We start from the raw sequence: 122,859 nt of genomic DNA on the forward strand, positions 1-122,859 counted from the left end.
CGTAAACACCACTTACTCAGATGCTAGAAAACCCTGTCACTCTGTCACCTTTGCTCTCTCCTTTTTAGGGAAACTGGCCTTCCCGTAAGTGCATTTTCACTGATCTTTCTCAGAAGGAGATCCTGTGGGCTTCCGGTGGGGCTAGAAAAAGGAAAGTTTAAGGCAAAGGCCCCAGCGTTGACCGGAATCAGTCATGTGTCAGGCACTGTTGTAGGCACTGGGGCACAGTAGTGGACAGAACAAAGACCTGCTTCTCGTGGAGCTCACGTTCTGGAGGAGGGAGACAGACAACCACAACGCGTAGTATTTATTTATTCTTATATATTTTTATTGATTTCAGAGAGGAAGGGAGACGGGGAGAGAGATAGAAACATCAATGATGAGACAGAATCATTGATCGGCTGCCTCCAGCACACCTTCACACTGGGGATCGAGCCTGCAACCCAGTCATATGTCCTGATTGGGAATCCAACCATGACCTCCTGGTTCATAAGTTGACGCTTAACCACTGAACCACGCAGGCCGGGCACAACGCATAGTATTTACATAGTGATGTGCTCTATGGAGAAATATGAAGCAGGGGAGGGAAATAGGGAATAGTGAGGGATGATCAAGCCAGGTTTCCTGAAGGAGGCAAAGAGGGAGTCCTGAGAATATCTGGGAGGAGTGGTCCAGGATGCAAAACAGTAAACACAAGACCCCCTTGGGAGCGTGCCTGGCCACTCCAGAAAGCGTAGGAGGCTGGAGTGGAGTGAGGAAGGGCTGGATACCAAGAGGTGATGTCAGGAAGGCAAAGAGCCAGGTCATGCAGGACCATTGGGACTGTTGACTTTTACTCCAAGTGACATTGGAAAACATTGCAGGCTTTTAAGCAGAAGTGTGACATGATCTGACTTAAGTGTTTATGGGATCACTTTGGGCCCTGTGTTAAGAATAGAAAAGGGCAACGCTGAGAGCCCTGGAAGCTGGGTCAGATTTTCCAGGAAGTCAATGAGCAAAAGCTTTAAGGCCCCTCACGTATAGCCCCCTAGCAATGCGGTCACATCATGAAAGACTAGAATAAAATTTGCAAAAATGGGATATTTTAACCACAAATGGTTAAGACCACGGTCTCTTTTTATCCCAACTTCCCTTTAGTCCCTTCATGTCTGATAGTGCTGAAGTAGCTATGGGCATTTGAGGGACCTTGGGAAGGAAGATTAATCAGAGATATCTATAATAATAAAAGTGTAATATGCTAATTAGACCGACATCCATAGCAATCATTATGCCCTTATATGTCTGTACTTGTCTGGTTGTGGCCTTAGGTTTAATTCCTAGTAGTGGAATTGCTATTCAAAAGGAATATACATATTTTCAAGGTATTTGACACATATTGAAAAATGGCCTTTCAATGAATAGTCCTGCTAGCAGAGTATGGAAATCCTACTAGCTAATTAGGGAACACAATTAGGATTACAATTTTAGGACTACAATTCGGGGTCAGAAGGATTGAACTTGTTTCTTGGGTCATTTGTTGGAATCCTGATAAAGATGGGGGAAGGGGAGCAAGAAAAGAGGAACAGATAAATATAAGATGAGGACCTGCCTAAAACAACATGTCAAGGGTTGTTTTGAGCAACTTCCCTTCTAGAAACATCTACTCCCTTAAGCTGTCTCCCTGGTGCCCAGGATTCCCCAAGGAATGGGCAACCCAAGAGCTCTGGGCGGCTCTGCAGCTACTTCAAAACATATCACATTCCTCCATCCAAACTTGCCACTCGTCAGCCTTTCTCTCCCTCGGCTCTTACAGGAAAGATAAAGATCCTGAGTTAAACTGGGTGTCCATATTACCTCTATTAAAGGTATTTGCATTTTAAAAGGAAAAAGTATTAATGATGCATTTACACAAAAGACAAATTACACAAACTTATTACAGATAAATTGAGTGATCATCACTCCCAATTCTAGTCATTAGTTTGGTGTGTGTCTGTCCAGTTCTGATCTATATTAGTGGCCTAGCCTTCATCTACACATCTGTCTCCCCCTGCTAGATTAGAAACCCCATGAGGGCAAAGTCAATGTCTTATTCATCACTTTGTCTCCATTCCCCAACCCAGTGTCTCATTGTAGGAATAACCAGCACTAGAAATGAGGGCAGTGAAGCGCGGAGCCCTTAAGGAACTTGCTCAGGTTACCCAGAAAAATGGCAGAGTTAGCATTCAAACTCAGGCAGAGCATGCACTTACTAAAGGTTTAAAAGATAAATATATAGTGAACATTCACGCTGGGACCAGTGACATTTGGATAGAAGAGTTGCACCCTAAGAAGGTCCAGTACATGCCATCAAAGCAGAAGTGAGTGCACTTCATGACTTATAGAAGAATCCAGGTAGCATACTAAACACACACACACACACAAATAGGTAATTCATTTTTATTTTTTCCCCTTCAATTTTGTTTTCTCTGGAAAGACATCTAGAACAGTAACAGTGTTTTAACTAGTTGTGCAATGCTGGTATCTAGTGCAGCTCTAAATTGTGGTATAGCATGGGAATTTTAATAGCCTAGTATCCGAAGCGATGGCTCATTATTCTCTTTAAAACAAGAAATAAGACATTTGTCATTTGTGATTCACTTTAAAAAATCATTTCACTCATTTCCTATTGGACTTACCGCCACTTACAACTCCTTTGTAATTTCCTTGGAGGATTCTCCAACTTCTTGTTGTGCCTGGCACAGGGCTGGGCTCACAACACTGGTCACACATCTGCTGAGTGAGTTAACTGCGAATGACTTACACTGGTGTGGCTATGGAGCTCCTTAGAACAGTGGTTCTCAACCTTCTGGCCCTTTAAATACAGTTCCTCATGTTGTGACCCAACCATAAAATTATTTTCGTTGCTACTTCATAGCTGTACTGTTGCTACTGTTATGAATCATAATGTAAATATCTGATAGGCAGGATGGTCTTAGGCGACCCCTGTGAAAGGGTCGTTTGACCGCCAAAGGGGTCGCGACCCACAGGTTGAGAACCGCTGCCTTAGAAGGAGCATAGCAGCTTTGGTATTCCCCCCAGGAACTCCTTTCGTATTCCTTCAAGAAATCTCTTCAACTGCCTGTGCTCTTGGCTTGTTTGGGGCAGAAAGAGTCTTAGATTTGAGTAAGAAGGTGACCTAAAATGTGCTCATCAGACCTGAGGTACACAAAATTAGATGAACCTTTATTCTCAGTTCTTTATACTCTGTCGTCATTGGTTCATAAATGGACTTCCTTTAATTATTTATTACTTATTCGCTCATTAGTAATGTAACAAACATCTCTAAACCCATCCCCTAACCCAAGAACCAGTACATGGACAAACCCTTTCATTTACTTGCATGCTCCTCCCTATTCCAGTCACCTCCTCCCCATCTTAAATGTCGTGTTTATCATTTTGTTGCCTTTTTTCCAATTTTTTTTTCAATTACAGTTGACATTCAACATTATCTTAGTTTCAGGTGTTGTTGCTTTTTTTTATTGAGCTTTTTTATTGTAGATATTTGTAGATTCACATTGCAATGAGAGCCTCTCTGCCCTTTACCCAGTTTCCCCCAGAGGTCAATATCTGGCAAAACTTATAATTCAGTATCACAACCAGATACTGACATTGATACAGTCAAAATACAGAACATTCCCATCACCACAAGGATCACTCTGTTGCCAGTACCTTTTGTAGTCACAACCATGTTCTCCTGTGCTTGGCCCGCCCACTCCTTAATCCCTGACACTACTATTCTGTTCTCCATTTCTATTCTTCTGTCATTTCAAGAATGTCATATCAATGTAGTCAGTCATGCAGTACATAATCTTCTGAGATTGACTTTTTTCTTTCAATCAGCATAATTCTCTGGAAGTTCATCCAGGTTGTTGCTGTATCGATAGCTCATTTTTGTTGTTGCTGCTCAGTAGTATTCCATGGTGTGGAGGTACCACCGTTGGTTTAACCGTTTACCCACTGAAGGGCATCCGGGTTGTTTCCAGTTCTTGGCTATTATGAATAAAACTGCTATAAACATTCGTGTGAACTCAAGTCTTCATTTCTCTGGGGAAATTCCCGAAAGTGCAGTTGCTGGGTCATATAGCAGTTAATGTTTAGTTTTTTTAAAAAAAAATTACCAAAGTGTTTTCCAGAGTGGCTGAGCCATTTTAAATTCTCAGTGTGTGAGTGATACCGTGTCGTGGCATGCTCTTCAGCATTTGGTTTTGTCCCTATATTTCATTGGAGCCATTCTGATAGGTGTGTAATGATATCTCGTTGTGGTTTTAATTTGGGTTCCCCTAATGGCTAATGATGTCGAACATCTTTTCATGTGTTTGTCACCTGCATATGCTCTTCAGTAAAATGTCTTTATGTCTTGTTGATTTTATAATTTTTTGCTATCCTGTTGCTGAGTGTTGTATAGCTACACATGCAAAAAGACTGTCAAACTACAGCGGGAAGGCCGGGGAGGGTTGGGGGAAGGGGGTGGGTAAGAGATCAACCGAAGGACTTGTATGCATGCATATAAGCATAACCAATGGTCACAAGACACTGGGGGGTAAGGGAGGCTAGAGGAAGGTCAAGGGGAGAAAAAAAAAAGGAGACATATATAATACTCTTTGTAATACTTTAAGCAATAAAACAATTTTTTAAAAAAGAAATCTTGCTGGGATTTTGACAGGCGTTGCATTAAACCTATATATGACTTTGGGGAGAACTGACATCTTTGCTAGGTTGAGTCTTCCAATCCATGAGCACAGTGTGTCTCTCCATTAGTTTAGATTTTTATTTCTCTCATGCACATTTTGTAGCTTTTAGCATACAAGTCTGTACATGTTTTGTTAGACTAACACCAATATCTCTTTTCGTTTTTAGTGATTATAAAAAGTATATTTTTATATATTTTTTTATTGTTTAAAGTCTTACATAGTCTCCTTCTCCCCCCCCCCCACAATGACCCCGCCCCGCCACTCCCACCCCAGAGGGCAAGCCAGTATCTGTGTCCATTGGTTATGCTCATATGCATGCATATAAGTCCTTTGGTTGATCTCTACCCCCGCTCCCTTCCCCTACTCCTCATCTCTGGATCTATTTTTGTTCACCAGTTTATGTTGATCATTATATCCCACATATGAGTGAGATCATGTGATATTTATCTTTCTCCAATTGGCTTATTTTGCTTAGCATAATGTCGGTGTCCATGTGTTCATTTGATTTTTGTAGGCTTATTATTTGCTGAACTCACATATTAGTTTTAGGAGTTTTTGGTAGATTCTTTGGGATTTCCTATATGGACAATCATGTCATCTGCAAATAAGAACAGTTTCATGTGGTCCTTTCTGATCTGTATAGTTTTTATTTTCTGTCACTGAAGAATTTCCAGCACTATATTGAATAAGAGCTGTGAGAACAAACCTTCTTGCCTTGTGTTTTGAGGGGAAACATTCAGTCTTTCATAATTAAATATAATGTTAGCTGTAGTGTGTGTGTGTGTGTGTGTGTGTGTGGGTGTGTGTGTGGGTGTGTGTGTGTAGATGCTTTTTATCAAATTGAGGAAGTTCCCCCTTTATTCCTATTTTTCTGGGAGTTTTTAACCATGAATCATTATTGAATTTTGTCAAATACATTTTCTACATCAATTGATATGATAGTGTGATTTTTCTTTTTTTAGTCTATTAATGTGGTGGCTTATGTTGATTGATTTTCAATTATTAAACCTATCTTTTATCCTTGGAATAAAATCTATTTGGTCATGATGTACAATTCTTTCTATATATTGTTGAGTTCTATTTGCTAATACTTTGTTAGGGTTTTTTTTCTATAAAGGATATTGCTCTGTATTTTTCTTTATTTTATACTGAATTGTCTGGTTGTGGTATCAGTGTAATACCAGCTTCATAAAATGAAATGGGAAATGTCTGCTGTTCTGTTTTCTGGAAGAGATCACATAGAACTGGAGTAATTTTGCTTTAAATATTTAGAATTATTCAGTGAAATCATCAGGATCTGGATATTTCTTTTTCGGGAATTTTGAAATTACAAAGTAAGCCCTAGCTAGTTTGGCTCAGTAAATAGAGCGTCGGCCTGTGGACTGAAGGGTCCCGGGTTCGATTCTGGTCAAGGGCACATGCCTGGGTTGTGGGCTCAGACCCCAGTAGAGGGCACGTAGGAGGCAGCTGATTGGTGATTCTCATCATTAATGTTTCAATCTCTCCCTCTCCCTTCCTCTCTGAAATCAATAAACATATTTTTTTTTTTAAGAAAAGCAACAAAAAATTATGAAGTAAATTCCTTTAACAGTTATAAGGCTATTAAAATTACCTGTTTCATATTGGATGAGTTGTGGTAGTTCATGCTTTTCAAAAAATTGGTCCACTTTGTCTAGTTGTCAGATCTGTGCTTGTACAGTTGCTCGTGGCATTCCTTTGTCATGCTTTTGATGTCTGAAGTTTCTCTAGTTATATTCCTGATGTAGGTCATCTGTGTCTTCTCTCTTTTTTTCTTGGTCAGTCTTGCTGGAAATTTGTCAATTTTGTTGATCTCAAAGACTCAGCTCTTTGTTTCAGTGGTTTTCTGTATTTTTTTTTTCATTTTATTAATATTTATTGCCCTACCTGGTTTGGCTCAGTGGATAGAGCATCAGCCTACAGACTGAAGGGTCCTGGGTTCGATTTCGGTCAAGGGCACATGCCCAGGTTATGGGCTCAATCCCCAGTAGGGAGCATGTAGGAGGCAGCCGCTCCATGATACTCTCTCATCATTGGTGTTTCTGTCTCTCTCTTCCTCTCCCTTCCTCTCTGAAATCAATAAAAATATATTTTTAAAAAATATTTATTATTCCCCTTTTCTCCTTGCTTTGGCTCTTTTCTAACTTCATGAGATCTTTTCACTTCCATTCAATTCAAGGCATTTTTTTCACCTCCCTTAAAATTTCCTATTTGACACATGAATTATTTAGAAGAATGTTTAATCCAAGTGTTTGAAGATTTTCCTATTATTGATTTCTAGTTTGATTTCAATGTTGTCAGAGAATATACTCTGCATAATTCTAATTCTTTTTAATTTGTTGAAGTTTGTTTTATGGCCCAGGATATATCTATATTGCTAAATGTTTCATGGGCACTTGAAATGAATTCGTATTCTGCTGTTGTTGGGTGGAGTGTTCTGTAAATATCTATCTGGCCATATTGGTTGATGGTGTTGTTGAGTTTTACAGCCTTGCTGATTTTTGTCTACTAGTTTCATCAACTGTTGTCAGATATCTTAATTTTTGCCTGTTGGGTAAGTGGGAATTTTACTTATTGTGGTCTTGAGTTGCATTTCCCTGAGTTCTAGTAAGATTGAGAATCAAATTAAATATTCTCCTTCCTCCTTAATTACACTTTTAAAAACATGTCATTGAGACTTTACCAATTATTCAAACCTATTGCTTTTTTCTCTTTGTTTTTTGTTTTGTTTTGTTTTGTTTTTTACATATGTAGTGACCCCTGCTGATGCATCTGAATAGAGAGGCCAAGACTATGTCTGCATAATTCTTCTTGTGCATCTCTACCTGGCACATTGCCACAGCAATTAGATACATACCTAGGTCAAAAACCTCCCACGACTCCTCGTTAATACAGTCCTAAGCCTTAGCCTGCCATTTAAAGCCCGTATGATGCACTTCTGACTTAACTAATCCAGCTATGTCATCCCCTAGCTAGTTGGTCCCTGCCTCCACACTTTTGCACATACCATTCCCTCTGTGCAGAATGTTCTTTGTCAACCAAAATTCTACTAATGCGTTAAATGTGGCTCACATGCTCCCTCTATGGAGACTTTCTTGATCATTCCAACTGGAAGTGCCTCTTTCCATTGTCCTCTAACATCTGTTATATGATCTGCATGGCTTGGGTACTTAAGACACACATCTGGGAAACTACTGGCTGGCCTGAGGTCAGTAATTCAGACCAGGACTGCTTCCTGGCTTGTAGGCAAAGTGCCTCTCCTTCACTCATAGAGTGAACATTATTACAATTCCATCTCAAATAACCAACTTCACCAAAGGTGGCATATTAGGCAAACCCCAATTTGTTGAGCAGAAATATCACCTATGCAATAAATTTAGAAGAATGAATTACTTAGAACGTTGGTAGACTCATGCTTAGAGTGACTTCTATATACATATCAACTGATTGTGGGAAATGAGCTCTTCTCTTAATAGTAAAACTACCAAAACAATGTAATTTTAAAATTTGACTTGTGTTATGGTGAGTGGAAGTGGGCAATACTCCTCTGAGTTTTGAATTTTGCTTCTTCAAGCTAGGTAATAGTTTCAATAGGCTATATAATTAAAAGGGCTTTACAAAAAACAAGTCTAGATAATGCCCTTTGTTATTTTTAAAATAAGAGATTCCAGGCAAATTTCACACAACCTATCTATATAAAAGTAGCTATGAATTTTTATGTCTCATATGAATACAATTTCATATACCAGGGAATTCTAGTCTTCATAAAAAAAAAACCAAAAAACTGAAGGGGGACCTAGCCAGTTTGGCTCAGTGGATAGAGCATCAGCCTGAGGACCAAAGGGTCCCAGGTTCAATTCCAGTCAAGGGCATATACCTTGGTTGCAGGCTCCTCCCCAGCCCGGGGGCCCTGGTCAGAGGCTCCTGCAGGAGACAAACAGTTGATGTGTTTCTCCCACATCGATGTTTCTCTCTGTCTTTCCCTCTTTCTTCCATTCTCTCTAAAAATCAATGGAAAAATATTCTCAGGTGAGGATTAACAAAAACAAACAAACAAAAAATAAATAAAGGTGATTAAATGTTTTTTTTTAAAAAACTGAAGGGGTATCAGTGATGATGGAAGGAGACTTGACTTGGGGTGGTGGACACGCAATAGAGTGTACAGATGATGTATGGTGGAATTGTGCACCTGAAACCTGTATAATTTTGTTAATCAGAGTCACCCCAATAAATTCAATAAAAAGGAAAAAATCAAACTACAGAAGACTAAAAAAAATTTAAAAAATAAAGATTCTCATCTAATTATAAAATGAAACATTTATTATAGAAAAATTCAAAATAACAATTATTGATAATTAATAATAAACTATTATATTTAATTAATAGTTACAATAAATAAATTAGTATTACCATTTTTATTTCCTCCACCCAGCAACACCTGCTGATACTATGGAAGAACCCCTGGGAGACCGTTCTAGATCTCTTTGGGTTCATGTTTAGGCAAAACTATTCGTGCTAGATTTTTTTTTTAATGCGGAGTCTGTACCACCACCCCTCCCCACCCCCCACCCCCCACCCCCGGGTGACCCGGGACTTAAAAATGCTGATGGTCAGCAGTTCTTCAGTTTATTTTCAGTTCCACATGCCTTCTTCAAACCCATTTCCCAGCAGAGGCAGAGAGGTATTGGCCCGAACACTTCCACAGAACTCCACCACTGCACCTAAAACCTGCTCTTCTCTGGTGTGAATCAACCAGGTGTTCTCTCCTTGGCATTTGAGTCTCATTTTCCAATTATTTTATCACTTGGAGGTATTCCCTGGGACCTTCTAAGAGGCTGAGAGCAAGGCATATTTTTCCGTAACAACCAGCCCACTTGATCATTTGGGATTCTCATTCCTGATAGCAGGAGGCGGGTCAGATGGCTTTGGGGGCTTCCTTCCACTTGTGACTTTATGAGCCTCTTCGTTGGGCCTGGATACAATTCTGCATAATAAGCTTTCCTGGCTGTGTGACTCAGGAGTGTGGTTCCTAACGAAAGCCACGAACGGTAAAGGGAGTTCCAGGAATTTGCTGGTTACTCATTGGTGGTGGGTCAAGCAGGGAAAATACAGGCCCCTACCCACTTCCTAGTCACCTCTCCCACGTGCATTGCAAAGGGGATGGTTACAAAGAACGGTCTGAGCAACCCCACATTGTCCCCTTATAATGTGCTCCTTGGCAGGGGAATGCTCTGGGGATTATGTTTCGGGGAGCTCTGGCTTCATAGGGGCTGCTTCCCTCAGCGAAAAATGGGGCTCTAGGTAGTTGGGGGCTTGCCCAGGTTGCCTCCTCCTGGTTTCCTTGTGTCTTTTCAAGGCAGCCACTTTTAAACGTGGTGTTGGAGCTGTGCATCGCTGCAGCCTGGTACCCGGGAACCTGAGAGATGCAGCCACGTTGGTCCTGTGCTCCCAACTGAAGTAGCTGGGAAGCAGAGTGGGTGGGAGCCTGAGCGCACTGTCACGCCACTGCTCAGGCTCCGTAAATGGCCAGCTTTGGCAGAAGCAAGCGTTCAGGCCCTGGCAAGCTTTTGCAGAAAGTGCCTGGGCTATTCTGTCAAACACCTTCCCAAATTGGCCCTCCATTCTTTGCAAACATTCACCACCCCTTTCATTCATCTTACTCTTGTGTCATGGATTTTTTTCTTTTCTTAAGGTCATATCTCTTCTCCCATCATTCAAAGGGTGCCTGAAGCCACCTCTTCCTGGAAATCTCCCCTGACTAGAACAATGAAACCCTCTGCCCTCCTTCCACACTAACCACTCTCCAAGAACTTCCCCTTTGTTTCCGCAGAATGTAAATGCTGCAATTTATTTATTGTTGAATGTGTTTTAAACAGATTCTCAGGAAGGACCTAACAATAGAAGTCCCATGGTGTCTCACGGATGTGCAAATGACCGCAACACAGAGCAGCCAACTAGTGCTGCTGCTATACATGTGGCTCTGCAGGTGGTTGCCCAGAACCTGAATTTCCACATTTCCAGTGGTGCTGCTTATATGTGCAGCATTAGCCAGATGCTTCAGTAGTAGTTAGCAACAGGTATTTACTGAGAACCTACTACAAGCTAAGCATTGTTAGATATGGGGGATGTAGTGCCCATTGAAAGTTTAAAAAAAAAAAATACATATATATATATATATATATATAATTTCAGAGAGAAAGAGATAAATACAAACATCAGTGATGAGGGAGAATCATCGATTGGCTGCCTCCTCCACGCCCCACACTGGGGATCAAGCCCATAACCTGACATGTACCCTGACTAGGAATTGAACCGTGACCTCCTGGTTCATGAGAGGTCAACCACCAAGCAACTCCAGCCAGGCCCATTGAAAGTTTTTAAGACTATTTTGGTGGCCCATCAATTTGATGGCCCTAAATCCTAAAGGAACCATGGTCTCTGTCAGCATTCACACCCTTGTATAGCCCCCAGCTCCACCATTTTTAAAATTGAATTTATTGGGGTGACATTGGTTCACAAAACCATACAGGTTTCAAGTATACAACTTAACAAAACATCACCTGCAGTGTGCCGTGATTCATAGGTCGATGCTCAACCGCTGAGCCACACTGGCCGGGCGTACCACATCTTTTTTTGTCCACTTATCTACTGTTTCACGATTGTGGCTATTATAAATAACACTGCTAACATAGGGTGCAAATATTCTTTTGAATTAGTGTTTCAGATTTTTGGGGGATACATTCCCAGAAGTGGGTTCATGCTGTCAAAAGGCATTTTTTAATTTTTTTAGTTTTCCACAGTGGCTGCACCAGTATGTATTCCCAACAGTATGTGAGGGTTCCCTTTTCTCCACAGCCTCACCTACACTTATTTGTTCATTTATTGATGGTAGTCATTCAGATAGGAGTGGGATGATATCTCCTTGTGGTTTTAATCTGCATCTCTCAGATGATTAGTGACACAGCATTTTTTTCATGTCTATTGGCCATCCATATGTCCTCTTTGGAGACGTGCCTACTAACATCCTTTGCCCAGTTTTTAATTGGGTTGTCTTCTTAGTGTTGAGTTGTATAAGTTCTTTATATATTTTGGAAATTTAACTCCTTATCAGATGTATCATTAGCAAATATGTTCTCCCATTCAGAGGGTTCCCTTTTCATTTTTTTAATGAGCTGGCCTGTGACTTGCTTTAATTAATAGAAGATAGAAGTGATGTGCTAGTTCCAAGCATAAGCCCAAAAAGATCTGCAAGTTTTCTGCTTTTGTGGTTTGGGCAGCCCTGAGCTACTATTTATGGAATGATCTGTTACACAAAAATTGATACCTAAACAAACAAACAAACAAACTATAATTCCTGAAAGCAGACGAGTATATGATCTTCCAGGGGCTTCACAATACTTTGATAAACCAAATACTTAAAAATTTAATAATCAAGCAGAGTCACGGTACCAACAGACCTTTTGAAAAACCAGTTCATACCAAGTTCTTGGTTTAAAACAATAAGCAAGTGGTTATTTGCTCACAGTTCTGTGATCTGAGCTGGGCTCAGCTGGTGGTTATTCTGCTGGTCTTGCTGCTGGTTGGCAGGAGGCTGGGTTCAGCTGGGACTTGGGATGGCTAAGCTTCTCTCTCTTCCCTGTCGTCTCAGGGCCTCTCCCTTTCGAAGTGGCCTCTCTCCGTGATTTCTCCAGGTGAGCAGCTGGACTTCTTACTTGGTAGCTGTGGTATAATGGTGAGGACATCCAGCACACACGGCAAAGGGCCTTTACTGTGTAGCACAGGGAGAAACTGGAGGCGGGGTTGGAATCACACGCCCTCACCCGATTGTGTACAGTCTGCAAATCCTTGGGAAGGTGTCCGGGTGTGTCCGCTCTTGGCATGTTCCTGGCACGTAGGAAGTACTCAACACATGGTAATTACTAGTGTTTTATTACTGGTACCTTCAGCAAATAAATTAATCAGATTGTATTCAAACATTTATAGGAAAACATTTTGTATAATTCTGGGGCTACAGTAAATTTTTTATATGCTTGTTTTAAAAAATATACTGCCTTAAACAATTCTATAATTCATACAATTAATGGTCTTTCACCCAAAGGTGCTGCAATGTTACAGTTGTTGGCTTTACTTAATCTCTTCCTTTGGGTAATCTTTTATCTTGAATAAGAGTAGAATAAACTGTGAACTAGAACAAATCTGAGATAGTGAGTTTGCATTAGATATTTTTTTCAAATCACATTTATAGGGAGATACGAAATAAAAGTTTTTTCGGGGGAGAAACACACATGGTTTCTAAGAATTCTGAGGCTCTAATGCAGCGGTTCTCAACCTGTGGTCACCAACAATGAAAATACATCCTGCATATCAGATATTTACATTACGATTCATAACAGTAGCAAAATTACAGTTATGAAAGCAACAAAAATAATTTTATGGTTGGGGGTCACCACAACATGAGGAACTGTATTAAAGGGTTGCAGCATTAGGAAGGTTGAGAACCACTGCATGTGATATCTTATCTAGTGAAGGGAACCACAGGCTTATCTGCACGTCACATATACTGTTCTCCGACCTCTCCATAGTGTAATACCTTCACAGGCAACATGGGGGTGAACTTGATCATGGTCCCTTTGTTGACACATCTCAGCTCTTCCTCCTGTTTTTTGTCTCTGACTTAGATAACAGCAGGGAGAAGGGGAGATGGGCAGAGTACCCTCAGCAAAGTAAGTCCGCTGTTTCGGGGGGGGGGGGGGAGCAAGTCTGGGAGTGCTGGGGGTTAGGGGTGGGGTCACAGAGTCCATCACCCAGGCAGACAGAGTGCAACACTTATTTATGTTTTTGAACTTTTGTCCCCTGTGAGTGTGAGACAAATGAGGATTCATTTTAGTTAGGAGTATTTCTCATCTGTCAAATCTGAAAATCTCCTTTAAAAGAAGAATTGGGTCGGGGCTTATACCAAAGAGAAAATGCAAGTAAGTATTAAGATTTGCCAGTAAATTACAGGAATTTCTTAGTGTTCCATTAGTTTCCGAAACCAGGCAAAACAATTTCTTGCAAACAGCTAATTCCACAGAAGTCTGAAAACCCGTGAGTTTCACTCTCATCTTCCCTTTGGGTGCCTGGAACCTCAGCAACAGTATGGATTCCCCCTACCCCTCCCTCTCCAGTCTTGGGCCTTTCCCTCCGCCCCCTCTCACTGTCACACACTGGATTCCCAGCTGCCACTGATGTCTCTTGTGACCAATGGCCGATGCTGGTGGGCAGGGTCTATGCTTTGGTTCAAGAATATCCATACACCTTAGCACACTATTCCGATTCATTGAGTATTTGTAGAGCCAAAGGTGTGATTATAAAAAATGATTTTAAAATATTGTTTGGAATGTGACTGGGAAGATCACAAGGCTCTGAAGCTGAGATACGTGGGACGACCTGGAGCAGAGGTGCCCTACAAGTTGGCCACATGTCATTATTCTGTCACTGCCATCCCCTAATTTCTTTTTCTCCTTTTTTTTTTCTTCAGTCATCCCCTAATTTCTACACTCCCACAGGAGCAGAGCTGGGTAGATATGGCATACATAGAGATCAGAGAAAATTCATACCTACACTTACTTGAACCTTTTTCCCTATCAAAAACAAAATTCTAATAGGGAAGGAAATAAAGCCAGATGTGTAGGTCACAGCGTCCCCTCTTACTTTCCTACTTGGTCTTCTAGTGTGATGCTCAACTGTAAAATGGCTTGAAAGAAAAGGAGCTTCGAAAGTAGAGACCAAGGCATGAGGGGGCTCTTATCTGGGAAAGAGCCACTGCACCAGCTGGTGCTCCAAAGGGCAGAGGTGGGGGGGGGGGTGCTGAGGGGCTGTTGGGGTGTCTCAGGCAGCTAGGACCCTGAAGCGGTCACCACTGGCTGCTTCGTGGAAGAACTAAACCTCAGAAGAGTTTGAAGGAACAATGAGAATGAAACGCTCAAGTCTCAGATACTAGGGACTAGTGAAGAGGGGCATGCTCCATCAAGGTGACATGAAAAATGGACAGAGAGCTCCAGTGCCATCATGGCGGAGGAAGTGGCCACAGAGCCACACACGTGGGCAGCAAGGAAGGCCCTGAAATCCACTTGAGCCCAAGGGCATGGGAGCCATTCTCTGAATGGGGCGAGCTGAGGTGATGCTAGGTGGCCTGACCCTTCACAGGCATAGACATGAGCTGCAGCAGGGGACCCCGAGGAGCCAGGTCTCCCCTGGGTCCCCCAGGCCACCCAGAAGTCAAGGGAATGCAGCCAAAGGAAGGAGGGCCAGAGGCAGATGTATCTCTAGCATCACGAAGTCACTCTGAGGGCGGTGAATGCCACCCTCTTCTCTGATCAGGCAGGGATCTGGGGACTAGGCTTCAAGCTCTAATAGCCAGAAAATGAGAATTCTAATTCAGACAGTTTTCCTAGTGATTTGCCCTCAGTCCTTTAAACCCCGCCTCCACCCCCATCCTCTACAAAAGTAAGCCCATCTTCTAAGCGGAATTAATAATGAATATAGCCCAGCCAGCGTAGCTCAGTGGTTGAGTGTCAACCTATGAACCTGGAGGGTCACAGTTCAATTCCCGGTCAGGGCACATGTCTGGTTTGCAGGCTTCGTCCCCAGTGCGAGGAGTGCAGGAGGCAGCCGATCAATGATTCTCTCTCATCATTAATGTTTCTATCTCTCTCTCCCTCCCCCTTCCTCTCTGAAATCAATAAAAATGTATTTAAAAAATGAATCATGAATATGAATGCCACAAGTCATGTATGTCTGAGATTGTGACTTGGAGGAAGTGATAAGTTAGAAATTTGCAATATAAAATCATTCATTCATTCAACTAATATTAGCAAAGGGCCAACATGGTACAAGCACCATAGAGATACAGCAATGCACACAAGAGGACTCTTCAACCCTGAAGCTTCAAATAAATAAAATATTGATTTCCCCAAGTCCTTTCATATAAAATCCCCACAAACCCTTCAGTGGTTTGCCAACCTTTCGGACCTCATGGACCACCAGTTGGCGACCGCTGCTTTAGAAATATTTTTTTTCTTCATTTTTGTACACAGAGGCTTGATCATAGAATCTATTTGCAAAACAAATAGCTGGGGGGTAGTGGGGGAGCAGGGAAAGCACTCCAAAGAACCCAAACTAAATGTCTCAGCTAAAAACAGGGACTACAAGTCTTATCTGAAATATACTGAGATAATGGAACTGATACCCTGCGGCAGCCTCTGGCATATAATTTATGTCTTAATTCTCAATGATAGTGTCAAAGACAACTTATATTCACTTGCATTTGTGTTTTAAAATCATTAAAAAATCAAATTTATTTTTATGCAAGTATTTTATGCACATAATTAAAAGAATCAAATGTACAAGGCTTATGTCAACCACAAAAAGTCAGTTCCTTTGCCTACTTCCCTTCCCTAGGTTCTTTCACAAAGTTAACTACTTTCCACTCTCTTAGCTGTTTTTCCCCTAACCAGAGTAATATCCAAAGTGTGCTATCTCTTGATTCAGCTATTTTAGAGATTAGGCACTGATGTCCCATTGTGATAAACGTTTCATTCCCAAACATTCCCATTTCATTGCTGATATTCAGGCGGTCACACATTACCAGAGCAAAATTAACTTCTGGGCTAGTCGGGGCAGAAGCTTCCTCAGTGCCCTCTCCAGGCCGACCTGCCTGCTCTAGTTCCTGTGCTGGCACACCCTGGCCTTCCCCAGGACCCAGCAGCTAAGGGGGCCTCCAGAACTCCACCACAGTGCTTGGACCACTACCTGTTCTGACTGTCCAGTGCCTGTGCTGTATTCATCAATCCCCAATCCTCTGACCTTCCCAATATGACTGTCCCAATTTCCTACTGAATTCATATTTGGGATGTTCATTATTATGTTTATACAAATATTGTTCACTGTGGAGTCAATCTGTAACTATGATTACATTTTTCTTGTACAGCTTTCTGCTTTTACTGTAATGAATAAATGCCTGATTTTTTTTTTTTTTAAATTCATTTCTTTGGACACCTGAATACAGACTGCTCTAACTATGGCGTGAAACTTTGGACTTGCTGAGGGACTTCAAGTTTCAGCTGTCAGTCTGGGGGTTTTAAAATAGAACAAACTTGCCCTCGCTGGTGTTTCTAAGTTGTTAGAGCATCAGGCTGTGCACCGAAGGTTCTCGGGTTCGATTCTCAGCCAAGAGCACACACCTGGGTTGTAGGTTTGATCTTAGCCCTCGTCAGGGCACGTGTGGGAAGTAACTAATCGATGTGTCTCTCTCACATTGATATTTCTCTTCTTTCTCTTTCTCTCTCCCTTCCCCCCCTGCTCCCTTCCACTCTCTCTAAAAAAAAAAAAAAAAAAAAAAAAAAAAAATGGAAAAAATATCTTCAGGTGAGAATTAACAAAAAAATTAAAATAAAATAGAAAATATTTTTAATTATAAAAATTTCCAGATACAAGAATATATCTATCACACAGATACAATGTTATCAAGATTTTTACCACATTTGCTTAAGCTATTCCTTTTCCTTTTGCTGACATATTTCAGAGCAAGTCCAAGACATCAAGTTCATTAAACAATATACATCTCAATATGTATCATTTTTAAAAGAGAAATTTTCTTTTATAATCATAATGCAATTATCTAATCTAGGAGAATTAATAATTCTTTTGTTTGCAGGCTTTTGGAGTAAAATAATTCATACAGAATTATATACTATAAAAAACACTGCCTTAGAATAGCAATATTCTGTAGACTCAAACAATTTAAAAATGAAATTTAGTATGTTCTGAAATGCAAGGTACTGAGCTACCATTCAACTAAAGCTGGGTTCAAAAGTGCCTAAGACAACTCTTAAAAAAAAACACATGCCCTAACTGGTTTGGCTCAGTGGATAGAGCGTAGGCCTGCGGACTGAAGGGTCCCAGGTTCGATTCCAGTCAAGGGCATATACCTTGGTTGCGGGCACATCCCCAGCAGGGGGTGTGCAGGAGGCAGCTGATCGATGTTTCTCATCGATGTTTCTAGCTCTCTGTCCCTCTCCCTTCCTCTCTGTAAAAAATCAATAAAATATATTTTTTAAAACAAACAAAAATCACAGTATAAAGATTTTAGTCATTGCACATTATTTTAATAAAAAAAAACTGCTTTATACAAATATACAGATCTCAAATTGTAACATTAAAATACAGAATACCATAAAGTGGCTATGAAAGTTTTCCTAATTGAGACAGACTTTCTGTCACATTTTGACATTTATGATTATTAACACATAATAAACACAAGAAGTAGAGATTTCCAACCTCATGATTAATAAATTCCTTTGCAAACGAATGAAGGTACAATCATCAAAAGGGGAAACAGTTGGCAAGTTAGATAGCCCTGCCTACATTGTGTTAATGTGAGTAAAAGACACAGCAGGAGCTATAAGGAACTGTAGTTAAATATTCGAAGTAGGGGCAATATAGCTTTCTCAGACTTCTACCAATGATTATATCCTTGATATATAAACATCCTTAAATATGAAATAGTTCAGATTACATCTATATTTATTCCACATGACAATTTCTTAATGTATTACTCTGATGTATATTTTTGAACTGGAGTCATATACAAAGAAATAATGAGAAATCCTTAAAAAATATTATTCACAAGTCAAATTATGCTTAAAAATTAAAAGGTCTATGAAAAACAATGTGTGGGCAAGAAATATTGGGAGAAATTCTTCCACAAATAGTAGCTGTCTTGTCTTATAACACAAAATAAAAACAAAACTTCCTACAATTAAACTCACAGACCTAAATTAGCTGAACTAGAGTGACAAAGTCAAAGCTAGTCTTTCATTTGCACATTCATTTGATAAAACAAATCACACTGAAAACAAAAAAACACCAAAAAAACAAAAACAAAAACCCTCCTGTGCAGAACTGGTGATTCCTCTCAGCACTTAAATGAAGACAACTGTTACACAGCTCTTTTTTAAAGAAAGCAGTATATCCAGGAAACAGAATGTTACTCATAAAATTCCATAAAAGCTGTAAAGCAGCCAAAAGTTGATGGCATTTAAGGACAGTAAAAGATTGTACTGTTTATACTCATTGATGGGCTTTGTGCCAACATTTAAAACTATGCTTTTCATCGACTATAGACGAAACATTGAGGAAATACAATATTACATCATACCCCAGGACAGTTATTACATCTGTATAAAGAAATCACTAAAGAGTTACTTGTTATTTTAAATGAAGTTCTGTCTAGGCATCAGACTTTAATCTAAATGCTGACAGTGCCTAATTTCAACTCCCGAGATAAACAAAAATAGCTTACGTATCAAGATAAATTCTCTTTGGCCGCAATGGATACCATTTTCTCTGGGGGCAGTCTTTAGTTTGCTTTCTTTTCAGTACCACGTTAGTGGTTTTGCTGGTAGAAGTCTCTGTTGGTGTGGTTTCTATTTGTGTTATAAAGCTCTCAGGTTTAACATCTGGCTCCCTATAACAACTGGAAAAGACTTCTTGGTGGATTCTCTGGAGTTGGATAACAGGCTGCATCTTCAAAACTTGGGAAAATCCATCTCCTTGTTCAATTAATGCAGGCAAGGACTTAAAAAAGTAAACAAACAATAATACTCAAAATTAATCTCAGGTTGAAACAGAAATACACAGCTGCTGGCCTGATTGCCCCTAACCGCCTCTACCTCGGCCGCTGCCACTTTGTGGCTTTGTCCAGAAGGATGTCCGGAAGATGTCCAGTCTAATTAGCATATTACCCTTTTATTAGTATAGAAGATTTTAAGACTCCAATTTGATATGCTATATACTATAGTGGTTAACAATATAAGCTCTGGAGACAAATAACCAGAGTTTAAATCCTGGCTGAGTTACTTATTTGGACAATCTAGTTAGCCTCTCTGTGCCTTAGTTTCTTCAGCTATAAAATAGGGAAATAGCAGTACCTATCTCATAGGGTTATTGGAAGGATAATGAGGTAATATAATATATGTAAAGCAGTTAAATGGTACCTGATCCATGCTAAATGCTCACTAAATGTTAGCTGGTATTATTATCCAAAATCATTTGTTGGACTGCTAACTCTCAGAACTCAAAAATATAACCAACCTTTAAAGAAGCCAGGTATAATACTGGCACACAGTAGGTATCTAATAAATGGTAGTTATTCTGAATGTCACTGTTGCTTAATTAAGTCATTAATGACCTATTTTAAAAACTACTAAGAATTCCTATTACAATAGACTAAAACACATATGGCTGCTAAAAGCAAATACCTAGCTACAGATTTTGTTCATTTTATAATTTTTTAGCATATAGTTTTTACCTTCATGGCTTCACTGATCTCCTTAGCTACTGTTTCTCCTCTGCATCTCAAATTTTCCACACGAGAGGCTGCAAAGAAACCGTCAAACAGTATTTTATATTTTTAAATCTAATAACATCATAAAAGACATGCAGATGCTACCTAGATAAACATCTGTCAGGGCTATTCACCTTAGTTCAAGCTTTCTTAGGATAGTTTATAATCTATTAAAACAAGTATCCTTTTAAATTTATCTAGATACATAAGACTAAAAACATAAGAACAGTAGAGTAAAAGAAAGTTATACACATATGATAGACAACAAGAGTTGTATTATGAGTAGTCTTAACACTGTGACTCCAGATGAAAGCATGTTTGTTCCTATATTATTTACCATTATGTTTAACATCTTCAAGCCCTATCATCACATTTAAAATAAACACGGGCTAATATTTGATATTTATACTATTCTGAATTTTACAAAAATAAAACATATTTGGACTTTAGAATTTGTATTCACACTGCATCAAAGATACCTAAATGGAACTTCTGGAATAGATTGCGGGTAGTATATTAATTTTTCTTTTCTTACTTCTTTGATGCTTTTCTAATTCCAAATATATTTTCTTTTCTTTTAACCTCTGTTATAAGTGTTCACGGCTACTTCATAACAGACCTGCATATTCAGGGATAAAACCTAAAACTCCAAGAGAAACCAGAAATGTGAAAAATCATTCTATTATGAAATTGTCTACAAATTAGTTTTTAGTCACTAGAAATTTCCTTTTTATTTCCAGTGTCCTGACCGGGAATCAAACCTGAGACCCTTTGGTGCACAGGAGGACACTCTAACCAACTGAGCCACATCAGCCAGGGCAGAAATTTCATAAAGTCTAGGCAAACAAGTCCATAACTATGTTAGAAGGACTATAACTTTATCAGCTTCAAGAGACTGGCAAATAAGTCAAGAAAATAATTTCTTTTATAGCTGCTATTTTCCTTTTCTGACTTTCCTTAGCTCAAAAAAGTGAGAACACTTCTAGAAAAAAAGGAAATGAATAGTAAAAGCAAATGAGAGAAAGAAGGCACTCAAAGTTGAAAGCAGGCCCCGAAAGAGCAGTCACTCAAAGGTGACATGATGGGCTCAAGAAAGGGTTCTCAACCATTTTTGTTACCAGAAATTTCTTTTGAAATCCAATGAAGCCCATAGACCCCTTCTCAGAATACGTTTTTAATGTACTGGTTTTTAAAATTGATATATAATTTACATACGGTGAAATATATATCTTAAGTTTAGCATTCAATCACCTTTCACAAATATATACCAGGATGGACATTTCCATCACTCCAGAAAATTCTTTTGTTCCCTTTCCCCAGTCAACCTTCTCTATAGGAAGCAACCATTCATGTGATTTCTATCATTATACATTAGTTTTGCTTACTCTAGAATTTCAGAATGTTTTAAAATAAAATTTAAAAATATGATTATTTAAAAGTTCTGCCCTGATCGGTTTGGCTCAGTGGATAGAGCGTCGGCCTGCGGACTCAAGGGTCCCGGGTTCAACTCAAGGGGCATGTACCTTGGTTGCGGGCGCATCCCCAGTGGAGAGTGTGCAGGAGGCAGCTGATCGGTGTTTCTCTCTCATCGATGTTTCTGACTCTCTATCCCTCTCCCTTCCTCTCTGTAAAAAAATCAATAAAATATATTTTTAAAAAAAGTTGTATATGTAACATGTGTCCCTTTACTAATGATTTAAATAACATCATCAAGTGGCAGGTCTAATAATTACTGTAATATGAAAATAATGAGTATAAACAATATTGTGAAGTATCTCCAACAACTGAAATTGAAAATATCTGTGGCTTCTAGTAGCAAAAAAAGTTACAGGTATGGCTAGTATCACCACCATTTCCTGCATTCTAAATGGAAAGGAAATGCTAAATTTCAGTTTGAGGTTAGTAAAAATAGCAATGTAATTTTTTTCCTACCCAAGCCTATAGTCCCCTATATTCTAATAATTGTATTTATTGTACACATGAAGATGCAATGGGCATATTACTTGAAAATATATCTACCACACTGTTTAAAAATAAGTTTATCCTGTTTCCCAACTATGCAGACACTCCGCATTCTTGAGCAAGGTAGTTACATGTGTTTATGTGTAGGTGTGGATATAAAGTCATCAAGCTGTGCACTGTATGTACACCCTAATACAGTATTCACACGCATATACATAATAACGAACAAAATCTTTTTAAATATTTACTCTAGAAAATTGTCCTACTTTTATGTATTGGGCAAGACAATCATATTCTTCTTCATTGTTATTGCATGGTTTACAAAAGAATCTATCATCCAAGGTATCCTTAATTTTTTAAAAACACGTGCTACTTTTTAATTGTCTATAAACCCACACTGATGGGACAACAACAACTGTTCTCCATCTGCTGCACAAGCAATGACAATGTAAAAAGTACCAAGAGTAGTTTGGGTTTGTGTGTAAAAAGGAGTCAGGCCCCAGGCTTAGATAATTATAAACATATGTTCACACATAAATGTCTGGTGGAATATTCTAAAGTTGTGCTGGACATATAAGACATTCAGTATTCTTATTTCCTGACTACAAAATGCCAGCTGTACCCCCCTATTACTGTGGTTAACCAAACACTTTCCAACCCCCACTTTTTCAAAATATATTTTGATTGATTTCAGAGAGGAAAGAGAGATAGCAACATCAATGATGAGAGAGAATCACTGATTGGCTGCCTCTTGCACGCCCCCTACTGGGGATCGAGCCCACCACCCAGGCAGGTACCCTTGACCAGAATCCAACCCGGGACCCTTCAGTCCACAGGCCCGACTCTCTGAACCCCCACTTTTCCAAAAGGACCACTAGGGGGCAGTACTGCCTCCAGTGAGAATCAAGCTGTTCATTATCTATCAGAACTTGCTTGGGAACAAGAACCTCATTTTCTCAACCTTGGACTCCCCAGTGTTGAACACAGTGCTTGGCATGTGGAGTGCTCCATACGTATGATGGACAAGGCTATGACAGAGGGTTCTGTGGAGGCACAAAGGAGGGTGAGGTCAATCCAACAGGAGAATTGAAAGGAGTAAAAGCTTTACAGGTGTTACAAAGAGAGTCACCTTAAACAGATTTGGTGCTGGAGGCTGGAGAGGAGTCGGGGTAGGAGGTAGGGTGGAAGAGGAAGTGCTATGCCAAAACAAGGGAATAAATCAAGAAAGAAGAAAACACAGGAACCAGGAAACATGATTCCAAACATTAGAGAAGGAAAGGAAATTCCCAAGGTGATGAGGAAAGGAACAGACAGGATATAAGTTTTGCACCAGGCCTAGAGAGCAACCAGTCCAGATTAGAACAGGAAGACAAAAGGCTCCCAGAGGAATACCTCAAGAAAAAGAAAAAGGTTTTAAAAATGAATTTGATGGATAACCTGAAGTGTTTACCACAGTGAGAGGAATTTTACAGTCCTATCGGAGTGTACAGGAAAGAACTGATAGACACGAAAGCAAACAAAGCAAATAGAAAACTAAAGCAATTAACATTACAAATATTAATACTGCTGTTCTTATGTTTTTGGCTTTTTACAAAGGGAGAGATTAAAAGTGAAGCTAATCAGTATAGATTATTCTTTTGAGAAATTAGGTGTCAAAAAGTAAAAGAGAGTTCAGAGAAGAGAAACACAATGGCATGAAAACTTCCCCTAACTGATCCTCTGACAGCCCATCCCTATAGTAGTATAAGCTGGCATACACTGTCAATCAATCTTATGTAATACCTTTAGCAACCCTGTGAGGCAAGCAGGTTTCATTAGCCTCCTTTTATAGATAAGGAAACAAGCTGCAAGAGCTGAAAAATGTACCCAGAATTGAATAGAAGTGGAACCATACTTCCTCGAATCCAAAACACTTGCTCTTCTATATTCTATAAATAACTTTCCAAAACATCACTTTGTCAAAAATCATACTATACTCATAAGAATAAAATCTAAAAGTGGTCAAAAATCAGCTCCAACATAATGAAATCCTCTTTTTTTTAACATATGTTTTTATTGATTTCAGAGAGGACGGGAGAGGGAGAGAGAGATAGAAACATCAATGATTAAAGAATCATTGATCTGCTGACTCCTGCACACCCCCTACGGAAATTGAGCCCGCAACCAGGAATGTGCCCTTGACCAAAATCGAACCCAGGACCCTTCAGTCTGCAAGTTGACACTCTGTCCACTGAGCCAAACCAGTTATGGCATGAAAACCTCTTGAAATAAAAACATATTATGCCTAGTAAAGAATTAAAAATAGGACAATTCTATAGTTAAATCTATTTTAACTATTAATATTACAGTATGTTTAAGTTAAGTGAATTAAATTCCTTTAATTGAAAACTAAAAAGAATCAATAATTTTAAGAATAAAACCAAATACACAATGATTAAAAATATAGTATATAAAGGGGAGAAAAACAAATACAAAAATGATCACTAAATATGTGACTATTATCTGTAAATGCATCAAAAAAACATTTTCCAACATTAATATCTGTTTCAGAAATTTCAAAATATATAAACTTTTCACTCACTCTCTCAAGATTATTTTGTAACTAGTAAGAACATATAGATACTCCTGATAGACAAACACTTAACTGAAGACTATCTCCATGCCAATAGCTGGTCACTGCCCTGAAAGAGATGGAGCCACACACATTCCCAATGGCTTTCTCTCCACAGCCTTGATGGGAATATCTTCATGGCACCACTATTTACCCTCTCATCATACAAAAGGTGTTTAGGGATCCCAAATCCTATTTAGACAACATGTAGTAGAACTAATGTGCATCTGAATTGGGAAATTCCTAATATTTTTCATCACAAATATAGTAGTTCAGCTACTTGATAGATTAAACAGGTCTTTAGAGGTTGGCCTAAAAACTTATCCATTTATAATACCACTAGAGGCCCGGTGCATGAAATCTGTGCACTGGGTTGGGGTGGGGGCCCTCAGCCTGGCCTGCACCCTCTCACAGTCTGGACAACTCAGGGGGATGTCCGCCTGCTGGCTTAGGCCCACTCCCTGTGTCCCCCTCGCAGTCCAGGTCCCCTCGCTCCTTACTGCCCACCTGCTCGCTGCTCCTTAGCACTGCTGTGGAGGCGGGAGAGGCTCCCACCACCACCGCTGCGCTCACCAGCCATAAGCCTGGTTTCTGGCTGAGCAGTGTCCCCCAGGTGGTCAGTGCACACCAGTCATTCTGGTCGTTCCGCCGTAACGGTTGCTTAGGCTTCTAGTATATGATAAATTTGTGTTTTTCAGGGGGAAATGCATTTCAAATTCCAAAGCTCAGGTTAATTATGAATTCTTGAAACATAACAATTTGTAAGTGGGTGGCTACCTGTAAAAATGCTGGCAGTGGCTTAAGCAAGCTGGCATTATTAGGAAGAAGAGGAACTGGCTCTTAAGTCCTCTGCTTATAGGGTCAGCAAAAGAACTGGAAGTATCACCAAGTCTACTGCAGAGAAACTTAAAATAGCTCCTTGTCATCACTACATGTTTAGTGAAGGACGAGGGGGAAAAGTCTCTTTAATTAACTTCAAAGAACATTTTGAAAAAGAAGACAATATGGGAGCAATTATTAGTTTTATTAGTAGGATCACAAAAGATTATGAAAACTCATCCGATTGGTAGGCAGCTAATCAGAAGATTGATGCAAGGATATTAAAAAAACAAGTTTGTTCTTTAAAATGTGGAAGTTAAGCACCCTTGAAGATAATGCCTTCCCTAGTCACTGGCTTTCTAAAACATAGGGAAATGAAAAAGTGGAAGTGAAAGATTGAGTAATCAACCTAGTTTTGCTTTCAGGTCACTGGACTGACTAAACTAGGAAACATAAAATTCCAAAAGCCTGCAAAAATTCAGAAATTCATCAAAAAAGTGTTCACTGAGTGCTTCCTTTCTATTTCCAATGTATTTTAGAGCATGAGTGAGCACGCATGTACATGAGCAGACATAACATAGAATGGCTGGCTTGTACTGGTTCTAAAGGAGTAACTAAAAACATAAGAACCATAGAGTAAAGCAGCATCCCTGGTGAAAATGAAACCAAAAATTGAGCTGTGATTTATGACTTTCTGGAAGATAACCCTACGCTACAACTTAAACAGGTCTGCAGCAGGTGTGTAATCTTCTGCATCCACTCCCACCTGCACCCCACCAGCTCCTTCAGTACAGTATCTCTCTTAAGGCACCAAAGACTTTCAAACTCCTACTTGTGTTATCTAGCCTTAGCCTTATCCTGTAATGCTCTTTCCCTCTATTCCCTCCACTACAGCCTCAGTGGTCTTTTGTTCCATAAATACTCAAGCCCATTCTTGGTGTAGAAACTTGTTCTAGCTCTTCTCTCTAACTGAAAAGCTCTTCCTCTTGTCACAAGATAAATTCCTTCTTGTTACTTCCTCAGAAAAGTGTTTCCCATACCTAAACAACCACTCTAGTGCTGATATTATTTATTTTTAGATTTGTTTATACTCTTCTGTTCCCACGAGAATGTAAGATCCATAGAGCAAGGATCTTGTCTGTGTTGGCCACCATTATATTCTCCACACTGAGAACAGTTCTGGCCTATAGCAGACACTCAATAAACATACTGACTATGTAGACGAAGAGTGGTCATTCAGTATTTATTGAGCATGGTGCCCTATGCTGGCTACATAATGCAAACTCAAGTAAGAAAGCTCATGGACCTTTCAGTTTTGTGAAAGACCATAAGCAAGGGAACACACAAATACTTGCATATTGTAACAAATGCTATTAAGGAAATAAGTGTTATGATTGAGAATTGAGGAGAGGCTATTTTAATTAGGGTGGTTAGAGCAAAAAGGTACGTGCCTGAAATGAATTTGGAGAGGTAGGTTGGGAGCCAGATTATGTAAGGGGAATGCCAAGAAGTTTGAAGTTTATTGTATATTTTAAAATTGGAAGCTTTTAGGATTTTAAGCAGAGAATGAAAGCTGATTTGTGTTTTTAAAAGTATCTTAGACTTCTAGTCAAGTTGACTTGAGGTTCACAAACTCCCCATCTTTTTCTAAAACATCATTGAATGAATACAGAAAATTTCAAAAGAATATCCCAAGTATATACACAATTAATATTTCTATGAACAACAAAAAAAAAGAAAAGTATACTAAATCAGTTAAGTCAAATATCATGCCCACAGACATGCACCCTAGGCTTAAACAATTTTGTGGATGAATCTTATCCACTCTTTGAAAAAAACAAATAACCTCTATGTTTACAAACTGTCCTATGAGAGCATGAATACGAAGGATCCACTCAGCTTGAGGATAGTGGTTACTTCTGAAGAGGGAGTGGAATGGGATGGTGGAGGCTACAAAGAAAGTTTCAGCTATATCCATACCTTTTAGTTCCTGAAAAGGTCTTAATTGGCAAAATGTGAATAGCCCTCAAGTATGAGTGGTAGGTACAAAGATGCCATTATCTTGTACTCCACATTTTCTATGTTTGATATATTTGAAATAATTTTTAAAAAATCAATTGTGCCTGATGTCTACACCTTGAAATGGAAGAGAGCAAGAGTGAAACAGGAAGCCCTTCTAGAAAGCATGTGTACAAATCCTGGCTAGAGTAATGGTGACCGAGACTCGAGGTGATAATAATGAGATGAAGTAGATTAAAGTAAGATTATATTTCCATGGAATAATTTGTGGAACTTATTGACAGACTGGATATGAGGAGCTCAGAAGAGGAAAAACTCAAGGTTAACTTATGGCTAAAGCAATGTGTACATGAAGGTGTCATTTTATCCGACGGAGAAAACTGGGAAAGGAACCAGTTAGAGGGCACGATAGAATCCTATTTTATGTTCATCTCCTATTTCTTCCACTCAGACATAAGCTCTTTATGGGGAGCATCTGTCTACTTTACCTTACCTCTGTATTCCCTAAAGTTCCTAACATAACTATGCCAAACCAATGTTATACAGTATACACTGCCTATGTTCAGTTGCTCCTCTGTATCTGGGATTCTACATCCATGGATTCAACCATGGATGAAAAAAAAGTTACATTGTTGCTGACATGTACGATGTAGTTAGGCCTGTGATAATTGTGTCTGTACTAAACATGTATGGACTTTTTTTCTCATTACTCCCTAAGCAATATAGTATAACAATTATTTACACAGCACTTACATTGTATTAGATATAAGTAATTTAGAGATAATTAAATTATACAGAAGGATGTGAGCAGATTATGTAAAGGATTTCACATCTGTGGATTTTTATATCTGCAGGGGATCCTGGAACCAATCCTCCCAGTAACCGAGGGAAGACTATATTGTTTTGAAAACCAGACAACCTCTTTAAAAAGTATCAGCTTTCAAAAACATGTGATATCACTTAATAGTCTAGTAACAAAAAGTAACTTTCAAGAAGTTCCAATACGTTTTCTCATGCAGCTTATTTAGATTTTTATGTTCCATATATATTTGTTTTCCACATTAAGCCATTTTAATTAATTTCATATGATTTTACCAGCTAGATGTATTATAAGCTATGCAATATTAAAAGGCAAACCACTGTAAATGGGATAAAATTTATAATAGGGTTATTATTACATAGCATCTCCTTATCAATTACTATTCATGTATTTTAGTTATACAGAGCCCCTTATCTCACATGATTCAAAAACAACCTCAAATAAGTAGGCAGGAACGTTTCTGTAATATTTAGAGTTGGTACTCACACCGAAAGCATTAGGTCCCTTATCATAAGGAAACTAATGCTTGAAGTGACTTGTCCAAGGGTGTACAGCAAGCTAATATAACTGCAAGCTAATTTTGCTATGCTTAAAGAGCTGATGCTATTCTAAGCTTATAAACATTATGAAAATGTATAATGACCAAATCTCCTCAAAATTTATCCAGAAGATAGACTCTAATTATTCCTTTGCTTACTTTTGAAGTCAGAATCATATGATACAGAGATTTTTCTAATACAATTATTGGAATGGTAGGAATAAAATCATGTAGACCTTCAAGGGACCATTAAAGCAAATCTGTTTTCCTTCCTAAGATAAAAAGGTCACCAAGTTTCTTTAGAGGGAATTAACTGTGTCTAAAAAGTCATAATACTTGAGAATATTATGATACCACAAGTTTCAATTCTTATTTTTATGTTGCTCAAAACCAAAACAAGTATATTTCAACCACTGCATTTGGCAACTATCCCTTTTTGGTGAACCATGACAACTAAGCATTAAGTCTAGGTCAATTTTTATTTCAAACACAGTGAATGCTGTGATTTTAAGTACTTTCAGAGTATCTTTATGCTTGTATTTCCCCTTCGTAATTTATTCCATTAACTTGGGGGTTTTGGGGAGGGCAAGGAGACCTTTCTGGTAGTTCAGAATTCAACAAAAGTAAGGTCCTCAAAGCCATACATATAACTATCCCTTACAAATTAATCAGGTCTTAACAATTTTTTTAATACCTCAGAAGCAGTACTTTTGCATGCCATAAGTAAATTCCAAAAGGTTTCTTAGGAAAATTGTTACAAATTTTTAAATGTGAGAATGGAGCCACTTAAAAATATAATGATCCCACATTTTTAGCAATGCCACTTGTTTCTGGGTTTACATAACTTTGTATCAATTTGATTTCTCTGTTTTAGAGGATGGATCTAAATGGAAACAGAATTGAGTTGAAAGGTGTAATAAGTGTGTACATCTCTTCTTAAGTTCAACATTGTATTTTTAGTGGATTTTATTTTGTAAAGAATAAAAACCAATGAAGGCGACACTGGAAAGTGACACCATGCGTACTTCAATAGTTTTACTCTGGCCATAGTGCAAAGTTAGAGATGGGAGAGTATTATAATAAAAGTAAGAGACTGGAAAGCTGTTATAATAGTCTAGGTCAGGAGAAAGCTTTATAAAGCCCAGATTTCTGGGTCCTATTCCTAGAGATTCTGAGTCAGTAGGTTTAGAGAAACTTCTCATATCCTTAGTAAAGAGCTAAACATGGCTGGCTGGTAGTGAGTTGGAGCATCAAAGGGAAGATACCCTTGATGCTGACACCTTTAAATGAGTATCAGGAACCCATAAAAGTTACAAGCTGATTCTGCATTTTTACCACAAATGAACAGACTCACCTGGATCAGGGTCATATTTTAGGTCCAATGGGCGTACAACAGGGTGGTATTCCTTCTAAACATAATATAAATTAAAACAGATTTAATTTCACCACTTAATGCCTCATATAAACATTTTCTTCAGCTAATGTAAGCAAATATACTATTAGTTGTACCATTCTTTTGCCCCCCCAAAAAACCTCCCAAAATGAAATCCTGCAATCTGTAGGAAAGGGAGAGGAAAAGAAAAGATCAATCTAAGTCTGAACTATACCTTTTATAGTATTGCCACCTACTGCATACACTAAGAAATTACACCATAAAAAATTTAAGACAAGCAATCAAGCAAATTAAAGGCACAGAGACTAAATTTTGTGTTTCAAGTACTAGGTAGTCTCCAAATTATGAGTGAACTGTTTTTCAAAAGTTCACTTTAAGACAAGGGTTTGGAACTCAGAACTCATATTCCCACAGAAACTGTTTTTAAAAGTGGCTGCCACTGCCATGTCAGCACATTAAAGCCTATATATCCTGTGATACACTAGGACTACAGTAGCAGAATTATAGGAACAGGATCTACAATTCAGGCAAAAAGAGGAAAATCTTCCTCCTTACTCTTGCCCAAAGCTAGCAAGAGCCAAGAAGGTTTTTTAAAAAGCTGTCTTGGGAGCTGGGGTCTGGGGGTGGTGGTGGAGGGATTGAGAAAGAGAGAAAAGAAGCTGACTTAGAATAGAAGTAATCCTGTTATTTGCAGATTTTTAATATTTCCTACAACTTTTGTGATATGCTATGTTAGTACAGTTTTGGTAATATTATTATATTTAAAATCTTTTTTATTGAAATATTAATGTTTATTGCATGTAACATTATTATACTTAAAATCGTTTTTCTTGAAAACAAAAAAATAATAAATAAAAAATAAATTTAAAAAAAGAAGCTGTCTTGCCCTAGCCAGTTTGGCTCGGTGGATAGAGCATCAGCCTGCGGACTGAAAGGTCCCAGGTTCAATTCCGGTCAAGGGCACATGCCAGGGTTGTGGGCTCGATCCCCAGTGGGAGCGTGCAGGAGGCAGCCGATCAATGATTCTCTCTCATCATTGATGTCTCTCTCTCTCTCTCTCTCTCTCTCTCTCTCTCTCTCTCTCTCCCTTCCTCTCTGAAATCAATAAAAATATGTTTAAGAAAAGTGGAGACTATGTCCTCTCTTTAAAAATTAAAAAATAAAAAAAGTAAAAATAAAAAAAGAAACTGTCTTTAGTATCTTCACCCCATCCGTTTTGCATCACTTTTAAACTTCCACAGCAGTACCTTGATTAGGCCTGCCAACTTTCTTTCTTTTTGCGATACTGATTACTAGGTTTTTTTCAGGGAAGAAGGGGTAGTTAATAGGAAAGGAGACATATTTTGAATGTCTTTCCTAAGAAAACTTTAAAAAGGGGGTGGGGAATGAAGTAGAGTATTTCTTTGAAGAATAAGTGCTACAGAAGAAAAAAGGAAAAATTCTGCTTATAAATATTTTTTCTCATAGAATGACTAAAATATTTTAGATAAAGTACCTGCCTTTACTGTCTAAAACAATTCCTGAAAGGAAAGTAATCAAAAGATTTTTATGTAAAGTATGCTCATTTTAAAAACTAAGGGAAAAGAGTATATCACAATGTAAAACAACATGTATTTCTAGCTGTAGAGGCCAAAGCCACTTCCCCACAAACCTACTTTTGACCCATGATGACTTTGGGAGCTAAACAAATTACACACAATTCATAAAGCAAATTTCAGTATTACGAAAAGGTACTCAGTTTTCACCATGAATTTGACTAAAGGGTCTTCCAAAATATGTACTCATCTATACTTATAATAGGGTAATATGCAAATTGGTCAGGACACTGTCACATAACGGCCAATCAGTAGGAGGGTGGGACAGCAAGCTACCTGCAGCAAAGAGCTACAGGAGGGTGGAGCAGCGAGCTACTCGAGCACAGATCTGTGTGCAGGGCCACTGGTATACAAATAATATGCTAAACACAAATGACAAATAGAAAGAAAAGCCTTAAAACATAAATTTCTCCTTTTTTTCCCTTCCTGGTATCAGAATTATAAAGTCATTGTCAATCTTCCATCTTCAAAGTCTATGTTAGTGTGTTAGAACAGGAAAAAGTCTTCAAGGGACAAAAACAGTAGCAATTGAAGGAAAAATAAAAATGTCATTTATCTCTACATGAATTCTATACTTTAATTTTTTATTGTAGTTATACAGACACAACATAAACTTTACTATATTAAAGATAAATCATCTTACCAGAATTTCTTGTTTTGCTTTTATAATTTTTATGACACATTCAAGGATCTTTCTGGGATACTGCTTACGTTTCGTGGCTAAGTCTACTATGATTTCATCAAAGTGATCTTCAAGTTCTTTGATATCAGAATCTATTTAAAGAAAAAAACATATCAAAAAAATTTCTTAAAACACTGTTTATATTCTACATAGACATGTAATGTAATTAAACTAAATTTAGAAAACAGAGAGTAATTAAGGAAAACAAATATGGCAAGTTAGTGGATGCCCTCACTTTGGTGATTGATTCATTCATATATTGAACAATTGATTAATCAGAGAAACCTATTTTTTTTTTAATACTAAATACTAACTTCTATTATAATACTCTCACAGTTATAGGGGGAAAGAGGCCCCGGCCAGTTAGCTCAGTTGGTTAGAGCATCATCCCAATATGCCAAGGTTGCAGTTCGATCTCAGGTCAAGGCACATACAAGAAGCAACCAATGGCTCTGGCAGGTTTTGCTCAGTGGATAGAGCGTCAGCCTGTGGACTGAAGGGTCCCGAGTTCAAATCCCATCAAGGGCACATGCCTGAGCTGTGGGCTCAATCCCCAGTAGGGGGCATGTAGGAGGCAAACGATCAATGATTCTCTCTCATCATTGATATTCCTCTTGCTCTTTCCCTGTCCCATCCTGTCTAAAATCGATACAAATATTTTCTTTTTTTAAAAAAGCAACCAGCAAATGCATAATACATGCAGGAAAAAAATCAATGTTTCTCTCTCCCTTCCTTTCTCTCTAAAATCAATAAATTTTTTTAAAGTTTTATTAAATACTAAAGGTCATCAGCTTAACTGGTCTTATAGCTTGTGTTCTGCTATGTCAAAGCTTCATTAGTGAGAAGAACCATACGTATTTTTTGGAACCCTTTTTAGACACTTCTGATATATATCAGCATATATTTACATATTGGGTAGATATAACTGAGGTGCAGTATGGCCTTTCATTTATGTAACAAATATTAAGTCCAACTAAATTACTTATTTTGAAGATTATTAAAAGAGATATGGTCATTTCTTACTTTGAAAAGTCATTTAAATGAGCAGCCTCCCCTAAATTTTAATTTCCATTTGAAAAGTTTAATCGCTAACCTGAAAGGAAGAATGTACTATTTCACAATCAGCTAAAAAAGAAAAAATCAAGTCTCCCAGCTAAATCTTCTATGTAGGGAAGAAAATGGTTTCATAGCGCCACCTAATGATAAAGCTATAAAAGTGAAATGTATAAACAATTTGAGCAGGGAAGAGTCATTAATTCAACAAATATTTAGTGGGTGCCTACTGTGTGTCAAGCTAAGTGTTAAAAACATAGTAATGAGAAAAAAATATAGTCCTTGCTTTCAAGGAACTTACATTTTAATTTTTAAATGTGCCTGGTCAATCGTCCTAAAATCAAGTCCACTCAGGGTAGTTAAGGGGCAGAAAAGAAGTTGCTTTCACTTATATGTATATTCCTATGTTCCCTATATTCATTCATTTGCTCATTCGTTTGTCCACTCATTTATACAATGATCTCAGGGAATAAAATAGACAAAAACCTCTGCCCTTGTGAAGCTTACTTATTGCTTCTATGTATCAAGAGCAGATACAAATCCTATTAATTCTATCTGCTGAACATCTCTTGCACCTTTTTCTCTCCTTTCCCACTGTCATAGGGCAGATCTTCAAGGTATTATGCTGTACTACTGCAATAACCTCCCTAAGGTTCGCCTGCCTTGAATTTTTCCCTTCTCCAATTCATCCGCACACAGAGCCAGCAGTTAGCTTTCGTGTTAAGTTCTACTTAAAAGCCTTCACCAGTCCTGGCCGGTTTGGCTCAGTGGATAGAGCATCGGCCTGCGGACCAAAGGGTCCCAGGTTCGATTCCAGTCAAGGGCACATGCCTGGGTTGCGGGCTCAGTCCAATGTGCAGGAGGCAGCCAATCAATGATTCCCTCTCATCATTGATGTTTCTGTCTCTCTCTTCCTCTCTGAAATCAGTAAAAATACATTAAAAAAAAAAGCCTTCACCAGTTCCCCATTATCTACAACAGTGGTTCTCAACCTGTGGGTCGCAACCCCTTTGGCAGTCAAATGACCCTTTCACAGGGGTCGCCTAAGACCATCCTGCATATCAGATATTTACATTATGATTCATAACAGTAGCAACATTACAGTTATGAAGTAGCAACAAAAATAATTTTATGGTTGGGTCACAACATGAGGAACTGTATTTAAAGGGCCCGAAGGTTGAGAACCACTGGCCTACAAGGTAAAGTACAAATTCTTCAGCACATCCTAGAGGGCTCTCTGTGATCTGGCCCCAACTTATCTTTCTGACCATATCCGCCATTAGTTTTCCTAATTCATTTCTGACATTTTCAAAACATAGCACTCCTTTGTGCCTTTGCACATGCTATTTCCTCTCCTTGAAATGTCCTTCCTACTTCCTTTCTGTCTAGCACATTCTCATTTATTACATGCATTTAACAACCTAGTGTGTTATGTCTACTCCCACTTCCCAAAGAGTATAGTGTCCTTGTCCATTTCCTTCCATTAACGATGAGTTGCTAAATGGTAAGGACCATGTCCTTGCATCTATTTCCTGGCATTTGGCATAGTGGTTGACATTTATCAAGAGCCCATGAAAAAAGCAAATTTTAACTATTTTCCCTCACAGTTATAAGGGGGGAAGGGGACAAAGATATACATACTCCACCCAGGTTACTAACCTTTCAGGAAATATATGTGTTAATCTATAAATTGATTAATCCTATTGCTAAAGGCAGTCTGTGCCAATCAATAAAGCAATTCCAAAGTGACCTTAGAGAAAAAGAGTCAGATAAAGACACAGTAAAGGCTGTATAGCTTGAACTTCTAGATCAGCCGTGGGCAAACTACGGCCCGCGGGCCGGATCCGGCCCGTTTGAAATGAATAAAACTAAAAAAAAAAAAAGACCGTACCCTTTTATGTAATGATGTTTACTTTGAATTTATATTAGTTCACACAAACACTCCATCCATGCTTTTGTTCCGGCCCTCTGGTCCAGTTTAAGAACCCATTGTGGCCCTCGAGTCAAAAAGTTTGCCCACCCCTGTTCTAGATGGTTCTGATGCACTCCCTCTTCCCTACAATTACTCTAATAATATTTGAGAAATCCAATGTTACTGTTTTTAATGTCTTAATACATAAACCAGAAAGTACAATATAGTAACTCTGAGGAAATAACTACTACATAGGGATGTGCAAAAGTAGGCTTATAGTTGTGAGTACACAAAACAGTTTATTCTTGTATTATTATTTATTAATTATTATATTATTTGTATTACAACTGTAAACCTACTTTTGCCTATCCCTGTAATAATCCCAAGTCTTCTGGGCAAAGTATTATCTCAATGTTGAAAAAAAAATTACAACCACACAGGGTTATTTGATGGGCTTGGAATCAGCTCAAGGGTATCTGAATAATCAGAACAGTTAAAAGTGGTATTAAACTATGCTGGTCAGATCTCTATAATATCACTATGGGGACAGACAAAACACGCTGGCCCACTTCTCAGGACACTGCTGAAGAATTGTGCTTCTTTCCCCACACTGATCATTATTATTTTTCTACTGATTTTTTTCTTCCTACACTGAACATTTTCTTTCTACCAAAAACTTGGGATTTCTTTAGATATGTCAATAACATTAGTTAGGGTACAATCAAGTCTGCTTTGGACCAGGAAAATGTTGTCTTTTTAAGGAGGCTCTCTAAATATTGATCTCATACTTGACATAGTATTCTTATAGTTTAACTTCACATTTCTAAGGGTACTTCACTGTCTAAGGATCACTTGTAAAAATACAACTTGATTCATAAGGTATTAATCATAGGAATTCTCTGGGCCTTTTTCTTCAACTGGGGATAGTTTCACAGTATTTTCCAAGCAACTATTGACAAGGGTACTTTTAAAGATTGATCTGATGAAAGTCTCGTTGAGATGCCAGACAGAAATATAAAGATCAAGGTACCTACTGTGTTGTTTTCCTCAGATTACAACCAACAGTCTTCTAGATTAGTTTTCTCCCCCCCGTCCCAGTAAAATACATTTTAAAGAGAACATGAAAATGAAGACTCAAAATAAAGTAGCTACAAAAATAACTCAGAAATTAGCAACCAAAGGAGAAAGTTACATCACTTACCCCTGAAACAATCATCTGAAGCTTCTTGCCATGCCTGCCCATTAATGCTGACATTCTCTTGCACAGCAGATTCAAAAGTCTGCAATACATTCACAATAGTAATGTCACTAAAAATAACTTTAAATACTGAATTTAAACATTTTGGCAAGATAATCTGTTTGTTTTTTGTTAATCCTCGCCGAGGATACTTTTTCCATTGATTGTAGAATGGAAGGGAAAGAAGGTGGGAAGAGTGAGAAACATTGATGTGAGAGACACATGGATTGGTTGCCTCCCAACATGCCCCAACCGGGGGCGGGGATCACACCTACAACCCAGGTACATGCTACCCTTGACTGGACTCAAACCCTTTGGCGTGTAGGCCAACACTCTAACCACTGAGCAATGCCTGCCAGGGCATAATTTCAGATTTGTGAAAGAGAATATTTAAAAAGTGGCAGACTAGACTATTAGTATACTATTTTCAATGAAGATTCCATTGTAATTAATTCTACCTACACTTTCACTGATAGCCATTAAGCTACCTATGAGATAATTCAATCCAAAATTTTAGAATATTCTTTCAAACAAAAATATATATACTTCTTAAATGAAATAAAAAAATAAAACCTAACAAATTTGGGCTCAGTTGAATCTCAAGAGTATAAATACTACATATACTGTGAATGAACGTCATTGTTAACAAGAAGAAAAATATATATGCTTAAAAGAAAGTGAAATTATGTCTGCTTTATAAAGGACTGTATTTTTTAGAGATGTATACTGAAATATGTAGGATGAAATGACACGACATCTCGAATTTGTGTGAAAATTAGAAGTAACAAATTTTTGATAACTGTTAAATTTGGTGATGGATATATGGGTGTTCACTGTACTAGTCTATTTTTTTGTAGGGGAAGGCAGAGAGGATTGGTGGGTGGAAGGTAATCAACCAAAGACCTTATATGCATACATGCATAACCCATGGACACAGATAATAGGGTGCTGAAGGCCTGGAGCAGGGGTGGGGGGGTGAGGGCGGGCTGGAGGGAGTCAATGGGGGGAAAAAGGGACATATATAATACTTTCAACAATGAAGAATTATTTTTTTAAATGTTAATACATTAAAAAATAAAGGACTGCCCTGGCCAGTGTTGCTCAATGGTATCAGCCTGCAAACTTAAGGGTCAGGGGTTCAATTCACTTCCCAGCCCTGTTCGGGGCATGTGCAGGAGGCAACCAATCAATGTGTTTCTCTCACATTGATGTTTCTCTTTCTCTTGCCCCCCGCCCCCCTCGACCCCCGCCTCCACTCTTTTTCAATGGTAAAAAAATCCTAGGGTGAGGATTAACAAAAAGTAAAAAGAAAATAAAAGATTAAAGGAATATGGAAGCACCACTAAAATTTTGAATGCACATACCCTATTATCTAACAACTAGAGGCCCAGTGCACAAAATTCATGCACGGGTAGAGTCCCTAGACCTGGCTGGAGATCAGGGCCGATCTGTGGGGCAATCAGCAGGGTGAACAGGGGGCTCCCACTAGCACCCACCTTGACTGGCCTTGGGGCCTGCAGGCTGGGGACAGCTCCTGTGTTGAGCGTCTGCCCCTTGGTGGTCAGTGCACATCATAGCGACTGGTCATCTCATTATATAGGATGAGAATAGTCCTTTAGGTTAGGATACATTGCTAGAAGTGAGATCCTATATAATAAAAGCCTAATATGCAAATTGACCAAATGGCTGAACGACCGGTTGCTGTGATGCACAATGACCACCAAGGGGCAGACACTCATAACAGGAGCTGCCCCCTGTGGTCAGTGTGCTCCCACAGGGGGAGCACTGCTCAGCCAGAAACCGGGGTCACGGCTGGCAAGCGTAGTGGCGGGAGACTCTCCCGCCTCCGCAGCAGCACTAAGGACCCCGTGGGGGTCCCAGACTGCGAGAGGTCACAGGCCAGGCTGAGGGTCCGCGCCGCCCCCCCCCCCCCAGTGCACAAATGTCATGCACCGGGCCTCTAGTAAGAACATAAAGAGGATACACTAGGAATGTTTAATTTAGCACTGTTTGAAATTATAAAATACTGAGGAGAAAAATCACAAAATTTAAATTCAAAATTAGAAGAATGGTTAAATATTCAATATATTCATACCATGCAATACTTGAAAGGAATGAAGTATATTTGTACATAATACTGACAGACATATTTGGTAAAAGAAAAAAAAATGGGGGAGAGCAGGTTGCTAACAATACATCAGCATGACACTTAATGTATAAAACAAAACAAAAAAACAGAAAGAGAGAGGGAAAGAGAGAAAGTGAGAGAGAGAGAGATGTAAAACCATAAAGAAGGGTGTAGAAGGATTATAACCTCTATGTACCCTCCAAAATAGTAAATTTTTTCCAGGAAAGAAGAGGGATGGGGAAGGGAAATTCGAAGACTTTGCTTTATGTTATTTTATTTTTTTTTACAATGAGGATATATTTGGTATTTTGTATAATTAAAAATAAGCGTAAATCAAATAATGCATAATTATGAAATAAAATACGTTATTTTACACTTTAAAATTTTTATAAAGTAAGATATTTACTTTATATGTGGACTTCCAAGGATTATCTGGGAATACAAATTGTCATTGTAGTACTGGCACAATTGTACCAATACTACTTTTTAAAGAAAATCTGTTACTATATTATGTGGTTTTTAGACAGAGGTACATGAACATAATTAAAGCCTCTGCCTTTTATTTGTTCTCCTATTTAAAATAAAACACAAGTCGATTCCCTTGGTCGTTTACCTTCGCAGTTCCTAGAAAGGGGCAAACTCTAAGATCGTTACACAATAAAACAGTCTCCTTCCCAAAAAACCACTGAGAGCGTCTTTGGTTACAGGAGGGAATAAGCGCCACTGTTTACACAAAACGGGAATACAGCACAACTCGGGGAGTATTTCTTCATTCGCCTTCCACTTCACCTTTATTTTTATTGTTTGCATTATGATCATTCACGCTCACCGGTGTGCTGCATTTAAAATTTTTAAGCTTTTTTTCCTACATATAAAATGTGTGCTTTGTTATGACAGCCACCAATCCCTCCATTTGTTGTACCTTTCCCCCTAAAAAAAAAAAAAAAAAAAACTATCTTCAAAGGCTTTATTTACAAAATATTTGAGAAAGGAACGGGAAATGTGCTCTAAGGGCCAGTTATGATCTTAGGAGAAGTTTATAATCAAGACAGCTTCCTTATCTGGTTTAGACTTATAGGGGAGATGTTTTCACTCTCTTCACAAGATATTCTTAAAACACAGGCAAACGGAAAGGCCAAAAGCTAGCCTGGTGCCCGACTGACTTCCAGGATTCCCGTTCCCGGAGAAATCCTCCCGGGTCTGCGTGCACGCGAACCGGGCGCTGCCAGGCCTTGAAAGGCGGCTCATCCCAAAGAAGATGAGCTGTACGTTTCGGACACCAAACGGGAAAAGCCGGGCACTAACAAAAGCACGAAAAATATCTCCGTCGGGTTTTTAAAAGTGTTATTATTAAGTTAAAACGCTATCTTGGTCATAGTGGGTTAAGTAAAACATGTTACTGCAGTGAATTTCACCTGTCTTTTCTAACTTTTAATAAGTTACCTACATAGCTCGCCTCGTTCTTTTCTATTGGGCAGCGTGGGTCTCTCTCTAGGTAATTAATGCCCGGCGGCCACTAGATCTATTTCGTCCCCTCGCGCTCCTCGGGCTGCTCTTCCTGAGCCTGGGCACCGCTAACTCTGCCCGCGCAGCCTCTCGAGCCCCAAGACCGGGGAAGAGGGTGAAACGACAAGTGCCGGCTACTGGGCCCGTACCCACTGCGCGTCTCGCAGCGCGGGCTCCCGAATCTCCTCCGGCAGCGCGTCCCCGAGCTGTCGCACGAAGCGGCCGCACAGTTCCACCAGCTCCAGCACGGCCTGCTTCGAGGTGCAGCGCACGCGGAAGTCCTCGCGGGGAGTGGCGGGGCCCGGGGTGCGGTCTTCTGTCCCGGCCGCTCGCTCCAGGTCCCGCGGAGGCGAAAGTCTCACCAACTCGGGAGCCCCCGCCATTTTCCCAGTTTGAAGCGGGGGCGGGAACTCTGGGAGCGGAAGCGAGTGCCACCGGGCGAAAGTGTCCGGGTGCAGCCGGAAACTCAGAGCGCCGCCGCAGCGAGGTTCCGGGCCGAGGCTGCGCGGGCGGATTCCAGGGCGACGCCAGCCGCGGCGATGGGGGCGGTGGGCGGAGGGCTGGTGGACTGCCACTGCCACCTTGCCGCCCCGGACTTCGACCGCGTATGTGAGGGCGAGGCCGGGCCGTGGGAGTGGGGAGACCCCCGCCCCCCCCCCCTACTTATCCGGGCTACCTGTGCTCTCCTTTCTTAGGACGGAGCCCAAGACTCACCCAGGCCGGTCTGTCGCTGCACCGACTTGCTCCTGACTCCCTACTTATTAACCGCAGTCGTACTGATCTTTCTTTCCGATCTGCATAGCCTAAGCCAGGTGTCTCCTCTTCCATTTGCTGTTGCCGGTTACCGGAGTTCTTCCCCCTGCCTGCGCTTGGCCCGGCTGAGAATCCACTTTTCCTGATCCCATGCAAACAGAAAGAACAATACACACACCAGATCAGAGTTACAGTGTCTTACCCCCTCTATTGGAAACCAGAGGCTTCTAATGGAGAAGGAAGAGCGGAGTCCGTTCAAACAGAAGATGGGTGTAGGGCAGTGATGACCGCTGGCAGGTTGACCTGGCACATTCATGCTACCAAGTGCTGGATGGAGCGTGATGGGCTAGAAAGAGAGAGGCATGAAAAAGACCGAAGAGGTTTGCAGGGACAGGTGTGGTCAGTCAGTAAGGAGTTTGGGTTTCATTAAAACAACAGTGCGAATCTTGTCTTTTTTTTTTTTTTTTTTAAGAGAATGACAAGATCTGATACTCATTTACTAATAAAAACTTTTGCTGATGTGTGGCAAACAGAGGAGAGCGAGGGTGGAAGCTGGAAGACCAATTTGGAAGCTTCTGCAGTATGTAGACAAGAGGTGATGGTGGGTGCAGGGGAGTTTGGGAGAAGCAGATGGATTGAAGGTATATTTTAGAGGTAGGATCTTTGTGCTGGGGAATTGGATGTGGAGAGGGAGGGGAAGTGAGGACTTGATGCTGTAGGGAGGACGGTGGTGCTGTTTCCTGAGCTGAGGGAAGGCTGAAGGAAGAGGTTTGCTGGGGAGAACACAGAGTTGGTTATGTTGAAGCCTAAGACCCATCCAAGTGGAGATGTCATAGCATCATTCTTTTTTATTTTTAAGGTTTGTTTGTTTTTTACATTTTTCTTTATAGTCATTCTTAAATGTGAATCTGGGGTTTTGGAAAGAATTAAAGACTGAAGATAACAACCGGGGACTCATTAGCATAGTAATGAATGACATTTAAACCCGTGGGTAAGATCACTTCAGGTGAGTACAGAGGGGGGAGCATAGGGTCCTGAAGTCAGAGAGAGGAGAAAGAGCCAGTCAAGAAGACTGAAAAGTAGCAGCCAGTAAAAGAGTGGTGTTTGCAGGTGAGCAGTGTTGCAGAAGCCAAGCGTGGAAAATATTTCTGGAAGGGAGGGGTGGATACATGAGGAGCTCCTAAATGCTGCTGAGGGTTAAGAGACAGGGAAGTGCCCTCTGCAGTTGACAATAACAGTTTGTGTCTCAGTGGAGTGGAAACAGATGCAAAATGCTACTAAGAAAAAGAAAGCGGAAATGAAGGGTGGGTCAGTCAGTGTAGGTTCTTCACATTCTAGCACACTGTTCCTTGCCATCATTGTCATTCTTTACGGTGCCTCAACTACTAGTACAGTGATATACACAGCCAAAGAGCAGCTACTTATTCATCTAAAATAATTGTGATAACTTGTGCTTATTTTAGGATCTGGATGATGTGTTGGAGAAAGCCAAGAAAGTAAGTCAATATCTATAATTGCCCTTTTTTGGTTTTTGTTTTAGATATGCTATATTAATGCTTCAGTAAGAATAAGTTGCATTTATTAAGTGTTTACTGTGTGACAAGTACTGACCTAAGCCCTTTCTGTACATTATTTCGTTTAATGTTTCACAACCACCTTCTGAGGAAGCTTCTATTTTTTAGGCAACTATTGCCCATTTTGTAGATGAGGAAACTAAGGCCTAGAGACTAACTTGTCCAAAAACACACCGCTAGTAAAATGATACAGACAAGATAGTCTGAATCCAAACATGTTCCCCCAGCCATCATACTTACCAGCAATATGGAACAGATTATCCATCTGTTGGTTCTAAAATTAACATTACCCTGGGGATTTTGGAGAAATGATAAAAGTTTTGGGAACCATTTTGATTTGTTTGAGAAAAATTATTAATTTTTGAAGTGCTTATAAAATTCATTATCACTAGCATTTCATGGTCTTCCCTCAAAGTATTAGTTTAGAAGTAGCTGCCAGTATATTTTTATATTCAACCCTCTTGCACTATGACATTAATTAGAAGTGTGGGCTTTGGAGTTACACAGGCCTAATGATCTTGGTCAAATTATTTCACTCCATCCAGAATTCTGTCTCCTGATCTATACAATGGATTGTAGCAATGCCACCTCATAAGGTTGTGTAGATTAAACGGAGGTAATATTTATGTTCACTGAACACAGTGCCTGAAACATAGTAAGTATTCAGTGATAGCCATTATGATTATACTGACGGAGTATGGATGTGCAAGAATAACTAAAACACAGAAAACTTTATAATTCTATTTAATTATATTGGATGTATATTGCTCGAGACTCTAGCTAGTCTATTCTGTTCTTTTTTGTTTCAGGCCAATGTTATGGCTCTTGTGGTGGTCGCTGAACATTCAGGAGAATTCGAAAAGATTATGCGGCTTTCAGAAAGGTGCGGCTTCTCATTAAGAACTTAAAGAGTTGCTAATAAGGCCGAAACCGGTTTGGCTCAGTGGATAGAGCATTGGCCTGCGGACGGAAGGGTCCCAGGTTCGATTCCGGTCAAGGGCATGTACCTGGGTTGCGGGCATATCCCCAGTGGGAGATGTGCAGGAGGCGGCTGATCGATGTTTCTAACTCTCTAGCTCTCTCCCTTCCTCTCTGTAAAAAATCAATAAAATATATTTAAAAAAAAAAGAGTTGCTAATAAGGATGCATTATGATGTCATGTTCATGATATCAAAGATTATCCATTTTTAAAGAGAATGAGAAAGAAAATATTAATATAGCCCTAAAAATATGTCATACTTATTCTTTAGAATAACATTGTCTGCTAGTCTAATAATTCGGCTTCTCAATTCATTCTACACTGTTAGGTATAACGGGTTTGTCCTGCCATGCTTGGGTGTTCATCCAGTTCAAGGACTTTCACCAGAAGAACAAAGAAGTGTCACATTAAAGGTAACAGTAACAGTCAGATAAAACAAGAACCATAGAACATGATAATACCTTTGACTCAGTAGTCCTTCACTTTCTGATTTATAGTGTAAGGCAATAATCTAAAAGAAGGCAATGCTACCTTCTTTCCCAGAGATGTTTGTTGCAAAATTATCTGTAATAGAGAAAAGGGGGGAATAGCTTAAGGGTTCAGAAATAAAGGAATAATTAGTTCACTTGTAGAGTAGTAAATATAATGCATTTATTAAAAATGAAGACTATAAGCCCTAACTGGTTTGGCTCAGTGGATAGAGCGTCGGCCTGTGGACTCAAGGGTCCCAGGTTCGATTCTGGTCAAGGACATGTACCTTGGTTGCGGGCATATACCCAGTAGGGAGTGTGCAGGAGGCAGCTGATCGATATTTCTCTCTCATTGATGTTTCTAACTCTCTATCCCTCTCCCTTCTTCTCTGTAAAAATCAATAATATATATATATTTTTTAAAGTGAAGACTATAAGATTTATGTAGTAACATGGAAAATGTTTGCAGTATAATATAGGGAGAAAAGCAGGATACAGACGGTTTATTCACAGTGAGTGGTATCATGTAAAAATATATCCTATAAGGAAAAGACTGTAAAGAAAAACAGAAATGATAGTAGTTGTGACAATCTTATAGAATTACATGTGATTTGTTTTTACTTTTTTTTTTTTTATCACATTGTTATATTGATTTGGCAGAAAGGTGATAAAGTATCCCGAGAAAGAAAGATACAAATTCATAGATGCAATACTGTGAGGGAACAGATGAGCTCAAGTACACAGTATCTTTGAACGTTGAACCATCCTTATAGGAGTGATCTTGATCTACTAAACTGCATGGCTTTCATACCCTCTCTAAAAAAGATCCTAGCCCTAACCAGTTTGGCTCAGTGGAGCAGGGGTGGGCAAACTTTTTGACTCGAGGGCCACAGTGGGTTCTTAAACTGGACCGGAGGGCCGGAACAAAAGCATGGATGGAGTGTTTGTGTGAACTAATATAAATTCAAAGTGAACATCATTACATAAAAGGGTATGGTCTTTTTTTTTTTTTTAGTTTTATTCATTTCAAACGGGCCGGATCCAGCCCGCGGGCCGTAGTTTGCCCACGGCTGGGATAGAGCGTCAGTCTGCAGACTCAAGGGTCTCAGGTTCGATTCCGGTCAAGGGCATGTACCTTGGTTGCGGGCACATACCCAGTGGGGAGTGTGCAGGAGGCAGCTGATCAAAGTTTCTGTCTCATCGATGTTTCTAACTCTCTATCCTTCTCTCTGTAAAAAAAAATCAATAAAATATATTTTTAAAAAAAAGATCCTACCCATGAGATATCACTGACTCACCATAGCCTTGACTCCTGACTCAGCATTGGGGAGATGCACAGTTTCTTAAGGGCTTTATTACATATTGGGATCAACAGCCCCATTCTGAAGAAGTGAAGATTTTGTGTTACCTATGAATAAATTAAGAGATGAGGTCCATTCTTTCGAAATAACGAATCTGTATCCCTACATTTGAATACCCTAAGTAGCTCTACTTATTTTGCAACAAAATTACGTTGAATTCAACTTCATGTAAAAATAAATACTTATTCTGTAACTCTCCTGAGTTGTTGATGTGATAAAATTTCCCCAGAGAGTTACAATTCCGAAAGTGTTGGGGATCAGAGCAAGATGGCATTTGTTTCATTTATGTAGAGATTTATAGCTATAGGCATTCATTTCGTTAGTCAACCAAGTGTGTACTGAGCTCCTACTGCATTCCAAGCACTTTAGAGTAATATCCCTCTCATGAAAGTAGGTTCTAGATGGAGGCAGACAATCAACAATTAGATACATGAACAGGAAAACTTTCAGCAGCACTAAGTGCTTTAAAGACAATAAAATAAGATGATGTGATAGGGATTGTGGATGCTAGTTTTTAGATTGTGTACTCAAGGAAGGCCTGTCTGAGGCGGTGACATTTGAACTGCAACCTGAATTATCCTCAGAGGTACCTTGCAACTTACATATCCTGAGACTACAATCTTCAAGGTACGTATTTTAAAAGAAGCAAATTTTCTACATATTTGCCTTTCCCTTGTCTGACAAGGGAAACCTCAGAGGGCAAGTTCTCTAAGTGTAATAGTAATAGTGTGGAAACTAATGGTACACAGTTACTTCAGTGATTACAGACAAGCACATATATGATACTTAGTGTTTACATTGTTGAACCTGTAGAACAAAAATAGGCTAAACAGGCCGAAACCGGTTTGGCTCAGTGGATAGAGCGTCGGCCTGCGGACTCAAGGGTCCCAGGTTCGATTCCGGTCAAGGGCATGTACCTTGGTTGCGGGCACATCCCCAGTGGGGACTGTGCAGGAGGCAGCTGATCGATGTTTCTCTCTCATCGATGTTTCTAACTCTCTATCTCTCTCTCCCTTCCTCTCTGTAAAAAATCAATAAAATATATTAAAAAAAAATAGGCTAAACAGGATTATCAAGACAAAAGAAATCAGTGCAAAGAGCACAGAGTGCATGGGATTATCACTATGACAAACTCACAAACCAATGTTACCCTAAAAGGAGAACATAACATAATGCACTCCCCAAACCTCACTTACAAAGGTGGCTTTCTTCTCTCTTGCTCAGCTACTCCAGGAAATCAGATCAGTCCTTCTAAATGCCAGGAAATGCCTCCTAAACAGAAGGAAGTGTTTAAGTGTGAATCTTTATAAACAGTTTCATTCCTGTGACCTGAATAGGTATGGGATACTATCCAGATAGAAGTACTCACCGTTCTAGGATTACTATTCCTAGTTCCTCAACTGGTTAACGGAATAGAATATATGTAAAGAACCAATACAGCATAGTGCCTGGCATTTAATAGGTATTTATAAAATATCAGTTTCCTTCTCCATCTGTTTTAACAAATTACTTTGTTTTCTCCCAGGATTTGGATGTAGCTTTGCCCATTATCGAGAATTATAAGGATCGATTATTGGCAATTGGAGAGGTAAACACCCATTAACTGATCAAATGACTTCTGATTTAGACTTTCATGTGATATATGAAAAGAATCTTTAATTCAATATTGGTGATTATAACTAACTTGGATAATTATGTTCACCCCGTCCAGCTGAATAATAACTCATCAAAACGTCCTCAATAAGCAAAAGAGCTTGGGGATGAAACAATAGAAAGCCTCATCATAGGCTTATGTTAATACTTTATTATCATTTCTATATACTATGCTCTTTTTTTGCTTAAATATGGGTCATCTCTCTAGTTAAAGTAGTATATACAAAGCATACTTTAAAGAGGCTAGAGAACATTTTTATTAAATAATTTACAGTTGTAAAACATTTTTATCACTTGGTAATAAATTCCACTTCTAATTAAAGATAAAGATAAGAGATAAGAATAACAGTTAAATTCAGAATATAGATTATAACAAAATATATCAAGGAAAGACGTCATTTATAATCTTTCCTGTTCGCTGTGATGACCACATGTAGCTGCTGAGCACTTGAAATGTGACTGGGCCAGATTGAGATGTGCTTTAAGTATAAAACACCCAGAGATTTCAAAGTCTTAGCACCCCAAAGAAAGAATGTAAAATAACTCAATAGCTTTTATATTGACCATGTGTTGAAATAATGCATTACTATATAATAATAATGATAATGTTTGGGGGTATACTGGATTAAGCAAAGTATATTAAAATGAATTTTAGCCATTTCTTGTTAGTGTTTTTAATGTGGCTAACTAGAAAATGTGAAGTTATATACGTGGCTTGCACATATGGCTCCCATTATCTTTCTCTTGGACAGTACTGCTCCATAGTATGACTTTTTGGGTTCATTAAACCATGAAAAATGTAATTCTGTTTGACTTTTCTGTTATAGGTGGGACTGGATTTCTCCCCCAGATTTGCTGGCACTGATGCACAAAAGGAAGAGCAAAGACAAGTCCTAATCAGACAGGTCCAGTTAGCCAAAAGACTAAATTTGCCTTTGTAGGTTAATTAACCATCTTCCTATATTAATAGCTATAGAGCGAATTAAAATGATTCTTTTGAAATGGAGCTCTATATTTCTTTTTCTCTTAATTACTTTTATAGAACAAAATAATGTCACATTAATTACTTAAAAGGAATTTTTTTGTTGTTAAACAGAAATGTTCACTCACGTTCAGCTGGAAGACCCACCATCAGCCTCTTAAATGAGCAAGGTATTTAGATTACTGAGACAAATGTGCCTAATGTTTACGTTTGGTATTCCAGTCCATCTTCTCATAGAACAGGCCATGTTTTAATATGATTTCTTAAACGAAAGGAAATAGGGGGAGGGGGAAAAGGGAAGGGAGAAATGGGAAGTCAACTAAAGTGGTTTTACAAGTCAGTCTACTTTTTACAAGGTTTTCAATGTGATTGTGATATTTATAATCATTTGCCAGGGTAAAACAAATGAAAAATTGAATTAAGTAATTTATAGTCCTAAAATAAAAAATGTATCTTATAGCATTACTTTTCAAACTTTTTGAAGTGATACTAATATACACACATATATACTTTTTTTGGTAATAAAAGTATGTGTATACACTGGTCAGTCTTGACCCACTAGATTGATTTCATAACTCACTTGTGGTTATAACCCACTAATGGTCATACCTGCCATTTAAAAAACAGTATCAAATAGTGAAGTAAATGTACTTGCCTACATCTAGAAAGCATGGTATTTCCCAGTGATGAGTGCTGAACCCTTTGGGACCACTAAGAGCATGATTTGTACGCAGGCTGAGCAGCCATTCTTTAAGAACCAGAGGCGATTTTGTGAAGCTAATGCTGATTAGTCAATTTGTGACTCATTTAGCTCCCATTTCCTCTTCCACTAGCATTCTCACTGAGGACTATTTGACTGCTTAAAAACCTCCTATTAGGAACAATAATCTGACAGTTCACAAACTTCTGGAAAATGTTTGAAGGTATAGGAAGATTAAATAATTGTTTAAAATTTTATATTTCCATTTTATTTAATAATTTTATTCTGAAAGTTAAGAATGTATTATAATTTTATTCTACTGTTTGAACACTATGTATTTATCCCTCCTTTAGAAGTCATAAAACCTCATATTTATATCACAGTGACCAAATTTCTGATCTTTGCTGTTCAATTTGATTAATGGGAAAACCTCTCATTGAGGACATAAATTGGAATTCTGATCTATCTTTTATTTTTGAGAGGTGCTGACAAAGTGCTGCTCCATGCATTTGACGGTCGGCCATCTGTAGCCATGGAAGGAGTAAAAGCTGGGTACTTCTTCTCGATCCCTCCTTCTATCATAAGGAGTGGACAGGTAAATTCTTTCATTAAGCTTCCACCTATACTTTGTGAAATACACTTTAAAATAAGAGCTTCTATATTTTATATGTAATATAAAATATATATTTTATATATGCTATATATTTTATATGTAATAGATACTTATATATAACACTTGTGATATTATTCTAGTTATATTACAAAATCAATCCTAAGTCCCTACCTTATGTCAATATCATATTATCATGATTACATTAGATTTATAATAAGTTTTGAAATCAGATAATATGAGAATTCCAATTATTTTTTTATTTTCAAGATCATTTTGGCTATTCTAAGTCCCTTGCCTTTCCATCTACATTAGAATCAGCTTGATTTCTTAAAAAAAAAAAAAAAAGCTGGCTGGGATTTTTATTGGAATTACATTGAATCCATAGCTTAATTTGGGAATAATTGATATGAACACACCATACCTCTTTATTTCGATCTTTGATTTCTCTCATCAATGTTTTATAATTTTCAACATACAAATCCTGCACATATTTTGTTATATTTATCCCTAAGTATTTCATATTTTTCATTCTATTTTAAATGGTACTGGTTTTAAAGTTTTAGTTATCAATTATTCATTGCTAGTATATAGAAATACAGTTGATTTTTCTATATTAAACTTTTATCAAGTGACCTTGCTGATTATTCATTAGCGCTAGCAGTGTTTTGTAGATTTTTCAGGATTTTTATGTAGATAATCATGTCATCTTTGAATAAAGATATTTACTTTTCCCCTTCCAATATTTGTGCCCTTTATTTCTTTTTCTTACCTTATTTCACTAGATACAGCTAGTAGAATGTTGAATAGAAATAGTAAAAGCAGAAACCCGTGCCTTTTTCCTGATCATGGAAAAACATTCATTCCTTTACCATTAAGTATACTATGAGCTGCAGGTTTCTTATAGGGTTTAAGGAAGTTCCTTCTGTTTCTGGTCTGCTGAGTGTTTTTATCAAAAATGGATGTTGGATTCTGTCAAATACTTTTTTGACAATATATTATCCTTTTTATAGTTTCTTAGGTAGAACCTTAGATTATTTGAAACCTTCCTTGTTTTCTAATAAAGATATTTAATGCAATAGTTGCATTAGCACTAACCACATATAGTTACAATCCACAGATATTAATTAGATTGTTATAATGAGGCTCTGTTTCTTCTAGTATAAGTATTGATATGATCATAGGCTAATTTGTGATCTTTGCTGTATTTTCACTTTCTTTCCGTTCATAATGCTTTCTAATTTACCTTAGGACTTCCTCTTTGACCATAGTGACTATTTAAAAGTGTATTGTTAATTTCCAAATACTTAGGAATTTTCCTGATATCTTTCCATTTCTGATACCTACTTTAATTTGACTGTGTTCAGGAGACATTCATTGTATGATTTCACCTCTTTTAAATTGGTTGAGGTTTGTTTAATGGCCCAGAATATGATCTATCTTGGTGAAGGGAACATACACACTTCAAAAGAATGTGCATTCTGCTATTATAAGATGGAGTGTTCTACACATGTCACTTTATAGTCCAAGATTATTTTTATTTTTCCTACTTTTAGCTTTTGTGGAAAAACTTCTTATTTAGTAGTAACCTTTAGCTGTGGCATGTTTCTTTTTCAAAACTAAAATACATTTAAAGATAATAATTTGTACATTATAGAAAATTGAATCACTTCAGTAAAGAACAAATTTTAAATTAATCCAGATTCTACAACTCAGGAACAATCATTGTTAACATTAATTCAGATAAAATAAGAAGATAATCTTATTCTTTTTGTTTTGAGTTAGCTTCATGGGTGTCTAATTGTATCAATAAATATGGACCTATCTCATCTTTAAAATGATAGTATGATATTTCATAATGTGGATGTGGATGTACTGTAATTTATTTAAGCATTACTTTAAGTAAAGGTTAGACTGTTTCTAATTTTTCACTGTTATAAACAGTGCCTGAGTGAACACCTTTGTACATCTTACATATGCACACTTGTGCAGTTTTCCCTCTAAATGGAATCACTGAGGAAAGGGTGTACATTTTAAAATTTGGTTAAACTGTTACATTTTCTTTAAAAAGTTTATGCTAGTTTAACTTTTATCTACCAGCAGTGCATGAGCATACCTATTTCTGTGCCTCTGAAATTTTAATCTTCAAACAATTCATTCTAATAATATTCCACTCTGCATCATGAGCCTCTCCCTGCCATTTTTTACTTTAACAGTGCAGCGGCAGCAAAAGAATTACGTTCTTGGTATAAAAGTCATTGGGTTCATTGCAATCCTTATAATCCAGACAGAAAATTAAAAATAAGAAAGTAAAACCATCTACCACCTAATCTAAAACGTGCGTATGAACTTTGGATTTATATCAGAAAGCCTGAGTGGCTTAAAGTGAACAGTAGAAAGAAGCCCTGAGTGTGGTGGAGAAGCAACAGAAGTCTCTTCCTGAGATCTCTCAGTGGGATGGTGATATCCGGTGTCTGACTTCCTTGCTGGGTGTGCTTTTGGTTACTACTCCCTGGGTCCCTGGAGTCTCTGGATAATTTTTGGCAATGAATGTTGCTATTTAAACCTGTTAGTAATAGAATGAGAACGTAGTGAGCATGTATCAATTGAATATTGAAGCATGAATTTTAAGCTCTTGCAGAGTAGAATGCATTGGCATGTGGGTTTAATGTTCTTTTTTTGAAAATTCTTTATTACTCCTTTTTTAAACTTACTAGCTTTTTCTTTTCTCTAAGAAGCAGAAACTTGTGAAACAGTTGCCTTTAACCTCCATTTGCTTGGAAACAGATTCACCTGCACTAGGACCAGAAAAACAGGTAAGTCATTTTCTGTTTCCACGTGATTGAGATCAAGCATGTAAAACTCGCAGCCTCGGCATGCCTGGGGCCAACGAGCCGCAAATTTGATATGCTTGATTTAGATTGTGTCTTTCATTTGAGCTATTTTTGATTTGTCTGTGTTTCTCATCACAGTGTAAGTACAATGGAATCCTATCTTAACGCTAGGTTGAGAGGTTATATCAACTGAATTTCAGGTCTTTTCTAAATATAATTGTTATGCCCCACAGAATATTATTTGATATGGATCATGTCCTTGTCTATGTAGTAATGAAAGCCAGACCAGTATAGCAAAAAGCTCAATGTCAAGAGTCAGAAAGACCTGGATTCAAATCCTGTCTCTGCTACGCACTAGCTGTTTGACTTTGAGCAAGTTATTAATGTCTCTGAAATGTTCTTCACTTATAAAATGTAAGCAAACTAGCAAATACTTTGAAGTATTATAGTGAGAATTAAATGGAGTAATGTATCTAGCAGTATCTGCTATATAGTAAGATGCTCAATAAATGTTTATTTTTCTCCTTTTAATTAGATTGTTATAATGACGCTCTATTTCTTCTAGTACAAGTATAATAAGTGTATAATATGCCAGTGTGTGAATCTACCATAGTATATTTAACTTGATATTGTGATTTGGGTTGTTTTCAACACAATTATATCTGATGAATGTTATCAGGTTATTTTTCTTAAACTTAATAGACATCTTATTCCTCTCAATATTATCATGCTAAGTAGATAACTTAATAACAATAATACATTTCACCAAATCTAAATGTACAATCTAAATGATTGTAGATGCACCACTGTTTTGTGACCATTAGGATGGAAAAAACAAAACAAAAAACACTGCCAGTTATACAATGACATGTCATTGAATCCAAGTAAAATATGTATCAATTTCAGAGATGTTAAAATAGGAGGGAAATACATCTTAGACTCAGTGAAGTACCAGTACGTATCTGTCTAGCTGTCCAAATATGTACTGGTACTTCTTGAATGTGTATGGTGACATTTCTTGAATCAAACTGTAATGTCTGTAGCCTGTGAGGTGAAGGGGCCAAGCAGCCGAGCAGTGACCTTTACAGTCACTCAGTTAAGCAATAAGCCAAAGGACGGCTAACCCATCCGTCATGCAGGTTGCCAAGTGTCCACTGTTTGCAGACTGCCAGATGCTGGGACCTCAGTTTTTAATACCCCACGGCTCTTTTCAAGAGCAACATAGACTTACAGTCAGTGTGTAGCTATAGCTTCTAAGCTGAAGTTCAAGACTTTCTCCCCTTATTGCCTCCCACCTTACCCCACCCCCATTAAAAAAAGCACTCACCGGCTGTGTTTACCAACTCATTTTCTTCTATTTTATCTACAGTCTCCAAGGATTGCTTCTTTTGACAATCACGTTTGATTTAGTGTCTGCTTTGTTCTCCTTCAGGTACGGAATGAACCCCAAAACATTACCATCTCAGCGGAATATATTGCCCAGGTGAAAGGAATCTCAGTGGAAGAAGTGGTGGAAGTGACAACACAGAATGCATTGAAATTGTTCCCCAAGCTCCAGCAGCTGCTCCAGAAATAACTTCAAAGCCAAATGAACTGAAGGGTGCAGCATTTGAGAAAAAGAAATGTTCTGGCCCTAGCTGGTTTGGCTCAGTGGCTAGAGCAGCCGTGGGCAAACTACGGCCCGCAGGCCGGATCCGGCCCGTTCGGCTGTTCTATCCGGCCCACGGAGCCGAAAGAGCGGAGGGTTCTCTTGCTCTCCCCTCCGCTCCTTCACCAGCAGCAGTGTTAACATGTATTAGTTCACACAAACACTCCATCTGTGCTTTTGTTCGGGCCCTCTGGGCCAGTTTAAGAACCCATTGTGGCCCTCTAGTCAAAAAGTTTGCCCACCCCTGGGCTAGAGCATCAGCCTGCAGACTGAAGGATCCTGGGTTCAATTCCGATCAAGGGCTTATGCATGGGTTGCAGGCTTGATTCCCAGTAGGGGGCATGCAGGAGGCAGCCAATCAATGGTTCTTTCTCATCATTGATGTTTCTATCACTCTCTCCCTCTCCCTTCCTCTCTGAAATCAATAAAATATATATATATATTAACAGAAATGTTCTGATTAATAGTCTGAACTGAAGAAACCATTATATAGGGATAAAAAGATTATAATTTTAGAGAAATATTTGTCATTTGTTGTTGTTAATCCTCACCCGAGGATATTTTTCCATTGATTTTTAGAGAGAGTGGAAGGGAAAGGGAGAGACAGAAGCATCGATGTGAGAGAGACACATTGATTGGTTGCCTCCTGCATGCTTTCCAACCAGGGCTAGGGATCAAGCCTGCAACCGTGCATGCGTGCCCTTGACCAGAATCAAACCTGGACCCTTCAGTCCACGAGCCGACCCTATATCCACTGAGCCAAACCAGTCAGAGTGAGAAATATTTGTCTCAGAAATAAAACTGAGCTTGGATCCTGAAACCTTGGGTTCTAATTCTACCTTGAACTGCTTTTCAATTAATGGACTCCTAGCAGGAGGTTGGGAGACACTACTGCTTCTTACCTTGCCCCGTTAAATAGAACCACCACATGAACTGAAACCATTTTTTCCAGCAAGGGTGCCTCCCACAGGTAATCATTTTCTAGCCTTTCTTGCAACCAGGGCACTGATAATATGACCCACCCTAGATTTTGAATGAAGTGAGTCACACGAGGAAGCCAGGCCTAAGGGTGGCAGTATGGCAGCTTGGTGAGGTTGGCATTGTTAGCTGCAGGGTCTGTGCCCACATGCTGTGTTAGTAGAGTCTTTATGCTTCTAGTTCAGTGATATGAATTGGTTTTTCCACCCTCCTGGAGATTTTACAAACTATCCATTATCCTTCAGTAAATTCATTTTCTTCTTAAATTAGCCAAATTTAGTTTCTGTTGCTTGTATCTTTAAGAACCCTGCTTGATGAGGAAATTCATACCCTGAAGTAGTTATCACAAAGAGACCATTAGGGGAAGGAAGGAAGAGAAGGAAATCTGAGACTCATTATAGTGCCTGGATCACTTTCCAAGTAGCAAATACCAGTTAATTGTAAGGGATAAGATACTGCCCGTCCATAGCGGATGGTGACCAATCTTGTGAAAGCATGTTAAAAAGATACTCTATGGCAAAAGGATATGTGCTGATTTGGGGGCAGCCCAAAGGGTACTGCATTGAACATTTTTATTTTTCTTCACTTTTTCTGTATTTGTGGAACCTCTTACCTTATGAGGCAGAGCTCACCTTCCACTGTACCTGGCTCTTCCCTTTGGACCCATCTTCCATGCCAGCAAAGAAACGCAGCTTCCCCTGCCCTGGCCTGCAAGACCCTGTCCAGGGAAGAGGCACTGGGTGCTGGTAGCTTCAGCAGCAATGGCAGGTCACGCCTTCGCCTTTTCTGCGTACCAGGGATGCCACAGAGGGCCTTCCTGCACCCGCATTAGTGGCCTTGACTTGGGAACTCACTGCAGACAGCTCTGCAGGGAGGGGAGCGAAAATGGAGGGAAATGACTGTCTGCCCATCTCCCTGTGTCTACTGAGGGAACAGGTGCATCAACAAATCCGAGACTCCTGGGAGGGGCAGAGAGGTGTCTGGACTTGCTATGATTTCAGGTAGGGTCAGAGTCCAAAATTGATAGGTTTGTGACTTTTGATTTTCTGGTTTTAGCTTGAAGCTTTTATAAGATGTATAGAGGAGGACAAAGTAGAAACACCTAAGGGGGAGGGGGAGGGAGAGCTTCCAGGAGAAGGTGGCATTTAAATGAAAGTTAGCTAGGTGAAGGGCGGGTAAGAGAATAAAGCAGAGAACCCCAAGTAGTTCCATGAAACTACAGGTGCATGAGGGAGGAGGCAGAAGAGGACTAGAGAGAATTAAGATTTGAAGGTTGCTAAGTGTATTATATATAACCTGACACTCATGTACTATGTGTTTATTCCCTGATTCATCTTAGAGCGAGCCAAAGAAAGGATGCTGTGTTTGATAGTCTTTATGTGGGCAGCTAAGTGTTCAGAGATAATTCTCCATAGGTCTCCCATTTCTGAGTATCTCTGGGGCAGAGACACTGACAGCTTTTGTTCCAGATTATCTTTATTTGAGAGAGAGAGAAACATCAGTTTGTTATTCCACTTATTTCTGTATTCATTGGTTGATTCTTGTATGTGTTCTAACCAGAGATTAAACCCGAAACCTTGGCATATCAGGATGATGCTCTAACCCACTGAACTACCAGCCAGGGTCCAGATGATCTTTTCAAGGATGTTTATATAGCGAAGGGCCTTGGAAGACAGATAATGTCTCCCACTGAAGCAGAGGCAAGTTTCTTCTTTCTACAATATAATAAAGAGCATCTCTTCCTCCAATCAAAGGTTGGGTTTCTTATTTTTTTTTTTAATTCTCACCTAAGTATATTTTTTCCATTGATTTTTTTTTTTTTTTTTTTTTTTTTTTTTAGAGAGAGAGAATGGGAGGAAGGGGGAGAGAGAAAGAGACAGGGAGACAGAGAGATGTGAGAGAGACACATCGATTGGTTGCCTCTGGCATGTACCCCAACGGGGGCTGGGGATCGAACCTGCAACCCAGGTATGTGCCCTTGACTGGGACTCAGACCCCAGACCCTTCAGCGAACAGGCCGATGCTCTTATCACTGAGAAACTCCAGCCAGGACAAAGGTTGGGTTTCTTAAGCTCAGAGATTTTCAGCTGTGAGGCAAAGCCTCTGTGTGCATGGCATCTGTCTGGATGACTTCACATTATTTGGGGCCGGCGGGGGTAAGGGGGGGCAGAGAGTACCAATCAGAACATGATGCTTGTGCTGCTTGCTGTTGTGGAAGAAAGGGCCACATGCTAACCTGACAAGCTCAGGAGAGGCCTGCATGACAGTTTTGCAAACTCAGAGACCTAAAGTAACCACAAAGGATGGTCTGAAATTAAACTTTAACTAAAAGCAGTTATGTCCTAGGCCCATATCTTCACTGACATAGTCAACCTTTACCTTAACTGAGCCTATCTATCTTTTTGCATCTATGATAACATATCTTTGAAATGTCTTCCCTTTTTCCTGACCCCTTGGGGCACACAACCTAATGTGCCTGGGTACCAGGACAGATGCCACAAATTCCTTCATTGTTATTGTTATCATGTTCATTGTTGACTGTTAACTATCCTGCACCCACATAAGTAATGTGTCCATCATTTTATTTTCTATCCAATCCCAGAGGTCCATCACCCTCCCGCTTTGCTTTCTCCCGCCTCTCTAATCTACCACCAATGGATTTCATGTAACCCACCTATGTCCCTTCCTTTGATTGCAATGTATAAAAATAGATGAAAAAAACCTCTATTCTCTAGAGCAGTGGTTCTCAATCTTCCTAATGCCGCGGCCCTTTAATACAGTTCCTCATGTTGTGGTGACCCCCAACCATAAAATTATTTTCATTGCTACTTCATAACTGTAATTTTGCTACTGTTATGAATCGTAATGTAAATATCTGATATGCAGGATGTATTTAGGCGACCCCTGTGAAAGGGTCGTTTGACCCCCAAAGGGGTCGTGACCCACAGGTTGAGAACCGCTGCCTAGAACATTATCCCAATTCCCAGCAATTGTTGACAGTTTGGCTCAGATAAACTCACAAAAATTCTTTACAGGTTTTTATGTTAACACTGCTCTGAGCAATAAAGTCCTTTGCCTCTGAACCAAGATTCTTATGTCTTCTGTCACCAATGCCCCTGAAACTGTGGCAGGCTAATCCTTCATAGCTCTTGACACTGGAAGTTTTGTTGTTGTTTTTTGAGAAGCAAAATATTAGCTTTGGGCCTGGCTTTTTAATATATACCCTCAGGGTCAATGAATCTTATCCCCACTGTGCCCTGGTGCAGTCCTAGCTGAGATAGCGTTTTAGGCCAGTTGACTGATACATATCCTTTCCAATATTAATATGCTTTGGCTTGTGACTCTGAGCTTTCTATGAAGGCAAATGGCAACCGAATAAAAGGTGAATATTTCACTGATATAAATACAAATGCAAAGCTGCACCTGGGTTCCAAGCCAAGTAGTATCCAGCTTGCCATATGGAATAACAGGCTATTGGCTCAAACTGCAAAAAGGAACACAAGCCACGTCAAAACCTGAAAATTAGTCTGCTACCCAAAAAGGAATGACACACAGATAATTCTAGCAATGCTCACTTTGGGGATGGAGAATAAAATAAAACAAAAAACTCCACCTTGTTAATCTCTCAAGTATGTACTTAGTCAAATTATCAAAATCCTTGCTCTGAGTTCATGCAATTCAGTGTTTAGAAGCAAATTGTTAACTTTGAGGATTAGTGGGATTGGTCAACATACTCCACCAATTTATAGGAACAAACCATTTAAACATTTTAAATTAATAAAGAGAAGATCACCGTAAAGGATCTTTTAGGTGATAAATATTTCCAAGCATCTTTTTAAAAAAACTTTTTAAAAAAAGTCTTATTGATTTTAGAGAGAAAGGAAGGAAGAAGGAGAGAGAGAGATGTGGGAAACTGATACAGGGTTGAGTCTCGGACTGACCTGCTGGCAAAGTCACAAGTCCTAGCTTAGAGGGCACAGTCCTCTTAGCATAATTAGGCTTGACCTTATAACACTCCCTAGATCTTATCTGGGAAGCTAATGGGTTGAGGAAGTGCAGGAAGTGTAACCATGGTCAAAACAAGTGCAACTCACAAGAACTGTGTAACTATGGTAACCACTACCTTGTTTACCTCTCACTATAAAAAGCTTGGTGAGGCCTGAGCACAGTGGAAGTCCTTCTCCTTGAGTTGGACTTGCCCGCCTGGTCCCCCAATATTCCCAAATTATCTCATGTCTTTTCTTTTTCATTTGTGTGCGGCTCCTCTTCCAGACCCGAACCCTGAACCACGCAGGACGTGGAGGGAAACACTTACGACAGAGAAAAACATGGATGTGAGAGAGGAACATTGATCAGTTGCCTCCCACAGGCATCGCAACCTGGGTATGTGCCCTGACCAGGAACCAAACCAGCATCCTTTCAGCATACAGGGAGACACTCAACCAACTGAGCCACACCGGCTGGGGTGAAAGTATCTTTAATAACAAAAATCATCCCTTCAAAAATATGACTAATAGAATGAAATTAATGAAGATGTAATACTTGTTATATGACTTAACAAAATATTTCCTTGGTGAACTAGCAAATACTTTTGGCTTCTTTTATAATTAATATTTGTAAATAGTTCAGATAGATACTGAAGAAGGATAAAGAGATGGTATTTTTGTGTGTCTCTGGGGATGCACTTTATCCAAATATTGCATTATCTGAAAAATAAAAAAAAAAAGTATGTTATATAACATAATTCATTTTATAGTTTCTTAAATAACCCTGAGGGCAGAGAGGATGAGTACTGTTTCAAAGATACAGGAAGTAAGGTATAGAAAGCGTAAGACTAGTCAATGGCAGATACAGGACATGAACCCAAGTGCAATGGACTGAATGTCTGTCTCCTCTCCCCCAAAAAATGTCTATGTTGAGACCTTGATCCCAGTGTGATGGCATTAGAAGGTGGGGCCTTTGGGAGGTGATTATGTCATGAGAGTAGAGCCCTCACAAATGGGACTAGTGCTCTTATAAGAAGAGGCCAGAGCACTAGCTAGCTCTTTCTGCCATGGGAGAGGACACAGTCCGAAAGCAGCCCTCTATAAACCAGGTAGAGAGCTAGCACCAAGCACCTGCCCTGACGCTCTGATCTCAGACTCCCATCCTCCAGACCCGTGAGGAAGAAACTTGTCATTTAAGCCAGCAGTGTACGCGTTTTTTATAGCAGCCCAAACTAAGATACCAAGTTTTCTGTTTTTAAGGCTGTTGTCTTTCAGTAAGATTGCCCCTCTTTTGGTGTTCACACCTCTAAGTGGACAATTGAAGAGAGAGTGTGAAAAGGGGTGGTAGGATGTTGGAAAGTTTTACTTAAATAGGGTGATTTCTGATTAATTGGCTTTTTAAAAATTATTTTTCTATTGATTTCAGAGAGGAAGAGAATGGGAGAGAGAGAAACATCAATGATGAGAATCATCGATTGGCTGCCTCCTGCACGCCCCCTACTGGGGATCAAGCCCTCCAACTGGGCATGTGTCCTGACAGGGAATCAAACCGCAACCTCCTGGTTCAAAGGTCACCACTCAAGCACTGAGCCTCAGCCTGATGAATTGGCTTTTGAAGGAAGATCTGAATAAATTGAGGGACGGAAAGAGAGAGAGAGAGAGAGCGCCCAAGGTAGAGGGAACAGCATGTGCCAAGTCCCTGAGGTGGGAACCAGAGTGGTACATCCCAGAAACAGGAGGAAGACCATGGTGACTAAGTGGGATGAGGCCAGGGAGAGGAAAAGAGAAAAGGCTGAAAAGAGAAGCACACAGGATAAGGAGGGGATTTTATCCAGTGTGGTGTGACACCATGGGTGAGTCCTGAGCAACAAGTGAAGTATCTAATATATAGGTTATTTTTTTTAATCACTCAGGCTGTCATGTAAAGAAATACATGTGGGAGGTGGCAAGAGCAGAGGCTGGGGGACAGATGTGAGGTCCCTGCTGTACTTTGGGAGAGAGATGATCATGGGTTGGCTCTGGGTGGTAGCAGTAGTCAGATTCAGGACTGATTTTGAAGGAAGAGCTGACAGAACTTCCTGACAGATTGGACGTGGAATGTGAGACAAAGAGGGGAGTCAAAGGTATGACTCGTTCTATGGCCATTTTCTGAGATGAGCAGGGGTCAAGGGTGAGTAGGTTGTGGGGTGGAGGATAGGAATTCTGTTTGGGCGATGGTAAATTTCACATAACATCAGGGAGAGGTGGCAATCTGATACATGCTATCTGATAGACCTGTCCAGAACTCAGGAGAAAGGTCAAGGCAGAAGCAGAAATTTGGGAGTCCTCAGACTAGAGATGAGATTTTGAGTCCTGGAACAGAGCGGGACTGTCTGGGCTGAGATCACCTAGAAACCAAGGGTAGATGATGAAAGAGGGCCCAGTATTGAGTGCAGGTGTTCTTCGGCATTCAGAGGACAGAAGAGGGCCAACCTAATAAAGGGGATGCTATTTTATCATTAATGATGTTTACTATTTGATTCATTGCGCATTTGTTGAGGGCCTACTAGAGTACTGTAATGTTCATCAAATTTGGGAGGTAACGTTTACAAACGAGGGTTTTCTCGTTGCATCTGCTGGCCTCTGGGGCAAGGGGTGTGCTCTCAGTCTAGTGTGGCAGGCCCAAACTCGTGGTGTGGATTGGGCTAAGTTCTCTCTTGGGGTGAGTTCACCTTTGACTGCTTTTAAGCCAATGCCCCCAATATAGATTTTCTTTCCAGCAACAAAGCCACCATTTTTACCTCCATCTGTCTCTCAGTCGATGTAAAGCCAGTTTAGGAACAGAAGGGTATTATTGTTGACTTTTTCAAACTTCAACAGTATTCAGAATAAAGCAGACACTCCAACAAATGTCAGCACCCTTCTCTAATACCCAGGGACTCTCCACGTGTGGATATAAAAAGAAAATAAGCCCTCAGTATTCCCAGACCACCCTTTGAGAACTACTAGTTTAGGCTAATTAAAGAAAGACCATGGATTCACATACCGATTCCCATAACATTTACATTAGGTCTGTACTTATCCAGCATCTTGTCATCATAAAGTTTCTGTTTAATTCTGTTCACTTAAAAGGAACAAAGAGCTTTTCTGCAGTATTTAAAGGTTTATTTTAATGTTCCAGAATTGTGGGCTTCTAGCCTCTATATCATGCATGTTGGTTATGGAAATTATACTCGTTAGACTCTGTTTTGTAGAAAACCATGTGCATTCATGTAAAGAGGTAAACTATGTCATAGGAGGTGGATTTTAATGTTCACTATTAAACTTGTGAGAATTGCCCTAACCGGTTTGGCTCAGTGGATAGAGCGTTGGCCTGGGGACTGAAGGGTCCTGGGTTCGATTCCAGTCAAGGGCATGTAACTTGGTTGTGGGCACATCCCCAGTGGGGAGTGTGCAGGAGGCAGCTGGTTGATGTTTCTCTCTCATCGATGTTTCTAACTCTCTAACCCTCTCCCTTTCTCTCTGTAAAAAATCAATAAAATATATTTTAAAAAATAAAAAATAAAATAAACTTGTGAGAATTAACCTACTACCTGTGATTTAACTCATCTAGCTCCAAGTAATTCAACCAGAATAAAAGGTAACACTATAATTAGGAACACTAAAGGCATTCCTCCTCCTAAAGGAGTTACATTTTAATGTAAAATAAACACCTGACTGTTACAGATTAACTTTAACACATAATGGAGAACCTCACTTGTCCAGGCCATTCTGTTTCATCCTCTCAACACCACCTACCAGGAGCGTGGGGCAAATGCAAGTCACGACCCCCTCATCAAAGAAGTTAAATCTCCAAATCGCCAATATAGCGATTCTTTTGTTTCTGATCCAACTGAATCATGTGTTGGTTGTATTTAATATAATTATACTCTCCTTTTACTTTACTTTTCTTCTCTTTTTTTTTCAAATAAAGGAGAAAAACATCATCAGTTGTTTGCCTTGAATTAGAAACAAGTATTCACAATCAAGGTAGCTACCAGTTCCTCTTCTTCCTCCTGCAAAATACTACCCCCAGGGCACACCCTCACCCCAACCTCCGTCCACATTTTATTGTTTCTGGGGCCTTTTGTTTAATATTTGTCATCAAAATAATTTCCATTTTATCTCAACTTTGCACATGAAATTTTTGCAGAGGCAACAAAATTTGGCGAGATAGGCGGCCTCCTAAGCTGTTGTGGTCCGTTATAATTACCTATCACAACTTTTCTCAAAATATGGTTCTCAGGCCATCAGCATCAGAATCACCTTGGCCTGCGGAGAATGCAGGCCCCAGGACCCACCTAGAGCCTATATTAAATGAGGCCTCCTGGATGTTGCGCCTGGGATTCTGTAGGCACAAGAAAATGAGAACCTCCATCAACTAGCCTCGTTGACTGATGCTTTCCCTTCAGACAGGTTGTCCTTAAGCTATCCCAGAGCACCACTATGACATTCTCCCTGATTATACAATTATCCCTCCTGTCGATTGGGTGGGAAGCCTACCCATAACATCTTACTTTTTGATGGAAAGTGCCTCTTCTCTATGTGAGCAAGGAGACTCAGTTTGACCCAGGAGCTCCTGCCACTGTCGGGCACAGGTTCTTTGGTTTGGGAATGAATATGGCACTTATAGGCACAACTGAAGTGCCTCCGCTGAACTCTCAGTAAGCTGACTTGATTGCTTCTTTCCACCAAACAGTTGGATTCACGCTTTTCATTGATCTCTTTCAGGAGACGTTGTCTGTCGACTTTGCATTTTATAATTGTTTCATTGGTCCTGTTTATAGTTGTCATTATGCTGACAGACTAATCATAAGGTGGTGCTTCGTGTCCTGCAAACAAATTTTAAAAAAATACCATCAGTTAGTTGCCTGATTGATCCAGAAGCCAGCACTGTTCACAATCAGGTGTGAGCCAGTCTTCTCTCTCCTCCTGCAAAATACCACCACTGCTGCCCTCACCCCACACCTCCCTCCATTTTTATTACTGTTTTCTAAGGTCTTTTTTTGTTTGTTGATGTTTCTTCAGAGGGAAAAAAAGTTTTATTTTTTTAAAAAGGATATAGTAGAATAATACATTTTGGTTTTTAGATACTATGCATTGATTCTTGCTTTTAGGGTATTTTGTTATTTCTTCTGATTATAAAAAAATTTTAAGAAAATACAGAAAAGCACAAGGTAGAAAAGCTAAAATCACTTTTGATCCAGAAACAACCAAATTCACATTTTGGATCTTTCTTTCACAATAAATATCCAAAGGAATTTTATTATAACAAATACAGAAAAAAAACAACAACAGTAAATTGGCTATAGTAGAACATAAATTTTAAAATGTATAAAGGTTGTTAAGTACTTAGGAAGATTTTGCTTGTTAGAACTGTACATTTGTCTTTTCAGGCATTTGAAGTGCTTAAAAATCAGATGTTAAATTTACAAAGGAAGTTTAAAATATTTATAGATCTTGTGTTAACTAAATTTGTAAATGGACTGATTACTTAGAAGTATTCAATCTATTCAACCTGGGTTAATTTCAGAAAAAATAAGGGTAATCGTTCTTTATACAAAGTAACTCAATTTATAAATAGCATATAATCAAAAGTTGGCAGAAAGGTTTTTAATGTTTTAATTTTAGAAAATCAGTATAAATAATCTCACATTAACATTATATATAGATGAACAGAACTTCCATTTAAATAACTATGGCAAACCAACCAGTGTGGCTCAGTGGTTGAGCATTAACCTAAGAATAAGGAGGTTACAGTTCGATTCCCAGGAGATCACAGTTCGATTCCCGGTCAGAGTACATGCCCTGGTTGCTGGCTCCATCCCCAGTAGGGGGCATGTAGGAGGCAGCTGATCAATGTTTCTCTCTCATCTCTCTCTCTCTTCCTCTCCCTTCCTTCCTGAAATAAATAAAAATATATTTTAAAAGTAAAATAAAAATAAATGACGATGGTGGACTAGATCAGCGACCTTCAACAGGCGTGCCACAAGTATTTTTAAAATTTGCAATACCTGACTGTTTCCAGTCTCCCTTGGAAAATCACTGGGCTCAGGCATCATATTCTCTCTTTTTAAGAAATACGTTTTTATTGATTTCAGAGAGAGGAAGGGAGATGGAGAGAGGAGTAGAAATATCAGTAATGAGAAAGAATCATTGATTGGCTGCTGCCTGCATACCCCCTACTGGGGATCAAGCCCGAAACTCAGGCATGTGCCCTGGCAGGGAATAGAATTGTGACCTCCTGGTTCATGGGTCAACGCTCAACCACTGAGCCACACTGGCTGGGCAGATATCAGATCTTTCACAATAACTTTTGGAGTTTGAGCTCAGTATAATTTAGGAGCCCAATAAAAAGCAATTGACCAATTGACCTTTTTGAAGGTATAAATCCAGTGATGTAGGCTCACAATACAAAAGATAATGTACAACCCACCAGAAAATGAGCCCTTGGTATTCAAGTGATTTAAGGAAATAAGCAAAATGTCAATTACAAAAGTGAAAAGAGAAATGAGAAGATAACCTTCCTACATTGGATCTTGCGAGATTAAATTGAAGGAAGAGCCCTGGCCGGTTGTTCAGTGGTTAGAGCATTAGCCCTTGGTCCAAAGGATTCAAAATTCCCAGTCAAGGGAAGGTACCTCAGTTGCAGGTTCCCCAGCCATGGTAGGGGCGAGTGCAGGAGGCAACCAGTCCATGTGTTTTTCTCTCTCTCCCCCTCCTCCCTCCCTTCCACTCTCTCTTTAGAAATCAATGGAAAAAATATCCTTGGGTGAGGATTAAAAAAAAAAAAAAATGAAGACAAAATATTTTACACTCAATTAACACTAAAGAATTAAATTGACCTCAATAAGGCTAATTCTATCCCAATCACCAATTAATTATCTAATGTAGTGGAAACAAGAAAATATGGTTCCTACTCAAGCCATGCTAACACCAAGTTACCTTCACTAGGCCTCAGTCTCCTTATATGTTAAGTGTCAATAATACCCAACTCACATGGTGTCATAAGGATTAAATGAGCGAATGAAGTATCCATCTGATATAAAAACTGCTGTTTGAAATGTTAACCCTGCTGTTTCTGGCTTCTGTAGGTGCTTGCTGGCTTAAGTAATAAGGAAAATAAGACTACTCCCATTTCAGAGAGGCCATTAAACCTTCCCCAGACGAAGTTATCAGTGCTGGCACCAGGCCAAGCCTTTGGTCCAGGTCTCAAAGCGCCAGCACATAGGGCCCTTTAAGAACTTGCAAAGAGAACCGGAAAAAACCCATATTGGGGAGACCAAGAGGGTAAGATAGTATAAATAGAAGAAACTTCCTGTGTGATTTCACCCAGAATTTGAGAGACATTTTCCTCTGGGCCCGCGCGTCATAAATGTAACTCCATCTCTCTAAGTGTTGCTTGGTTCTTCGCCGGTTTTTGTGTAACACTAATACATATCAAGAGCTCATTATTGCCAGCCCTCAATGAATGGGAATTTTAATACATTAGGTGCTGTGGGAAAAAGGACTTGTTCAATTGGATAAAAAAGTAATATTTTTGTTCCTGGGTTAATCTGTTTACTTGTAGTGTCACCTGGACCAGCTAATACATAACGTAATGCAGAGCCAAGTGAAAATGCGGGGCCTGTTGTTCAAAACGCATTGAGAATTCCAAGCATTAAACCAAGTGTGGGGCCCTTCTGAGCACAGGGGCCCTATGCGAGTGTCGAGGTCCCATGCCTATGAATCTAGTTGGCTCTGTATGTGCCCTGGCCGGTGTGGCTCAGTTGGTTGGGTGTCATCCTGTGCTGGTTGGAATCTCAGTCAAGGCACAAGCCTGGGTTGGGTTTCGGGCTTCATCCCCGGTGGGGGGCATGTAAGAAGCAGCCCGTCTATGTTGTACCTTCGAGACAATGTTTCTCTCTCCCTCGCCCTTCCTCTCTCTCTTGAAAAAAAAGGAAATTAATAAACTATTCTTTTAAAAAAAAATTAAGGTTGAAGTAACAGTTATTTAAAAAGAGTGGGGGGGGGGTTATAGTCACTTAATGGAGATAAGTAATGGGCATAACCTATGGCTTTTAAAAGGACTTTGAATACATCCTTATTATTCATGGACTCCATATTTGCAAATTCACCTACTCACTAAAATTTAGTTGTTACCCCGAAATCAATACTTGCGGCACCTTCATAGTTGTTCGCAGGCACGGGCAAAGAAGTAACACATTTGAGTCTCCCTGACTAGCATATCCCCAGCGAAGGTCAGTTCTCATACTGCAAACAAATGTCCTTTTCATGTCTATTTAGCGTTACAGTTTTTGCACTTTGGTGCTTTTTGTTGATTTCACTGTTTAGAATGCCCCTCAAGCGTAGCCATGCTATGTAGTGATCCTAAGTACAAGAGGCTGTGATGGTTCTTATGGAGAAAATGTTTATTAGACAAGCTTTGTGCAGGCACCACTTATAGTATCACTGGCCATGAGTTCAGTTAATGAATCAACTTTTATTACATCACTAGAGGCCCGGTGCATAAAAATTTGTGCACTTGGCAGGGGGCGAGAGGGTGTCCCTCAGCCCGGCCTGTGCCCTCTCGCAGTCTGGGGCCCCTCAGGGGATAACCACCAGCTGGCTTAGGCCCGCTCCCCAGGGGATTGGGCCTAAGCTGGCAATCAGACATCCCTCTGGCAGCCCGGAAGCCCTCGGGGGATGTCCACTTGCCAGCGGGGAGCAGACCTAAGCTGCAGTCAGACATCCTTAGCGCTGCTGAGGAGGCGGGAGAGTACCACCGCTGTACTGGCAGCCATCAGCCTAGCTTGTGGCTGAGCAGAGCTCCCCCATGTGGAAGCGCACTGACCGCCAGAGGGCAGTTCCTGCATTGAGCGTCTGCCCCCTGGTGGTCAGTGTGTGTCATAGTGATCAGTCATTCCCAGTCTTTCTGCTGTTAGGGTCAGTTTGCATATTACCCTTTTACTATATAGGCTAGAGACCTGGTGCACGGGTGGGGGCTGGCTGGTTTGCCCTGAAGGGTGTCCCGGATCAGGGTGGGGGTCCCGCTTGGGTGCCTGGCCAGCCTAGGTGAGGGGCTGATGGCTGTTTGCAGCTGGTCACACCCCCTTCAGGGTGGGGGGTCCCCACTGGGGTGCCTGGCCAGTCTGGGTGAGGGGCTGAGGGCCGTTTTCAGGCTGGCTGGCAACTGAAGCTCCCAGCCTCTCCTTTTTCTCTTTTTTTTTTTTTTTTATTCTGGGATTTATTTACCTTCTATAATTGAAACTTTGTTGCTTTCGGAGCTCAGAGCCAGGCCATGGCAGGCGGGGAACCTTGGCTTCCTCCATCACTGGAGCAAGCAAGCCTCCTGCTCGCTTCAGCTGCATGGCTGCTGGCCGCCATCTTGGTTGGGTTAATTTGCATATCACGCTGATTAGCCAATGGGAGGCATAGCAAAGGTATGGTCAATTACCATGTTTGTCTATTATTAGATAGGATATTTAATATGTATTAAATGAGGGGCCTTTAAACAGAAACACACATAAAACAAGGTTATGTATTGATTGTTGACAAAAATGTTGTCACCAGAGGCTGGCAGGAACCTAGTCCTGTACTTCCATCAGGAGCCAGGTGTTTAGTATTCGCTAAGTCAGTGTTTGGGAAACTTTATAGAACATAAGTACAACAATAATGAGAATCTACTGTATACATAGTCCTCCCTTATCCTGGGGGGATACATTCCAAGACCCCTCCCCTCAGTGGATGCCTAAAACTTTGGATAGTACTGAGCCTTTATATACAATTTTTTTCTATACATATATATCTCTGATAAAATTTTAATTTATAAATTAGGCAAAGTAAACGATTAATAACAATAATAAAATAGCATAATTTTAACAATATACTGTAATAAAATTTATGTGAATGTGGTTTCTCTCTCCCTCACTCTCTTTCTCTCTCTCTCTCTCTCTCTCCCTGGAAATTTTTATTTAATGTTTTGGACTGTGGTCGATCATGAGTTAACTGAAACCATGAAAAGTGAAACCACAAGTAAATATATTATTGTTTCTTCAAGTACATTATTTTAAATTACCTTTAACATGCAGCAATCCAAAGCCTATTTGAGGTCCACTCATGCGGATCAGTCCATTGAGATGTTACCCCGGTGATGGAATGTTCTGATTGTGCCATTCCAAGTTTGTTCTATTTATAGAATCCTGGTTAAGAGAAATTTTAGCCCTAGCTGGTTTGGCTCAGTGGATAGAGCGTGGATCGAAGGGGTCTGGGTTTGATTCTGGTCAAGGGCATGTACATCAGTTGCAGGCTTCTCCCCACCCCAGGCCCTGGTCAGGGCACATGCAGGAGGCAACCAATTGATCTGTTTCTCTCTGTCTTTCCTTCTCTCTTCCAGTCTCTCTAAAAATCAATGGGAAAGTATCCTCGAGTAAGGATTAAAAAATATTAATAACAAAATTAATTCTTTTAAAAAAATGTATTTGTTGATTTTTTACAGAGAGGAAGGGAGAGGGAGAGAGAGTTAGAAACATTGATGAGAGAGAGAAATATCAATTCAGCTGCCTCCTGCACAGTCCCTACTGGGGATGTGCCCACAACCAAGGTACATGCCCTTGACCAGAATTGAACCTGGGACCCTTCTGTCCACAGGCCGACTCTCTATCCACTGTGCCAAACCGGTTAGGGCCAAAATAAATTCCTTAAAAAAAGAAGTTTTAGAGTCAGAGAGATCAGTCATGTGTCCTTAAATAGATTACTCAACATCTCTTAATATCAGTTTCAATTTTAATCTGTGAAGTGGGATAAAGATACATAATTCATTAAAGAGCGTGTGTGTGTGTGTGTGTGTGTGTGTGTGTGGTAGGACATGGGGAGGGAGTTAGAATTAAATGAGATATGCTTTTCACATTGTGCCCGAATGCGTTTTTTACAAGTACTGATATTTCTTGAGCACCTATTCTGTGCCTGGTGCTGTCCTGCTACTGGGGACAAATGGGAACCTGCCTTGGTGGAGCCTATCTCTAACAGTTTATAGTAGTTACTTAGCAAATGATAGCTATTTTTATTGATTTATTAAAACTTCATATTTTACTTGGAGAAATATGCAAAGAAAAAGCTAGGTAACATTGCCAGGAAGAGTTCAGTGAGTGTTTTTAACAGTGTTACCAGAGTCAGGAGCGGGAGAGGTCTCGGGACCACAATCATGAGATGGATTTAGGAAGGAGGTGGGAATTGAGCTGATCTGGACCATAAAGGATGGGAAGGATTTAGCTAAATTGAGAGACGGTGGAGAGCATTTCTTAGCAGATCATGAGGAAGATGTCATGATAAATATGGACATGGCGCGCTGGTGGCACCGAGTGCATAATGTGGTGTGATTTCTTCTCTGCCCTGCTAGTCTGCCTCTGCTGTAGGTATCCCCTCCAATCTGCACACTCAGCCATGCCCAGCTCCTTCAGTCCTGACCAAAGGGACAGCACATTAGCAACCCCACACCCTCAAGCCTGGAGATCAGGAATTAGTCTTGCTATGGTAGCTAATACATCGACTACCATACCAATGCGGCATTATGATTTACAATAAGAAATACATATTTGGAGGGAGGGAGGGAGGAGAGGGCATGTGCTGGGGGGTGGGAGTGGCTGGGGAGTGGTCAGTGAGGAGAAAAGGAGACTTATGTAATACTTGAAGCAATAAAGAACTTAAATTTTTTAAAAAAGAAATATGTATTTGGTCTTCATTCCCATTTCTGGCTGAGATCCTAAAACCTTTGTTTCTGTGAAGAGAACAATAATGGTCTTTTGTCATGTTAATAAGGTAACCTTTGGAAAGCACCTAAGGATGGCAGCGGGTCGCCAATGGCGCCTACTATGTGATTAGAAGGTTGAAACTTTTAGTCATACGCCCCCCCACCTTTACCCCCCGCCCCCCCCCCCCCCACACACACACACACACAGGTCCAGGGAAGGAAAAGGGGCTGGAGGCTGAATCAATCACCTATGCCATAGGTGATCATATTATGCCAATGATCTAACTAACCGTTCCTATGTAATGAAGCCTCCATAAAAGTCCAAAAGGACTGGGCTGGGAGAGCTATTGGGCTAGTGAACTCATGGATGTGCAGGGAGAGTAGCGCATAGGGCATGGTAGCTCTGCACCCACCCTTTCCCGTATGCCTTGCCCAATATGTTTCTTCCTACGTCTCCTCTTTGTCTCTTCCATCTGGCTGTTCCTGAATCGTATCCTTTTATAATAAACTGGTAATCGACTAAGTAAAATGTTTTCCTGAGTCCTAGGAGCTGCTCTAGCTGTTGTATTGTACCCCGCGAATCACACAAGGACGCCTCAAGAAGCCGAATTAAGGAGTCACATTTATTTCAAAGCCGGGACTACTACGAGGGGGCAATGCTCTCCAAATCTCGCAGTGGCCCCTTGGCAGAAACATCAGACTTATATAGGCAAATATCACAAAGGTATTGATTACATCTCAAGGTTTGGAATGAGGAACCTGGTTTGCAAAAAGCAGTTTGTTACAGAAGCTTAGATTGAGCAAGTTAGTTACAAAGATTAATTATAGTTTTGGGTCTTGGGACCACTGCGTCAACGGAAACACTTTATCTGGAGCCACTGAGGCCATTTAGAGTAATTGTGCTGTCCTGGTCTCCAGGTGCAGAGGAATGTGTTTCGAAAGACCAGTAAGATCATTATCGATGGGTGTATTCAAACCACAATCAATGGAGTATTCAGTCGAATGGGATAACTTAAGTCTAGAAAATCAAAATAACTTTTATATTATTTTTAGCAAGCAAATAATTACAGAAGCCAAGTCAGCAGGGTTAAAATATTAAATAGCAATTTTTACCCAAGCATGGTGCTTCATAGCAAGTTAATCAAGCCCAAAGAGTGGGCTGTGGGAACTTGGATCTATATACTAGGATAGCCAGTCTGTCAGAAGCACATGTTGAAATAAGAATGTCCAAACAGAAGATACACCTGGAAGTGAGATCTCAACAGATTGAGACAAATGCTTCAGAGAATAACAGTTTGCAGTTTCTTTTATGCATTCGAGATTGCATGAAGGTGGGAGAAAGCAAAGAGGGATTGGATTCCAGCAGAGTTAAGATTGTGCTCTCTTGAGGGTGGTCTCATAGACATCAGATCACAGGGTTGCTCTCTTGAGGGACGTCACACTTTTTTTAGAAGTGTGGTAGGCAGTTAGAGAGACATGAGCAGAGCAAGGATGATGGGCCAGGTACAGAAGGCCACCAGGGCTGAAAGCTTTGGGTACCTAGCAAAGGACAATTATAGGGCGGGACCTGGTCCCCAGGGTGACCTTTCCTCCCCCAGCGTATCGCTGGTCATTTGGTTTAGACCCCCTGATCTTTTAGGCCTAGAGATAACATTTAGGCCTCAGTTATATTTCAACTTCAGGCCCAGAAAAGCAACAAGCAACCAGACAAGCAACACCATGGGTGAACACAGGACCGGCTGCATTGGATACACTGTATTGGTGACAACCAATCAATCAGTGGAGATCTAGACCCTGAAAGGACACACCTAGAAAACTGATGAATATTGGGCAGATGTTCTAACCATTGAACAACACTGGCAAGGGCAAGGCTTGTTTCACTGTCCCCAGCTTTAATAAATGTACTCTCAACATCACCTGAACTTGTGTTATGAAATCTTTTCTGTGTGAATCATGAACCCACACACTACTGGCAGAACCCACACGCTCAGGGCTAGGTCCCCTTTCCGGGAACACTAAGAGCAGGAGATTCAAATATGACTTAGACTGAAGCTTAGTTTGGAGGGGGAGAGACATATACATTATATGAAGAACAAAAATTCAACTGAGCACATTTAAAGGTCTAATTGGCTTTACTGAACAATTCTTGAATCCGGGCAGGTTCCCATCCAACAAGGATGACAAGGGTGGGGGTGAGCAGAGGTGGAATTACCATCAAGTTAATGTAGATTAAGCTTCAGGATGTCCTTGAAAGTCTTGTATCTATTTTTTGTCATTTAATTTTGATGTCAGTTTCTTAAAGAGATCCTGAAATGATTAAGCCTCCTCCATCCCTTCATTCCCAATGTAATCATGCCACAGCATAGAACAGCATAGCTGTGGCCGTTCACAGGAACCGAGCACGGTAATAGTGGTGCACACTGAAGGCCAGGCTGCTAAGATCTACTCCCGCCCCATGAAAAATGGATTTTACATTTAGTGGCACTGCTCTGCTTTGCAGCTTACCCTCTTAGACTGCAGGAAACCTTTGCCCAGGAACAGCCACATCACTCCTAATAGCTTCTTGGACCTTGGCTTCCAGATCTCATATCGTTGAACTATTCCTTACTCAAATCTCTCTCAGACTTGGCATTCCACACCCATAATATAGCTCAATATCATCTGGACTCCCAGCCAAGTGATGCTCCCAGTCGTGCCCTCGCTGGCAGAGATGAAGGTTCATGCTACATTACACTAATACATCCGAATGTATGATGTTTATATGATTTATGACTAAACTGGTTAATAAGTATCTACCATGCAACCCTCCAGCGAGAGAAGGTGAGGCTAATAGATTAGAATGACACAATAAAGAGATACTGCTGAGTTTCCCACTTTCTGAACTCCATTCTTTATTTTACACAACTTGGTTGAAATAGGTATGTGAATTTTGTCTAATGGCTTTCCTTGGAAATACCTAATTTTACTTTTTGTAAATCACAGAAACTTAAAAGCAGAAGAAATTCTAGATCTCACATAGCTGTCTTCCATGGAATTCATGAATCCTAACCACAATATACGTGGTCCAATATAGACATCATCTAACTCTTGTCTAGATATATCGCATGGTGGTTCATTCAACTGAATGATAGGAAAACTACCTCCTGTTAGGCCAAAAGTAGTTAGTAGACGCCATTGTGTGCTGCCCTTTAGGGGGCATCCACAGAGCACCCTCTAGGGAGAGGCTCTGCAATTATAAATCCAGTCTGAAAAGCTTGGAGTAATTCCAGGACAATCCATGCAGCCTTGAATAGACAAGATAGGGTCAAATCTAAGATAACATGAGACTGAGATATGACTTTGAGGAAATATGAGTTGATGATAGTGGTTATGGGTAACATTTACAGAGTATTACTCTAGGTCAGAGGTCACTCAGGCACCACTTAGGTGCTTTATATTTTCTAGCCATTTATTTCTCACAATATTTTCATGAAGAATAGTCTTCATTTTCCAGTTGTAGAAGCTGAGGCACAGAGTAACTAATGCAAAGTCATGCAGCTAGTGAGAGCTAGGATTTGAGTCCGGGCCAATGGGACCTCGAGTCTGGCCCCTTAACCACTACAGCAGACTACCTTAATAATTGTTAACTAGTTGAGAATGTCCAAACCATGCACCAGGTGTCATTTACTTATTTGATCCTCATAAGAGCAATCCTATGAAACATGAATGGTTATAGAACATAAGTAACTTGCCCAAGGTCCTGCAGCTAGTGAGTATGTACTGAAGTTGGTATTCAAACCCAGGTAGCCTAGAGCTCTAGGTCTGATGCTCTCCCAATGTTATCTGCCAGTTTCTGCTTTCAGAAAGGGAGTGGGACGTTTGTAGATACCTGAATGTTTACTATCAATATGTATAATGGAGGTACAAGTCGAGCACGCAAAGAAAGGTCCACTTAAAATTCTACCCATTGGATTCCTTTTCTGAACAGCTTTGTGTGTGTGTGTGTGTGTGTGTGTGTGTGTGTGTGTGTGAGAGAGAGAGAGAGAGAGAGAGAGAGAGAGCGAGCGCGCGCTACGTAGGTTTCATAGTACATGAAGGACTTAAAAGTGCCCTTAAATACTGAGTAAGTTGTGCTGAATATTATGCAATACATGCAATACAATTAGCCAATTTTTCAGAAATCCAAAAAAACTTCTTAATACTGAAGGCCTTTGGATTCCGTATTTAGTTATTTTTTCATTCAGAGAACATGGCTCAGTAAAATGAAATAATGACCAAATAAATGTTTAGAAACACGTATTTGCAGAGGAAATTTACAAGTTTTTTTTTTTGGGGGGGGTGGGAAGGATTCATTTGCAAAGCAAATATTTTAAATATTCAATGCTTGTTAGCCGCAGTCATTCAGCAAGTATGTATTTAACACTTACTGTATTTAAGATTAAATCTATTGCCGAAACCAGTTTGGCTCAGTGGATGGAGCATCGGCCTGCAGACTGAAGGGTCCCAGGTTCGATTCCGGTCAAGGGCATGTACCTGGGTTGCCGGCACATCTCCAGTGGGAGATGTGCAGGAGGCAGCTGATCAATGTTTCTGGCTCTCTATCTCTCTCCCTTCCTCTCTGTGAAAAATCAATAATAATAAAAAAAAGATTAAATCTATTGTGAGAAACCCTTAGTTTTAATTTCAGTTTAATTATAATTATTCAGAGTTGGGTGTGTGTGGGTTTTTTTGGTTTTGGTAATTTTCTTTCTCAAGAAGTAGCAGCCGAAACCGGTTTGGCTCGGTGGATAGAGCGTCGGCCTGCGGACCGAGGGGTCCCGGGTTTGATTCCGGTCAAGGGCATGTGCCTGGGTTGCGGGCACATCCCCAGTGGGGGATGTGCAGGAGGCAGCTGATCGATGTTTCTCTCTCATCGATGTTTCTGGCTCTCTATCTCTCTCCCTTCCTCTCTGTAAAAAATCAATAAAATATATATTTTTAAAAAAGAAAGAAGAAAAGAAGAAGTAGCAGGACTGACTTTTCCTCTAGTCCAGGAAGACTCGCAGGGCTACATGTGCTCTATTTTCTTTGTTGTTAATCCTTACCAGAGGATATATTTTCCATTGCTTTTTAGAGAGTGGAAGGGAGGGAGGGAGGGAGAGAGAGAGAGAGAGAGAGAGAGAGAGAGAGAGAGAGAGAGAGATTGTTGTGAGAGAGACACATCAACTTGTTGCCTCCCGCACGGACACCCCCACCGAGGGCAGACAGCGAACCTGCAACGCAGGTACGTGCCCTTGCCAGGGATTCGAACCCACGACCCTTTGGTGCGCGGGCCCCTGTTCCCACCAGCGAGCCACACGGTCCAGGGACCACATGTGCTTTTGAAAACAGAGACCGTGTCCCTTTTTTTATTTTTTACACCCCAGAGCCCATGAGAGTGTCTGGCACACACCGTTCAAAACAAGTTTGGTACCTGGAACCCACTGAACCTGCTGAATGCGTGTGTCCAGTAATGACTAACCACACGTGGTGGCCCCAGGGCGAATGCTGAGCGACAGCGTCTGCTCCGTCACCCAGCCTCACCCGCCTCACTTGTCGGGGCGTGGGGGTGGGGGGATTCCAACTTCACAAGAGCAGAATCTAACGGAATCGCTTTATTTGGATTGGAACGCCTTCGGGTGCGTTTCCTCTGCGGAGAGAGCACGCATTTACGAAACGTGGCGCTGTCTGCTCTGAAGGCAGCGTCCGACCTTGACGGGCAGCTGTGCTGGCGCGAGGGTGCAGATCCGACCTTCTCCGCTGTGGGACCTGGCCCTAGGCCTAGGGGTACCCCTCGGGGCGCATCGGTAAACTCACGGGTCACCTGGGCCTCTTTGTCTCCCCCAGTTCCTCCCTCCTCTTCGTGCCCGGCCGGGAGGCGCCTAGTCCTCCTCGACCGAGTCGTCCCCCGGGCTCCTTCCAGCCCTGCCTTCTCCTCCGCCTCCGGGAGCTCCCGATTGGCTCCCGCGCCGGGAGAAGGCGCCCGCTGATTGGCCCGCGGGTCGTCGTCACGAGGTGATGTGACACCCTGAGGCGGGGACGCCCCGCCTGGCGCTCGGGGCATTTACTTTGCTTGCGGATCCAGGCTGAGTATTTTGTAGTTCGGGCTCCCACCGGCCTCTCCCCGTCGGAGAGCGGGCCACGCACAGGAGCGGTGGGCCAAAAGGTTGGGTTGGGGTGCCGGGAGGGCCTCGGGTGCTGGGCGGGGGTGCAGGGCGGGGGAGGGGGCTGGGGGCGCGAGGCAGCACCGGGGAGCCCAGGGACTTGGCCGGGCCGGACGTCGAGGAGGGGGTAGCGGTGGCGACCGGGCATCCGCCTACGAAGGGATACCTCCCCGTCCCCGGGGGCTTGCCGGCCGGGAAGATGAGCGCGGAGCCGCAGAACGGGCCCAAAGCCGGCTGCGTGGCCCTGAATGGGGTCCCTCGGGACAGCCCCACGGCCGTCTCGGGTGCCCTGGGCAGGCTGCAGACTCATCTGGCCCCGGAGGAGGAGACCCAGATTCGGCTGCTGCCCACGACCCCCGGAGAGGAGCCCCCAGGGGCCGAGGGCTCCCCGACGCCCCGGACGGCGCTCTCTGCGCGGCGCTTTGCGGTGCTCCTGATCTTCAGCCTGTACTCGATGGTCAACGCCTTTCAGTGGATCCAGTACAGCATCATCAGCAATGTCTTCGAGGGCTTCTATGGCGTCTCCTCGCTGCACATCAACTGGCTGTCCATGGTGTACATGCTGGCGTACGTGCCCCTCATCTTCCCAGCCACCTGGCTGCTGGACACCAAGGGCCTGCGCCTCACCGCCCTGCTGGGCTCCGGCCTCAACTGCCTGGGCGCCTGGGTCAAGTGCGGCAGCGTGCAGCAGCACCTGTTCTGGGTCACCATGCTGGGCCAGGCCCTGTGCTCCGTGGCCCAGGTGTTCATCCTGGGCTTGCCCTCCCGCATCGCCTCGGTGTGGTTTGGGCCCAAAGAGGTGTCCACAGCTTGTTCCACCGCCGTGCTCGGCAATCAGGTAAGGGACTAGGGTTGATAGATGAGAATCGGATGCTTAAAGGACCAGATAAAGTAATAGGCCATGTGAGCTAGGCATACGGATGGACCTTCAGGAGGCTTGTCTAATAAAGGGATAGGAGTCAGCCTTGGCTTAAAGGGGGATTTTGGTCTCTTTGTAAGGAAAAGACTTTGAAAAAACAGTTTAAAGTGAGCACCTGATCACTTCGCTTTGAGAATTACCTGTAAAATAATTAACTGAAATGGCTCCTATGTGCCTGGCATCATAGAAGACTTGGCAGTGCAGCAATGAATGAGACTTGGGTAGGTATTATTTTTGTCACCCACTTCGGTGTATTTGCAAAAGACGTATTGGATTCTGGGAAGTTTGTTCCATTTGAGTGGTCAATATGACTAGCCCTGTTTGGTTTTATATAGTAGCAGCCTGCAGAGTGCTTGGTACATAACAAACACTTATACATGACTGCTAAATAGATGTTCTAGTCTAGAGATAAAAATCTCACAAAATTCCTGAGTCCAATGACCAATTTTTAACGGTAAGAAAACGAAGATAAATCACAGATCTTGGAACCCATTGTAAAGTCTCCATTGCCAAGTCTCCATTAAGGTGCTTGTTAGTCTTTTCTTACACCATAGGTCCAAATTCCATTAGCATGACTAGGTAGAATGTGTGGTTTTTTAAAATTGCAGATTGATTCTCTTATAACTTAAATTTTGCATATGGAGTTCTATACTTTATGTAAATTGTATTGAGTGTTCACTAGCCTGAGGAGAATCTAGTTAAAAATCTGTACACCAAGAACTTCACATCTCTCTCTACTACATGTAGCAATATATGTAGTTATGTAACAAAAGAATGTTACTTCTGCCCTAGCTGGTTTGGATCAGTGTGGATAGAGCATTGGCCTGCAGACTGAAGGGTCCCAGGTTCGATTCCGGTCAAGAGCATGACCTTGGTTGCAGGTACATCCCCAGTAGGGGGTGTGCAGGAGGCAGCTGATCGATGTTTCTAACTCTCTATCCCTCTCCCTTCCTTTCTGTAAAAAACCAATAAAATATATTTTTTTTAAAAAGTATTTTACATTTACAAAATTATATTCAAGATTAAGACTTCATTGAGCAAGACAAATATTATCAACTCCATAGCCATGGATTATCTATTTCATGGATAATAAATGGAAATGTCTTCTCATAGGTAGATTTCCCTCTAACCATCAGCATATCTCTGGGCCTTCTTCCTATATCTACCTGGGTGTTCTCATCCTTCCTTGACTCCAGTAGCTCATGACCCCCATGTGTGCAACTTCAGCCTAGATTATGGAGTGATCATTTATAATAATATACAACATTATTCAGCACTCATTAAAACTTGGCACCATATTAAGTCCTTTACTTGCATGTGTCATTTAATTTAGTAATGTAAGGTAGGAACTATGATTCTCCCCAATTTATAGATGCAGAAATTGAGTCTTGAAGGGACGAAATTATTTCCTGAAAGTCACATAGCTAATTAGTGCCAACATTCACACTCAAGTCTGTCTGACCCCTGAATTCCAGATTTAAATTAACCATCTAATATTGCCAGGTCTCTAACCTGAGAGAACCTTTCAAAACATATCAAGCCATTGCCCTGCTTTGAACTTACCAATGATTTCCCATAGTACTTAAAATCTAAACTCTACTTTGAATTATACAACCTTACTAATATGTCTTATTTGGTTCCTTAAACAATACTAAACTTGCATTTTGCATAAGCACCTTTGCAGAAGCATTCCCTCTGCCTGGGATGTTCTTCCTGCTTAGGATGACATTATTACATCCTTATTGTCACTGAGTTCTCAGTTTAAACTCATTTTAAATATCACTCAGTGGCAATTCTTGACAATCCCATTTAGAGTTGTCCAATCATTCTCTTATTACATAATTATACTTTAATTCTCTATGTAGTGCTTATCACTGTCTGGTATATTTATATGTTTGTATATTAACCATTCTTTATTACTCACTTCCCATCCCCACCATCAGATTGTAAGTTTCATGAAAATAGGCACAAGGTCTGAATGTACACACTTGTATCACCAGCATTTGTTACAATGCCTGGCACATTGTAGAGTCTCTATAAAAACTGCTTGGCTATATGGATAAGTTTCAGATTCATAGATACTGGCCAGCTGGATTTAGCCACTTGGATATTCCATACGACCCCACCAATCAAAATTGACTTTGCCTCCTAGCTCTTTTCTATTCATTTCTACTGCCATTGTCTTAGTTTTGGCCGCCTGCAGCCGTCACCCAGAGAGCTTGCTAACTGACCTTTCCATCCGCAGCTCTTGCTCTCTTCCCTCTATTCTCCACATCCATCCAGTGTGGTCTTTCTGATAGCTCTGTCTGGGCACTCCCCTGCAGCAGCTTCCATTGCCCTTCGGATAAAATTCAAACTGTCTAAGATGACTTTTTATATGCCTCTCTGGTCCCAAGGTTAAAACCAGAGGTATAGCAAGGTCACCAAGAATAACTTGGAGGTTGCGGTTGCCAAGGACTTGTTTTAAAGTTTTCAAATCTGACTGAGATTTCTGACATTTAGAAGAAGAAAGAATTCAAACTATTGTGACAATGTCTGACGTTCCAGCTCGACCTCCTGCCAACTCCTCAGCCTCACCTCTCTCCACACCCCCATCCATCCTCACATGCCTACTCCTTCTCTGCTCTGTGGGAAACTGTGCTCTACTCAGTTTCTCACAAGGTCCTGCTCTCTCTTTCCTTTGTACATGATGTCCCCTTGTCTGGGAACATTTCTACTTCACTTGGCTAACTCCAGTTTCTTTTCTTTCTTTTTTTAAAAAATATATTTTTGTTCATTTCAGAGAGAGAGGGAGAGGGAGAGAGAGAGAAACATCAATGATGAGGGAATCACTGATTCACTGCCTCCTGCATGCCCCCTTACTGGGGATCGAGCCTGCAACCCGGGCATGTGCCCTTGACCTGAACCGAACCTGGGACCCTTTAGTCCGCAGGCTGACGCTCTATCCACTGACCCAAGCCAGCTAAGGCTAACTCCAGTTCCTTAACCAGATCTTTGCTCCTCCAGAAACTTTTCCTGAACTCCAAGTCTATATAAGGTGCTCTTCCGAAGCACTCTCTTAGCTAGGGTGACCCTCAGTTTGCCTGGGACAGTACACCTGTTGTCCAGTATAATTACTCCCGGAGTCCCTTTCACTCTGAGTAGTATTCTTGTTTGGATCATAAATTACTTGATCTTCCCAGTCTTATCACCTACTTCTCCATTATAATACTATACTTACTACTCTCTTGTAATTACCTGTTTAATTATCTCTATCTAGCATTTTGTAAGAGAGCAAATGAAATATTTGGTAAATGTTATCTCTGCCTCCTTTTTTTTTTTTAATACTCACCTGAGGATATGTTTATTGATTTAGAAAATGAACCACTTTTGGCTCTTTTAAAAGAAAATGATTTTAGAGAGAGAGAGGAAGAGGGAGAGAGAAACATCAATGTAAAAGAGAAACATCAACCGATTGCCTCCCCTATGCGCCCGATGAGAATCGAACCCACAACCTGAGTATGTGCTCTGACTGGGAACTGAACTGGCAACCACACCGACCAGGGCTGTTTATTGATTTGAGAGAGAGAGGAGGGGCTGGAGATTTAACCAAAAAAAAATCAACCAAAAAAATGAGTTTGCGTGTCACCTCTGACACGCGTGTCATAGGTTCGCCATCACTGCCCTAATGACTAATGATATTGAGCATTTTTTTTCACGTGCATATTGCACATTTGTGTAGCTTCTCTAGAGAAATGTCTATTCAAGTCCTTTGACCACTTTTGAATTGGGATGTTTGTCTTTTTGTTGTCGAATCATAAGAGTTCTCTATGTATTCTGGATAGTAGACCCTTATCAAATATATAATTTACAGATATTTTTCCCCATCCTGTAGGTTGTCTTTTCTCAATCTTATCTTGCATATTCTTATTCCCTTTTTTATTGTAAGCGTCAAACTTTAGAGCAGCATTATTTAGGTTACAGGAGCTCAGCGAATGCTTGTTGATAGGGAAGAGATCTGTCAGCAATTCCTCTTTAACGGTACCATTGTAAAAAGACATTAGAATGTGGTGCTTTCGACTTCACGAAAGCACCTCACATACACTAGCGGTCCTCTCTGTGTTGTATTAATTGGCAGTGCATGCTTCTTTCTCTTCTAAGATAGCTGTTAACAGGACTGTTTATTTTACAGCTTGGAACTGCAGTTGGCTTTCTGCTACCACCAGTGCTGGTGCCCAACACAGTGAACAACACAGATCTCTTGGCTTATAATATCAGTACCATGTTTTATGGCACATCAGCCGTCGCCACACTTTTATTTATTTTAACAATAATTGGTAAGCGAATTATTTTCCCTAGAGCTTAAGTAGATAAATGCATGACAAACGTATGAAAAGACAAATAACCAACCCTAAACATTGTTATTACTATCGCAAATGCCATTTGCTTGTTTCATTCTTGCCGTAACGCTGTCTTGCTCAGGTAACGAATGTTACAGCTCTAGGGCTATGTATGGTCCATCTATTTTAATATTGTAAAGGGTTTGAAGACTAATTCATCTCACTTGTCTCCCTACTAACTTTTCTTTCCTGATAACTCTTGGTTTCAAACATTAACTGCCTCCTCCTTGCATATTCCTCTACATGTTCTGCATCTTCCGCTAACCTAGCCAGGGACAAGTTCTTGTCAATGCTTTGATATGATGCAGAAAGGCTACAATCTTCCTTTTAATGATAAGTCCTTCTGAGGATCCTCAATGTAACAATTGATTGGATCTGAAAATGTTGACCAGTGAATGACCCTGGGCAGTGGCAAGATGTTCAGCAGAATTTCAAACTGTGGCAACTATCTACTTGTTAGGCCACGCCAGCACAGTTCTGCTGCCACCCTCCGTCACTGAGTCCTCTCGCCGGGGCCTGTGTCTTGAAGCAGTCAGTCAAAGTCAGCTGCAAGCAGCCATCATCAGTTTGGAAGAAGGTTTGGGAAGGTCTGCTTTTTAAAGTTTATTTTTAATGGGAAACAAGTTTGATTTCAGGGAAAGGGCTAGGTAAGGTTTATTTAAGTAACATACCTGCTAACCTAACTATAATACTGCCCTTTAGGCGCTCAGTATATCTGAATGTGAGAGGAAGGGCACTTTAAAGATAAAAGGCCATCTTTTATTCATTAAAATTTACAATTAAATTGGGGTTTTTCATTTATATATTAATTTTTACCATGGCTATAATAGTAATGAAAAATTCAAGTTTTATGATCTTCAAATATGAAATCCTCAATGTTCAATGAAAGGTATGCTGAAGACGATAGAATGTTTTGATAGAGACTGCCTTCATAAATGAACTTCAGGTATAGGAAGCTCTGCCACATATTTAATTTCCCTTAAGATAATGAACAAAATATTTTCTTGGTAGCATAAGGAATATTCTGACATATCCAGTCTACTTATGGTTGGTTTTTGTGTTTCAGTTAGTGAGTGGCATATTTGTTGTGTGCAGACTACTGAAAAAGGACAAATTATCCCTGTACTATTTTAGCAGTTTAACAAAGTTTTAAAATAAATCTATATATCTTTGATATATATATATAGATATATATATATATACTTTATCGTCTAAAGTTTTACTTATGTCTCAAAGAAATCTATATTTTTAAAAAGCAAACTCTTAAGTATATTTTTCTGATAGCCATATTTGATTTGCTAGATGAAATATAGTTCATATGCATTTTGTATTCATGAGTCTTCTATTAGCAACAGGGATTATTACAATATAAAATTCTCTTTCCTTCGATTGCTTATCAATCTTCACATAAATTCTGGTTTTCCTTTTCTTTATTGTTTTCAAATTGTATCTTTGGAAGAAGTGAGAGTAATAGATTATATATGAGATATCTATAGATATGAAATTACATATGCGCACATATGTGCTTAAACATATATAATGAAATGCTACAAATATAAGATTTTTATCTGTTAAGGGAGAAGGCCAAAAAAATATAACAACCCCACAATAATCAGTGTGACCATTGGCATATCACCCTGTGCTATTTGAGAATTTAAAAGAGAACTATTTATGTACATAATTATTTATGTACTCATAGTTTATAGTAGACAGTGAAAATAGAAATGGGGGTGGGGGAGTGTAAAACATGGAAATGGAATAGGAAAAAAAGGGCTTACTGTCAAGTTTTGCTTGGTGACCAATCTTATGATATCAAGCCTAGTGTAAAAGCAAAACTATACACAGTTGTGATGTGAATGTCTTAGGTTGAAAATTGTGACATTTAAATTAAAATTTTAATTTGAATAAATTAAATATGTATCCAAATATTGGCTGTTGAGGAAAATTTGGGTTACTTAAAAAGTCCTTAATTACTCAAAGGTCCTAAGTTACTAAGACAATCCTACTTCTAAATTCTACCCATAAATACTTTGGAAGCACAGCCTAAATTATTTTATAATTTATGTTTTTAGCAACGTGATATAACTAAATTGGTCTTAAACAGTCTTCCTAAAATACTGTCTTGAGGGTTCATGCCATGTAACTCTTTTACCCTCCCTCACAGAGCTTGAGTATAATCCATCTGGCATTTCTAAATTAACCCAAGCCCTACGCTAAATTTACACTACTACCCCCTTCTTATTGGGAGAACTCTATTACGGCCTCTAACATTTGATTGCTTGATATATATCAAACATGCGTAAAGGCACACTATATGCTTATCTCATTTAATTAATTAATTGCTTTATTGGCACAAGTTTTTGGTGGGGAAAAGAGAAGGGGGTAAGAAGGCAGTTGTTTTTCAGTTTCAAAAGATAAGGAAAAAGCCGTCTTTCATCCTCTGAAAATGCAGTACAGGGTCACAGACCAATGGTTTTTTGTTCCTTTGTCTTTCCTTCATATAGACTTAAACCCAACTTTATTATATCGTGTAGCTGGTAGATACACGCCTGATTTTGTTCCAGAGAGCAACTGACTGCCTGAAATGAAAAGATCATATTTCTATTTAGAAAATAAATCTAGTGGATTTAAAGACTATCAAGAATCATTTTTTTTTTTCATTTGAGTTCAGATCTGAGCCATTTAGACTCATTTTACCATAGTAAATAAAAACTGAAGGAAATTAAGATTCAGTAAATATTCATGACTACCTTGTAAGCATTTTTGCACTCTGAAACTTTGCTTTACAATTGTGTGAGTTCTGTATGACCAATATTAATAAAAAAGATATTTCCTATCTTAACTAGGACCCTTTCAGGAAAGGACAACAGACTTCCTCAACAGTGCAAGGAGCAGATAGGGTGAAAGGAAGAGGAGAAATTGCAGCAACTTAAACATTTATGTCTACCAGTCCTCCAATGTAAGGATATTACAAAGTAAATATGTATGAGATATGTCTCCTCTTGAATTAGTTGTGAGACCTGTAAAACTAGAAGTCTGTTTAGTTATATCATAGTTAATCATGTTTTGGTGAGTAAAGAACTTTAAGTTTTTAATTTTTAGCAGCAAATAGGAGAATGTTAAAGAATTGCAGTATTATATGGAAGCTTTAAGGATCATTTCTTTTGCAGTGATTTTCCCAGCTGGCTGGGTATTGATAGCATTTGGAGAATTTTTTTTAAAATTTAAGTTCTTTATTGTTTAAAGTATTACATAAATCTCCTTTTCCCCCCATTGACCTCTCCCTAGGCGCCCCTAACCCCCAGAGAGTTTTGTGTTTAATACAGATTCACAGGTTCTGTTCTGGAGGTTCTGATTCTTGGATAGTCTCGTAAAATCTGTACTAAATTTTCTATGTGATTATTATTGACAGCCAGGTCCATCAGATCTAGCCCACTTTTTAAAAAATATATATATATTATTGATTTTTTACAGAGAAGAGGGAAAGGATAGAGTTAGAAACATCAACGAGAGAGAAACATCGATCAGCTGCCTCCTGCACACTCCCCACTGGGGATGTGCCCGCAACCAAGGTACATGCCCTTGACTGGAATCGAACCTGGGACTCTTCAGTCCTCAGGCTGACACTCTATCCACTGGACCAAACCGGTTAGGGCGATCTAGCCCACTTTTAAACAACAAGGCAGGCCTTCATTGTTGGAAGAAATAGCCACTATTAAAAAAGAGAGAGAGAAAGAAGTTCTGGTCTTTTAGAAAATACTACTTTTTTCCTAATCTTTATTTCATTGATTCAAAATGTACACTTTTATCACGAAATCTCTGAAATCAAAATGCTTTTAATAATTAATGGCATCTAAGATGAATAAGTTCCACATTATGCCCATACTTAACAATACCATATTGTGAACTTAAAATTTATTACTAGGGCACATCTCGTGTTGCATTTTTTTCACAATTAAAAAAATCGATGGCCTATAACATTGGTGCCAACTGAGACATGATTATGTGAAAACCTTCTATTGATACCTAGCAAGATCATTGAATGCCAGCATCAGACCATCTTAGATTTCAATGAAATACAGTATTTTCCACTTTATTTTGGTTTAAATTTTTGAGTCAGTACTAAGACTAGATTTTGATTTCTGATGTACCAGATTTTAGCGATACTGGAAGAAATAGCCAATAGCTAGCCAAACCCTACAGAAATCTCTCCCTAGCCATCTGTTGCAGGAAGTTAGTAGATCCTTCCCTGCCCAGCAAAAGGGCAGTCTCTAAATGGCTGCCTAAGAAGCCTGTGAAATCTGTCCCTAACTCCATAGAAATGGGCAGTGCTATGACTTGTAGAATCAGAAACCATCACACTTTTCTGTCTCTCAGCTCTACCCCTAGATTGCCCATATGTAGCTAGAGTGAGTCAGCAAGCAGTACCCCTGAATCCACCTGGACCTTTTCAGTTCTAGAGGTGGGATTGGATAGATGATAACACTTATGCCAGATTTCAGAAGAAATAGTTACTAACTCAAGACAATCCTCTAAGTTCAATAATATATTGGCTTGCCCCTACCTGATGTTACCTCTAACTAAAAATTGAACTAAAGTTAGAAATATAATTGTTGAATACTTAATAAAGATTACTCTTGCGCCGAAGCCGGTTTGGCTCAGTGGATGGAGCGTCGGCTTGCGGACTGAGGGGTCCCAGGTTCGATTCCGGTCAAGGGCATGTGCCTGGGTTGCGGGCACATCCCTGGTGGGAGATGTGCAGGAGGCAGCTGGTCGATGTTTCTCTCTCATCGACGTTTCTAACTCTCTATCTCTCTCCCTTCCTCTCTGTAAAAAATCAATAAAATATATTTAAAAAAAAAAAAATTTAAAAAAAAAAAAAAAGATTACTCTTGCTTAACTAAAACTGTAATAACCAGTGGGCAAGTTTGTAATGTATTGCTAGTGGTTTTGTAGTTTTGAATGGGCCAAACCTCTGAGTTTTAGTCAGTTTCAATGCCAAACTAGTCATCACTTAGAAATCAGTGAAAAGTGAAAAGCCTTACTCTTGGACTTTCACTGCCTCTTTGAATGTAAACTGAATTTAGTCACCTCACTAAGGAAGATGCATTTATTTCATGACCTTTTTCATGTACGTTTCCAGCATTCAAAGAAAAACCTCGCTATCCACCAAGTCGGGCTCAAGCAGCCATTCAAGACAGTCCCCCTACAGAGTACTCCTATAAGAACTCAATAATGAACCTGTTTAAAAACATGCCTTTTGTCCTTCTATTGATCACATATGGTAAGTGGTTTCCTTTTATCTTCTTTGATGTCTCTATAAACCAAGGGTCCTCAAACTACGGCCCGTGGGCCACATGCGGCCCTCTGAAAACATTTATCCGGCCGCCGGGTGTTTTTGCCACCGCTGCCTGTCCTGCTTAGCAGCCGACTCGTCCGGGGCCTGCAGTGCGCATGTGTGGAATGTCTGGGGGACAGTGAACTGGCCCCCTGTTTAAAAAGTTTGAGGACCTCTGCTATAAACCTTTGAGCATTGTAGATTCTTTCCATTTAATCTAGTGGTTTGAACTTTCATTAGTGCAGTAGGGTTGTTAACTCTATAAAAGTAATGATAGCATAGTCATAAACTTAAATTAAAAAAGCAAAAACTTTAGGGTGGATTTTGTTACATGTTTTTAAAATAAATGAATAGACCTTGAGTAGAGAAGCAGTGCCTTCTTTTGTGAGTTCCATGGGTACTTTAGATGCTTTCTGAACTATAGTTAGGACTGCTGTAACCATGTGGGAAATGTCATCAACAATCGTTTTGTTTGACCCTGTGCAGACTAGAGTCTATCCTGACTCCTCCATCAAAACTAGACATCAAGGAGGTCACCTTGACCAGTTATAACTTAAAGGAAATTCTCACCCTCCCAGATTTTTCCGGATGGCTGACAGATACTCATCTTAACTCTGTGGCTTTAACTGCAGTTTATTCTTTGTTTCTTATATTAGCACAGTTATATTCACCACCAACACCTCCTATATCTGTCTTACTTGCCTTCAGAAATCACTCACTTCTGTTTACATTATTGGGAGAGTACACACCCTAGTATATAATTGTTTTACAGGTTATAACAAATTATGCCCTGACCTAAACTCTTACCCTTTTATCAGGATTAATTCCTTTTTCTTTTCTTTCTTTCTTTCTTTTTTTAATCTAATGAATTCCTGAATCTAAAACTTCTAACTAGGAAGTAGAGTGGTTCACTATTATCTCTTAGAGCAAATTCATTTCTTTAGCCTCTCATTTAAGGTGGCTTCTTTCCTATGCCCTTTTATCATTCACCGTTTCCCAATACAAAATTCTCTTTCAGCCAAATTTATAACCAACCTCCTGTCACAGACATATACAATCACACACACAAGTATGCCTCCACATGCTTATATACTGTTTGTTCTAGTCTCTGTGACTTTGTGCCATTATTTCTTGTACCTGAAATGTGCAAGCAGTTCTACAACAGCTAGCTTAACAGTTATCTCACTGTTGTTCATTTTATTTCACCAGTAATTATCAGATATCAACAGTAGTGCCATAGATGCTGTGTGAGCTAGGAAGAAGCATGATACAGATATGATTTTTGTTCTGAAATAATTATAATCCAATGGGAAGATAATAGAAACATCTGAAAAGTAAATAACAGTGTAAGAGATGTTTATCAAAAGGTAATAAGTTGTACAGCAAGTGCATGCTAAAGGCACCTGCTTCCATGATTACTAAAGCAGAAAATGGGAAATGTCACCTTTGCTCACATTTAAAGTCTATGGCCATGCCACTAAGTGCCTGGAAAGAGAAAATCTGGCATATTTGTCAAGAGCTCTAATGACTAGAACATTATGCAGATATAAAAATGTGATGTTTGGCAGAAGAGAAAATATATAGTAAATTGCCCTGAGATCACTGATTACCCATACAGGAAAAGCAGAGTAAAATTAGGTCTCTACGTCATACCATACACAAAAATGAATTGTAATAAATTAAAGACAAAGGGTAAACATCAGACCTTTAAAGTTTTAGAAGGAAGTATAGGAAACCACATTAGTATTCTTAAAAGAATTTCTTAATGCAAAAAGTACAAACTTGAAAGAAAAAGATTGATAAAGATGATTGTTTCAAAATAATGGTCTTTTCTAAAAAGCATCAGTAAAATGTGAAAAGACATAGATTCTGAGAAAAATGCCTGCAATGTATATAACCAACAGAGGCTTAGTACCTACAATATAAAAGTAACTCTATTGATCAACAAGAAAAGAGCAAGCAATCCAAGGGAATTGGAAAGCATTTATGTGTTTGTATGTGTGTAGTGTTCTTATATATGCTCAACCTTACTAATAGCCAAGGAAATGCCAGTCAAAACCAGAGCAAGGTATACCGGTAATATCACTCAAATTGCCTCTCCCTAAAATTTTTTTAAAATTTAGTGAAAACAGGTTTGGCAAGAATGTGGAGTAAAGGAATTCTGTTGGTAGTGTAAACTGATGCAACCATTTCAAAGAGCAATTTGGCCTTATCCAGAAAGTATTCCTACTCCTAGGTATATACTTAGAGAAACCCTTATGCATAAGAACAAACACAGAATAATCATTACAACATTGTATTAGTGAAAAACTGGAAAACATTTTCCTATCATAATCTCTAGTAAGTTAGGTGTTAATTGATCAGTTTGTTGACAGGATAAGAGATACATAAATTGAAGTGTATCCACACACGGACTATTACACAGCAGAGAAAGCAAATGAACAGAACTAAAAATATCAGCACTGATAAATATCAAAACCATAATATTGAGAGATGAGAACAACTTGCAATGGATATAAATAATTTATTATTTAGATAAAGTTTAAATACACACAAAATTCTAATTGTAGTTTATGAATACACATAAATATCTAAAATAATTTTAACATCTAAAATGATAAATCCCAAGATCAGGATCAGGGTTATCTCTGAGAAATAATAAGAGAAAAGGGTAATTTAGCTAAGGTCTAAAAATTGAATCTGAAGCAAAGATGGTCAAGTGTTAATGTTCGACAAAGCTGGGTGAAGAGTAAAAGAGTGTCAAATTATTCTCTGTACTATTTTGTATGCTTGAAATATTTAGTAATAAAGAGAAAGAGAGAAATAATAACCTTAAGTTTCAACCAGGTTAAGAGACTTACCTAAAGCCACACATTATGTGCAAGGAAACACCAGGGTTCAAACCTAGTCATATGCTTCCTGATAACCAGCTGTTTTATTTCTCTCTTTTAAAGTATTCTTTAATTAATATTGTCTTACTAATTGCCTTGTCAGTCTTGATGCAGGGGTGAGATCTCTGAAGCAGGGATTGTGCCTTATGCTTTAACATTCATTAGCTCAAGTACACTGTGGGTGCTCAGTAAGCAATCTGTTGCTTCATTGCCATATACATTGTTTTGTGTGGGGCTATGATTCATGGTCAGTATATCAGAATCTAAATAGTGATAAATGGTGTAATGACAGAATTTTCCTATCATATTCTCTAGTAAGTTAGGTGTTCATCGATCAGCCCACATCCTGAAATGGCAAGAGTTCTTAATTTTCTGTCAACTGAGAAATACATTGTATTTTCACAATTGTCACAGAGAACTCCATAGCACTTTATGAACTGGTAATGGTACATTTATTTATAGTTTTCTGCTTCTTATTATAGGTATCATGACTGGAGCATTTTATTCAGTCTCAACATTATTAAATCAAATGATACTGACGTATTATAAGGTAAGCTTCTGCCGATATTGTGTTGCATGCTTGGCCAAGGATTTTCCTTTAGCAGAATTGCTGTTTGCGTGATCATAGAGTAACGATTTATGACCTTGTTGCTGTAAAAGATTTATATTTGTTTCAATTGAGAATACATTTTAAAAAATATATTTTTATTGATTTCAGAGAGGAAGGGAGAGGGAGAGAGAGATAGAAACATCAAGGATGAGAGAGAATTATTGATCGGCTGCCTCCTGCATGCCCCCTACTGGGAATCGAGCCCACAACCTGGGCATGTGCCCTTGACCGGAATCAAACCCGGGCCCCTTCAGACTGCAGGCTGACACTCTATCCACCGAGCCAAACCAGCTAGGGTGCAATTGAGAATACATTTAATCTAATTTATAAAACACACAAAATGAAAAGCAGGAAGTTGTTACTGCTTTGACAATGCCTACCTTTTTAAAATTACTATTCTTTTTTAAAGAAATAGTGTGACTGGTTATATGGAAAAAGGCAAAAAACATTTTAAGGGAAACCAACACAAATATGAAGAAGTATATATCAAGCCCTGACCTCTCTTTGCTTCTGAAAGGAGAAAGCAGTTGTAATATGTAAAAGCTGTCAGATTAACCTCCTTTTTAGGCATCGGTGACTTACTTAGGAATTCTAACAAAAAATCACTGTACTTCTAATTATGGAGGATCAAGAAAATTCCCCTTTTTGATTTCTCCATATTTTAGGGTTTTTTTCTGGTTTGAAAATAGAATGTCCTTTATAATGTGCTTTACCTTCCTCCGCTCCCATCCTAAAACACAGACCAAATCTTCCTATTATGCGGTATGCTTAATTCTATCTGAGTATTTCCATTGACTATGTGAAGGTATGGGAATGTGAAGGATGCATTAGAATTAGAAGTCTCTGATTAACTTCTTATGAAAATTCTTTTAAGGGAGAAGAGGAGAATGCTGGGAGGATTGGGCTAACACTGGTGATCGCTGGAATGGTGGGCTCCATTCTCTGTGGCTTATGGCTGGATTATACCAAAACATACAAGTAAGCGAAGGTAGATAGATGTATGGTGTTCATTTGGTTTTAAAGAAAACTTTGCCTTTTAGTTTAAAAAAATCAAAAAAGTGTTATTACTACAAGACTTGAATTCTAGGCACTCTTAGGTTCCCTTCGCTTCTGAATGTTTCTGTAGTTTACATATCGTCCAGTTTTCTGGGTCATATTTATTTAAAGTTTGAGAACTTGGATACATTATGAACTGTTCTCCTCCAATAATACTCATGCATACCACTTCTTTAAAAAAGTCCTTTCTGAGAAACACTTAACTCTGACAGAAGTTTTATGCTGCTTTTTTCTCATGTTGTGAGCTTAAAAACAAGCAAAATGTTGTTCTTTCCTACCAGAAAATTATTATTATTGAGCATAAGGATTTTTTTGGTAAAAAAGTTTGACTACGGTGTCCCCAGCTATAGCACCACTTAACTATAATATAATACACAATATGAAAACACTATATTAATTGTACATCTATATGGAATCGGCAAAATGATAATACAAAAGGAAAAGCGAGTAATACCAACTGGGAGACTGAGAAAGGGGTTTCAGTGGCAGCATCTTTTGCTCTGAGCCTTAAAGAAATAGCTACAGTTTTTAACAGGCAGAAACTTTCCATTTGCTTGGGAGGAATACATGGATGAATGAATGAAGGAAAGTGAGGTGAATAAATGGAATAAATAAAATATGGAACTGTGTCCTGTCCACCTTCAAGGCCCAAAATAAGTTTAATACCATTATCTAACCCAGTGGTTCCCAACCTTTTTTTGGCCATGTCCCACCTAAGCATCTCTAAATCCTGATGCCCCCCGTGTGACATATAATTTTTATTATTCAAAAAGTGAACTCCTGTTCACAAGGAGGAAGCCTAAAAGGCCATTAACTTGGTCTAAACAAGCTTCCAAAGAACATGGCATCCATGAAGGAGAAAAATAAAAGAACGAACGGAGAGTTGAAGTACTGAGCAAGAAATCACTAATAAATTATTTTAAAAAAATAATATGAAGTGATATAAAAAAAGCAAATAAAGTTTCAAAACATATAATAGAGAACTGAAATGCATAAATATGTCACAATATATATTTATATTCTGTATATGAGGCCCCCACAACCATAAGAAATGCAAAAAATTCAGTTAATAACTCATTCTCACATTGCCCCCTTTAAAAATCAAATTGCCCCCCTGTGGGGCATGTGCCCCACCTTGGGAACCATTGATCTAACCCAGGGGTGGGCAAACTTTTTGACTCGAGGGCCATAATGGGTTCTTAAACTGGACTGGAGGGCCGGAACAAAAGCATGGATGGAGTGTTTGTGTGAACTAATATAAATTCAAAGTAAACATCATTACATAAAAGGGTACGGTCTTTTTTTTTTTTAGTTTTATTCATTTCAAACAGGCCGGATCCGGCCCGTGGGCCGTAGTTTGCCCACGGCTGATCTAACCCCTTTCAAATTACCTCTGATCTTGAATTCTCCAAGATAGTTCTCCCATAATTTAAGATAGCACTTGCTACAGCTTCATTATTATGAAATGATAGCGAGAGTGAAACCCATTAAATTTATAGATGAAGGGATCTTATGTAAAGGGATTAAACTTATTAATAATTTTTGGTCCATTATATAATTTAAAAACTTGATAGGCATAGCAATGTGTTCTCTGTTGCCCTGGTTGTCTTCTCAGGTTAGCTCGGAATTGTAGCAAGCAATATATAGTCCCTGTCCTTAAGACACTTGTGGTCTAAATGGGGAAAACAAGTCAGTCACATAAAAAAATTAAATAATAATAATACAGACTAAAATAGATGTCATAAGTCCAATAGATATCAAGTATCAATTATTTGGATAGTAAAATGATAAGAAATTTAGAAGAAAGAATGTTGTAAGCTTCAATGGTTAGGAAAGGCATTTTGGAAGAGGTAGAATTTAACCCAAGTCTTGAAATATGGATAGGGAACCATCCCATTTGGAGACATAAAAATGATGTTATCCATATGAATATTCCTTCCTGTACTAGCATAAGATGTGGTTTGGGTTTTGTTGTCTGCTGCTGTTGAAATTTAAGCTTTGAAGTCCATGCTTTGGTGGAAATATTTTCCATAGATAAGGGAAACCTAATCTTGAAAACCAAAATATTTATTACTGTGTAGACAGAGCAATGGCTAACCACATGATGATTATGCGCTTCGGATATAATACTAACAATTTTGTTTTGTTTTGTTTTGTTTTAGACAGACTACTCTGGTAGTTTACATTTTGTCTTTTTTGGGAATGGTTATATTTACTTTCACACTGGACCTTCAATACATTAACATCGTGTTTGTTACTGGAGGGGTGCTTGGGTAAGTATCAAAAGGTGATTAGGAGGAATAATAGCATGCTCTTATGATTCTGAAATATTACTACTGTGGGTTTTATTTTATAATAAATATATTCTTATTGATTTTAGAGGGAGAGGAAGGAAGTGGGGGAGAGAGAGAAAACCATCCATCGGTTGCCTCCTGCAGGTACCCTGACCTGGGATCAAAATTGCAACCTTGGTGTGTGCCCGGATCGGGAATCGAAGTGGTGACCTTTCGGTGCACAGGACAACGCTCAACCAACTGAGCCACAGCGGCTAGGGCTATTGTGGTTTTTTTAATTTTTAAAGTTCATCCAAGGGTTCTTTAACATTTTAAACTTTAAAAGATTCATCTTGTGCACATAAATGTGTAATACTTTAGAAATATAAAAAATAGTTTTAAATTGTATTTTTTTTGGTATATGTAGGTGAAAAGTGGATAAGCCTTACTTAGTCCAAGTAACTTTATTTTTCTCAGGAAAATATTAGACATTGTTTTGCTTCTCAGTTCTTGTGACCTTGGATGCACAATAAAAGTGCCTTACTTTCACATACCAACTTCAAGACATTCCCTTATCTGATCATTCGAATGGGCCTGAGAGGTAGAATGACTGCCTCTGTGTGACATTGCCCTTCTGCCAATCCTGTAATTCTGGATGCATTTTCCTAGTTTCTTCATGACTGGTTACCTCCCCTTGGGCTTTGAGTTTGCTGTGGAAATCACATACCCTGAATCTGAAGGTACTTCATCCGGTCTTCTCAATGCTGCTGCTCAGGTAAGCCTCTGACTTCCCTTCCACCTGAGATGACTGGTTTTCCAAATATTTCCGGCGGATGATGAGTTTGACCCTAGTTTTTGTTTTTAAAATTCCACCTTTTAATGAATGATTCTAGAAGTCAAATCAAGTGAGTAAAAGCGTTAAGAAAATTCTGGGGAAAACGTTATACTTGTTTTTCAAAAGTAAATTTGATGAAAGTAATTATTTTATTTCAGATTTTTGGGATTCTGTTCACGCTGGCTCAAGGAAAGCTCACATCAGACTATGACCCGAGGGCAGGAAACATATTCCTCTGCGCTTGGATGTTTGTAGGCATCATTTTCACAGGTAAATCAGGCTATTTTTCTGGCAAAAGTACTTGTATCAGATTGTCTTTATGTTTAATTTTCACGTATATTGATTCTGAATGGCTTGGCAGAACTCAAGACAAAAATGAGATAGAAAGCAGGCTATGATTTGTTTTCTTCCAACGATATGAAGCTGTTAATTTATCTTTGCTTCAAATTCAATACAGTCGCTCTGCACAGAAAACAAAACTGTTGCAACAAGAGTCAGTAAAGAGCTGGAGTGGGGCTGTAACCGGTTTGGCTCAGTGGATAGAGCGTCGGCCTACGGACTGAAAGGTCCTAGGTTCGATTCTGGTCAAGGGCATGTACCTTGGTTGCGGGCACATCTCCAGTAGGGAGTATGCAGGAGGCAGCTGATCGATGTTTCTAACTCTTTATCTCTCTCCCTTCCCCTCTGTAAAAAAATCAATAAAATATATTAAAAAAAAAAAAAAAAGAGCTGGAGTGGGCATACCCACCCTCAAGTTCTGATTCTGCTACTCACTCGCTGTGTGACATTAGACAAGCGACTTAACCTTTCAAATCTTTCTTCCCTCGTTTATGCAATAGGGTATTTAAAAGCCTGCCTTCAAGGGTTGTTATGAGGATCAGTGGAGGTGTCTAGCACCTAGGACAAGCCTAATCATGTTAGCTATTACTACAATGTGGTGGTGGTGTAAGAAGTCAGATGGCGGCGATGGAAATAGCATTTGACATGGTTAGCCAGTTCTTACACTTCTTGGGTGTAATCAGAAGAGCCTGGAGCAGGAGAGTGGGTAGTGCCCCACCTCCAGAGAAAGAGCATGCTAAAGAACTTGGACCCATAGTTTGTCCAGACATACAGTGTAAAATTGGATTCAGAAGCAGTGCATGTCCAGTAGTGCTCTCTGGTCCATACTGGCTTCTACTGTTATTTCACTTGCTTATTTCTTTCTGCCGCCCTTTACCAACACGAGAGACAGAATCTATCCAGAAGATGGGAAGCAAGGCTTTCTTCTTATGTTTATTGAATACCTGATCATTCTTTTTGAAACCCCCAACATGAAATCTTACCAGTGGTGAACATTTATTTCGGAAATACACAACCACCTAAGATCACTGTCGTTCATTCGTTATGTTTAAAGAGCGTGAGTGTCCCCCGTGCCCTCCAAGGAAATCATCCCAAGGAGCATTAGAGATCGGCTCCCCCACATATGTTGTCAGTTTGGCTCAAATAAACTCATAAAATTTCTCTAAAAACAAAACAAAAAGCCAAAAAAAAGTACATCCTGCTATGAGGGAGTTTCCCCCCGTTAGTGATATAAGTTTCTTCAGTTAGTGATATAAAACATACAAAACTTTGAGGCATGTAATACTTTAACTGCCTAACTACTGATATGTCATAAATAATCCATGTTGACTCTTAATTTCCAGGGAAAGTAACATATGTCTATCAAATAGTGTTATTATTTGTTAATATATTTTTATTAATTTCAGTGAGGAAAGGAGAGGGAGAGAGAGAAACATCAATGGTGAGAGATCAATCATCGATCCGCTGCCCCCTACTGGGGATCAAGCCCGCAACCCAGGCATATGCCCCTGACTGGAATAGAACTGGGACTCCTCAGTCCGCAGGCCCACGTTTTATCCACTGAGCCAAACCGGTTAGGGCTGTATATTTAGTTTCAATGACTAGGACCACCATGTATTCATTCAGTTGGTATTCATTCAGTTGCCCAAACGAGAAAACTTAAGTCACCCACTTTTTTCTTTCTGTCCTCCCTATGTTTTTTTTTTTTTTAATATATTTTATTGATTTTCTTACAGAGAGGATGGGAGAGGGATAGAGAGTCAGAAACATCGATGAGAGAGAAACATCGATCAGCTGCCTCCTGCACGCCCCCCACTGGGGATGTGCCTGCAACCAAGGTACATGCCCTTGACTGGAATCGAACCTGGGACCCTTGAGTCCGCAGGCCGACGCTCTATCCACTGAGCCAAACCGGTTAGGGCCTCCCTATGTTTTTTATATTCTTTGTAGGTGTGTTGTTGAGCATTTAATGACTCTTTTTACCTGCTTTATGTCCATTTTTCATATTCTATCAAAGCAATGAGTCTTACGGTTCTATTCTCAAATATCTCTAAACTTGTCCCTTTATCTCCATTTCTCACATATGCATGCCTCACCATGCCTCTCTCAGGAGGATTAAAGCCTCTTAACTGACCTTCCTGTCTCTAATCTTGTTGCCAAAAATGATCCTCCTCACAACTGCCAGACTGAGCTCCTTGAGTTATCAGTCCCAAAGTTTGTGCGTGTCCCCGAAGCTTCAAAAGGCCAGTATTAAACATTTCAGAGCTTGGAGTAAGGAAAGGTTCATTTGATCAAGAAGGCACCACCAGCTTGAGAAGATGAGGGTGCCGTAGACATTCCTCAAATCCATTTTAAGAGAGCCCAGAATTCAGGCTTCTTTTATGTCAAGGGAAAACAAGTGAGGAAAGGAGGGAGGGCAAGATGTGATTGAGGACTCCAGATATCTGGGTGCCACCAGGGGTCCAGGGAAGAGGGTGAATCTCTACATCTCTTTGTTCCTGGCCCACTGATGTTGACCCCTGCTGGTCTGAGCCTGCTCTTGAGGCTCCTGCAAATCTTTGATAAACAGTCATAATTGTGTACATATTTTCCTACCTCTTCTGAGAGGCACCCCCTGGCAAGGGCTGTTCTTTCAACAACTCAAGCCTCAAGCAGCATTCCTCTAATGATTAGCGTAGCTACAGCAGGAGCTATGTGCCTGAAAGCCTTGGGGAAAATGCAGGCTAGAATTAAGATAGAGTCAGAGAGACTGAGAGAGCGTTTCACTCTATTACAGCCCTGATAGCATCCTCCCCTCTCAGATGCAGTGTAAACTCTTTACACGGTGTCCACAATACCTACCAACCCAGCCCTGTATCCTGCCATCTCCCTCAATGATCCCTGACTACCTCTAGTGTCAAGAATAGGCTAAGCTCTTCCTGTCCCAATAGCTTTGCATATGCTGTAATCTGCCCGCCCAGAATGCCTTCCTCTGTCCTCTCATATGTTTGACAAGTTCCTCCTCATTGTTCAAGTTTCAATTCAAATGTGTCTCCTCTGGCAAACCTTCCCTGATTTCCTTTGCCTAACATAGGCATCCCCCCGCCTCCATGCTCCCATGACACCTTATACAACCCTGAATTGTTGTAGTTCAGTATACAGTGCCTACGTGTCAATATCTCCCTACATGGGAAGGTGCTTTAGGGAAAGAATTGCACTGTTCATCTTTGTATCCTTGTTTCCTGGCATCTTGTATTTCCTCACTAATGAATGACTTGCTAATTACGTCAATGGCTTAGAGAGGTACTATTACTTTTTCAGACCACAAGGATGCTATTGAATATTATGGCACTGTGGTGGGCTAAATTTGACAAGATTAAAAAAGACTTTGCACTACTTAGAGAAAGTACAATGCTACTCACTCTGCGGTAACTGTTGGTGCTTCTGTTTCAGCATTAATCAAGTCTGATCTGAGGAGACACAACATAAATACAGGAATTACAAACGGCGAAATTAAAGCTGTAAGTAATAAATACTTCTATGATTATACTGTTGAGAAATGTGTGCATGGAAGAAGTGTGAAGCCAATCTATTCCTCAGCTCTTTCTTTATCCCTGAGCCGATTGTTGATCGGGCATAATGCATGCGCCAGATGTTATAAACTTTCTCATCTTCTGATTCTTTCCACAGGTGCCAGTTGATAGTCCCACAGATGAAGAATCAAAAACTGTTATGACGTCCAAGCAGTCAGAACCAGAAATTTGAGCTGAAAAGAAAAGTTAGTATCATGTGATATTTGAGCTATAAGGCTTGGTTCATAGGTTATGAGGAATGGACACTTACTTGAAAATTACTGTATGGCTCCTACATGTAGTTACTGTTTTGCTTAATTATTAACTGAAGCAATATTTTGCTTACATCCTTTTAACACTACCATTATCTAACGAGTGTCCCATTTTTAGTCTTCTATCATCTATCTCAAAGGAAGCTTCTTGATATTTATTTTTCAAAAGTCAAATGTTTTTCTTTTTTGTGGAAAGTGGAAGCTTACATGGCTTTCTAAAATGATCGTGTGGAGGTCTAATCCCTTTAAGTCACAGAAGAGGACGTACAATTTATATGTAAAAATACCCAATAGGACCAAGTGTCCTATTGGCTCCCTTTCCAGTTGTCGAACCCCCTGAGTGTGAGTACAGTGTAGCGACAGGACACTTCAGTCCACCGAAGGGCAGTGCTGGGATGCTACTTCCAGACAACTGCTACGGTTTCCCGTTTCTTACATCCTTGTTAAAAAGCGCTTTGTAACAGGTACTGGCATTGGCCATAAAACCATTTGGTGTACAGACTGAACCCACCCACGACTTTAGTCTTATGTTCTAGTTCAGCTTAGGAGCCAGATACAGGCTCAGCATCTTGACTTCTCTGTCTTCTTATCATGGGAGAAATGGTAACCTATATTTTTTCACTCCAGTTTGAAAGAGAGATGTTTTGTACCCACTGGCTTTTTTACTCGCTTTTTTTCCCCCAGTATATACCTTTCTAGTAAGAAAATTTCATCATATGTGTAACTGGCTTTTCCATGATTTCTTGTATCACATCGTATACTTTTGCCTTGAAGATTCCTAAGATGAGGAAATCTGTGCCCAGCCTGGGTGGTCCGATTTAGTGGAGACCGCTTAAAATGCTGTCTAGCCCTGGGCTGTGTGGCTCGGTTGGTTGGAGCATCGTCTCATGTGCTGAAAGGTGGTGGGTTCAATTCCCAGTCAGGGCTACTCAGGTTTCAGTTCGATCCCCAGTTGGGGTGAGTACGGGAAGCAACTGATCAATGTTTCTCTCTTTCCCCTTCCTCTCTAAAATCAATAAAAAGGGCATGTCCTCAGTTGAGGATTTTAAAAAATGCTATCTATGCTAATTCTCCAGTGTCATTTTTTTTTAAATATATTGATTTTTTACAGAGAGGAAGGGAGAGGGATAGAGAGTTAGAAATATCAATGAGAGAGAACCACTGATCAGCTGCCTCCTGCATACCTCCTACTGGGGATGTGCCTGCAACCAAGGTACATGCCCTTGACCGGAATCGAACCTGGGACCTTTCAGTCTGCAGGCTGACGCTCTATCCACTGAGCCAAACCAGTTAGGGCTCCAGTGTCATTTTTAAATTTTTTTTAATTTTTACTGATTTTAGAGAGGAAGGGAGAGGGAGGGAGAGAGAGATAGAAACATCAATGATGAGAGCAATGATGAGAGAGAATCATTGATCGGCTGCCTCCTTATTGGGGATTGAGCCTGAAACTCGGGCATGTGCCCTTGATGGGAATCGAACCCGGGACCCTTCCATTCACAGGCCAGTGCTGTAGCCAAACAGGTAGGGCTCTCCAGCGTCATTTTTTTATGACTATTCTCCTTTGAGAAATACGGTACCCAGGCATGTGCTCCCTCGGTTTGTCAAGAGAGTGGGTCTTGTCTTCACCACACTGTACAGTCTCCATACTGTAGGAACAGTCAGCGCTTTCACATGCTCAGGGGAAGCAGCATAGGACCAAATGTGTTTCCACAGTGCCTACCTCTGCGTTTTGTTTACAGTGAGAATTTAGATGTTGTTCACATCCTGACTCTAAACTGATAAGGGAATATCCTCTTCAGAGTAATGACATTTAACAGCCGTGATATTTATATTATGTCCACACAAACATGAAAAGCCAACCCGTTGTACCCTTGATACCCTAGAAGTGAATTAGCAGCTCTGATCTGAGCATCACATATGCATCGCTTTATCCTGGAACGGTAACATCGTCTGTAATCAACCGATTATGTAGAATCTTACCCAGAGGCTGTGTCACCAGAACAACTCGGCTGGGAGCCAGGAACTCCAGGTCCTGGATCTGTTTCTAGCCGTCTCTTCATCCATATAATGAATGTATTCAATTTGATCTCAAAGATCTTTTAAAAAGTCATCATGGGGTGGACCAAATCATGGTGCCACAGGAACTTAACTAAAATATAGCCGAGACATTCCCTGGGCAATTGGATAAACACTATGTTTGTTACTTTGTGGATACGGGGATTTAAAATCTGTCTTTTTAGCCTTTTTATTCAGTTGGTGAGAGCTCTGGCAGAATATGCTGACTCATTAACTTCCTTAGCTATTTACATCAAGATTTTATGGCCCCAATTTTATTCTAAGGTCCCTCCTCTGAGTGATTGTTGTTGTTTGTTTGTTTTTTAAATATATTTTTATTGATTTCAGAGAGGAAGGGAGAGGGAGAGAGAGGGATAGAAACATCAATGATGAGAGAGAATCATTGATCGACTGCCTCCTGCACGACCCCAATGGGGACCCAGCCTGCAACTGGGGCACATTCCTTGATTGGAATCAAACCCAGGACCCTTCAGTCCACAGGCTGATGCTCTATCCACTGAGCCAAACCAGCTAGCGTGATTGTTTTTTATTTTTAAACTATCAGTGTTATTTGAAATAATCATGTACTTGTTGAGTTCCTGAAATTACAAATAAAAATTGGAATACTTTATTTCTGAAAAGCATATACTAGTACATGTCATATCTATTTTTCCTTGTTGATTAATAAAAGAATGAAATATATGAGAAAATACAAAATGGATTGATAATTTTTCTGTCACATAGTTAAAGTTATCTGTAACATGTCAAACAAGAATATCATATAATTCTGTATCATATCTGGGAAATGGAGTTGGGTAACCAACACGTGTGTAAATTTTTAATCAAATGATTTGAGAGAAAAATCAGATGCTTTCCATAGCTGTTGCATTTATAACTGTCGCAAATACAGCTTTTGCCCTCTGTGAATGTGGGAAAATGTCTTTAAAACTCTGTTTATGTGTAAACTCAGAGTATTTTTGGGAGAATCCCTGTCTGTCTTAAGTCATTTTTCATGTTCTGATTACTTGCTCTTTGTAATACTTGTCTGTATGCGTGTTCTTCAGTATGCCAGACTGGAAATAAATTTATTTTTTTAATGTTAATTTTGTATGGCTTTTTTTTTAAAGATCGGATACTTAAGTACCCATGGGGAGTGGAAAGAGATGATAAGATTTCAGAATGGGCGGGGGAGGGAGCGAGGTGGTTTGTGGGGCTAAGTCTGTGTAGCATGGGGGGCTTATTCCTCTCCTTTCTTTGATGCCTGTCCCCTCCTGGGCAGATTGGCTGCCCGCAGTGAGCCACCACAGGACACTACACCTAAGCTTCAGACTTCTCTCGACCTTTTTCTCCTGATACCTTGTGCCTGTATAGTACTTTATGTCCTATAGACGCGTCATTTTCCCTCAAAGCCATGCTGTTTAACATCATAAAAGTGAAAAGTGGGGGGAGTTTTCACTGAAAAACGGGGTATAGTAAGTGTTCTTATTTGTAAAGGCAGAACTGGGTAGTTTTTTAAAGAAGTCAAAAAGAAGGGAATTGGTAGCCTAAAGGGAGATGCTGCCTCCTATGTAACCTGGAAGCCCTAAAAAAATGCTACCACCTTCTCGTCATATTTTAATTATAATGAGTGTGATATTTCAAGGTGAGGTTTCCAGCTTTGGGTCGTTTGATAAATGACCCAATGCTGAATGTTGAGGGAAAGTCATCAAACTGAAATGTAAAAGAATACATAACATCCATTGGTTACCAGTTACCCTAAAACAAATAGGGACGTCAAAAATCTAAGACCTTCCTCTGATCTCTTTGAGAATCATTAACACGACATTTACATTTTCAGTGGAAAAAACTAACTTCCATCCAGGAAAAAAAAAAATACAAATTCTCACTTTTCACAGCAGGAAAATATATAAGGTGAGTAACACATTTCTGAAGCCAACTCATTCTCCTGTAACCCACCTGCCCAGTCTCAGCTTCCCAGACCAAGCCACAGGCTCCCACATACTGCCCCTCCCTCTCTGCAAATCAAAGTAGTCATTCCTGTAGACAAGCTGCCCTCAGGTGACTTCGGAGCCCTGAACAGGAGCCCGTGCCTGGAAAATGCCTTTATGACATTTCCCAGCAGATAAAATGCCTTTGGGCTCCTAGTGATAGATCAGTTTCAAAGCACACTGACCGCCCAGAGGAGATGCCATCTCTTACGTCTGTACTGAGATCTAGACATGTCCTGTGAGCAGGTATGAATAGGACGGAGGAGGAGGAGACGGGGTCTGGAGGCCCTAAAGCCTCGAGAAAGGAGAAGGGGATTCAGGAAGAGAGGGGAGAGAAAGACTCAGACAGGAAGGACACCGAGCTTCATTCTCCACGTAGACAAAGTATGCACTTTTCCTTATGTCTGTTATTTTAAGCCCATGATGAAATGGTAATTAGGAAGAGCACAAACCATCAGAAACGAGTAGAAACTCGATTTCTGGTTGGAGCCCCTAGGTTTTGGCCGATAAATGCTGCTTCAGCATGCCTCTCTTTCTCGGGGAAACACCGGGTTCCTCCAGGCACTGAAATGGCCCCAAACCCCCTGAAATTGATAGATTAAATGTCATAAGGTTTCTAAAGCAGAAAAGTGAGGCTGAAATAAAAGTAACAGTAGTCCAGCTAGAGTGGCTCAATTGGTTGAATGTCGTCCTGTGCACTGAAAGGTGGCGGGTTTGATTCCCAGTCAGGGCACATACCTGGGTTTGGGTTTTGATCTCCAGTTGGGGCACATACAGAAGGCAACCGATTGATGTCTCTCACATCAATGTTTCTCTCTTTCCCTTCCTTTCTCTAAACATGTTCTCAGGTGAGAGTTAAAAACAAAAGTAACAGCGATTTTCTTTTCAGTGAAAACCCTCCAGCGGTTCTCAAGCTGTGGGTCGCGACCATCGGAAAACACATATAGCACATCAGATATTTACATTACGATTCATAACAGTAGCAAAATTACAGTTATGAAGTAGCAACGAAAATAATTTTATGGTTGGGGGTCACCACGACATGAGGAACTGTATTAAAGGGTCTCGGCATTAGGAAGGTTGAGAACCACCTTTAGGGCCTAAACCTTCAAAAAATATTTTGACCCAAAACCAAGACAAGTAAGCTCTAGATCAGTGATGGCGAACCTGTGACACGCGAACTCATTTTTTTGGTTGATTTTTCTTTGTTAAATGGCATTTAAATATATAAAATAAATAACAAAAATATAAATCTTTGTTTTACTATGGTTTCAAATATCAAAAAATTTCTATATGTGACACAGCACCAGAGTTAAGTTAGGGTTTTTCAAAATGCTGACATGCCAAGCTCAAAAGGTTCGCCATCACTGCTCTAGATCATTCTAGCTAAGGCAGGATGGATGCGTGGACAGAGCGTCCAATTGCACAATCAGGAGGTTAGTATTTGAAAAGAAGTTTCTGGAGAGGTTGCACATGGGCACAGATTCATTCATCACCTGCAAACCTATGCAATACTTGGCACTGTTATTTACAAGACGGCTTCCTTGTCCGGTTAGATTATGTTATTCACGTGCACATTTTATTGCCTTAACTGCATCAGGAACCATCATGGCATCCATCATGGCACGTAGGGCAAAGGATGGCCTTTTGAGAGCCTAGAGTCCTAAGTGTGAAACCTGGCTGTCGGATCTTCGACGCTTACATAAACCCTCTGAATTTCTGTTTCATCCTCTACTAAACAGGATGATATTTCCTACCTTGCAGGTTTGTGGAGATGATTAAATTTAAGTGGAAGGCACACTTTGATCCTTAGTAAAGCAGGCCCAATATTATTCTCATTGTGAGAAACAGTATAATAGGAACTTGCTGCTGATAAGACTTGAGAGGCACTTGACTGACTTGGGAGAACACGGTGTTCAAGTCTTTGAACTGGAAGCTATTTATAGCAGCTGCCACTCCTAAAATCATTCATGTCCAAAGTGTTTAGCCACTTCCGTGTGCGTGTGGGTGCAGTGCCGAGCACTGTGCAAAGGAAATGAACCAAAAATTGACTTCTAACGAGATGGTGAAATCTGGGTAAACAGGATGGGAGTCAAAGTACTTGGGCACCAAAGAACAAAACTGAGTTACCCTGGTGGGCAGGAAAAATTGGTTCCTGTGCTTATTGCACAACCCAATAAGCTAGGAAGGAAGCTAACCACAAGTCCATCCCTTGCATGTGTCATCTTACTAGGTATAAAGCAATTTGTATATTTAACATAACACCATAAACTTTCCCCATATTGTGACATGGCCCATATAGCTCTTATTTTTATTTTACTTTTAGTTTCCCCAATCTTATTGAAATATAACATGGTATTTGTTTAAGGTGTTCAACATAATGATTTCATGTATGTCTATGTTGTAAAATGATTGGCACCGTAATCACCTCAGGTAGTTACAAGTTTTTTTTCCTTATGATGAGAACTTTTAAAATACTCTCTCTTAGCAACTGTCAAATAACCATTATTATAAATAACTGCATAATAGTCCAATAAGGCTAATATACCATAACTAGAGGCCTGGTGCACAAAATTCGTGCATGGGTAGGGTCCCTAAGTCTGGCCAGCGATCAGGGCCAATCTGTGGAGTGACCAGTGGGGTGAACGGGGCCCCAGCTCGCACCTGCCTTGGCTGGCCTGGCACTGACTGCTTGCCAGCCCCACCCCCGCTGCCGAGGATGTGGGCTGGGGGCAGCTCCTGCATTGAGCGTCTGCCCCCCTGGTGGTCAGTGCACATCATAGCAACCAGGGCTTTATATAGATAGATTTACTTAATGGTTCCCTACTCATGGACATGCATGTCATCCACTTACTCGACATTTCTTGAGCATTTACACTTTTGTCAGGGTTTATGTTAGCAGCTGGAAATATAAACACTGTCTCTCTCTCTCAAAATGCTCAAAGACAACAAAACAAAATGATCAGAGTGCACAGCACTTGGTCAGAGATGGTACGCCTGCAATGAACCAGGAGTCTCCTCCTGCAGGACAGGGATGTGCAGGGGCACACTCTGCTCTCACTGTTGGGATCAGGCTTTTCTCTTGTTTTGAACAGAGGAGACTGTACCACTTAGGAAGCCCTGGTGTCATTATTTTACACCCCTGATGTCTCTCTTCTCTCTGCCTGCTCCACCACTCACCCTCACCTGCTGGTTTGGCAAAACTTTCTCTCAGCTCCCACTATTTCAAGAGAAGTAATGGCCTGAAGTACAATCGCAGATTGTGTTTGTATTTTATTTTGTTTGTTTTGTTGTTGTTGTTTTTGTTGTTATTTCAGAGAGAGAATGGGAGAGTGAGAGATGGATAGAATCATCAATGATGAGAGAGAGTCACTGATTGGCGGCCTCCTGCACGTCTCCCACTGAGGATGGAGCCTGCAACCTAGGCATGTGCCCTGATTTGGAATCAATCGGCGACCTCCTGGTTCATAGGTCGATGCTCAACCACTGAGCCACACCAGGCAGGGCTGTGTTTGCATTTTAAATTGGTCCAGTCTAAATGGGTAAGGCTCAGATAGTCTCAATCATCCAGTAAGACAGACTAAATAGTCTTTGCACCTCCTTGTGTTCCAGAAATCACTCAGCTTTAGGCTGCTGCCTCTTAGGCCTACAGTAAATCTGACTTTTTTTTTTTTAATCATTGAAAAGCTGATGACCCATGCCTGGCACAGAGATGCAAGAGCCGTCTCTACTCCAAAAATGGGGAGAGCATGCCCTCTACTGGCATGCTCTGTTTTCAACTGTTTTATACTCACTGAATTTTTCCGGGATTACTACCGTCCCACCCCTGTGTGTGTGTGTGTGTGTGTGTGTGTGTGTGCGCGCGCGTGCCCACTGTCTGGGCAATGCAACATGGGCCAGTGATGAAACACTAGTCATCAACAACCTTTCACATTTCTAGTGACATTTCCAAGACAAATTAATGGAATGGTCGGTGAATGTGCTGACTCAGCTTAGCGGCTCTGCACAACTTCTGTAAAATGAGAGAGAATGTGGAATCCATGAGCCGTTCCTGTGACTCTCGGGGTGCCCTCTGGCTACGCTGCTCCAGACCAAGGCTCGTTCCCATCTCTGCAGACCAAAGATCAAAAAGCAGCAGGCCTGCTCTGAAATGCAACAAGCTCAGAGGATTTAGACACAATGTGAATCTGAGCCAGGTTACTTGGGAATGTGTGAAAGCAAGTTCTGCGAGTAGCCTGTGCCTGGGAGAGCGAAAGCATCCTGCAAGGGGTAACACCAACATTGCCCCTGTCTTTTGCTTCTCAGGCAGGCTCCCCAAACTTTTTCTCCTGCTGGCACACCTAGAAAAGGATACTATTAGTACCACTGTCAGGAGGGCCCCTGGCATGACCCCTAGTGCCCCAGGTCCTGCCTCCCACGCTGGGCTCAGGGTGCACTCTCTGGCACACCATACCCCAGAGGTTCTCCAACTCGAGTGTGCCTCAGTCACCTGGCAGGTTTGTTAAAACATAAGATGCCCCGCCCACCCCCAGAGGTTCTGATTCTGCAGGTCTGAGGCGGAGCCTGAGAATTTATATTCCTAACCAGTTCCCGGGTAATGGTGATGCTGCTCCAGGGCCCACAGTTTGAGAACTCCCGCCCTTCAGCGGCTGCCCCACCAGCCTTGCTTCCCCTGGCAGGCCAAGCACACCCCCTGACTGCCTCTCAAGTGAGTCCACCGGGGCTCAGCACTCCTTCCCAAGGATGCCCCCGCCAACCCTGCCCCAGAAACACTTCCTCTGGCCTCATACGAAATACAACCTGACAATTTTTCTCATTGGCAATTTTTCTCATGGGAGGCTTTTGTATTTCCCCCTTGATGAGGAACGAGGTAGAGATTTCGTTTCTAGACACCCCCAGTTCTGAGCCGGGCGGGGGCACCTGGGACTCTGGTGGAGGAGGAATGCAGATGGCACAGTGGGCCCGTCTCCAGCCCATGTGGGACCACACACCACCAGACACCTGCTTCTGTGCAGAAGCAAACTTCAGCCACCCACAGGGACGGGGGGGGGGGGGGGGGGGGGGGAGGAATAGTCCCCGGGGCCAGGCTGATTCCTAGAGAGTGTTGGCTGTCACTCTTCGCTATCTTCCTCCCCTCACCTTTCCTCTGGACAGATTCAGAAAACAGGGTGGATTTGAGAAGGGAGCCAAGGACTGCTGAGAGGAAGGGAAGGTTGGAGAACCCGGCTCCAGGAAAGCGGTTTCCTCCCTGGTGAAGACAGCACCCACACCCTGTGCCCACAGCCCTTTCACTGTCACTCAGCCAGGAAAGCAATCAACACCTTTACCTGGTTTGGAGGAAAGGTAGCAAGAAAGAGAAGAGAGACTGCCCCAGCAAGTGGGCAGGAGATCCACCACTTTAACCAGGGAAATCCGTAGGCTTGAAGTGAGGGCCTCTTTCTTCTGAAAGTGCAGAGGAGGGAGGGAGGAAAGCTCGGTGGTCCTGATTTTTATGCTCTAGGAATCACCCAGGGTGGCCACACTGGGTCAGACCCACACAGGACACCACTTCCCTGAATTATTCACTTCCAGAACTATCCGGTATGGGTTCGCCTAACCCAGTGGTCGGCAAACCGCGGCTCACGAGCCACATGCGGCTCTTTGGCCCCTTGAGTGTGGCTCTTCCACAAAATACCACGTGCGGGCGCGCACGTACAGTGCGAAGTTGACTTAAAACTTTAAGTAAAGTTTATTAAGTTAATTTTAAGGAACGTTGTGGAGTGAAAGAAGATGTAGTGTCGAGGATTGAGAAAGGTATGTTGAGATGGTTTGGACACATAGAGAGGATGAACGAAAGGAGATAGACAAAACAAGAACTGTATACAAGACGAGTGTGGATGGGAGAGTTAGAAGGGGTCGACCTCAGCGAATGTACCTCAATCAGATTGAGGACGTTTTTAGCAAAGGCCAGCTTAGGAGTACCCTAATTAAGTTAATAACAATGTACCTACCTATATAGTATAAGTTTAAAAAATTTGGCTCTCAAAAGAAATTTCAATCGTTGTACTGTTGATATTTGGCTCTGTTGACTAATGAGTTTGCCGACCACTGGTAACCCTTCCTCTGCCTGTTTATCACTTTCCCCTCCCCCATTATTTATAAGGATAATGAATTGTATGATAAGGACTTCTTTCTTCTTTTTTAGCAAGGTGTAGGGCAAAAGTCCAGTGAACCACACCCACCTACTGCCAAGTCAGACACCCAGAGAGAACTTGAGGTCCATATATGTTGGGTTCTTTGATGACCATTGCATATTGAATGAAGCTCAAGGCATAAATCAAATCGTGACTTTCTCACGTTTATTTTAGGGACGGTTGAGTAGTTTCAAGTCTGCAGCAGAGAATTTACATGAAGAAGCTTTCTTGGTTTTGGGTGACATGTATGGTGAGGTGGCTGTGACCCATCTGGTGGACCCAGGCGAACAGTGGGGTGCACCTGGGGACCACTCTGTGGACATCAGCCCTGCCCCAGAATGGGGAGGCTCTCCCCCTGACCTGCGGACACGGGCCAGTGTCCCTCATTCCGAAGTCCTCTGGAGCTTCCTCCCTGGTCAGAGCTGCTGTTGAGCCACCAGTGGGGGAGGGGGGGGCCTGGGAGCAGAGGGCAGAGCAGCCACGCAAAGGGTTTCTCTCTTGCTGTTGGGTTCCCATGGGTTTTCTGGGAATGAGAACTGCCTGGTGCGAGACCAGCCCAGAGGGGAAGTGGGCAGTACAGAGCGGTGGCTTTGGTGTTAGATCTTAGAGTGAATATATGCCCTGCTTCTTACTACCTACGTGACTTTGAGCAGGTTAGTAACCTCTCTGAGCTGAGTCTTAGCACCTGCATGTTGGGAAGTAGGTGGGAGTGGGTTAAATGAGACAGGGTTTGCGAGTCCCCACACAGTACAGGATGCCCTCCAGACACTGGTCCGGTGCCCTTCCTCCCCCAGCCCTCCCCCAGCATCTGCCTCTCCAATGCAGAGCCTGGACAAGCCAGATGTCCAACAGCCTGCCCAGCCAGCTGAGTGCATGCCCTGGGAAGCCCACAGCTGTCAGCAACTTTATAAAAGTGCAAATCAGAGCCAGTCCCCTGGGTGTGGGGCCTCCTGACTTGCTGTGTCTGAGGTCAGGGGACAAGGGAGAAAGCAAGTGGCTTTGTCTCCTCCTCTAGCTCAGATGTCCGCCCCATCCCTGAATTTCCGGATCACACAAGCTGAAAGGGTGGAGAGACCCTCAGCGGGTCACCATTCTCTGAGCACTTAGCCAATCTTTCTGAACTGCCTTTCTGACTCAGCTGGGCTGCGGTGGGGCTGGGAATCGGCATTTCTAACAAGTTCCTCGGTGTTATGGCTGCTGCTGCTGGTCAGGGAACAGTGTCAGGGCTAAGAGCCCTCCTGGGAGCACAGTGCCTGCGATCCAACTCTCCCATCTCACAGGAAATGGGCGCCCTGCCCTCTCCTTTGGGAAAGCTGCTCTCTTCCCATCCCCCTCTCCCAACGTCCTTTGTCACCGAATCCCTAGAGCAACTCTCCATCAAAGCCCTCAATGGCCAAACAATTAACCTTTCTCCAACCACAAGGACTCCATAGAGGGGAGGCACCATTGGAGAGAGAACTGGAATTGGAGGGAAGTAACTGGAGAAGGTCAGAGAGGAAGGAGATGCAAGGAGTGAGCCCCATGCATGCGCAGTGGCCCAGAGCTCATCCCAGGATCACCCCCATCCTCACCACCACCAACACCACCACCACCAACACCCGTGGTACTCCTGGGCCCGGGATGGGGAGACAGTGCGGAAGACCCTGGGAGGCCATGCCCTTGAGGCCCCTCCTGCACTTCTTCCTGGCACCTTTCCCAGGCTCTTTGGGGCACGTGGCTGTGTTCCAGCCAGTGGAATGTGGGTGGAAGTGATGCCATCCTACCTGGCCCACAAAAGGCTCCCCTGTGATCCTGCACTCTCTCAGCTGTGGGCCACCTGGATGTCACAGCCTTGGGCTGCCTTGAGGATGATGGAGCCTCTGGCAGGCGGAATGACTGCATGGAGGTGAGCACCCCTCCCAGGCCCATTAGACTGTACGCGAGAGAAGAATGAATGGCTACGAATTAAGGCACTGAGACTTCAGGATCTGCCCATTACGGCATCAAGCAGTCCCTTTACCAGCGTATCAGACACCTGCCCATTCCCTTCACCAGCGTATCAGACACCCGCCCATTCCCTTCACCAGCGTATCAGACACCTGCCCATTCCCTTCACCAGTGTTATCAGATACCTGCCCCAATGGAAAGGAGAAAGAGAGCAGATGCCATCACATCCTACAGCCTTGCTGACTCTCCATGAGTTCAATCAGAAAAGAGCAGTTAACATCTCCTGCTCCAGGACAGTAACAGTCACCACCTGCGGGGGGTCACCATGTGCTGGACAGTGCTCAGCCTTCGTTCATTCATTTCCTCTTCCCAACAGTCAGAAAGGTAGTACTGTTACATTCCCCACTTGAGATGCAGATCCGAGGTGGGCGGTGGGGTACTGTCTCATGCCCAAGGTCACCTACTAACAGGCTCCAGTAAGAAGCGGAGACAAGGCTTGCGTCCAGGATGTCTGTCTGTAGCCTGCACACTCCGAACTACACCACCTGCTCCCCAAAGACTCAAGGCCCAGCCCTCGGCTGTGAGGACGTTAAGCTGAGTTGGGAAGACATTCAGTAAACCTCAGAGTATGGATTTGGGATTGGGAAGCAGAATTTTCCTGACGCTAGGGTTGCTGGCTAAATGCAGATATGATGAGCCCACTCTCTACTGAAGGAGGAGGACAGAGGAAAGGAAGGCGTGATTAACGCAACAAGGACAGATCCCTAGGAACGTCAGGAGTTTGATGATGTCCTGTGTAAGTTCGGGAACACACTTCCCTTCCCTCCCACTCCCTGCACCCTCCTGCACCCTTCTCTTTAGCCTCATGGTTTTAGGCGGGTCACAGGAGTTGAACACAAGAGAGGGTCTGTCTCATTCACTGTTGTATCCCCAGCACCTAGAACAGTGCCAGGCACATAGCAGGTTCTCAAATAAATATTTGTGGAATGAATTAATGGGGGAGAAACACAGCTGGCTGAAACGTGGCAGCAAGAGCCTGTCCACTTGGAGTCTCACATCACTGAATCTTAGGGCAGTGGAACTCTCACTCGGCCTATGGTCCATGCCTGGCTTCTTCTGACGACTGCCTGCCAATCATCCCCCCACTCCCCGCCCCCATTCCTTAGAGGCTTACTGAACAGCAGGGCTCACTGAGGCCTTTAGAGACCATCTATCCCCGAGGGCCTCAAACTTGGCTGTGAACAGTATTCTGGTTTGTAGGATACTGACTCCTAAAGATGCTAACTTAATTGGTCTGGGCTGCCACTTGGGTGTCAGAATGCTCAGCAGCTCCCCAGGGGATGCTAATATGTAGCCAACATTCAGAACTAAGGAGCAGTCCCAGGGGGTGGAGTCCCTGATCCAGTAAGTGCTCCTTCCTCCTCCAAAGGCATCATCTCGTCTCCCCTGAAAACGCAAGTGAGGATGTCCTGGCTTTTGTAGCAGATGGTTCTTCCCAAGGCCACACCTTTTCAGCCCTTCCTTGATCTGCCCACAGTGGGTTTAGTCTGAATCCAGCCCCAGATGCGGCTTCACTCAGGTTCTTTCCTGCTCTGGGCGGGCCATGTGCATCTGTGTCTTCAGCCTCCTGGGGAAGTCTCCAGCATCCCTTCCAGCCTCTCTCCCCGCTCTCTCCTTCCTGCCCCATTGATTTCTGGCCTTCCTTCCTCCACCTCAGCTGCCTTTAACCCACTCACTCTTCTCCTGGCCAGACTCCTTCCCAGATCATCCCTCCCCCACTGAGCTGTCCCGGCAAGACCTGGAAGAAAGTGATTTCTGCCTCCTTTTCCACTTCTCCTCGTTGATGTCTCCCCCAGCTCTGCAGCAGGAGGGCAGGCCCCGGAGGACCCGGCACTGTCTCCCTCACAGCTGGCAAACAGCTAACTTGAGTCATGGCCTTGGAACACACATAAGCGGCTCTCATTTATTTAAAAAAACAAGACACTCGCAGCCAAAAAAAACCCACAACAACAACAAAACACACACACACACACACACACACACACCGATAAAGGCTTTGGTGAAAGATGATCCCAAGCAGATAAACTGTTCCTTCATCCCCAGCGCAGCACATGAACCCCTCCCGGGGAGCCTCACTCAGAGTATTTTGGGCAGCCTGAGAGTTTAACCCTCATTGGCCCCAACTAAAAATGGACCCGCTGGGATTTTTATGCGCAGCTATTAAGCATCAAGTAGAACTTTCAGTGCATTGTTACAAGCCCTCTTACTAATTATACCTCCCAGCCCCTCATGAGCAAAGGAGGCTGTTTTGTCCTGCCTTCCAGGGGCGAAAGCAAGGTTGCTCTTATCCCTGACAATTTCTCCACCTCCCCGCCGTGCCCCTGGGCTCTCCGGAACACCCTCTGCCGCCTCGTAGAACTTTGCTAATCGTTTCTATTTCAAGCATGTTACAGCCGCTGAAGCCACCAGCCTCCTCTATGGAAGGAACTGAAACACCTGATATGGGGAGCCCTGCTTAATGTCTGGAGAGCGCGCAGCATAATGTCTGTGATCCCTAGGGGGCGCTACACACAGCTAATTCATTATTTGTCAGTTGCTTCCTCATGAATAGCCTTGTTTCATCCTTCCAGATCTCCGGTGAGGTGGTGTTACTGAATCCATTTGCAGAAGAGGAAATGGGCTCAGTTACTTGGTTCGGCCACGTCTACCTGGCTCTTTGCACTGACTATACCTTAGACCAGTGGTTCTCAACCTTGGCTGCACATTAGAATCACGTGGGAATCTTTTTAAAATCCTGATTTCTGGGCCTCATCCTCCGGAAATTCTGTTTCTTGGTTATGGGGTGGGGCCACAACATTAGTAACAAAGAAACAGAGCCTCCCCACACAACCCTGGGCTCACATTGGACACTCATGGTCTGGATACACCGACGCCTTGTTCTCTGTCTTGTGTTAAGTCCTTGTTACACCTTATCTGTCTATCCCTTTCATCCCCACGTGTGTGAAATTCCTCTGGAGGACATGCCCCACCCTGAGGTGCATCATCATCTGTTTGCCCCCAATCCATTTGCTGCTCTGCTTTCTGCCCAGAGATTCCCTTGACCTGCTCCTCACCTACCTCAAAACCACCTGGGTAGGTGTTTAAAACGCATTTTCTAGGGCACCTCCCCCTCCCCCCCGATTTCCGGAGGTCAGCATGGAGTCCGCTCACCAGGTGGGGACCAGATCCCCCAGGCCAGGCTCAGCTGACTGCAGTCCTGTGCCCCCTCAAAACAATTGCAGCCTTCACCCTCTTCACCAGCACCTCCCATGCCGGACCATCTCTGATCTCCTCGGAGAGGCTATGCTCCTTGTGCCTTAACGCTAACGTTAAACCTAACCATACCCCTAATCCTAACACAGCCCTAAACCTAACCCTAACTCTAACCCTAACCCTAGCCCTAACCCTGACTCTAATCCTAACCTTGTGCCCTAACCCTAACCCTAACCCTAACCCTAACCCTAACCTTGTGCCCTAACCCTAGCCCTAGCCCTAGCCCTGACTCTAACCCTAACCTTATGCCCTAACCCTAACCCTAACCCTAACCTTGTGCTCTAACCCTAGCCCTAGCCCTAGCCCTGACTCTAACCCTAACCTTATGCCCTAACCCTAACCCTAAGAGTTCCTTGCCATCCTTGATGGTTCCCTTCCTCCTAACTATGCCTCTGTCAAACACATATATCACTTAAATATTTTTGAGAGTTCCACCTGTTACCTGCTTGACCCCTGACTGACGTAAGAGGAACCAATCTGTCCATAGTTTTCAGGAGACAGTAGAGAGATCTGAACCCCCCAAAATCTGCCCAGCACCCTGGCATGCTCAGAGAAGATTTCCAACTCCACTTTCTGTGAATATTCATCACCCAGGTCCTGCGGCATTCATCACACACCCAGAAGTGGCTACCTGCCTCACCCAGGATGTGACACGCAGAGTGAAGATTAGCAGGTGGAGGTCCCTTCACATCACAAGGGTTTCTGAGCCTTCAGAAACACCCCAGTGTAGCTCCCACACGATCCCAGTCACGTGCCTCCACAGCAACTGCTGTAGGCCCCTCTCATCAGACTGGGCCGGCCTGGGGCGGTGTGTCCCATTTTCTTTTGGGACACAGATGCCATCCTGTTAAACATGCTTCATTTTCACCTTCCTAAAGAGCCAGAGAGCCCAAAACGGAAGCTTCTTCATAAAACCCCAGTGGTCTCAAGGCATCTGGGCAATTGTGCCTCTCTGAATTTCAGGAAAGCCCCACAAAGGCCACATCCAAGTCTTCACATGATGGTCGCTGAATGTGTGTGTCCCTCCAGAATTCATATGTTAAATCCTAAACCCCAATATGATGATAGTAGGAGGTAGGGCCCTGGGAAGTGCTTAGGTCATGAGAGTAGATCCCTCCGGAATAAGATTAGTACCTTTATATAAAATGTCTGAGAGAGCTCCTTTGTCCTTTCCGCCATGGGAAGACATGGCGAAACGATAGCCATCTATGAACTAGAAGGCCATCCCTCTCTAAACACTGAATCTGCCAGTGCCTTGAATTTGGGTGTCCCAGACTCCCGAACTGTGAGAAATACATGTTTGTTGTATATAAGCCATGCAGCCTATGGTATTTTTGTTACAGTAGCCCCGAATGACTAAGACAGTTGCTTTCCTAGGAAGGAAGGGGCAGGCACAGAGCCTCCAACTGCACTGTCAAGTAGAGAGATCTGAGGTTTCTCCCTGAAGGCTGCCATTGTAAGAGAAGACAGTGATTTTATAGCAGGTGATCCTCTTCTCCGGGCAGAAAGTAGCTGGAATCCAAGAAAGTCTTAAATTTCTGCTCCCTCTCGCCAAATGTCCTCAAAGTACCTTAGCACCCTAACGCTGGCGGGAACGACATAGTCCAGGGCCCCGCTCCTGCCAGTGGGTTATTCAGGCCCTACTGTGGCCCTTTCCCTGGTGGCCCTTTCCCTGGTCTTGGCCATTTTGTTTCTGGTTCTCCTCCATGCTCCCCCTTCCCTGGCATCCCCTCCCCAAGGGATAGGTTAGAAAAACAAATGAGCCCGAAATTGAAGGGACTTCCCTGGAGGGTAAAAGTTTGAATCATTAGGACGGTAAAACTTTTTGATTGTAAAGATGTCTGGGAATTGTCTCTGATTACCATTTAAATCCACCTTCTTCCTGCTATTTCAGAAAAAGAAAAGAAAAATAGAGGGAAAAGAAAAGACCTGCATTACAAGACTCTAGGCTTAATTCCCAGTTCTGACACACTTGCTAATTGTACCATCTTATGCAAGTTACCTAACCTTTTCAAACCTGTTTCTTCCTTTGTAACATGGAAATAATAATACCTATCTCACAAGGTTATTAGAGTAGACATTTATTATGGTTTCAGGGGTTATTTAGTCCCCCACCTTTTTCTATAACTTTTTACTTGGAAATAATTTTAAACTTATAGAAAAGTGGCAATAATAAGAATAGTTAGAAGAATGCCCATATACCCTCTCCCCGGATTCATCTACTGTACTGTAAACTTGTTACCACTCTTTATCCTACAGATCAAATCTAACTTATGATCAGGCATCATGTTTAATTGTCATGTCTCTTTAGTCTTTACTCTGGAACATTTCCACAGATTTTCTTTGTCATTGATTACACTGACAGTCTTTAAAGCAGAACTTTCCTTATTTTGGCCTGATGTTTCTTCATGGCTAGATTCATGTTATGGATTCTCAGGCAGGTAGTGCAGAGGGGATGTTGTGTCCTCAGGGCATCACATATGGAGGCTCATGGTGTCCATCTGCCCATCATTGGTGATGTTAATTTTGATTACCTGGTCAAGGTGTTGTGTAATTACTCCACTGAAAAGTTAATATTTTTTTTCCCTTGAAACTATTAAGAATTGTGTAGGAAGACACTTTAAGACCATCCAGATATCATGTTCCCTGAGATTTAGTATCCATTTTTGACTATTGACTGAAATAATTTTACTATTATGGTTGCAAAATAATTTTCTAACTCTAGCACTTTCTATATTCATATTCTATTGTAAGCAAGAGTCTCCCCTTCTTCTCTAATTTGTCTATTTATAATCAATATGGACTCATAGATTCCTATTTTTCCCCCCAATGGCTTGTACTTCACTCTGTCGTTAATTATTTTGTGTTCAAATTGTCCCAGATTTGACCAGTGGGAGCCCCTTCTAATTGACTTTGTCTTTGTGAAATGCCTTCATCATTTTTTAAAGCAATTACTTTCTGACCTAACAAGATATTCTGGGGTCCTCTTGTATTTACCCTGCACCAGCCATGGAACTGACCATTTCACCAAAGAGCTTTGGTTCCTTTTGATGGGGAATGGTATGTAGATAGCAAGGTACGAGCTCTCGGTGTGCTCATTGCTACAGGGGCATCTTTGCTTCTTGTCCCTTTCGGCAAATGGTGCTAGTAAATGTAAATATATGATACATATATACATACATATATATGTACATCTTTATATACATATACACATATTTTAGAAATAATAATTCACATCAATACCTATAATTCCATTTCATCCTACACGGTTCTTTTTGCTTCCCTGGTTCCATATTCTATGTTCCTGTTTCCACAGTGAGAACACTGCCTCCCAACAATAGTGATATCTTTACTCATTTGCTTAATCCTATCAGATATCTAAAATAGTTTAGGAACTGTGTAGCATCTTTTGAATACTCTTGTTATGTCTGTGGAATTTTCCACCATGTGAATCTTATTTTCTCAGATAAATCTAAAATAAAATATAGACATTTCCCTCTTCAACTTCCTTTATAAGTAGGACACAAACAAGTGACCTGGGCTTCACCAGTATAGTCATCATATTCAATCAATGTGATATGTTGATTCACAACAAAACAGGGGGAAGGAAACCCACCCAGCACTAAACATCCATTTTGCTGGTGAGGGTGGGTGATGGCTAAACAGTCTGGATTTGAAGATTCACTGGGGGTGTTAGGTTGAGCCCTACACAGAAATGGCGTTGAAGGGGCCAGCAAGATTCACTCCAATAAAGTCAAGTTGGCAAATTGTAGGCTCTAATATTAAAGGTGGTGGCAGTAATTCCTCATCAAGTCCAGTTCTGCACCATGATTTTGCATGTTGACCTTGGAAGCTTAGCCTCTAGTCCTTCCAACAATTCTGCAAGCTACTCGGCATCCCTTTAATAAATGTTTTTTTCTACTTGTAACAAGAGTCAGCTTTGGTGCTTATTATGAAGAATTCTGGCCTGATAAACTTTTCCCTATCTGGGTAATTTGCCCATATTTTCCACTAAATTTTTTCAATTTATTTTCCACAGTTAACTCACCTAGAATATTTTCAACATTTTTTTCTTAAGGCTATGTCTTAACCCATATAACTTGCTTCTCTCAAAGTGTGGTCCTCAACTAGCAGCACCATTGAGAGCTTGTTCGAAATGTGGACTCTTAGGCTTTGCTCCAGAGCCACTGAATCAGCTAAGTGATATGCAATTTGAGAACTTCTGCCCTAAAAGCAGAGCCTGAAGCAAGGATTCCCTGCTGATGGTTCATTTGAGGGCTGTTAACTCACAACAGGATGAGTGAGAAAAAAGAGAAGTGAGGCCAGGGAAGCTGGGAAGTAATGCAAGGTGATGGGTTTCTACTCTGGCCTCAGCTTTAACTGGGTCTCAAAGGGACAAAGTAGTTTGCTTAGAAGATTTGGGTACTTGACCATTGACAGCTTGTATGGAGAAACTGTACATACAACAATGGGGCAGGTGAGGGAATTTATTCTCATAAGACTTCCATTTCATGCTTCTCATTGGATCCCCCATAGGGAGTTAATCATGATGCTTCTGGGACTCTTCGGTGGCCATTCACAAGCAAGGTTTCATATCCTATGATATGGTATTTCACCCAAGTCTGGAAGTAAGTAATAGGAGGAGCCAGAGAATATATTTATCCACTGGCCAGCCTGGCTATACAACAGCAACCAAAGAGAAAAGCCTAGGAAGTAGAACTGTGTGGAGCAGTCAAGGCCAAGGAAATCTGAAATGGCATAAAAATATGCCCAATACAATCTATCTTTTTACCAATCAGAAAAGCTGTATGATATAACAAGCCAATGGATGAGACATTCTGTAAACCCTCAGATGGTGGTGCTAGTTGAAGACCAGTGGACGATTAAAGCAAACCCATATATGGTATATATGTTGATTCCCATAAAGACAGATTACTGCCCCTGCCATTATATATGGGTCCTGTATTAGAATATGGAGCCGCCATTCTTTCGCTTTTTTTTTTTTTTTTTAAAGATAAGAATAAAACACATTTACCTCTTTTCCAAAAGAGGGGGTAAAAATCCATTCAGTTATGAAATTCTCTGCAAGTTTGTGGCCAGTTGCAATCTCCAAGAAGACCTAAAGGGAAGATGCCAATGAATCAACTGACTGTAGGTTGATTCAAGCTACTATGGCTGGTCCTAAGGCTATAATTGATACCCACCACCCATTGTAGACTTCACTCACTCATGTCCAACACTTCAGCTGGTTTATCTAGATTGGTAGCATGATTGGTTGCCTACTTGGGAGAGGGTCTGAAGCTCTTAAGTTGAACTGACCTTATTGAGTTGAATTGCTATCATTAAAAAGTTATTGCTTTGCCAGGCACAGAAGTACTAGGAGCTATCTCAGTAAACCCTGCAATCCAGGAGTCGTTGTCCAGGCTCCTTGAGGTAGTTAGAACTGCTATACTTTAACTCCTTTCTTTGCCCACTGGCCTCACATAGCCAGTGCAGTTAGGCACAGTCACAGCTTTCAGATCAGTGGAACCTTACTGTGTACCCTGGCAGAGTTAGCTCCTTAGAAACCAGAACCTGTCACATAACAAAGTCCAAAGTTTTAGGAACAAAAAGCACAAATTCCTCAAGGGGGTCACTGGATGTCACAGTGAAAGGTGCCACTTCTACGTCCCTTGGTTCCTTGATGCATTCTTTCTAGCTATTGGGGATTTAGTACCCTGTATTGGTCATTAGTTCAAAGAACGTTATGACCTAAAGGACTGTACCACAACGTTGCCAAGTGTCCCCTAGTTTTTGCGTTAACCGAGTTTCATGAGGCTTTTCCTCTATATTATCAGGTCAGCTGCATCTGGATTTGGGATGCATGGTAAGACCAGTAGACCATGGTCATGTGCCAATTGTTGCTCCCTCCTTCACCATAAAATGGGTCTCTTGTTCTGAGGAAATGTTGTAAGGGGTAACATGTCAATGCATAAGGTAATCTGCAGGCTCTCAGATGGTGGTACTGCCTGCAGCCCTGTGTGCAGGGAAGACAAACCCATATATTGATTGAGGTCAAGTCAAGTCACTGCCCCCTCCAAGGTAGAAGATGAGATATAAATTTACCTGCCACTAGGTGGATATCTGGCTTCCCTAAGGAATGCTGCTATATTGAGGGTTCAGCATCCGTTTTGCAGTTGGCCAGCTGGGCTCACTCAGCAGTGGCAACAGCTTTGGGACAGATCTGACTTAGACTTGGAAATTAGGTGAAGGTCTATGATTTTTCACCAAGGTGACCAAAGTCAGTCTTCTGCCCATCAGCTATTCTTTCTGATTATATTGATCAAGCAATAGCCTGCATGGCTGCTCATCTGTTTTAGCCTCGGTAGGGTAACACAGGTGTCAGTTTGACTAGGATGGTCTTGATGTATACCATGTAATCATTACTAGCACCCCTTCTTGTTCTCAAAAGTAGCTCAATTTGGACAATAAATCATATGAATACTCTTTCCCTAGGAACTCTATGAGCTATTAGTCAGCACCATGAGTCCCGGCAGAGAAAGTCACCCTGATCACTCCTCCACCTTGCTGTTCACTGCGATATGTCCACCTGGTCTTTTATGACTTAGTGCTCCCACCTGGCCTCTGCAATTCTGGGATTTTTGTCATTTTCACTAACAGTAAGGAGCTCAGTTACAGGGTGGTTTTCCCCCTACAATTAACCCTGGACCAAGGACAGCCACTACCGACTCTTGTGGTGCTCTTGCACATCAGACTTATTACCGTCTCTCTTATGACCAGCAAAGGGATCTCTATTGATTTCAGACATGTAAGCCATGCACTCCCCATATCCATCCTAGAACCACTGGTGGAACCAATGGCCTGAGCTCAGTTTCCCTAGGAAACAGAAATCTGAAGCAAAAGTTAAATCTGATTGAGAAGGCCGCAAGAGTGAAAAGGGAAACGAAGTAGGCTAGGATGAGAAGCAATGCAAGGTGGTGTGTTATCATGCAGGTAACTGCTTCAGGGCCAGCTGCAAAGAGCCATGGCAGATTACTCAGTAGGTGCGTCTCAGGAGCTCTGCAGGACATATCCGGGGAGGTTGTCCATAGGAAGGAGGAATGAAAGAGAATGCATCTGCCTAGCTCCCTCCCATCTCTTGTTTCTCATTGGTCAAAATGCTCGCCACAGGGAATTTCCTAGGGTGCATCATCTTCTAGTCTCTTTGATGGCTGCCTAGAAGCCACATCCTGTAGTATGGCATTTCCTCTGAGTCCAGAAGTAGTAGAGGAGTCAGAGACTCCAGACATGTGGCTGGCCAGCCTGGCTGTGCAGCAGCGGCCAAGAAGGATTTGGCTGGGCAAGTGACTAGTCAGTTCCCAGCGGCTGAACTGCATAGATTTAATTGGCTGTGGAGGCAGCTATGGAGCCAGCAGAAAGGCAAGGTCTAGCCGATGTGAGGAGGGACATAAGCTGTGTCTGATACACTCATTAATAGGCTATTAACATCAACAAGTGATGGAGCTAGAGAAATGATCACCAGGTTAGCATCTTGTCTTATTTACCTTAGAGACCCCAGCACCAGGCACCTGAAAAATGAGATGCTGTTTAAACCGTTTTTCTTGTTCCAAACCTTCCCACTACACATCTCTGCTCTGCCAGTCATTATGCTAATGAATGGAAGTGACTATGCTCTCAGAGGCTGAGCATCGTCCCTGTTCAAATCACAAGTTGGCTTTGTCCCACTACGTCACTGTTATTATTGACCCAAACTTTCAAAACCCATAATCTGTCAGGCCTGGGTTCATTTGAGACTTATGTAACAGAAAATACACAAGGAAAGGAAGAACAGAGTTGGCTGGTCCATGCAACTAGCACAACTCTCAAATGCACTAGGATTCTGAACAAAAAGTCTCTTCTGCCGCCCAGTCCCTCACTGGGACAGCACAGTTCACTTTAGAAGCCTTCTTACCACCTTTTGGGAAAAGTAGCTCAGTCTCACACTTCTCTTCATATGCCATGTGGCCTCCCACTGCATCCCACTGCCCAGGCAAGAAGAGAATGCACAGCTGGAATATTGGACATGAAAACAAAAGCTTTTCATTGAACTGTCAGGGAGTCCTGATGTGCCTGGGGCA

General features: G+C 41.0%; 4 protein-coding genes across 14 annotated transcripts; 2 read left to right on the top strand and 2 right to left on the bottom strand.

The window, feature by feature from the left end:
- Positions 1-18,275: 18,275 nt before the first annotated feature.
- NSL1 (NSL1 component of MIS12 kinetochore complex) lies at positions 18,276-40,804 on the bottom strand. Of its 3 annotated transcripts, none has more exons than XM_036343373.1 (6): positions 40,540-40,788; positions 36,721-36,799; positions 32,516-32,646; positions 30,239-30,293; positions 20,080-20,147; positions 18,276-19,346 (listed from the first exon to the last, which is right to left on the bottom strand). In XM_036343373.1, the coding sequence occupies exons 1-6, from the start codon at positions 40,771-40,773 to the stop codon at positions 19,068-19,070; spliced, it is 846 nt and encodes a 281-aa protein (XP_036199266.1). In that variant the 5' UTR covers positions 40,774-40,788; the 3' UTR covers positions 18,276-19,067. The 3 variants fall into 3 exon arrangements, with proteins under 3 accessions (XP_036199266.1, XP_036199268.1, XP_036199267.1); XM_036343375.1 differs by lacking the exon at positions 18,276-19,346 and adding an exon at positions 20,651-20,755 and having other exon boundaries at positions 40,540-40,804; XM_036343374.1 differs by lacking the exon at positions 18,276-19,346 and adding an exon at positions 20,595-20,755 and having other exon boundaries at positions 40,540-40,804.
- A 61-nt stretch (positions 40,805-40,865) lies between these two features.
- On the top strand, positions 40,866-56,748 carry TATDN3 (TatD DNase domain containing 3). Of its 7 annotated transcripts, none has more exons than XM_036343365.1 (12): positions 40,882-40,995; positions 41,086-41,523; positions 41,616-41,738; positions 42,607-42,639; positions 43,527-43,600; positions 44,025-44,109; positions 47,053-47,115; positions 48,008-48,117; positions 48,277-48,332; positions 49,345-49,457; positions 52,208-52,288; positions 53,739-54,274. In XM_036343365.1, the coding sequence occupies exons 2-12, from the start codon at positions 41,506-41,508 to the stop codon at positions 53,880-53,882; spliced, it is 900 nt and encodes a 299-aa protein (XP_036199258.1). In that variant the 5' UTR covers positions 40,882-40,995; positions 41,086-41,505; the 3' UTR covers positions 53,883-54,274. The 7 variants fall into 7 exon arrangements, with proteins under 7 accessions (XP_036199261.1, XP_036199263.1, XP_036199264.1 ...); XM_036343366.1 differs by having other exon boundaries at positions 52,211-52,288; XM_036343368.1 differs by lacking the exons at positions 41,086-41,523; positions 41,616-41,738; positions 53,739-54,274 and adding an exon at positions 55,558-56,748 and having other exon boundaries at positions 40,866-40,995.
- A 2,655-nt stretch (positions 56,749-59,403) lies between these two features.
- Positions 59,404-99,181, bottom strand: SPATA45 (spermatogenesis associated 45). The gene is made up of 3 exons (XM_036343494.1): positions 98,867-99,181; positions 63,454-63,768; positions 59,404-59,638 (listed from the first exon to the last, which is right to left on the bottom strand). The coding sequence occupies exons 2-3, from the start codon at positions 63,728-63,730 to the stop codon at positions 59,619-59,621; spliced, it is 297 nt and encodes a 98-aa protein (XP_036199387.1). The 5' UTR covers positions 63,731-63,768; positions 98,867-99,181; the 3' UTR covers positions 59,404-59,618.
- Positions 76,898-101,770, top strand: FLVCR1 (FLVCR heme transporter 1). Of its 3 annotated transcripts, XM_036343492.1 has the most exons (11): positions 76,898-77,663; positions 81,916-82,060; positions 87,267-87,407; positions 90,835-90,902; positions 91,837-91,940; positions 94,181-94,291; positions 94,961-95,066; positions 95,285-95,396; positions 98,898-98,965; positions 99,135-99,222; positions 101,172-101,770. In XM_036343492.1, exons 1-10 carry the CDS (start codon positions 77,025-77,027, stop codon positions 99,207-99,209), a joined length of 1,569 nt encoding a protein of 522 aa, XP_036199385.1. In that variant the 5' UTR covers positions 76,898-77,024; the 3' UTR covers positions 99,210-99,222; positions 101,172-101,770. The 3 variants fall into 3 exon arrangements, with proteins under 3 accessions (XP_036199385.1, XP_036199383.1, XP_036199386.1); XM_036343490.1 differs by lacking the exon at positions 101,172-101,770 and having other exon boundaries at positions 99,135-100,264; XM_036343493.1 differs by lacking the exons at positions 98,898-98,965; positions 99,135-99,222; positions 101,172-101,770 and adding an exon at positions 95,584-95,770.
- The last annotated feature ends 21,089 nt before the right edge of the window (positions 101,771-122,859 follow it).

Source organism: Myotis myotis, unplaced genomic scaffold (assembly GCF_014108235.1).
Source record: "Myotis myotis isolate mMyoMyo1 unplaced genomic scaffold, mMyoMyo1.p scaffold_m19_p_18, whole genome shotgun sequence".
In the NCBI taxonomy this organism is placed as follows: Eukaryota; Metazoa; Chordata; class Mammalia; order Chiroptera; family Vespertilionidae; genus Myotis; species Myotis myotis.

Coding starts and splice junctions, on each gene's coding strand:
- NSL1 (XM_036343373.1), bottom strand. CDS start 40,773: ATGGCGGGGGCTCCCGAGTTGGTGAGACTTTCGCCTCCGCGGGACCTG. Junction 32,647..36,720: donor TTCAGATGATTGTTTCAGGG/GTAAGTGATGTA, acceptor TTCTTTAAATAG/ATTCTGATATCAAAGAACTT. Junction 19,347..20,079: donor AGATCAGTGAAGCCATGAAG/GTAAAAACTATA, acceptor TACTTTTTTAAG/TCCTTGCCTGCATTAATTGA.
- TATDN3 (XM_036343365.1), top strand. Junction 41,739..42,606: donor CTGCAGTATGTAGACAAGAG/GTGATGGTGGGT, acceptor TGCTTATTTTAG/GATCTGGATGATGTGTTGGA. Junction 48,118..48,276: donor AAAAGACTAAATTTGCCTTT/GTAGGTTAATTA, acceptor GTTGTTAAACAG/AAATGTTCACTCACGTTCAG.
- SPATA45 (XM_036343494.1), bottom strand. CDS start 63,730: ATGACAACTATAAACAGGACCAATGAAACAATTATAAAATGCAAAGTC. Junction 59,639..63,453: donor GAGGCACTTTCCATCAAAAA/GTAAGATGTTAT, acceptor TTTATTTTTCAG/ATAATGCAATATTTGGATAA.
- FLVCR1 (XM_036343492.1), top strand. CDS start 77,025: ATGAGCGCGGAGCCGCAGAACGGGCCCAAAGCCGGCTGCGTGGCCCTG. Junction 91,941..94,180: donor GATTATACCAAAACATACAA/GTAAGCGAAGGT, acceptor GTTTTGTTTTAG/ACAGACTACTCTGGTAGTTT. Junction 94,292..94,960: donor GTTACTGGAGGGGTGCTTGG/GTAAGTATCAAA, acceptor GCATTTTCCTAG/TTTCTTCATGACTGGTTACC.